Consider the following 128,749-nt stretch of genomic DNA (forward strand, 5'->3'; position numbering starts at 1 on the left):
GAACTCAATACTGGAAAAAGTAATTGTAATCCAATTTCCAGGGAAACCAATAATATGTTTTCAGGGCATTTTGTGGTATGAAATGTTGAAGGTCTGACAAAGAACAAGTAAGGTGAAAACTGAAAAAAGATTATTGGACTTCTACTCTAGGTCAATTAGTGAAAATAAAACTAAGTCATTAAGGAATAAGTTGGAAGGGGGCTGGGGTTGTGGCTCAGCGGTGGAGCGCTTGCCTAGCATGGGCGGGACCTGGGTTCAATCCTCAGCACCACATAAAAATAAAGGCATTGTGTTAAAAAAAATGTTTAAAAATTAAAATAAAGAAATAAAATAAAGATATTGTGTCCAACTAAAAAATAAATATTAAAAAAAAAAGAAGAAGTTGGAAGCTGTTAGGTGCAGGACAGGCTGAGTAAGCTGTCTGCAGGGCATGCCAAACAAAGTTAGCTGCAGGATGACCTGGCCTCTCAAATCCTCTGTCTGGTTCTTTATCAACTATTTGCTTCAAGCCCAAACGCCCACGCCCCCACTCAAGGCTGAACACTCAACACCTTGAGCAGGGGTGCTCAAGGCCGAACATGTAACCCCCCTTGTGCCAACAAGGCAGCTTGCAGACCCAGAGACCTCATTAGATTTGGGCTATAAAAACTCCTTCCTGCCAAACCCCTCTCTTTCTTGCTATCTCTCTTGCTTTCTCTGTCTCTTTCTTGCATTCTCTCTCTCTCTCTCTCTCTCTCTCTCTCTCTCTCTCTCTCTCTCTCTCTCTCTCTCTCTCTCTTTTCTCTCCTCTGTTGCATTGCTGTAATAAAGATCTCTTGGTTGCTCTGAATTTTGTGGTCACTTTCCTTTCAGAAGCAACAGACCAGAGGCAGTGATTACAAACAATTCTTTTGAGATAGAAAAAGTAGAGGGAAGTAGGTAAAAGGATCCAAAGTCAAGAAAAGGTTTTTCTAAGAGAGGTAATATGATTTTTAAATTAAGGAGAAAGAAGATTAAAAAATATATTCTCTCACACACACAAAGAATGAAGAAGAGCATTACACTTAATTTTCTGTTGTTTTAAACCACTAAGTTTGTGGTAATTTGTTAGCACAGCAATGGGAAACTAATAAAGGGTATAAACCTATAACTTCATAATAGTAAAATGTGTGTTTCTGAAGTAATTTCTTGGAAACACTGTAAAAGTTGGAAGTAATTTCTCAACTTGCTCCATTCCTTGTATATTCATAATATTTCCATGCTTTTCCCTAAGTATTCGTTTTGATTCCTGGTACCCATAACTATATCCTCTTGTGAAACGCCCACATTTTTTAAAGTAGTGAAGAGTGCAGTTTTAAATAGTCTTCGCTTTTATTCCAGTAAAACCTGAGCAGTTCCTAACTTAAACAGAGTATAAAGATTTTCATCAGATTTGGAACTAAGCAGACTAGGTCCATGTGTTTCCTGTCTGCCAGCGCCTAGAGGTACCAAATGAAGGGATAATCCCAGGTCTGCTGAAGAACTTAGTTGTGTTTTCACTTATGTGCAGCTCACACCTTACTATTGTGTAGATATGGTTTGCATATCCCTTCAGGTGTTGAAATTTCACACCCCCCACTTCTTATGGGAAATTAAGAGGATAGAAACTTCATTTCACTCTGCAGTTTAGAAGTGGACCCTGGGAATCCTTGATTAGGATTAAAGTCCTTAGGGTGGAAGTTCCTAGTGACTTTGTAAAAGGAAGGAGAAAGACCAGAAGAGGCACACATACACAAATGCACTTCCTGTCTCCTATCAACACTTGTTACCCTGCTATACTCTGGACTCTGCCAACCAGAAGCTCACCACCTGAGTCCTTTTACCTCCAGGACTGTGAGCCAAAATAAACCTTTTTTATTTTTATTTTTTACAAAGTTACCCACTCTCAGGTATCTCATTACAATAACAATAATAATGGATAATACATATCTCTCAAGAAACATGAAATTAACTTTGGACATTAGTGTGGGTATGTAAAGATCAGACTTCTGGTCCTTTCCTTTTATACTAGACAATAACCCCTACCTATTTCAAACCTAACTCTTACCTCTAACCGAGGACTAATAGATTATATATGGTTCCTTTCCATAGCCTGCTTTCTCCAGCAGTTGCCTTCATTCCGGCTTGGAAGGAATTTCCTGGAAGCCCATTGGCCCAAGAGTAAGGAAATGGTTACTTAGCAACTGAGTCCTGAACCCCACAAACCTGAGAAGAGGAAGCTTGTGGGCCAGCCACCTAGTTCTGCCTGTGTTACAGTGAAGAGGATCTGCTTAGGAGATGAAGCCCTTGACCTTGTTAATAGAGATATTGATAATTCTTGGGGTCACAATTAAAAGTAAGTTTTTCTGTCCTTGTAGTTCTCTATAAGGTTCTTTTCTCTTTGTTCTAACAGCACTATGGGCTTAAGACAATTAGAAACTCAAATGTAACTTCACCATATTTTCAATTAACATCATTTTTATTCAAGTACTTACTTGGGATAATGCTAGAGAAAAGAATGTGTGTGTGTGTGTGTGTGTGTGTGTGTGTGTGTGTGTGTGAGAGAGAGAGAGAGAGAGAGAGAGAATGAGAACAAATCTAGAGGGAAGCATTAGAGTAATTTTTATAAAGTAGGGCTATTGGGGACAGGTTGCTAAGTGTTGTTAAACCTTCTAGAAATTTAAAGGAAAATTATAGGACTCAAAGAGTAGCAAAATGCTATAAACCTATATTCTCTTAAAAACTTTCTAAACTTCCCAAGTTCCTGTGTTTTTAAGTAGTTATTTGAAAAAGAAAAGTATTTTCAAGTCTTATTTCCTGGTCCATTTCCTTGTCGAGTTAATTTCACCCAGTTCTCATATATTTGACATACTGTGGATTCATTTTAAGAAATATTTGTTTGGCTTTGACCTAAGAATAAAAGGATGATTTATCTTCTGAAAATTAATTAATGTAGCAGCATATCAATAGAAGACAAAATCACATGATCATCCCAATAGAAAACATTTGACAAAACCTAATATGTTATGATTAAAGCATGCAAAAAAAAAAAAAAACTTAAAAAGAAACTTTCTGAACATGGTAAAAACCTAACATCTTCAAAAAACCCACAGCTAGTACATTTAATAATGAAAGATCAGGAGTAAGACAAGAATGTCTACTCTTGCCATTGTATTGGAAGTTCTGTCCATATAATTAAACAAGAAAAGTAGATAATAGACATCAAGTTTAGAAAAGAAGTAAAATTATCTGTATTAATAAATGACGTTGCTGTTTTATACAGAAAGTCCTAAGGACAAAACTGTTGAAAATAATAGACAAGTTCAGCAAGGTTGGAGGATAGAAGATCAATGTGCAACAATTAATTCTATTCCTATAGATTGGTAAAGAGCAAACCAAAAATGAAATTCAAAAAGAAATCCCATTCATAATAGTATCAAAAAGAATAAAGTACTTAGGAACCAATTTTACAAAAGAAATGTAAAACTCATTCTCTAAAAATTACAACAGTCAGGCTCGAGTGGCGCACACCTATAATCCCAGTGACTTAGGAGGCTGAGGCAGGAGGATCCTGAGTTCAAAGCCAGCCTCAGCAAAAGCGAGGCACTAAGCAATTCGGTGAGACCCTTTCTCTAAATAAAATACAAAATAGGGCTAGGGATGTGGCTCAGTGGTCAGGTGCCCCTGAGTTCAATCCCTGGTACCCCAAAAATAAAATAAAATAAAAATAAAAATTACAACAATTGTATAAAGAAGTTAAAGAAAACCTCAATAGGTGAAAAGATTTCCTACATTTATGAGTTGAAAAACTTAAAAAGACAATACTCTCTAAATCAATCTACAGATTCAATACAATCTCTATCAAAATTGTGACTGACTTAAGGGATCTTAAAGTTCAGATAAAAACAAATTGTCCTCTTGCACCAGGCACAGTGGTGCATGCCTGAATTTGCAGCTGTTTGGGAGTCTGAGACAGAAGAATCTGGAGTTTGAAGCCAGCCTCAGCAACTCAGCAAGATCCTAATCAATTCAGTGAGACCTTGTCTCTAAATAAAATACAAAAAAAAAAAAAAAAGGCTGAGGACGTGGCTCAGTGGTTAAGTGCTCCTGAGTTCAATCCCTGGTACAAACAAAAAGTTCTCTTGCAGAAGAAGGAAAAAAGGACAATCTTGGAAGATTCAAAATTCTCAATTTCAAAACTTACTGTAAAACTACAGTAATTTAGACAGTGTTGTACTGGCAGAGAAGAATATGTAGATCAATGGCATATAACTGAGAGTTCACAAGTAAACCTTCATATTTATCTATTTCAGCAAGCGTGCCAAGAAAACTCAATGTTGGGGCAGGGAAGAGAATAAACTCTTCAACAAATGGTATTGGGACCACTGATAATCATATGCAAAAGAGAATTTGGATCTCTACCTCACATCATATATACAAATTAACTCAAATTGGAACAAAGACCTAAACATAAACTGAACTTTAAAACTCTTATAAATAAAGGAATAAATTTCCTGACCTTAGATTAGGCAATGATTTCTTAGATGTGCCACCCAAGAGATAATCTGGACATCAAAATTTAAAAATTTTGTGTTTAATTTATTATTAAAATGGAAGGGGAAAATACAACTCATATATCCAGTATGAGTTTAATATTCAGAATATGTAAAGAAGGGCTGGGGATGTAGCTCAGTGGCAGAGTGCTTGCTCAGCATGTGTGAGGCCCTGGGTTCAATCCCCAGTAGCAAAAAACAAAAACAAGCAGAATATATAAAGAACTCTTAGAAGTCATCAACAAAATGACAAACAACCCAGTTTTCAAATGATCAAAGGCATTTGGAGGTAAATGGATGAAACTGGAGCCTATTATGCTAAGTGAAATAAACTGAACCCCCCAAAAAAACAAAGGCCAAATGTTTTCTCTGATACACAGATGCTAACACACAATAAGTGGGGGATGTGGGAAGAATAGAAGTAACTTTGGATTAGACAAAGGTGAATGAAGGGAAGGGAGAGGGAATGGGTATAGGAAAGACAGTAGAATGAGTCTGACATATCTTTCCTATGTGCATCTATGAATACACAATCAGTAAATTTCCACATCATGTACAACCAGGAGAATGGGAAGTTATACTCCATATATGTGTAATATATCAAAATACATTCTATGCCATATATAACTATTAAGAACAGCAACAACAAAAACAAAACAAATAAAATGGCCAAAAGAACTGAATAGACATTTCTCCAAAGAAGATCTACAAGTGGCCAAGCACATTGGTCATTGAAATGAAAACAAAAGCCACAATGAAAAGCCACATCAGCTTTAATTAAGAAATGGGGCCTTTCACACTCCTGAAAGCAAAGTGGGTCACCAGCAGCTCTACTGGAGCCACCTGTGAAAATACAGCCAGTGTTCTCACTCTTGCCAAATCTGCTCAAACCTGCACAGTGTGATCCAGAACTATGGCCTCAACATGTGCTGTCAGTGTTTCCATCTGTACGTGAAAGTTACAGGCTTCTTTGAGTAGGACTAACTGATCCTCCTTGAGTGGGTTGTCCATAAAATCTACCCAAAGAAAAAAGCTGTACTAGCTCCTTGTGATACCCCTGATTATCGGTGATGAATTCTGCTTCCTCACATGTTGAAGTTTGAACATTAGAGAAGCATGCCAAGGCAAGCATATAAAGCGGGGCTTATTTAAAAGGGGACAATATAACAACTTCTACTGGGAGGGAGAAGGGGGCCATAGCTGTATCCTGATATCCCAAGAAGTGAGAGCATTCTGCTTTTTAAAAAATATGTTGTAGGCTTCCTTTGTTCTACTGCTATTTTCTTCCTTATCTCACTCTTTCCTGCATGCATGACTAGGCCCAGGTAGGATGGCCAAAAGGTGAGAAGTAGATGGACAGGAGGGGCCAAGGTGGAGCAACCCAGGCAGGAAACAGCCTGTAGGAAGGGACAATTCCTGGAACAGGTTACCTTAGCAACAAGTTGGAGCAGGGGCAGGTTATCTAGATAAGGATAGAGGAAGAGCTCTGAAGGCATTAACATTTAAATTCCTCAGGAGCACTCCCTAACTTCCCAGACCCAAACTGGCCTCTATTCTCTGGATCTCACCCTTGCCTACCTGCACTGACTGCCTGTGTTTAATTATGGCTTCATTTGTATAGAGGAAATCTTCTAAACAAAACAAATAGAGGGATTGGCTTACTTCACTTAGCATGATATTCCCCAACTCCATCCCCAAAAAACAAAGGCCGAATTTTCTCTCTGATAAGTGAATGGAGAGGTGGGAGGCAAGGGAAAAAATGGAGGAAATTTGATTCAGCTAAGGGTAGGGAGGGTGAGGAGGGTGCATGGGGGTAAAGATAGTGGAATGAGATGGACATGGTTACCCCTAGGTACATGTATAACTGCACATATGGTGTGATGCTACATTGTGTACAACCAGAAAAATTCAAAGTTGTGCTGCAATTATGTACAATGAATAAAAATTCATCCTGCTGTCATATATACCTAATTAAAATCAATTAATTTTTAAAAAAGAAAAAGAAACAGAAATAGAGGGTTGTGGATTAGCTCAGTGGTAGAGCACTTGCTAGCAGGCATGAGACCCTAGATTACATCTCTAGACTGAAAAAGAAAAAAAAAAAAAGGAAAATATCAAATTTCAGCAAGAATGTGGAGAAATAGAAACTCTCATATACATTGCTGATGGAAATATGAAATGGTAGTGTGGTGGTTCCTTGAAAAGCTAAACATAGATTTTGAATATTATGCATTAATTCCATTACAAGGAAAACCAAAGAAAATATAAATACTGAAGAGAAATTAAAACATGTTCACATAGATATGTACATTAATGTTTATAGAAGCATTATTCATTATAGTTAAAAGGCAGAAATAATCCAAATATTGTTAATGGAGGAACAGATAAAATATGGGAGCTGGGGTTGTGGCTCAGTGGTAGAGTCCTCGTCTAGCATGTGCGAGGCCCTGGGTTGGATCCTCAGCACCACATAAAAATAAATACATAAAATTGCAAATATTGATTTAAAAAATATGGCACATAGATACAATGAAATATTATTTGGCTATAAAAAAGAAATGAAGTACTGATATATAAAAAACGTTATGCTACATGAAAGAAGCCAGACACAGAAGACTATGAACAATTCCTATTATATAAAATAGCTAAAATAGGCAAATCATAGAGACAGAAAGCAGATTTGTGGTTGTCAGAAGCTGGGAAAGGGAGAAGTAATGAATGGTTACTTAATGAGTACAGAGTATACTTTTGGGTGATAGAAAAGTTTTGAAACAATAGAGGTGGTGGTGACATAACATTGTGAATGCACTAAATGTCATTAAATTTCACACTTTAAGTGGGTAATTGTATGTTATATGAATTTCAATTCAATTTTTAAAAAATGTTACAACATTTTGAAAAACAGTCTGGTGAGTTTTCAACAGACGAAACATACAATTCCTGTCTGATGCAGCAGTTCCACTCTTGGGTATATGCTCTAGAGAATGAAAAACATTTCTATATAGAAACTAACATAAAAATGGCAACATTATTCATAATAGCCAAAAGAGGAAATATTCCAAAGTTTTATTAATTGATGAATATACAAATGAAATATGTTATATCCATACAATTGAATAAGAGTCTCCAAAAACACAAAACCCTTAAAAGCATTGTTAAACAAAAGAAGGTAGACACATAAGACCTCATCTTATGCAATTCCACGTATGTGGATTATCCAAAATAGGTGAATTCAGAGATTGAAACTATTTTACTAATTACCTAGGCCTGGAAGATAAGAGGAAATTGGAAAGATGATGGTTAAGAGGTATAGGATTTCTTTGGGGGGTAATGGAAATGTTCTAAAATTTACTGTGGTAATGATTGCACACATTTTTCAAATAGCCTAAAGATCATTGGATTACAGGGAAAAGAAAAAATATTTAATGAAATTTATTTGTCAGGAGGATTGGGGATACAAAAATATCTAAGACACAGGCTGGAGCTGTCGCTCAGTAGCAGAGCACTTGTCTTGCATGTGTGAGGCACTGGGTTCAATCCTTAGCACCGCATGAAAATAAACAAATAAAGACATTCTGTCCATTTACAACTATAAAAAAAAATTTTTAAAAATATCTAAGACATAGACCTTATCCTTGAGCTGCTTAGAGTCTAGAAGGAAAAAGTAAAGGTAAACAAATAACTAAATTGTAAAGTGTTGTAGATCTTAAAACAGAAGTTTTTACAGAGTACAGTAGGTCACGGATGTGGGAGAGGTCAATTCTACTGCTACTGTGTGGAGTGGCCAGAAGGGCTTCATAATGGAAATGACATAAAGTGAATCTTCAAAGATTTGTGAGTTACCACCAAGCAGGCAAGGGAAAAGAAGAACATTTCAGGCTAAAAACAGGGAACAAAGACACAAGGAATAAAACAGCATGTTCTAAAGTATATCAGTTTACTGTGGTGTAGGATGTAAAAAGGAATAAAGAAACATATGAAGTTTAAGTAGTTGTTAGGCAGGGACTCTTTGTGACAGTCCATGAAGTTTAAGCTGGATCCTGTGACCAATGGGCAGTCATGTAAGGATTTACTCATAGAATTATGTTTAGAAAAATGACATTTGGGCTGGGGATGTGGCTCAAGTGGTAGCTCACCTGGCATGCGTGAGGCACTGGGTTCTATCCTCAGCACCACATAAAAATAAAGATATTGTGTCCACCTAAATCTAAAAAAATAAATATTTTTAAAATGTCATTGGCAGTAGAGGGGTGGATGATTCTAGCCATATAACTCTAATAGCAAAGTAACCAGTAAGAGATTATATAATGGCCCAAACAAGAAATAATGAGAGCTTAAGTTAGAGCAGTCTCAGTGGGCACTAAGAGAAGGACATAGATAACCAGGCTAGAGACAACAGAGGCACAGATGTCCAGGGTGAGAGAGTGCCAAGAAGAAAATATTTCCAATAGTGACAAATGCCAGAGAGAATGGGGAGATAAGGCAAGGGTCAATAAGTGACCACTACTCAATTTAGTGTCTGGAAAATTTTTAAGCAGTGACAGAGACCTGATTTTGATTGGTAGGAGAGAACAGAAGAAGTTTAGAGAACAGAAGGAATTATAGAACCCTTTCTGTTTTATGCCATTTTGTAAGGTTTTCAACAGATCATTTATTGACTGCAGGTGTACAGAAACCCAAAGTCGTTATTTGGGGAGAAGGCATTTGTTTTCAAGCTAGTGCTAAAAGACCCAAGGATTCATATATAAAATCAGCTCTTGCCCTCATTTCCCTCCCCCCTTCTCTGCCGTTCTACCCTCATTCTCAAAGGCAAAACACACAAGTCCATCCTCCCCCCCCCACCTCCCGCTCCTATACACTTTGTAAGCTTGTAAATTGCCTTTTTATATATTTTCACTTGATATTCATTTCACTTTGATTTCACTTTATGAAAATGTTGAGTGTCAAAACTATCCTTTTCTCTACATCACCTAAGAAAAAATCTGAAACAATTACTGAGAATGTTTTTCCCTTTCGGCAAATCCTGAGAATAAAATAACTGATGATTGGAAAGGTGAGCAGTCTATCCCAAAATGTATGAATTAGAAATTCACAAAGCCAGCTGCAGATTTAAAGTCATATAAAGATATATAACAGAGACAGAGATAAGGCATTATTGGTATTTCTGACTCCAGAGCATCCAGGATTAGATTTCCTTTATCTTGTCCATCTCTTTCTAGTAGTAACTCCTCATTATCTTGCACTTCTCTGATTAGAAAAACAGAACAAATAAACCTAAAAAGTTCATAGCAATTCTCTCCTCTGTACCAACCCACCCAGCAACTCTATCCCAGTTGAAAAGGGCAACTATCTCACCCATCTGATGAAATCAACAAGCAGTAGTCCAGCAATCCTATCTAAGTCCCTCTCTGGTCCAGAAAGTGACACATAAAAACCAAATCCTGAATATGTTTCAGAAGAGGCTGAGCCTAACTAAACAGAATCAATGAGCAATATTCTGCCTGCTTCAGAAATACTCTTGCTATTATCAATGTGCTGTTGTGAATAATATGAAATTGAGGACTTCCAAGCTACTTTTTCTTCCATTAAGTTCTTTTATGTTACACCTCTAAACAGGGGAAGAATAAATGCAAGTATCTGGAGCATCTTTCCCTGAAAAGAAGCAGGAGATAGCAGGTGTTATGGTGGGGTCAAGGATTTCAAGAGAAAAAGCTTAATTACTGTGTTATGTAAGGACTCAGTGAAAAAGTACAGTTCCCATTTGTGAGTTTCTTGAAGGATATGTTTTTTCTTGCATTCATTGCATGATGTCCTCCAGGTTCATTCATATTGTTGGAAATGGCAGAAAGAATTTCTTTATTTTTTTAAGGATGAATGCTGTACCACTCTGTATATATACTCCACATTTTCTCTATCTATTCATCCATTGATGCACACTTAGGTTGTTTCCAAATCTTGGCTATTGTGAATAATGCTGTTATGAACCTGGGAGTACAAATATCTCTTCAACATACACATTTCAATTCTCTAGGATATATATCCAGAAAAGGGATTGCTGGATTATATGGTAATTCCACTTTTAGTTTTTGAGGAATCTCCAATTTGTATTTCATAATGGATGTGCCAATTTACATTCCCACCAACAGTGTAAAAGTTTTATTTTTTCTTCATATCTTCACTGGCACTATTATCTTTCATCTTTTGGATAATAGCCATTCTATCAGTTTGAAGTTATATTGCACTGAGCATTTAATTTGCATTCCCCTGATGATTAATGCTGTTTAGAATTTTTTCTTTTTTTGGCTATTTATTTAACTTCTTTTGAAGATAACTACTTAGGACCTTTGCTCATTTTTAAATCAGCATTTTTTAACACACACACACACACACACACACACACATATATATATATATATATATATTTACTTATAGATGGACACAATACCTTTGTTTTTATTTACTTATTTTTATGTGGTTCTGAGGCTTGAACCTAGTGCATCACATATGACAGGCAAGCACTTTACCACTGAGCCACAATCTCAGCCCCATTAAATCAGGAATTTTTAAAATTGATATTGAGTTCTTTGAGTTTCTCTCATATTTTGAATGTTAACCCTTTAAAGATACACAAGTGTTTCTCAACTTACAATATAGTTACATTCCAATAAACCCATAATAAAGTTGAAAATAGCTTTCACACTATCATAAAGTTGAAAAATTCTAATTTGAACCATTTTAAGTTAGGGACCAACTTTTATGGTTTGCAAATATTTTCTCTCAATTCATAAGTTTTCTCTTCACTCTGTTAATTGCTTCCTTTTCTGTGCAGAAGCTTTTTAGTTTGACTCAATTCCCTTTGTCTATTTTTGCGTTTATTGCCTGTGCTTTTGACATTATATCCAAGAAATCATTATCCAATTTCATAAATTTTTTTTCTCTATTGTTTTATTCCAGTAGTATTACAGTTTCAGGTCTAAATTTAAGTCTTTAATGCATTTAAGTTGATTTTTAAATATATTTTTAAATAAGTCCAATTTCATTCTCCTGCATGCGGATGTCCAGTTTTCTAAAAGCCATTTTTTGAAGAGGTTGTCCTTTCTATGTTTTTGGCACCTTTGTCAAAAATCAAGTGATTACAGGTGGTGCACAACTATAATTAAAGAAACTTGGGAGGCTGAGGCAGGAGACTCACAATTTCAAGGCCAGCTTTAGCAACTGAGCAAGATCCTGTCTCAAAATAAGAAATAAAATAAAAGGCTGGAGAATGTAGCTCATCAGTAGAGAGTCCCTGAGTCAGTCTGTACTACCTCAAAAAATAAAAAAATCAATTGATTATAAATGTGTAGGTTTATTTTGGGGGGATCTCTATCTTGTTCCATTTGTTAATATCTCTGCTCTTATGCCAGTATTATGCTGCTTTTGATTATTATAGCTTTGTAATATATTTTGAAATCATGAAGTATAGTTTTGATAGCTTTGTTCTTTTTTGCTGCAAGTTTTTTTTTTTTTTTTTTAGCTATTCCTGATCTTTGTAGTTTGACATAAATTTTAGGATTGTTTCTTTTATTGTGAAAAATGACATTGGAATTTTCAGAGATTGCATTGAATTTGTAGCTCACTTTGGGGAGTGTGAACATTTTAACAATATTAATATTTCCATTCCATGAACATGGGCTATCTTTCCATTTATTTGTGTCATTTCTTTCATTATTGTTTTATGTATACAAGTCATAATGATTTCTATATAAATCACTTACTACTTTTTTTTTAATCCATCCAGTAGGAGAAAGACCAATGCAGAGAATATAGCCCTCAGCATTACCCCGATGAGTCCATATGTGTCCATGCATTGAAGAACTTCCGTCCCTGACTTGTCTTTTGATCATGCCAGAAATCACTATTCCCACTTCAAACTCAATTTTCTCATATATCTCTCATCACATATTTACCCCAAGAATATTCTCTGCCAATGATAGCCTTATACCTGCTCTTAAAAGATTCTAAGATCTACTCCACATCTATTGGAACTGCTTCCTCAAAGAATGCCAATTTCTCATTAATTACCAATCTAGTATTCCCTCATAGGTTCCATAACTTCATTTGCTAGTGTATGTAAACCTTAGGCCCTCCTCCTGATCTCTAGAACTGCATGTCCAACTATGTGATGGTGGCAAACAACATTTGCATATGTCTTAAGCTCAACTTCTCCAAGTTAATTCCTTTCTTATGTTTTTTTTTCCCTCTTGTTAATGGCACCAACTATCATTCCCTGATTCCCTAGTTCTCAAGTGCAAACCATTAAAATTGTATGATAACATGGCTATAATTCCCTAAATATTATCTAATTTAATATCTTCACAGATAAGACTGAGGCCCAGAATGGTTAAATTGCTTCCTCAGTCCTTCTACAAAGTCAGTATGGAAACAGAATCTCCTAATCCTTCACATAAATTAATTCTTTTATTCCTTCATCAAATCCTGTATGTTCTATACTCCCAATGCTTCTCTCTTTTATGCATTTTTTACTGTCTCAATTTAAATCTCATTTTAGTATCTTTTAACTACAATATTGCAGTTCTAATTCTTCTCTCTCTTATCCACAGTACACTACTGCCCAAAATAGTATTCTTAAAATCCCAATATAATCATGGTTTTCCCCTGTTCAAATACTATTTTATGCAAATTAATTAAATCTTGCCCAGTAGTCAAAATCCTATATACTTAGATTCTAACTTCCTTTCTATTTTGTCTCTGCTACACAACTATTTTATTTCAACCAATTCAAGTTATTATCTACTCATTAAACCTACCTAAATCTCTCACTCCCAAGTCTTTTTCAATCTATTCTGCAGATGGACTGTCTGCAGGAATGGACTGTCATCCTATCTTCTTACCCATCACCACTATAAATCTACAACAAATCTTCTAAGGTCCATCTCAAGTTCTTCTTCCAAAAAGAAAAAACAAAATAAGAACAAAAAGCCCACAACAGCAACAACAAAATATCCCAACTCCTTTCTTATAACACATTGTGCCTTTATTGTCCTATGCATCAGAATATCATAATTGAGTTACCTTTTAACTCATCTATCAACTACCTGAATGCAGAGATTGTGTTTTACCTGAATTTTATGTCTTTTGTGGCTAATTTGACAATTAGTAGATGCTCAAAAACACTTGTAAAATTAAATAATAATTATAACCCATATAACACTGAAATTGGTAAAATGCCTTCCCAAACTCATAATGGTTGTGCCCCTATTTTTACTATTCAAATTTACAGATATTTTTAAACTCTGAAATACAGAGTTCAGTAAGACCCAAATCTTTTAATGGGAAGCAAGTGTTTTTACTCAATATTATCTATTTGTTATTCTAAGTCTATATTCTCCAAAGGAAGGTTTTGGATATTTGCCTCAGGCAGTATGATGATTATGTAAATTCCAACAGCTGCATTTTATCCATTTTTTAAATTAACTTTGTGATTTGCTGGAGTCTTACTGTTGCTGTTTTGTTTATTAGCCAATGAGATATGATAGGCAAGAAAACTTAATCTTGGTTTCTTAAGACTTCTTTTAGCCCATCTCCACAATTTTGGAATCAAGGCTACAGTTCACAGGGCTGGGATTGAAGAAAATATTCCCAGATTGAATAAATTTATTTGTATCCTGCAGCTTCCCCAGTGAAGAGATTTTTAAAAAATATATATCTGTAACTCTGGAAAAAAGTACAGGTGCCCTTGATGAAAAAAAAATTATTAGGAATACCTAAAAGATAAATAAGAGATGGAATTGGACCGAAAGAGGAAACTTTTGCCCAAAATGTGCAGAATGCTGTTAGAAAAGATGTATCAGTCGGGTAGGGGAATAAAGTGAAGGAGTACTGGGGCAAAAGAGGAAGGTGATTGGTTGGAATTGACAGTAGGAGGAGCTCAGCAGTCCTAATCCATATTTTACCACCACCACTTCTTGAGCAGGACTTCCATTTCTAGTAATGGAATGCTAAGTAACTAGGTTATTTGGACCAATGCTTTCACTGAAAACAAAGGAGATAACACATACATGCATACACACGTACACACACACACACACACACACACACACACATATAATTGATCAGGCTGGACCATAAACTCCTGGGCTCAGCCTCAGCCCCTCAAATAACTGGGACTACAGGCAGATACCATTGCACCTAGAAACAAATTTTTTAAATGCATCAAAGAGTTGAGAAGATTAAAGAACTACAAGATTAAACAAATAAACAAACAAAAAAACTCTAAGGGGCTGGGGATATAGCTCAGTTGGTAGAGTGCTTGCCTCACATGCACAAGGCCCTGGGTTCAATCCCCAGTACCCCCTCCCCCCACCCAAACACACAGAGGGAAAAATAAATGAAGAAAAAGCTAGAATCAAAAGGAAGTAAGCACAGAGCATCTGATCAGACCTAGTATGGCCTCTCCCTGGTATTAGCCCAGCACCCAAATATCAAATAACCTTTGCCCTCAGTCAGACAAGTGTAGCACTGGCTTTTTCTTCTCTTTCTTCTTTTTTTTTTTTTCTTTTTATGTACTAGGGATTGAATCCCTGGGCACTTTGCCGCTGATCCACATCTCTAGCCCATTTTAATATTTTATTTAGAGACAGGGTCTCGTTGAGTTGCTTAGGGACTTGTTAAATTGCTGATGCTAGCTTTGAACTCACAATCCTTCTGCCTTAGCCTTCCAAGTTGTTAGGATTACAGGTCTGTGCCACCAACAGCTCTGGCTTTAATGATTTCACAGGAAAGAAGACAGAATCCAATATTCAGGACCTGTCCAAGGTGAAGAGGTTAATATAAGACCTTTTCAACATTACCCTAACTATAAAATGTTATTCTTTTAAAACAAGAGCAAACACATTTCCAAATACAAGGATCTGCCAGACATGACTCTTAGTAGAGCAGAGAGAAAGAAAAAGGAAAAATTTATCTCTGAGAAACTGTAGTCATGGGCTGACACTCCATGTGCAGCCTAGGTTTACTTTGCGTGGGTATTCCCAGACACGGAATTTACATTGTGTTAGGTATATAATTTAAAGTATATGAGAGGATATGCATAGGATATATGTATATACTGCACTACAGGGGTCCTAGAATCAATCTCCCACAGATATGGAGGGAAGGTAGAAAAAGGAGACAAAGCATCACTATGTGGGAGTTTTGTTTTTTTAAAAAATATATATATATTTTTATGGGCACAATATCTTTATTTATTTTTATGTAGTGCTGAGGATCGAGCCCAGTATCTCATGCGTGCGAGACAAGAGCTCTACCACTGAGTTACAGCCCCGACCCCAATGTGGGAGTTTTTGGAATGGGTATTTGGGACAAAGATACAGGGTATTGCTATCAACAGGTAATGACATTCAGGAAGCCCCTGTTCCCAGACTGGCTCTTGTTACACCCACATAGCACATTCTACAATACTCAAAAAGACACTGGTAGAAAGCTGAGATGATTAGTCAAAACATTCTCAGACAGATTAACAGGGAAGATCCAAGCTGGAGTGCAATAAAGCTTCACCATAATTTGAGAAAAAGTAATACCATTAAAGAAAAGCATCAGTCTACACATGTACACACATAAATAATACCTGAGGAGACAGAGTAATTAGAGCACAATTGTTGAAGACTTTAAAACATAAAATAATTACATACTGTGTATTTAAAGATGTTTGTATCCATGAATCAAAAGCAGACTTAAATGGAAAAAAAAATAGATAGTTTGGATATAAAATATAATAAAAACTCCAAGAATGAATAGCAATATTGACATAGCTGAAGAGCAACATGAGAGCATCAAAGATAAAACTAAGGAATTCTTTCTGATCATAATGCAAATGAATAGAGAGACAATAAGAATGAAATATAAGTATGAAATAAAAGTTAAGAGACCCACTAATAATGAAAGGACATGAGAACTACAGCTCCAAGAGTTCTAACCCTGCTTTGAAACTAGTTCTTATAATACCTAGGGCAAATCATCTACATCAGATTACCTGAAATTATTGGTTAATTACTTTTCTTAGTTTAGTGAGGCTCTAAGCAACTCAGTGAGATCTTATCTCTAATAAAATACAAAAAGGGACTGGGGATATAGGTGGGTGGTTAAGTGCCCCTGGGTTCAATTATTAGTACAAGAACAAAACAAAACATTTTTGAAGAAGAAAACCACTATTGTTATGTTTAAAAAATTATCTTTGTAGCTACAGAATTTAATATCACAATTCCATACCTGAGGTTCATTGATTCTTTTTTTTAATATATTTTTTTCATTGTAGATTGACACATGCCTTTATTTTATTTATTTGGTTTTATGTGGTGCTAAGGATAGAACCCAGTGCCTCACACGTGCTAGGCGAGCGCTCTACCACTGAACCACAACCCCAGCCCTGAGGTTCATTGATTCTAAGTTTCAGTAGTAACTTAAAAGGCAGTTCAGTTGAATTTTAGAACTTAGAGAAGAATTATATGCTGTGTTATAAGCAAAGTATTTAATGGGATAGAAAGATACACCACTTCAGTAAGAACTATGTCATGAGAAATAACATGGTTAAGAAAACTAAGGTCAGATTTTTGCAAGGCTTAATTTGTCAGACAAAAAAAAATTAAAGAAAACATTACTGAGTGCCCAGCCTGTATCAAGCACTTTCACACACAGGATCTCACTTAGTTCTTGGAACAACTCTTCCCACACTCCACCCTCAACTGTACAATTCAAAGAAAAACAATACAAAATTTTGCTTAACCAAGGGATGTGCACAGAAGGCATAAAAAAATGATTCAAGCTTTTACTCTGATGATCCCTTTGACAGTGACAGAAAATTCGAGAGCCAAAGTTGACTTAGGGAGGAGCCTCATGAGAAATAATGATTTGGTTTGAGGACATTGGAACTTAGAGGCAAGGGGAATCTATCCAGGTTCCTTTACTGCCTATTTAGGCATGTTCCCTCAGCTTGGCAGACTGAGGCAAGAGGATCACAAGTTCAAAGCTAGAGGATCACAAGTTCAAAGCTAGTCTCAGCAACTTATGAAGGCCCTGTCAACTTAGTGAGACCCTGTCTCAAAATAGAAAATTTGAAAAATGGGCTGAGTATCCTTGGGTTCAATCCCTGGTACATACACACATACATACATATATAAATAAAATAGGCATGTCTTAAACACTTCAATATTGACTGATGACAGCTGAACAGGTAGTTTAGGATTTCCATTCTTTATGAAAACTCTAACCAGAATCTCCAATCAATTACAGTTTCAGCTTTTCAAGGAAAACAACTCCATTTGTCTCTAAGCTTAAAAGCTTTGTTGCCTTATTTTGAGAGGGAAAATGGAATTATACACTAACCATAAAACAGCCTTTGCACTTTTACATATAATTAACTAAATAATTAGCACATCAATTTTAAATTTTAGTATGTAAAATCATGAGTGAAAGATATATAATTTAATCTTTTTAGATTTTTAAAAAAATTTTTAGCTGTTGATAGAGCTTTACTTTATTTATTTATTTTTATGTAGTGCTGAGAATCCAACCCAGTTGCCTCACACATGCCAGGCAAGTATGCTACCATGGAGCCACAACCGTAGCCCCTACAATTTAATCTTTTAATAGTGGAATTTAATTTCTGTTTTGGGTTATCACAGTACAAACTCCTCTTTGCTACCCCTCCAGCTTTCTCCCCACTTCTAGTCTAGAAAATTTCTTCTTTTGGGGGGAATGAGGCCCAGAAAGCTTTGTTGTTACCTTGATGTTATACACCAGGTATTTTACATACGTTCTGTGGTTCAGGTTGTAAATCCTTTCTTCTGCTACTCCTTAACATCCAGGGAAACTTATTCCTTTCTTTCTGCCAGTTCTAGGCTTTTCTTTCTTCTTTTCTTTTAAAGCAATGAGTAATGAACAAAAGGCCACAAGGAAAAAAACATCAGTTAACATTGCCAAACATGTTCTGTCATATTTTCTGAGGCATTCCTCCCAAATTATTTTTAATCTATTTATAAATTAATAATAGAAATGACATTTACTAAGCACTTATTATAGACCAGTTACTATGCCAGGCATATTGTATAAATTATCCAACCATCTTTCAGGTTTGCTGTTAAGCTCTTTACTTCAATCTACTAATTAGAATTCTGGAAGGTAAATTCTCAACAATCCTTAGGGTCATTCAGCCTTCTCTGTTTAATTAAAACCTATATAAATTAAAACAAGTATAGAACTCTTCACTCACTATTATTCTAGTCCACTAGTTACTTTAGTTGTTTTCCAAAGATGGACATTTTACTATCTTTATCCTTGAAGAAGGCAGTTGTGAAAGAGAGAACGGAAGGTTGTAAAATACTTACCTTTTCCAGACACTGACACTAAATTATAGACTGTTACAAAGCATCAACTATATCACTGTATTAACTTATATAACTGTATCAATAGTTTATTACCAAATATATAATACATAGATATGTATTGGTTGATTAAGTTACTATAGTGTACTAAAAGTTTAATCATTTATTATGTACAGTCCTTTTATTACAGATCTCAATTTCTTTTATATGCATATTTATAGAACTTGATTATATCCACATCAAGTCTAGCTATATAGAAATAATGATTGTAAGTCACTCCTATTGAGAGAAGAATGGAATAGCTCCATACATGTGCAACTCTTGCACTATAGATGTTACAATCATTAGAGGATTGAGATGAGTCTCCACAGTGTGGAGTCTTCTGAGGGGTGATAATGTGCTAATCCTGCCAAGGATCTGGAGAAGAGAAAAGCTCTGTTTTTCAGAATGGGAGGGCTTGAGGTAAGTGGTAGAGTTAGAATTTGTGTTCTTTCCCTTAATACCAAAGAGAACAAGGTGTTAGGCTGGAAATGTAGCTCAGTGATAGAGTGTTTGCCTAGCATGGCCATGGCCCTGCGGTTCAATTACCAGTGCTGAGAGAGAGAGAGAGAGAGAGAGAGAGAGAGAGAGAGAGAGAGAAAGGTAGTAAGGAGAATCATCCCCTGTGGTGGAAAGTGAGAAGACATTTCCTCCTACTAAGGAGAGGAGGAAAGGTACATTGTGAAATTCAGCCAAGAAAAGGAATTACCTGGGACTAGAGAGGAGGCAGTTGAGATATTATATATAACTACAGATCTATCAGTATATACTGTACTGTGTGTATGCCTTTTATATTTTTGTTGTTCTTTGAGATTATTTATTTTGAAAGTGCCAGCCAGTTTTAGATGTGGTAAGAGTAAAGAAGAAAAGACGGCTGAAGGGAAAAGAGGAAGCAGCAGTAATCAGAATGAGTAAAAACCAAAGAGAAAGTAAAATTCAGCAGCAGCTGCTTCTTCCAATGCTTACAAAGTATAGTTTCTTCATTTTAATTCAATAAGGGAAAGACTTTCTTCATAGATGCTAATGACAGTTGCTCTCAAAAGATACCTTTGGGAAAGGAAAGAGAACTGATATTAGTTATTTAGTTGCCCTATATTCTATACTCACCTCCGCCAAACACTTTACATTTTACTTCTGTTCTGTCTTTATATGTATTGTAAGGGGTAAGTACAATATTGCCACTTCCAGTCTACAGAAAAACAAGACTTAAAGAGATTAAATAACTTACCCAAGTTCATAATTTACCACAGTTAAATAAGGAATATAAAATGTTCTTGATAGAACTTTATTTTTATTTTTATTTATGTATATGTGGTGCTGAGAATTGAACCCAGTGCCTCACACATACTAGGCAAGCGTTTTACCACTGAGTCACCACCCCAGCCCAGGAATATGAAATGTTTTTCTGAACATCATATACAAATCTAGCAGCTCAAAAATCAAACTAATAAAGGAATAGACTCATATTTATGTTTCATTAGAATTTTCAATAATCTTTAGTCTATTCAGTAGGATTGTTGAGATTGTATAAATTGAGGAAGAAAACTTTCAAAGAAGTAATTCATAGCTAATGAAGTAGAGATTACTTTGATTTGAAAAGTGGTTGTGAATGTGGTATTAAACTTGATTATGAGGAAACTGGAAAACAGAGGGATTTCATTTTTATACAATAAACAACAGGCCTTATGAATTTTTAACCAAATGTGTGTCTTGATAGAAACAGTTATTCTGAGGGTGAATGTAAGTTAGACTACAATCAAAGCAATCATGTTTAACTCCATTAGGAAGCTATTATATTAATACAGCCACGGGCTGGGGATGTGGCTCAAGCGGTAGCGCGCTCACCTGGCATGCGTGCGGCCCGGGTTCAATCCTCAGCACCACATACCAACAAAGATGTTGTGTCCGCCGAGAACAAAAAAATAAATATTAAAAAAATTCTCTCTCTCCTCTCTCACTCTTAAAAAAAAAATACAGCCACAAAATGATAAAGGTCTTATTTATGCCACACTTTCCCAGAAAGCTGAATACTTACCACCATGCATAAAAATCCCTTAGGGAGAATTTTTTCTAGATTCTCAGAGTGAAAATCTTTACTTATGCCTTCTACATTTCTCCAGTTGTCTACCCATTTTTAGTAACTTAGATTTATCTGTATTTATTTATTTCCAGTCTGACTTGCTCTCAGGACTCTGTTTCAGGTTTTAGAACTGTCCTTGTTGGCAGGTTGGTCTCTAATCATTTGTCTCACCTCCATCATCTTGGATTCCTTCTCTGGATTCACCTGTGACTTGTAATTTTTTGCTTTTGGGTCATTCCAGGCTTTATCTCTTAAGTGGCTGCCTATCCTGCAAATAGCACATTATTCTTTCCTAGTTCCTGAACTCCTGCACTTACCAGCTGTCCATTCCAAATTCCTTGATGGCTCAGCTCAACCTTTAGATCATGGCCAAGAGAAGAATTGAGGACTGAGTGTTAAGAAATACACAATCATAGAAGACATAAAACAAAAAAGGAACTCTAGAATAGAGGTTTGAAAGGAAGAAAGATGTCTAGGATAATGTAAAGTCACCAAAGCCAGTGTACAACACAAAGTCTATAAAGAAAGCAGATATGTTGAGGGCAATTATAGCATTGGATGAAACGAGTAAAATGGTCGTTATGGGTCTTTGAGAAAGCAAAGATTTCTTTGTTTTCTGTATGCAGAAAGGTTCAGAGCTAGATTTCAAACTTTTAAATTGGAGAGAGAGAGAGAGAGAGAGAGAGAGAGAGAGAGAGAGAGAGAGACAGAGAGAGAGAGAAACTGATTAAGAAGCAGAAGTAGAGGCCATACCACACATTTAGAAAGTGCCCATTGAAGGAAGGTAGATTGCATTCGAGATACCAGATGCCTTTCTCACTATCAAATTCTTAAGACAAAAGCAAGCATTGCAAAGAGTCTAAATTTGAAGCTGGACTTTCAGATTTTAATAAACATATTTGACAAGATAGGGAGCTACGAAAGATTGTTATTTAGCTGTTAACTTGATTCATTACATTCAAATATTTAGGCATATAGATTTTAGACATATAGCCTACTGTAGGCCTTACAAATTTTAGAACTGAACATGGGGTTGTTCCACATTGTTTGTTTAGATTGAGAAAAATGGCAAATGTTTAAAGGAAAGGGGAGAATTTAAGGAAGAATGAGAAAGACAAGGTATTGGCTAGCAAAGAGTGATGAATGGAATAATAGTTCTTGAAAGTGAAGTAAGGTAGACAGGTTAGATTTAGATAGTAACAGCAACAAAAAGAAGGTGAGTCTATATTTTGGAAATAAATAGCTAAGCCACAAGTTAATGTATATTGAGCCTCTCATGAGAAAGCAGTTCTATAAAAACAACTGTGATCAAGATAATGTTTTTAGATTTATTTTTTTCTCTAATTCTTTTTCAATGCTGTGAAAATATCCTATGTGATATATTTTGGCACTACTTTTGACCTACCTTAGCCTCTGAGAACTGAGAATTCTATCCAAGGAGTCCTGGTAGGCTAAAGAAACAATCATTTCAGATATCAGTTGCCATGTTAACAAACAACTCGTAACATGGTGAGTTGAAACAAAGATTGGTTACTCCTCAAAATCTGTTAGATTGAGTGATTTTTCTGCTGACCTCACCTATACTCATGTAGCTTCACTCATCCAGTGGTCATTTGAGACAGGTGGAATGTTCTATTATATCTGACTTTTTCAGGGCACGGTGGTCTCAGGGTATTGTTTCAAGAGGGGGCTATAAAGCTTAAGGACTAGCCTGAGAAGTTAAGCAGTATCACTTGCCATATATCTGTTGATCAAAAAAAGTTATCTGGGGAACCCAGATTTAAAATGTTGGCAAAATAATATGCAAGTCTTAATGGGAGAATTGGGCAAAGTTACACTGCAAATGGATGTGAACAGTAGGAGTTAGTTTTCTTGGTGGCCATTGTTGTAACAATCTATAGTAGTTCACCCTCGGGCCTCAAAGATTGACATCGCTCCCACAAGATTCTCACCCTCCTAAGATTGTCTAAGTCTCATTCTATCATAGCATCAAACTCAGAATCCTTGATCTTACGATGCGCATCAGGAAAATATGTGGATGGGCTCCTTAGGTATACTTCTTTGATTCAGATACTTGTAAATTAAAAAGACAAGTTATCCTCCCATTTCTTCACATACTCAATATATACTAGAGTGAAAGAAATCACACAAGATACTACTGTTCAAAAAGGGGGAAAGGAGACTTATTTGTCAATGGTCTATGGCAACTTGGAAATTCAACTAAACTCGTGTTTGCAGGTTTCTCTACTCATAGGGTAGGCAATGATCATTGTTTAGAGGACTCTGTTCTACCCTTTGGGAGTGGTTCCCTAATCTATTGTTGTCAAAAGGGAGCAAAATTGCGATGTATGCAGTCAAGGGGAGAAATAAAGAATGTCTATGTGCTTCTACCCTTGTGCAATGCTTTATTCCCTCGAATTACTCAGTAAAATTTCTTTCTATAGATTCTTAATCAAGAAAATGACAATCCTTAATGCTAGGCACTGCAATAGACATAATTTATTCATAGCAAACAATTCTAGATTAATTAAATTAACAGCAAACAATTCTAGATTAATTCTAAGCACTGCAAAACGCACTTAATCATGACAGGCTAGTGACAGACATTTCCTCTGCATGCTAAGTTAAAAAGTCTTAAGCCTTAGGCTTTAAGTCCAGCAGATGTACACTCATTCAGACTGCGGTGATTGGGTCTGGAACCAAGGCAGGCTTTTCCTGGTGTGGAGTGGATGACCTGTTGAGGAGAGGGTTGTAGGGAGAAGTTGCAGCTCTCACCAAGGTCCAGATGAGGCAGTAGAGTTTGAGAGCAATGAGGATCACGCATCACGCAGAGGATTAGGAAACGATGACAAGTGATGGGATGTCAGGTCCTCATCAGGCTCTCTAGCTCAAGTGCATCCTTGTTTTGGCTGGCTGAATCCCTGTTCATTAGCTCTATTGTTTATACTAAATTTTGGAGCTTTTGACCCCACTTTCAATTCTTATCAGCTACCACCGGATTTCTCCATGACATCATTTACCCTGGGGTCAGAAACCTCTGGTCTGGTGGTCTCCACCCTGATCTTCTCACTTTTTCCTCTTACCAGGGGAGGACAGCCTGTCAGAAGCTTCACTCTGTTTATCAGGGTGAGGGGAAGTAACTTGTTTGAGGCCATACTGGAGGGCTCTGTGGGTGTGCCTGGTGAGACTGCAGGGTTCAAACTGGAGTTTTTAAAATGGAGTTGCTTAGGCTCAGGCCTAAGGCCATCCTTACAATTGTTCTTCTTAGCTCTTGACTATACTGGGTTTGTACCATGAATTGTCCTATCTTTTATATAAAAATGGCCCATGTTGGGCTGGGGCTGTGTGGCTCAGTGGCAGAGCACTGCCTATTATGGGTAAGGCACTGAGTTCAATTCTAAGCACCACATGAAAATAAATAAAGGTCCATTGACAACTAAAAATATTAATAAAAAAAAAATGGCCCATGTTTGCTTTGTTATCCTGCTTCCTGGAGAACCAGAGACCTTATCTTTTTGAACTTTCTCAATCTCTTTTAATCCAAGTTAGTGGTGTTTTCTTTTTTAACACAATACTTTAAAAACCTTATGCCTTTTCCATGAATTGGATGGGATTCATTTTATATCCTCAAAACAAAGTGGATAATTCTTTTGTAGGTAGTGGGCTGTAGTACTAGTTGCTTTCTTAAACTTCAAAAGGCTTTTATATCATAGGGGCGGGTATAGTAAATCAAAACTCAAGTGTACATAAACTGGCCTGTTTCATATTATGCAAATAGATGTCTCCAATAAAATTTGGTGCACAAGTCAAATTTTTGTAAACCAAATGTTTATTTCACTAGTTTACGTCATCATAGTAACTTGACTCTTAAAATCAATCTTTTTTGAATCCTCTGGCAGTTATGAGCAACAGTAACACAGAAAACAGGAAAGCTCTGGAGTCAGACCTCCATGTGAATCTCCTTTGCCATGTGACCTTGGACAAGTTTTTCATTCTCACTTGATGTCCGTTTCCTCCTCAGTAAACTATGAATACAAATATCTTGTTAGGTTGTTATGGAGATTGGAGATAATGTAAATAAACTGATATACAGTAAATAGTAGTTGGTATGAGAAATAGAGAGTCCTGTGGTCCATTTTCAGAATATAGTATTTAGCCTTAAAAGTAAAAAATGGGATTAAGATCTAATCATAGACATTTTAACATTGGTCCTTCCCTTTGCCCTCCCCAATTTAAAAAATTAACCAGTTGCACAGATTATAACCCTGAGCTCCTCCTATCAGAGCAAGGGGCAATGCTGTGCTAAAGATAAAAACAGGCAGACTGCCCACCCAAGTGTGTGTGCTTGCCAGATTTTGTTCAGTAGCACACCCTTCTGCAAAAGTAAAGCTTGCTTTGCTGAGTAAATTTTGAGTACATGCCTGATTTCTTGAGGCACCCTGATGTTTCTAACAATTAGAGCTTCAAACTATAAGTGAATGAAACTTTAATTTCTTTCCAAGGCTAACTCTACATCAAATGTTTTGGATAGTACTGAAGCCAGAATTAGGCAGATAGGCAAGGGGTCTAATCCAGAGAATGGAGGAATTGAAATTTGTTAATTCTTTCAGAGCCTTTCCTCCACCCTTATCAAGATAACCTGCCCCTGCTCCAACATGTTGCTAAAGGTAACCAGTCCCATGAATTGTCTCTCTCTACAGGGAATCGTAAAAGTTGTTAATTAATGCACCCTGGGCCCCCTTCCAGCACTAATCACTCCTTGGCCTCTCCTGTCCATCTGCTTTTCACCTTTTGGCCATCCCACCTGAGCATCTCCTGAGCCCAGTCAGGAAGGAGATAAGGCGAAAGAGAGCAGGAGAACAAAGGAATCTTAGGTCATATAAAAAGGCAGAACACCCTTACTTCTTGGGATACCAGGAGACCAGCTGTGGCTCCCTTTGCCCTCTCAGGAGAGGTCTATGTTACCCCTTTTAAAATAAACCCTGGCTTATATGCTTGCCTTGGCATGCTTCTCTAATGTTACACTTCAACATGTGGGGAAGCAGAACTTATTACTGGTAACCAGTGGTTATCAGTACACTCCATTTATATATTATATATATATATATATATATATATACACATATATATATACACACATATATATGTATATATGTAATAAATATATTAAATATATAGTAAATAATAAAATAAATAAATATTTAAATGTATTTTAAATATATATATACACACATCTATCTATATATATACTCATATATATATATGTGATTTGTATTACATTTATAAAATATATTTATTTATGATGATAATGATGTAGTACTGATCTATTACAGTAGTACTGATCTATTACAGTATATGTATGGCAAAATATATCCCAAAGATAGAAATTTAAAAGTATAGTATTTTCTTTCTGCAACTGGTAGATTGTAGTTTTCACAGGGAGTGCTGGATTTTTGGCAAGGTCAGCATTCTTGTGGGGGGAAGCGATGAAACAGTGGTACGGATCTCTAGCAATCAGGAATGTTTTGCACATGATGTAAAATAACCTATTAGAAAATATTCAGGCTATATCATTGGCAATAGAATGTTTCCTGAGAAGCCAATCAAAACTTTATTTTCTTAAGTGAAACCTAAAAGTATGAATGTAGAAAAGAATCACATTTTTGACGAATTTTGCAAGTGTGTTGGATTGTGCATCTTCTGCTGGGAATCATGTCCAATTGCACTTACTTTCTTTTATATTTTAAGCTACTGAATAGTTAATTCCTTCTGTTTTACTTTCATACCTCCTCCCATTTCATTAATTCTTCATTTTACACTCATTCTACTTTTGATAACTGCTTTTAGCCCTATAATTTTCATGTTACTCTTTAACCACTGACAGTTTGATATTCTGGTCCAGTGTAGAATATAAATTTTACTCTATTTAATATCCATAATTTTCTCCTCTCATTTAAATACACATGACACCTTGTACTTTTTATTCTGTGTCTGTACGTTCTTTGCATACCCGCTCTAATTTTATTCTATGTACTCTGAGGAAGATGATAAAGAAATTACCAAATCACACTGCTTTTTCCAATTTATTTTTTTCTAGTTGTGATAATGGAGTTTAAAAAAATTACTAGACATTTACTGTGTCTATAATATCTGTCACAGTGTATGATTTCTAAAACACAATAATAATTAGGTTAAGTAATTTGTTTTGAAGCAAAATCTGTAATTGAGGGAGAAGTCATATTGGCAAAACATTAATAAGCTCATAACATATAAAGTTGCTAATACTGTTTTATTTGCAATAGTCCTTTTAAACTATTGATTTATACATATTATATTGAAATCATCTTAAATCCCTTAAAGAAGTATTACAATATAGCTAAAATTTATTGAACACTGAATATATATTAAGTACTATGCTAAATACATGGATTATTTCATTTGATTCTCATAGCAAATTAATAAAATAGATACAAAACCAGGGCTAGAGAATAGGCATGTTTGACTTAAAGGCTACAGGTGGACTATCATGCAATCTTGTGTTCAATAATAAGTATTCATGACCCCCAAATGATCATTTGACAAACTTGGTATAGAGAAAGTTTCATCTGTAATATTTTTACTCTAGTATAATTTATGTCACATCTTGAACTTAAGGAGAAATTATAATGTACATAACTGTATTGTCTATGTATAATCTTTGGAAGGATTTGAAATGTTTTATTAATACATTTGTCACCATGTAGTTATTTAATTTTAATTTAGAATGTGATGATAATTTGTCTAATTTGACAGAAGACTACATATCAAACAGCCTGGTACCAGTTTCTATAAGATTTGTCACACAAAACAAACAGGACATAACATTGAGAAGATGTTGCCAAAATCAAAACATAACATCTTACCTCATAAATATTGTATAAATTATTATCTATAAATTATTATGCATAAATTAATAAATAAATAAGTAAAACTTTGGAGAGCTGGGATTGTGGCTCAGTGATACAGCGCTTGCCTAGCATGTATGAGGCACTGGGTTGGATCCCCAGCACCACATTAAAAAAAAAAAAAAAACCTAAATAAGTAAAACTTTAAAAAAAAAGTTAATGGTTTATACTGGGGCAGAAATTTAAAAATAAAGTTTATCAGTGCGAGAAAGAATAAAATATATCAAATTAATAAATACAATATTAGAGATAACAGTAGAAAATTTATGACCTACTCTTAGAATAAAATTTAATAAGATTTTTGAAATATATAATTTTGACTACCCCGTATTTATTCTGAGTCAAATCCTTCAATTGGTAAAAAATGAATACATTATACCAGGCATATTTTACTTAACAAAACATGTAGGATCATTTTTATAAGGCATCAAATTAGTTTGTAGTAATTGAAAATTATCAGTCCTGATACTGTAATAAAGCTGACACATCATGTTGTATCACTTTTGTCATATCAGGTTTTCAAAGAGTTGTTTTTCTAAACATGAAAGTTAAGAAGATCAATGCAAAGCAGCACTATGCATAAATTAAATATACCAATTAAAATGCATTCTGTGTAATACATATCTTCTTCATAAAAGGATTCATGAAAAACTGATTCTTTAAAAATTATTTCCTCAAATTTCAAAGTTGATGTAATTATATTAGTCTACCTTTTGCAGATTACTTTGTTATTCAATTTTAATAATTTTTAGTATCTCTCTGATATATGCATGAATATAAAAAATCATAGTCTCTCTTCTGTCTTTTAATATTCTCTATTAATACATAATATTTATTTGCATAGATATATTTTAATTATATTCCAGGTCAGAAAGCTTTTCACTATTGTAATTATTTGTAGCACTATTATTATTTATTTGTAGAACTCTAGCATGTTAACTCAATTTCAGAATGTTTTGTTAAAATATTCAGATTTTCTATGCTGTCAAGTTATATCTTTAAAAATTATCACCAAGTTGGGGATGTAGCTCAGTGGTAGAGCACTTGTCTAGCATGTGCAAGGCCCTGGGTTCAATCCCTGATATTGCCAAATAAATACATAATAAATAAACAAATAAATAAATAAAATAAAAATCATCACTGAAGGAATTACTTTAACAGATCTTTAGTAACTCTAAATTGTAAATCATTTTCAATTACTATGAGAATTTTAAAAGTTTTATAGAAAATGTTTAGATAAGAAAGTGTACTTAAAATGAAAACATTTTCAAATTTTATAGAAATTTTTTATGTATTACAGATATTGAAGCAGAAAAACATAATAAAAGACAAAAAGAAACAAATGTCACCACACAGGTAAATATTTTGTTAAATCATATTTTTCAACAGAAAATTTATGCTATAGTATAGTTAGTATTTATTCAGCATGCTAAGAATTTCTTAAACAATCAATATTAATTATTGCTTCTGTAATTTTTAAAATTTTAAAACAATATCATTTATTCGGTAAACATTTTCTCAGTTGTTTGCAAGAGGTATAATACTATTCTCAGCCCTGAGCTTTTTGTTAAGTCACAACTTGTCTGAATTCCTAAATATTAAGGCAAGAAGGGCAGAGTTACAGATGCTTATGAAACTTTATAAACCTCATGATGTCTTCTGACATCTTGGAAGTAGGGGTGTTGCAGGGGACAGATGAGACAAGACACCAAATAAGAACAGAAAGCAGATTTATTTGGCTATAGCCAGGTTCAGAGGGCAAAGCTTTCACTGTAATCAATCAATCCCCTTGAACTCTGTGAGTTCTGGTAGTTTAAGAACTTTATATCCACCATACCCAGCATTAAGGGGAGGGGCTCAGAAGCCCCCTGTCTGCAGAAGTTAACATAAAAGCACCTTTTTCTTTCACTGTTTTGGGCAAGTTAACCCTTCAAGGACAGCGCCTGAGAAGGAGAGAGCTTCTCCTCCCCTTTCTTTCCTCCCACTGCAAGCTGTTACCATGGAGCCCAATTGGTAAGCTCTCTTATCTTAGAAATGTAGACATCTCTGTGAAGCTCTAGCTCAAGGCCAGAGGCCTTGTTAAAAGATCTTTTCTTTTTCTTTTTTTTTTTTAAATCACATTTTGCATTTGCAAACACTTCTACAAACTACTAAACAGGATAAATGTTTGTGAAAAAACTAGTAAATAAAGAGATCAGCACTCCAGGTGATCCAGGCCAGTGGCCAATTAAAATAGAACAACAGGAAAATAGGAAGTTTAACTACATTGAACTCTTTTGTAGAGAGGGTTTTGCTGATAGTCCTAAAATCAATTATGGTGAAGATTTTCCGAGAAGCTTAGTTAAGATTTTCTGTGGAGAGGGGGGTTCTACTACAGGGGAATCCAATTTTCAGTCTATTTTCAATCTATCAACCAGTGTTAATTTTTTTTTTAAAGTCATTTCAAGTTACTCCTTTACTTGAAACCCTTCTCATCTCACACACAGTGAAAAACCAAAGTCATTACAGTTTCTTGCTTATTGGACTCAGAGGTCTGGTTCCAGTGTTTGTTTGTTTTGATTTTTTTTTCTGATATAATCTATTTCCACTGTACCCTTTACACTATTTTAGACACACTGAGCTCTGTGCTACTCCTCAGAAACCCCAGACATCTGTCAACTTTATTTCTGATTGCAATGCCTTTGCACCTGGATATTCCCCTCCCCTTTAGGGCTTTGTTCAAATGTCATCTTTTCAGAGGGTCTTTCCCTGTATGCTAAATTCACAATCACTTCATCTAAAATTGCAAACCCTATCACCACACCTTCTGTTTTCCTTCCCTGCTTTATTTTTTCCCCTCGGAATAATTACCATATAGTACACAATTTTTAAACATTTGTTACCACTGTCCCTCCACGAGAATATAAACACAATGACAGCTGGGATTTTTGTCTGTTCTCCACTGCTGTTGTACGCAGCAGCTAGAACAGTGCCTTGCACATACAGATACAAAATAAGTGTTTATTGAATTAATCAATAAAACCTAACTCCAAGTTGAAGGAATAAAATGGACATGAAAAATGTTTATGTAAATTAAAACTCTCTTTGCAACATTTTTGAAACCCCTCCATGTTTTGCTCTTCTCCCTTTACTATATTATCCCATCCCATAATTAATACTAGTATTACTATAGTGTTACTATCAGCAAAAGCAGAATGAGCTTTGCCTAAATCTGTTTGCCTTTGGGCAAGTGGAGGTTGAAGGGAAATTAGTTTCATCATGGCCATCTTGTTTTCTCTGGTTGGCTTTTATTATCTATGATATGCATTGTCTGCCCAATAACACTTGAAATCCCTCTTAGGAATTGTTACCACTTGAGATCCAAGATGCTGCTCAGGCCGATACATGTCCTCACAATGTTCAGCATTAGTAAATGCAGTCTATAGAGTAAATATGGGGAGAGAACACACTCTCTCCATGTATATCCTAGGCACAAAAGCAAGTTAAAAACTACTCCAAGAGATCTTAGAATATTGGAATTATCAAAGTACTACTTTTTTTTTTTTTCTTGTGATGCTGGGGATTGAACTCAGGGCCTTATATTTTTAAGACAAACACTGCTACCAACTCAGCTATACTTCCAGCTCTAAAATACTACTTTGTATCAAACATAAGGGAGTAAGGTGCCAGGATAGCTTGCTTGTAGGCTATATATCTCACCCAGTCCCTTGGAGTATCTGCCTTTTAAAACTTTCTTGGCATTAACCCCATAGAACACAAATTGCAGAAGTGAAAAGACTACAGATGGCTCAAATGCAAAGTTCCTTTATATCCAATCTATACCACATCCAAAATAAAGTACCCTCAGTTCCTGAACTTGCCCTAGTGGTTCATGACTCCTTGGCAATGAAAAGGATACTATCTGACTGAAAATTTTCTTTCCCTATCTCTATCTCTATTGTAGACCTGAAAAATTCTGATTGTCTTTCATAACACTTATCATTTACATTATGATTTAAATAAAAATTTAAACCCCACCTACATAGAGCTGCTGTTTCCCTAGTTTTTCCTCTTCTAGCTTTATTTTTTTTTAATATTTTTTTACATGCTGATAGACCTTTATTTTATTCATGTATTTATATGTGGCACTCAGAATTGAACCCAGTGCCTCGCACATGCTAAGCAAGTGCTCTACCACTGAGCCACTACTCCAGCCCATCCCTTTCTAGCTTTAAAACTCTAATAAGTTTCAGGGCCAGGGGTGTATCTCAGTGAGAAAGTGCTGGGCTAGCATGTAACCAAAAAAAAAAAAAAAAATTCTTTCCCCCGTAAAACTCTACAATTCTCCCCCTTCCACACACTCACATCATCTGCACCATCCCCCAATGCACTTTTTAAAATATACACACACTTTAAAAAATGTTTGAAGGTACTTTGTCTTGTGTTAAAGATCTAATGTTTTCAGGAGGTGCATGTATTTCCTTCAGTATTAAATAATGAGCATGATCAGAGAGATAATAACTCCTTTGGGTATTTAATGTGCTGTGAGGGAATAACTGAGGCTGTGTAATGGAGCAATTCAAATCATGGCTGATGGGCCATTTTGACAATGACCACCACAAAGATCAACAACAAAAAATGAAAACCAGAAAAAGTAGGCTTGTTCTCAGCATCAAGTGATTTTCATTGAGTGTTGCTCAATTAAATTCTCTACTTACCCCAAACAGACCCATTCTTGTTCTTAGATTAACATCTTGGTCCAATAATTACAGTTTTTTTTTTTCAAGAGCAACTTCTGGTATCATGATTTATATTATATTTAGAATTTATATTCAGAATTATGTCCTTATAGTTAAGCAACATTTCAAACTTTGTAAAACACCTTCTCATGTGTTATTCATTCCTCCCAACATTTTTATGAAGGATAATGGGTTATTTTACATTTAGCAAATTTTAATTTACATTTAGCAAATTAGAATAGTCAAGCTCATTAAAATTTAATAGATTTAAGTATTGCAAACTTTCAGTATATTTATTCATGTAACCCAATGCCTATTAAGTGCCATTACAGTTACTAGAATTTGGAATTTTTTTTTTTAAAGAGAGAGTGAGAGAGATTTTTTTTAATATTTATTTTTCAGTTTTCTGCAGACACAACATCTTTCTTTGTATGTGGTGCTGGGGATCAAACCCGGCCGCATGCATGCCAGGCAAGCGTGCTACCGCTTGAGCCACATCCCCAGCCCCTGGAATTTTTAAGATAGTACAAATGTTGTTTTAAGATTTATTAAACCTCTGTTTGACATTCCTTAAACTTGATTTGTGTGAGTTTCTGATGTATAAAACAGTATTTCGTCATTTCTTTTAGTGTTACGCATTTTGTGAAGTAGATATAATAAAGGTTTATATATTTGATTAAATATGCTACCATGTATTCAGGACTTCATCCCTGGATATTTATTTTCTTTTTTACCACCTCTCTTGGGGTCATTTTTCCCAAATGTTACCTTTACCTTCATTTTAACTGAAACCCAATTGTCTCCTGAGAACTTCTGCAGCCCTTTTAAGCACTTTCTCCCACAACCCACTTACATGGGTCCTGGATAGGTTGGAGGGTATCATCCCTCCTTACTGCTACATCATCATTAAAAAGTAATAAGGGGGGCTGGGGATGTGGCTCAAGCAGTAATGCGCTCGCCTGGCATGTGCAGGGCACTGGGTTTGATCCTCAGCACCACATAAAAATAAAGGTGTTGTGTCCACTGAAAAACTAAAGAATAAATATTTTAAAAAAGCTCTCTCTCTTTCTCTCTCTTAAAAAAAAAGTAATAAGGGATGCAGATAGAAAAGTAGCTTGTGATCTTTTTCTCCTTTTCTAGTCTGTTTTATTCTTAGAGATGTCAATATTCATAAATACTAGCTTCTCACTTCCATTACTTAGGTCTTCTTACCTCCAATAATCTCATCTTCTTTCCTCTTCTGTGGTCACAGTCTAGACTCTGTTATTTCCAAATTAAAATTTCAAGTGTCCAGGTTTCTAATGACCACTGGTATCTTCCCTGGTTGCTCCAACAATGCTTCATTTCAGAGACTCAAATCCATTTACTCTTTGAACTGCTCTTTGCCTGCCTGATGTCCTCATTTCCTCATTTTCCCTTCATCTCTATAGGACCACATTCCATTTTCCCAAACCTGTAGGAACAAATGTAAATCAGAATTCAGGGGTTTTTTTGTTTTTGTTTTCCTTGAAACATTTTAAAATTTGTTCTTTTTAGTTACACATGAAAGTAGAGTATATTTTGACATATTTATACAAACATTTTTAGTTATAACAAAGTTTACATTGTAATCATTTTTTAAGTGTATAGTTCTGGTAGTGTTAATTACAATCACATTCTTTAGCAGCTCATCTCCAGGACTCTTTTTATCTTGTCACACTGAAACTGTATACCATTTAAATAACTCCATTTCCTCTCTCCTTAGCTCCTGGCAACCAACATTCTACTTTCTGTCTCTATAAATTTGACTATTCTAGGTACTTTATAAAAGTGCAGATATACAGTATTTTTCTTTTAGTGATTGACTTATTTAATTTAGCATAATTTCCTCATATTCATCCATGTGTCAGAATCTTCTTGCTTTTAAGGCTGAAACATGTATGTACCACATTTTGTTTATTCATTCTCCCATCAAGTGATATTGAGTTGCTTGTACCTTTTAGATATTGTGAATGCTGCTATAAACATGGGTATAAAAATATCACCTCAAGGCCCTGCTTTCAATTTTTTGAGAATATATCCCAAAATCGACTTGCTAATTTATATGTTAATTCATTTTTAATTTTTTTGTGCAACTGACATTTGTTTTCCACGGTGGCTACATCATTTTACATTTCTACCAGCAGTGACCAAGAGATCCAATTTCTTCAACACTTCTTCTTTTTTTGGGTTTTTTAAATTTTTTATCTGATTTTTGCTTTGTTTTCTTTTGTAGTATTGGGGATTTAACCCAGAGGCACTCTACCAAGCTACATCTTTATTGTTTGACAGGATTTTGTTAAGTTATGCAGGCTGGCCTTGAACTTGTGATCCTCGTGCCTCAGCTTCCCAAGTTGCTGGATTGCAGTTGTGTGCAACTGTAGCAGCTTTATTTTGTCTGTTGTTGGTTTTATCTTTCCACATTTTTTGGGTTGCATTATAGTTGTACATAATGCTGGGGTTTCTTTGTTACATATTCATCCATGCACACAATAGCAATATAATCTGGCCCATCTTTCCCCAACATTTCCCCCTTTGTTTAGTTTTTTATAGTAGTTATCCTAATGTGTAGTAAGTGATGGTATCTTATTGTGATTTTGTTCACATTTCTCTAATGATCAGTGATGCTGATCTTATTTTCAATGTTGCTTATTGTCCATTTGTAGAACTGTCTGTTCAGGTTCTTTTCTCATTTTAAAATCAGGTTATTTGTCTTTTATTGTTGAATTGTAATAGTTTTTTATGTATTCTGAATATTAACTCCTTATATGACTTGCAAGTATTTTTCTTCCATTTTATGGTTTATCTTTTCACTCTGTCAATAGTTTTCTTTAACACATGGAAGTTTTAAATTTTGATGTTATCCAATTTGTCTCTCCTTACATTTACTGATCATGCTTTTGTGCTCTTTGCCAAGATCATTACCAAATCCAATGTCATAAATATTTCCCTTATGTTTTCTTCTAAGAATGTTATACTGTTAAGTTATACATTTAGGTCTTTGAAACATTTTGAGTTAAATTTTTAATGGTAAGTTTCAATTTCATTCTTTGACAGCTAGGTATCCAATTTTCCCAGCACATTTAAAATTTAAATGTGTTATTGAAAACACAGCCCTTTCCCATTGAATGATTGGCTCCCTTGTTGAACATCACTTGACCATGTACGAGGAGGTTTATTTCTAAGATCTCTTCTTTTTGATTGATTTATGTGTCTGTCCTTGTGTCAGTATTAAGAATTGCATTAAATCTGTAGATCACTTTGGGGTAGTACTGATGTATGAATAATATTAAAACTTCTAATCCATGAACATAGGATGTCCTTCCATTGATTTTTGTATTCTTAAAGACTTCACAAAAAATGCTAGTCATGATTCAGCAAAGTTTCAGAATACAAAGTCAGCAACCATATAGTCACATTTTTATATGCTAATAACGAGCAATCCAAAAAGAATATCAAGAGAACAATTCCACTTACAATAGCATCACAAAGAATAAAGTACTTAGAAATACATGTAGACCAGAAGGTAAGAGAATTGTACAAAGAATATTACAAGATGTTGCTAAAAGAAATTAAAGGAGTTCTACATATACATTCTGTCATCTGCAATCAGATAATTTTACTTCCTCCATTTCAATTTGTATGACTTTTGTTTCTTTTTCTTGCTAAATTGCTCTGGATAGGACTTTCAGTACTATGTTAAATAGAAGTGGTGAAATTGAGCATCTTTGCTTCAATCCTGACTTTAGCTGTGGGTTTTTCATATCTGAGGTGATTTCTTTTTTGGGGGTTACTGGGAATTGAATTCAGGAGCACTTGACCACTGAGCCACATCCCCAGTCCTATTTTGTATTTTATTTAGAGACAGGGTCTCACTGAATTGCTTAGTGCCTCACTTTTACTGAGACTTGCAATCCTCCTGAGTCAGCCTCCAGAACTGCTAGGATTACAGGTGTGTGCCACCATGCCCAGCTGAGGTAATTTCTTTCTGATTTTGTGAAGTGTTTTTATCATGAAAGTGTGTTTAATTTTGTTGAATGATTTGTGTACACTGTTTGACATATCATATGAACTTTTCCCCATTCATTGTCATGATATAATATGTTAATTTTCAAGGATGTTAAACTATTCTTGCATTCCAAGATTAATTCTCTTGGTCAGGGTATGTCATCCTGAACTCAATCTAGTTTTGTTGAGAATTTTTTGCATCAGTATCAGAGATATTGCAATTTTCTTTCCTTATAATGTTCTTGTCTCACTTTGTATCAGGGTAATGCTAACCTCAGAATGAGTTTGGAAGTATTCCTTCCTCTTCAGTTTTTTGGAGAGAGTCTGAGGCAAAGTTCAGGGTCTTTTTAAAGTTTAGAGATGTAAAAATAAATATATATTAAAGTTTAAATGTGTAAAAATGTGAAAAAAGTATGTATACAATGTAAAATAAAAATATAAAAACTATAAATGTGTGTGTGTGTGTGTGCATGCACATGAGAGAGAAAGAGATATATAGAGAGAAAAATACACATATACCTCATATATTATAGAATATTCCAGAAAGGACGTAGAAATGTGTTGTTTTTTAAGCCATCTATATTTATTCAGCAAAATATATGAATATTCACATTAAATGCAATAAAGAATGCAACTAACCTCACATGAAGTTAGTATCAAGTTTTCACACCAACTAACTTTAAGCACTAAATTGACAAAAAAGTTTTCAGTGTTCAAATATTGTTTGGAGTTGGGAATTGCAGATAGGTTTTGGGTACTATTAAATCACTTATTTATATAGACTGTCAATTTAGTTGCTTCTCTGTGTTGCATATAATTTAATGGTAAAATCTCAACCATCACAAATGCAATTCTCTATCTACTCAATTCTTGCAGCTAAGTAGCTGAACATGACTGGGAATACACACAATTATACAACCAGACTCATTTTAATTTCATGATTACAAGCCTCAAGTAGGCCTTCAGTGTTTCTCAGCAAACTTCTCTTTTCTTCTCAGATTTTCAACAAATCTGTCCCTCACTTTCAGCTGATGACTTTGCAGGGTTTTATTTTTATTTTTCTCATTAAAAAAATAGAAACAGTCTGAAGAACAATACTATATCCACTCACTAGCAACTCTTTCAACCTACCAGCATCTTTAACTATGTGCACTGTTACAAACCCAGACACAAACTGCCTAATACTCTCTATTAAAATGCCTTAAAATCATCTAAAATTTGACATGTTGACCATTGAGCTCTTGGTTTTCCTCACCCTTACTCTGTTTTTCCTCTTGTGTCTCTCATTCTAATAAATAGTTCCTTCACCCATCGCATGCTTAGAGAAAAAAATCTTAAAGTCACTTTCCACTTCTTTAACTCAAGCCCAACAAATAGTTAGCTTAGTCTTTAAAATATATCTTGATCTAACCATTTTTAACTATTCCATTGCCAGCCACTATCATTCCCATCTGGAATCTATGGTAGCCAATCCCCTGATCTCCTGCCCTATTACAGTCTATTAAGCTCACAGTATACAATCCAATATATTTAAAATCCAAACTCCACAGTGCCCCACAGGACTCACATGGCCTGGTATTTGCTCTTTTTCTGAACTTTGACCATTCTTCCCATTGCTTGCTGCATTTCAATCACCTTGGCCTCCGTGCTGTCTTTTGGGGGAATACCTCAATATATCCCTATTTCAGGACCTTTGTACCTATTGTTCCCTCTGCCAGGGATGATAAGGTAGATAATCACATAGTTTATTCCCCTCAACACACACTTCATCAGATATCTACTCAAATGTTTCTCCTTTACTTTTTCCCCCTAGGTCATCTGTCTTAAATAAAACACTTCTTTGCTTTCAAATTTCTTATTCTTTTTGGATCCCCCTGTGTACCTCACTAGATCTATTTCAGTGTTAGCTATTTGACTCCCACTGGAAGCTAAGCTGCAAGAATCCATGCCTTTTACTTTTGTTGTTGTTATTTGTCTCAGAGATGTAGATATCTCTTGATTAGTCTCTAGAATTTAATAAAGGTTTGATAAATATTGGTGAATGGGATAATTAGCTATACTTATTAATACTTGTGCATTACGTAGCAATACTTGTATCATGGAGTGATAGAAACTATCAGTACCTCTAGTAAAAGTTAAGAAAAAGAGTTGCTGAAATTAATTAATATTAATAAAATTAATTAATAAAATTAATTAAAAATATATTACTGGAGTTTTTATAATCCACTTATCCACTATACCATGAATATTTAAAATGGTTATATATTTAATTATAATTTTCTGCTTCTTGAATTTAAATGCAGAATAGAAGTACAGACTCTAGTATGTACCAATTCTTAATGATATCTGAATTTATAGAAAGCTACCCTTGTAATGTAATGTACTTAGGAAGTAGAAATTTTACATTGGCACTATATTATTAGTATCACTTGCATTATTTTGTTTTCCTTTTTCCTTGCTACTCTACTACTTTTCACATTTCAAAATTATCCTTAGATATCTCTAATGTTGTTGTTTTGAGACATTAGAAGGTAGATGTGCAAACACAAAAGAAATCAATTAGCAAACAAATGGCAGCTGACTGTGTTCTTTCTGCCACATCACTGCCTTGTGGAATTTTGTCATCCAGTTAGATGCTGCTTTGGCCTTTGTTTTCTACTTCTTTGGTGACTTCAATAATCTATTTTTAATTTGCTCATTTTTCAGAGAGTATTTTTATTTAGCAAAATTTAGTGTGTTTCACAGTGCCAAGGAACTGTAACTATCTGGGCAGAAGTGAGCCAGGAAAAAATAAAAGGACTCAGACAATTAAGGAAAGCAAGAAATATCTTTGATCATTGAACCCTAGAAAAAGTTGCCAGGCATGGTGGCACACACCTGTAATCCCAGAGGCTGGGGAGGCTTCGACAGGAAGATTGTGAGTTCAAAGCCAGCCTTAGCAATGGCGAGGTGCTAAGCAACTCAGTGAGACTCTGTTTCTAAATAAAATACAAAATAGTGCTGGGTATGTGGCTCAGTGGTTGACTGCCCCTGGGTTCAATCCCCAGTACTACAAAAAAAAAAAAAAAAAAAAAAAAGTAAGTCCCTGGCAGGCAAAGAACCTTTACCTTCCATTTCTTCTTTAACTTTTCACCTATGTATGCTTTGCAAAGAATGAAACTCAGTTCCCAATTCATAACAAACACAATTCATTTTTACTCCACTCTTAGACACATGTCTCCTGTTTTCTATATACAGTATACTTGAATAATTTGGAGAGAATATAGGTATGTGGGTAGGTAGGAGGAGACTTTGATTCCCTCTAAAATTCTCTCCTGCCTCCATTCTTGTCCATCTCTGTAAATGGCTCATCCAGTCAAAAAAACCAAGAAGTTATTTTTGACTTTGTCATTTCTTACCTGTATATCCAATCCACCTGCAATATCTGTTTGGCTATTTCTAAATCATACCCTAAGTTTATCTCCATTGTTTCTGCACTCATTTGAGTCACATCATCCCTCACCTAGTAGTTGACAGCAATAGTCTCCAAACTGTTCTTCCTGTTCCCACTCTTAATGCTGTGCAATCTGTTCCTCACATGTCAGCCAGAATGGTCTTTCTTTCTAAAATGTAAATGAGAGTGTCACTTAAAACTTTTCAGTGGCTTCCTCATGTGCTTTGAATAAAACACCAACTCTTTACCATGTTTCTGTTTGACATAACCCCCTACCCTTCTCTGTGTCTTTCTTTTATAATTATCTCAGTTCACACTCCTTCAGTCACTTACATTCCTTAATTATATTCCTGGGAAAACAAGTTTGTTTCTATATTAGTATTCCCCAAAGCTCAGTCCTTGTCCCTGATGCCAATCCAATAACGAGGACATGGTTTTGAGAAAAAGGAAAAAGTAGCTTTATTGCTTTGCAAGCAAAGGAGAAATACAGAGGACTCCTGACCCAGAGGCTATGATTCTGCCCATCAGCTGGAACAGGAGCTTTTAAAGAGGTGGTTCAAAGGCTATATTTCACATGTTCTCTGAGTTGTAATTTACTTGTTAATTTGGGAAATAGTCATTTCTGAGATTTTCTGGTGCCATCCCCAAAGTCTTTCCTGTGGGGGGTGTGTGCTCAAGGACAGATAAATCTGCCTAAAATGGGGAAGAAAGGTAATTCTGTTTCCCCTGAGATTAGAAAGGGGGAGATATTATTGTGTAGGAGGAAGACAAGAAGAGAAGGAAACATGTTTGTTTTAAAAATAAATTGTAATGGCAGAGCAGCAAGGACTATATATTCAAAGCATAAAGTGAACCACTGTTACATTTGAGTATGCACTTTCTCCATATTTACATGGTATTGCTTTCTTGTCTTTAAATTTTTGGCTGCAAAGTCATTTTTTCACTAAAACTTTCATTAGGCACCAAATCTAAATTAGCTAACATCCCCTCTTCTCCCTGCATTTTACTTTTTACATATCATATCTTTGTTTTATTCCCTTAAAGTATTGATACCTGATACAAACTTGATTATATATTTGTGTAGTGGTTACTGTCTTCTCACAGACAAATGGAAACTCTTTAAGATCTGAAAATATTTATGCCCTGTTTGCTACTATCTCTTCAACTACTAGTGGGTGCCAAACATGAATGGGTTGATAAATGAATCAGTATTTTCATATAGTTGTCAGCTACAAGTTTGCTTCATTACTTGATTATTTTCCATTTGCTACCTCTCAAAAACTATTTGAAGAGACTATTAAAATCCTTTTATCATCACTCACGTTATTGTGAAATTCTATTGAAGAAAAAGTATGTGATTTGGGTGTTAACTGAAATTTAGCATCAAATGCAGCTCAGGCAGCAAAAGGAGCATAAGAGAGGTTAAAATTGCTGTTCAGTGCCTTTGAATAAAATCAATCAAAAAATGTATAGCATGTAAGTATTTTCTACTAGTAAAAATGTTTTTAGATATTCTTCTTAAAAGATTTTTAAAAGTGTATTTCAAAAATACAAATAATGTTTACTGATTTACCAGATTTCATTCACTGAGGAACAGGAACAGAGTGAACAGTCAGAGGACATATATTCTAGTTGTTTAGAATCTGGAAGAGAAACACAGATACATTTATTTACACAGAAAATATATACAGTCCATATAATGATAATAATAGCTAATATTAACCAAATGCTTACTGCTTACAAGGTTCTTCACATAGATTAACTTACTTGGTCCTTACAGCAGCCCAATGATGAGATTTTAAACCCCCATTTTATAGAAGGGTAAACTGAGTCAAGGGGGTTAACTTGCCCATAGTTAGACACAGCTAATACGTGAACAGCCAATACTATGAAGATAATATAAGTGCAAATTTTAAAAATCTATAATTCATGGGGCTGGGGATGTGGCTCAAGCGGTAACGTGCTCGCCTGGCATGCGCAGGGCACTGAGTTCGATCCTCAGCACCACATAAAAATGGATGTTGTGTCCACCGAAAACTGAAAAATAAATATTAAAAAATTTTTTCTCTCTCTCTTAAAAAAATATATAATACATTTATTTTGAGCACTTAGAATGGATTTTTGTGGATATCTCTTCATGTATTAACAAGAACTCAGATTTTTTATCTTTAAAAGGCAAAATTGCATGTTGTTTTCAGCATATAGGTAGTTAATTATAATCCAGACAAAACAATGTAGAAACCTCTAAGTCCAATGTCTAGCATTAGAATGACTGATTTTTAAACTAGAAGATTTTCTGCATGCTAATACAGTTTTTAATGTTGTTGACTTCAGGCAAAGTTTATAGGAGTAGTTCCTACTTTGGGAATAACTTTAGGCACAAAAACAAAAACTATGAGTTAGCCACAAATAAATTAAGATTAAATGTACAGAAAGATTAATTCTAACCTTTTTTTCCTCAAAGCTCACTGATCTTTTAGTGAGAGAATGTTCCTAACATTCCTGACCTTTAAGGAAACAAGGAATTTTTCCCCAAATAAAGAAATTCACATGTTCATTAGGTTCCCCTCTTCCCAAGGCACTGTATTGGTGTTTTGCTCTCGGGAGGGGTATTTTTTTTTTGTCAGAGGAGTTGTTTTTGGTACGGGCAATGAGCACAGGGGTGCTCCACCACTGAGCTACATCCCCAGATCTTTATTTTTTTATTTTGAGGCACAATCTTGCCAAGTTGTTCAGACTGACCTTGAATTTGTGATCCTCCTGCCGCAGTCTCCCAAGTTGTTGGGATTATCCGTGTGCACCACATGTGGCACACTCTATTTTATTTTATTTTTTTGTAATTTCTTTTTTTTTAATTGTTGGTCGTTCAAAACATTACATCTTTCTTGATATATCATATTTCACGGTTTGATTCAAAAGGGTTATGAACTCCCATTTTTACCCCGTATACAGATTGCTGAATCACATCAGTTACATCAATTACATTTCCATTGATTTACATATTGCCATTCTAGTGTCTGATGAATTCTGCTCTCTATCCTATCCTCTACTATTCCTCCTTCCCTCCCTTCCCCTCCCTTCTTCTCTCTCAACCCCCTCTACTGTAAAACATTGCTTCCACTTGTATTATTCTTCCCTTACCCCTCACTTCCTCTTGTATGTAATTTTGTATAACCCTGAGTTTCACCTTCCCTTTCCATGCAATTTCCCTTCTCTCTCCCTTTCCCTCCCCCCTCTCGTCCCTATTTAATGTTAATCTTCTTCTCCTGCTCTTCATCCCTACTCTGTCCTTAGTTACTCCCCTTATATCAAAGAAGTCATTTGGCATTTGTTTTTTAAGGATTGGCTAGCTTCACTTAGCATAATCTGCTCTAATGCCATCCATTTCCCTCCAAATTCTATGATTTTGTCATTTCTTAATGCAGAGTAATACTCCATTGTGTATAAATGCCACATTTTTTTTATCCATTCATCTATTGAAGGGCATCTAGGTTGGTTCCACAATCTTGCTATTGTGAATTGTGCTGCTATGAACATCGATGTAGCAGTGTGCACACTCTATTTTAAATGACAGAATAAAAAGTGCAAAGTGTCCAAAATGAATCGAGTAAATAAAGCATGAATAAATGATGTAAAATAATGTTGCTTTAGAGATTGTAGAGCAGTGAGGTTCTGCTAACCAAGAAGGAAAGACAGCACAAGTTCAGAAGGAAGGAAATTGGTGTGGGTTGCAAGGATATAGGAGGGACTTGGAGAGAAGGAACTTGAGTTGGGCCTTGGTAAGGGAGTAATATTTAGCATAGTAGGTAAGAAGAGCTATAAAAACTATATAAGCAAAGGCAAGGAAGTAGGAACTAACATGTACTATTCAAGGAACAGTGAGTAGAAGAGTTTGGCTGTTGAGGATGTTCATGTAGGTGTAGGAGTAGTAAGAAATAAGGTCACCATGACATTTTTAGGGCAGACTGAAGAATCTTAGCTTTTGTGCAAAGGAGTTTGAATTTATCCTGTAGTTACTGAGAACTGAGGGCTTCTAAGTGGAGAAAGATATGTTCAGATGGGATGCTTGAGAGACACTCATTCAGCATGAATCTTGAAGATACAAGGGAGTGAAGAGGCAGTAGGCTAAATGATGAGGTAAGAGACTTATGAAATACAGCTTCAATTGATTAAATGGGTCTTGAGAGTTTAAAACCATACTTTAACACACTACTTTTGGGTTTGCTGTTTGAAAACTGAAATATACAAGTCCTTTATCAGAAAATTCTGTGAGCAATACTTCTGAAATATATGCAGAAAACAACCACTATCACTACTTACCCTCCAGTCATCTTCTTAATGTCACCGTCAACAACTTTCACCTGGTTTATTTCAGTTGCCCTCCTCTCTTTCCTACTTTATTTCCAACATATAGTGTTTCCACTCGGCAGCCAAAGAATCCTCCAGAAATCTCCCATTCACATAGAACATCATTCACAATTCTGAGCCTGGCCTCAGAGCTGTCTCTCTGCCTCATTGCTCATCATTTTCTCCTCCTAACTCACTCTGCTGCCACTGTGCCATCTTCCTTGCACATCTATGAATAAATGACGTAAATTAATCATCTCTTGCATGACTAATTCCCTCCCTTTTCACAGGAGACTACTCAAATGTTATGGGAGGATCTGGTCCCTAACCATCCTGTATTAAATAAAACTAACTCTTATCACTTCCATCTCCTTAAGTGTTTTTTTTTAAATGTCATTTTATCAGTCAACTATAATTTTTCCCACTAGAATATCAACTTCATGATATCCTCAGCCCCTAGAACAGGGCCTAAAATAGATGCTCAACAAATACTTGTTATTGAATTGTAAACCTTTGGATGCTTTGGAAAGTCAGAGAAAGCCTCTTGTCTTCCAAGGGACCCTAATCCTTGCTTTACCTCATTATTTGTCCCACTCTTAACAGTTGAGAGAATACCAGTCAGAAAACTGGCCTCTGTAAAAAAAAAAAAAAAAGATGTAGATATTAGAAAACTATAAACATTTGCCAGCTTGGATACTACTTATTTTTAAATTGAAAAATGAAATGCCCTCTTTTAATGGCAATAACATGATAATTCCATATGCCAGAGAATGCAGGAAGCTCATCAAAGTTCATGTTATCTTCTTTCCAATCTCTACATAGATTATACTTCCCAGCAGTTACATGGGGACATAGGACTAAGTTTCATCCAATGGAAAGTGATTGAAAACACGATGTGCCCCTTTCAGGTCTGACCTATTAAAGAATAGAAAACAAAGCAAACCAAATGAAACAAAAGCCCTTTCTGAAGATTACCTTTTAGGCTCTTTCTTTTTCTGCCTTCTAAATATTGGAACTCAGGGAGACCTTGGAATTCACATCTTGAAGCTGGCATAACATCTGCCTGCCTAAGATCCTGAATGACAGCATGCAGTGAACTAATTGACTTGAACACCTGCTTGCTGATTTTGAAACAATATATACTGTGGTTTTATTTGTTAGGATGCCATATTTGGAACATACTTATACTAAAAAAAAAAGTCTTTGTTTATTTGAAGTCCAAATAAAACTGGGCTTTTTATATTTTTATTTGCTGAAGCTGTCTACCCTACGACAAGAAGAATCCCACTCAAAGTTCTTACATACCCACATCGAAACTTGGATGTTATAACAACTCATGATAGCCGAAAGGTAGAAACAATCCAAATGTGTATCATTGGATAATCTACATAAGGAATATTATTTGATCGTAAGAAGGAGTGAAACACTAATACATGCTAAAAAGTGCATTAATCTTGAAAACATTATTCAAAGTGAAGAAAAGCTGGTGGGGGGAGGGAGAGAGGGAGGCGTGTAGAGAGGGAGGGAGAGAGGGAGGGTGAAAGAGAAAGAGAGAGAAAAAAACTATATCATTCCATTCATATGAAATTTCAGAGTAGGAAAATCTATAGAGATAGAATATAAATTAGTGTTTGCATAGAATGAGAATAAGAAGGATGGTGGATTAGAAAGGGTAATAGTTAAGGTATTTATGATTTCTTCTTAAGGTAATAATGGTGTTCTAAAATTGACTGTGGTGATAGGTAGATATTCCAAAAACCACTGGATTGCATACTTTAAATTGGCTAATTTTTAGTATGTTAATTATACTTCAATAAAGTTGTTTTTAAAAAATCTTTACATGGCTACATATCTTTACATGTTCTGGCCCCTAGATCAATGCTTTTTTGTCTTTGCTACCACATAGAAAATATTTAAGTACTGCAGAAAATGATTTTAGGGAGAGGGAGATTAAAATATAAGACAGTGGGGCAAGGAGCAAAAAGAAAAACTTGGCTCTTGTTAGAAGTACTAATGGATAGAAACTTTTAAATGTAACTTATCTTGCAAATGTACATATGTAAATCATGATTATTTACCTATAAAGTTTTAAAATTTCCTCTTAATATCAGCATTATTTTCTACTACTCAAAAACAGCCCCAAACTCATCACCATAATTAAAATAGATTCATTATGTAACTTTTGAAAAGTACATTGGGGAAACATGTTTTTTTTAATTAATTATTTTTTATCTATCTATCTATCTATCTATTTATTTAGGTACCAGGGATTGAACCCAGGGGCACTTAACCATTGAGCCATTTCCCTAGCCCCCTTTTTTTATTTTTTATTATGAGACAGAGTGTCCCTAAATTGCTTAGGTTCTCAGTAAGTGTTGAAGATGCTCTTGAACTTAAAATCCTCTTGCCTCAGCCTCCCAAGCTCTGGGATTGTAGGTGTACACCACCATGCCCAGCTAAAAAAAAAAAAAATTAATAGTCACAATTCCTTATATATTTCTTAAAATGTGTAAGGCAATATAAACATCTTCATTTTTTTTCTAGCTCACACAATTGATATCACCATGACAACTTACCAGTGGAAGAGTACATTTGTTAAATTCTCCTACTATTTTATTTATAACATTCAGCTCCTAATGCTTAGCTCTGCGGTTCAGATGACAATGTAATAGGTTTAAAAGGTTTTTATGTGTAAAACATATGGATTCCTAAAGTGAAGTAAGCCACATGTCATTTTTACTTGAATAAAAAAGCAAGAATTAGAGTAATTACATTAAGCATGTATTTTTGTCAAAAATAGATGATTTTTTCACTTTCTGGTTTCATTTATAAAAGTTTGAAATGAACAAAGATATTTTTCTTTGTAGGTATCAGTGAACGAAGTTAAACAATATTTATCACATATATTGGAACGAAGAAGATCAAGGAAAGTAATCAATAAAAGAGAAAATCTTTTAGGAAAGAAAAAGAAGCAACATAAATTAAAAATGAAGGGAATTCAAAATAAAGACTTCTTGAAGAGAAACAAAAATCATTGTAAGTAGAATATCCTCTGCCATATGATTTTAAAATGACTTCAGGTAATCGAAAGTCAAATTTTAGAGCTGCTTTCTGAGAGGTCTTAAGATATAGTCGTAAATACATATACACACAAAAACATTATATTTTGTCAGATTCTGTCCCCTGTCTTAGATTAGAATTTGTACTAATGATATTAAGCAAGATTACCAATTATTTATCATGAGGGACAAATCACCAAAATTATGTGGATAAAATACTAATCAGTTATTCTGCTAATAGAAACTCAAACTTTAAAGGAATTCAAAATTAATATAGTATCCTATATTTCTAGAATAGCAATCTAAAACTCTCTCCAGTAAAAACATATTTGCTTAGTTAGATTTCTCTGCATAGATAAAGGTTGTAGAAAATATAAATGATGTCTCCATAGAGTCTATAACAGAATTTAATTGATGCACAATTAGAAATTTTTTTAATATTTATTTTTTAGTTGTAATTGGACACAATATGTTTATTTTATTTACTTTTATGTGGTGCTGAGGATCGAATCCAGGGCCTTGCATGTACTAGGCAAGCACTCTGCCACTAAGCCACAACCCCAGCCCCCACAATTAGAAAGTTTATGAATCAGTCTCAACATTTGATTTAAGTCTAAAGCAGGAAAATTTTCTCTTTTCTAAAAGACTATAAATTTCTATTTTATTAATATCTTTTCTAAAGAGAGGAAAATTTCTTTGGGAAAGAAATTAAGAACATATGTTTCCTAAATTTATTTTAAATCTAAATCACATACACTAAAACATTTATTTGACATAAAAACTATGGTATGCCTTTTTAAAAAAATATTTTCTTAGTTGTAGATGGAACACAATATCTTTGTTTTATTTATTTTTTATTTATTTACTTGTTAATGTGGTGCCAGGGATCAAACTTAGTCCCTCATGCATGCTAGAAAAGTGCTCTATCACTGAGCCTCAACCCTGGCCCTGGTCTGCCTTTTATTTAGCATAGTTCTACTGATTGACCTTTCTAGTATAAAGCACTATAAAACTACTTCACCTATACTTTCCCTTCTCAGGTTTCTGATAAAATGAGGAACTAAAGACATTTGGAGCAATGTTGTACAGAAACCTACCAGATGTTTGCAGACTTTCCCCAGTCATTTAAAGTTGCCTCAACTATACATTTAATTAGATAATTTCTGTTGGCTCTACATTATCACATTTTTCCAAAGTATTTCAATGACTTTACATCAATACATCACATATTCTTTTGTACTTGTATTTAATAAGTTTACATATTGTTTAATTAAAATCCGTAATTATAATAGCAGTACAACTGGTACACACAGGTTTGGGAACAAGTTCTTTTTGTAAACCACAAGGGGTAGGAAATAGAGTACACATATGTAATAGAGAGTATCTCACCTGCTGCAAGCATTCAGTGTCCCATGGACCTCAGTAAATAGGTTGGAGAGGAAAAATGTAAAGCATTGATTAAATTGGCAAATAAGGTAAATAGAAGTTGTTTAAGAGAGATTCTGTTATTTAAAAGAGTAATGTCACCATTCAAATGAGATCTTTTTGCCATACACAGAAGTAGTTATCTTATGTCTAATAACAATATACAACAATCTAACTAATTGATCATTTTCTAAATTGTTTTAAGTGCTTTATTCAATTCATGATAAGGGGTACTTTGCTTAGCATTATAAAAGTATTTCATAGGGGAACTGGGATTCAAACTTGGATGGTATTGTCCCAAAGTCCTCCAGCTCTTAGGCATTGTGCCTTTAACAAAAACAGACTAGGATATCAAGAAATGTTAATCCCAAACTTCTCAAAATTTTTTTGGGTAAATACTGAATGATATGATAAACATGCTGCAACTTCCAAATTTATTAGAAGATTTTAAGGAAAAATAAATAATGACAAATAATTGAAGAGATTTTTATTTTAAAACTAACAGCTATGGTACATGCAAGTAGATTTCAAATTCACATCTTGAATTATCAAACCTAAGACTTCAAACAAATACCTTGTCTTACAGACCTCCAGGGAATTCATTCATCACTGCTGGCTAGTAAAGTACTTCCAAGAGCATTTGAGAAACCCTGTCTTATAAGTCATAATATCCACTCATCAAGATTTACATAAATTAGGGCTGTGGTTGTGGTTCAGTGTTAAGAGTACTTGCCTAGGACATGTGAGGTACTGGATTCAACCCTCAGCACTACATAAAAATAAATAAGCAAAATAAAGGCATCGTGTCCATTCACAGCTTAAAATTTTTTTAAATTAAAAAAAAGATTTACATAAATTAGAAGATATGTTGTTCTGACAGAAGCACATACAGAAAAGTGATTGTTGCTAATAAGAGCAATAGACAGAAATTGAAAAACGTGGGATTCCAAAGGGGGAGATTAATTTAGAGGCTTCTGGATTCTTATTGATCCTCGTTTCTCTTTTTCTTGAGATTCCTGATTTAACCGGATTTTTACATTTTCTAAATCTTTATATCTTTAAGGGTATCCCTCCAGCCACCTTTTATCTCCAAAAGGCTGGTTCACTGCTCAATTGAAAATTTGGCTCCAGCAAGAACCTGGAAATACCTACAAGCTTAGCTACTTGAAGTGTGAATAGGGTTTTTATAGAAAACAAATGACACTTTTAAATGGAGTCACTTGAGAAAAGTTTAATAAAGGGATTTTTTTTCTAAAGTTGTTTATAGGATGTAGGGAAACCACAGTTTCCCTTGGCTAATAACAGAAATGGTATCACAACCTCTGGATAAGTCCTGAAGGACCACAGGACAGTAATAGTTACTGGAATGCTGAAAAAGAAAGCAAAAGCATATAGGCAAGGCTCTCTGACAGAACCATGCCCTTGGGTCACCAGACAAAGCCAGACTGCAGAAACCACACTGGGAAGTCAGCGAATAAATATCCCTCCCTCCCTCTCTGCCTACCCTTTATACCTCCTTGCTGGTGCCTTTGGCCAAACCTACCCAGGACTGGGAGGGGATGGGAGAAAATTGGTGTGGTTCATATAAGCACAGGACAGAATGGAGTGGATCTAGAAAGGTAATTGGAAGACATCTAACACACTGGCTTTTCAGACAGGACAGATTAGATATCACAAACTAAAAGGACAAATGGCTTTTATGGGCACACAATATTCCTTTTTTTGGTACTGGGGATTGAACCCAGGGATGCTTAACCACTGAGCCACATCCCTAGCCCTTTTTTAATGTATTTAATTTTTTTAGAGACAGGATCTCACTGAGTTGTTTAAGGCCTCGCTAAATTACTGAGAGAAGTATAATTCTTAAAGACAAAATGACAGACCTTTAGAGTAAAAAGAGAACTTCAGAGGTCAAATAGTCTGATACCTTTTATCAGGTATCCCTGGCATTATGACACCAGTTTTACTTAAGTACCTGTGATCTGACCATATCATACAAGGCAGCTTGTGGTATTTTTTTTTTAAATATTTCTCTTTCTTACAAAGTTCTTAACTTACATTGAACTAAAATCAATTCCCAACAGTGCTCTTTGTCAGTGTTAAATTATGGCAGTTGGAGCTAGATATAACAATCCTGATATAGACTGGCCCATATGGAATACAGTAGAATACAGTGGAGTTGTGCCTACCTCACCAAGCACTGTGGCTTGTGCATATTGATTTTTAAGATCCTGTTAGTTATTTTTGGTGCCAACTCACAGCAATGAGGTATTAGAAGTTCAGGGCAAACTTAAACCTTTTCTCACTTAAAGAGTTTTAAGCCAGTGTATCAGTCAGTGTGTGTTCAACCAGATCTGGGAGAGACAGATAGACTAATGGATTCATTATAGGAGGTTGGCTTATATGATCATGGAGGATGGCTATGCAAGTAAAAAATCTGCAGAGTGGGTTGTTAGGAAAATCAGGCTGAGACCCTAAGGCATGAACTGAAACTATTGTCTATAGGTGCAATTCCCACCTTCATCCCCCAGGAAAGCCTCAGTTCCATTCTTAAAGCTTTGCCACTGATTGAATCAGGCCAACTCAGTTTCTCCAGGATAATCTCCATTTGATTACAGATTTTAATCAGATTCACAAAATACTTTCCTACAGCAACATCTAGATTAGTGTTTGATTGAACAACTGGGAACTGTAGCCAAGCCAAGTTGACACACAAAATTGATGATCAAGCCACATACTCTCTAATCTTTATGTGTTCATGTAAGCCTTTCCTTTTTTCTTTCTTTCTTTTTTTCCCCCTTGTGATCCTGGGTATTGAACCCAGGCTTTATGTATGCTAGGCAAGTGCTCTACCACTGAACTATACTTCCAGTCCCCATTTAAGTTTTGAATTTAAATGTAAGGTTTATGCCTATTAAATTTCACTGTGATGGGGAATGTGGGTCAGTGGTACAGCCTGCACTTAGCAAACTCAAGGGCTTGGGTTCAATACCCAACACCACAAAAATGAAAACTTTCACCGTGTAATTTTTGGATTTTTTTAAATTACATCAATCAATTCATTGCCTTCTAATCTTTGACTCAAGTTTCTGTTAGAAAGTTAGCAAGATAGGGCCAAATTTATAGAGTCTAAGAGCCCATAATAATCTACCATATATCTCTAGAATTATACTTACCTACTGATAATCAGATAGAAGCCTACATGTGATGAAATTGAGAAAATTTTGTTTATCAGAATGCACTGTATAGCATGCATGCCTGTGTTTGGAAAGCTGCCTTAATAACTATGTGTGGATAAAAGGAGGCCAGCATCCCCTCCTGATCTCCCACCTCCCTCCCACACAGAAACTTCATGTCAGGTGGTGCTGATTCTTCAAGGATAGAAAAAAATCACTCTGCAGAGCCACAGAGAGGAATTTATTCATTTTGCTTTTGAAAAAGTAAGAAGAAAAGAATGGGACAAGAAATATGGAGAGAGCAGATATAAGGAGTCAGAAAGAAGACAACTGTGCCAAAGTTGGGGAACCCCAATTAATATTTTTAAATCAGCCATGCCATGAGCATCATAGCTGTTTTTATTCCTGTGATAAATCACCTTCTCTTTCTGTTTTGTGAAATCTTAAATCTGCTTTCTTCATAAATGCTTTGTAAGAAAGAATTTTCTTTCAGAACAACTCAAAGAGATGTTGATTTTTACTGTGGACCAGTGTGATACAGTCCAGGAACAGTCTTACAAGTGAGAAATCTTGGAACAATCTTACAATCGAAAATTAAGAGTTTAAAAAGGAGAAAACCATGAAAAAAATAACTTCCCTAGGGAATTCAAACTTCACAAGCTGTGGGATATAACCCTTCACATGAGGGTTATACATGATTACCAACCTTACTAAAAATCTTGTTGAACTCTATTCTCATTTTAACATTCAGTAGACAGGATATCATTTTTAAAATTAGATACAGGTGTTCAATATAAATCCTATTTCCCAAGCCTGTGGTCCTTCACAAAAAAACAAATGAGACTTAACCTAATTTGTTCTCAAAAACCTTTCCTAATTCTTAGTGACCACATCACCTTAAGTGAAGACTCACAAATCACAGATAATATGTTCTAGAAATTAAAGAGATTGACGTTAAACTGAAGTTTCTAGAATATGGCATATATATTTCCACATCTTGAAAATGGGAATTATTCACCAATTTTGAGTTCTTTGCCAATTGTCCCTTAACCTAGAATTTTTCAAATATAACAAATAGTCTTTGTACCTCCATTACTGAAAAACAAGATTTGTCCCTGGTGCTACATCTGTCATATAGTTAGAATGACTAGATATTTGCTAAATTAAATTGAGTTGAATTCTTCCTGTCTTGAGCGAGGGTGCAAATAGATCTCCTGACTCGATGCTCAGCATTCTCTCTATAATATACTATAGTATACATGCTACATAAAAGTAATAAAGCCTCACATTTTAGAGCACACTTGAATGATGTTTTATACTTGAACATGATGCTTTCCCATCTTTCCCACTCAGGGTATTTTAACCGTTTTTCTTTTCTTTTTTTTTTTTGAGTCAGAATTTGGTCTTAAAAAGTAATTTACTTATTAGTTTGTTAGTAAGACAAATCAATAACCAATCATGCAATAGAAACAATGGAAGCTATTCCTGTAGGCCTTTGGAACACTACCTTCCATTCCTTCCTAACTAGGTCCTTTCTGGCATTCCTGGGAATTAATCATCATTGATTTTAGTGATCATACCCAGCACTATTGTGTCCTTGGTTTGAGGGGGGTGTTTGGAACCTTGTCTTAAGCCAGTCTTGGCATTCCTTTTTCTCACTTGTAAGATTGTCACCGAAAACTTGGTCTTGTCCCCTTTGCCAATTTAATAAGGAGAATGCCGTTGTGAGAAAAAGGAAAAGATTTATTGCTTTGCCAGCAAAAGAGAAGCACAGGGGACTCCAGTTCCAAAAGTTCTATTTCAGCCCATCAGGGAGAACAGAGGGCTTTTAAAAAGCTCTTTAAGGGCTGCATTCCAGGTGGGTCCTGATGGAGGGGTCCCAGGTGCACCCTGATGGTGTGTTGAAATTCACTTGTTATTTGGGAGATAGTCACTTCCTAGATCTTCTGGTGACATCTCCTTTTTGTGGTGGGTGTGTGCTCAAGGACAGATAACTCTGCCTTGGTTGGGAAAAGGTAATCTTGTTACCTGTTTAGGGAGGGTGAGAGGGAGAATTGAAAAAGAAAACATGCCCCTTTTAAAATAAGCAATGAGGGCTATATTCAAAAGGTGAAGTGGACCACTATTACAAGACTGGCTAGACTGTTTATCATTTGCATTCACTCTATTGATTTCTTTCTTTTCTTTTTTTTTTTAAGTATTCACAGCAGACACTGTGAAGTACTGTGCAGACCCTTCTTCAATGAGGGACTCCCTGCTCAGTTGCTGGGAGTGCAGTCTGCAGACAGCCTTCAGCCACTAGTTGGCAAAGGGACTGTATTCAGATGTAGAATGCTGCACACCCAAGGTTACTTCTCCCCAAAGACAGCCCCTTTCCAAGGGCTGATCAATGCAGATTACAAAGGCCCGATCATCTCACCCTACCTGGGACAACTCTGCAAGTTCATTTTAGCTCCAGAACACTCTGGAGGGTCAACCAGTGTTTTGTCAACCCTTATCAGTTTCTTCTTCTTCTTATACAACTTCTTCCCAGATGTGGTTCCCTAAGGCACTTCAACAGAAAGTGGGGAGGGACAGGGAGGAAACTGGAAGTTAAGGATGAGCAGCATCCCTCTTGGAGCACCCTCTTGAGCTGGAGGGGTCAGCCCAAAGACATCAGCCAGGCTTAGGTTGGTACAGCTTTGAACAGTAAGAGTGTTTTTGGTAGGTGTCAATCCTTGCTGCTGGGTTAAGCTTTGGGGAAGGAAAACAAAAGGGGACAACTATCAAGATTTTTTTATGCTACAGGAGAACAGGGTGGGGGATGGGGTTTGGGGGCCATGCAGAGACAGTCACAAAGACATAGTTGCCTGACACTGCTACAGGGTTTAGGGGGCTGGACCTCAGAGTTACAGATCAAACTCTCCCAATAGTGTTAATTTCAAATTTCGCCTTGTCAGGGCTTCTCACCTGCCCTGCACCAAGGTGCAAGCTGTACCCGATTCTGAGAAGGAGTAACAAGACTCAAGCCTTCCAAGAGCACTTCTTAAACACCTGGACTCTCAAAAGTCTGCTCATCAGGGATCCAACTTACTCACCTTTATACCTTTCCTATTATTTAGTGAACATTTTTCTTCAAATCAACACACAGTTACATGTAAATGAATTGTTTTAAAAAGAAAACTAATAGACATCTTCCATAACAGCAAAATAGTGGGCTTAATCCAATATGAAACTCCTTCTGTTATAAATACCTAAAAAATGAGGCCCAATGTCTACCAAAATTTTGTTTTGTTTTTCCAAAGTAGAAATAGTACATGCACAGGCTTGAGACAGACTGCCTAGACTTAAGTCACCATCTAATGTATACCAATTACATGACCGTGGGAATGTTACTAAATCTCTGCCCACATATCACCTCATCTGTAAAATGAAATGATACCCCCTTTCTCTTATAGTCAGTGAGAAGTAGAGACAGATAAGAAAACTGTCTGATAGGTGCTTTGCAATCATTAACTTCCATTATATTATATATATGATTCTATCATATCATATTTGATTCTTCATTTGTTATATAAAATATACTTTTGCTAAATTAGGAGTTTTAGAACAGTGAATTAAATACTTGCAAGTCCCAATCCTTGTTATTTCAAGTTTTTTCTTAGTAGATATTTGAAAAGAAATATTTTTTTTCTATTTATAATACAAGTAGTCTACCATTTTCCAGCAATATCACTGGAGGTCTTTACGTTTGACAACAATGATCTGGAGATGGTGTGAATAAACTTTGTTATTGTAAATATTTGTGCTCTATTCAAGTGTATTTGAGTTGATTGCATCTGTATCTGACTAACCTTGCTGAGTCATTCTTTCTTGGATGGAATGTTATTTTTAGTAATGGATCGTTATTCTGCCTCTTTATCTGGGTATTTTATCTTCCAGGCACACATAAGGGCAAATGTGAAGAGATCTTCTGATGCAGTATTCTGAAAATCAGAAACTAAAGTTTTGTTTTGTTTTTTAAATAAGATACAATTGGAATTAGGTGAGAAGGCTACAGTACACCTGTGTAGAAAAGATTTGCTGCAAGGGGGGAGAATTTCCTACTTTAATCTCTTTGTTTCATTTTGTAAATGCTTTTGATTTTTAGTCAGACTCAGATATTCATCCTGTAGCTCATTTGGTAGTCCCTTTTGTTGCTAATGATCCTTTATATAGTTATGATATAAGTATAACTTGAAATTCAAAATAATAATTTCATTTTTCTGTCAGATTTAGAGGCTATTTATTTATTTTTACTTTTCTTTGAGTGTTAAGCTTTTAGGATTTTGTAGAGAAACATAAAAAGAGAGTGAGGAACACAGGACAGAGCAAAGAAAAGAGCAGACCAAAGCTAGGGTTTCAGGAAAAGTTAGATCTTTGAAGAGTGGATTATATTGGAGAAATGCTTTAACCCATAGCGAGGGAGTTGGGCTGTTATAACCCCTGCATCAGTTACTAAATGGCAACAGGTCACCACCAGCCACACTGGGGATTAAGCAGCCTGTTGAAGACCTTGCCTTATTTCCTAGACCTTCTCAATTCCAGTCTTCTTTGTCTGCATTTCTTCTTGGCCACATTCAGGGCTAACCAATGTGATTTCAAACTCTAAAATAACTGTCTCTGATCAGAGACAACTTCCTGCCACTCTGTTTTTTTCTCCCTTTCTCATACCAGACTGGCCTTCACCTTCATAATGACCACGAGTTCTCCCTCCTACTCTCTTTCCATGCCTCAGTCCATTCCTCTCACTATCACTTTTACATCCAGTCTGACCACATAACCAACCAGGTCTTTCAGTCTTCATTTAAGCCACATCAACCTATCCTTTTATACCTAAGGTTCTTTTGCAGACAGGTTTCTTCAAATGGAATACTTAATTTCACTTTCTTGGCTTGACAATTCCTACTTACCTTTGGAGAGCTATTTAAAATGTCACTTTCTTTAGAGGTCTTGTTTCATGTAGCCAGGGGACAATGCATACAGTGGAATTTTGTTATTTGGGGCTTCTCGTCATCTTTTTTGCCTTTCTTACCACCCAAATTTCCTTTTGAGGAATTGAGTCTTCCCCGTTTACTCATTTTTTTTAATAGGAATGTATTGAAAAACTCTGTCATCCTTAACCAGGTCTGTCAGACTCATTTTCCATGGAGTCTGTGGCAGAGAGGGGAACATCCTACAAGGACTGAGTCTAGTCCATCTAGCAGCATCTGCCTCTAGAAATTCATTGATTCTATAAGCATTCAACAGTTTCCCAATAAATTTCTTTTTCTTAAGTTTATTGGATTAGGTTTCTGTTCTTTACAGAGAATCCTCTTGTGCTCCCACAGTGCCTTATTATATATAGTGTCTACCACACAGCACAGCAATGTTATGTAAACAAGTCTGTGTTTACTGACAGACTGAGACAGTGTCCCAATCATCTGATCATCTTGTTATTCACAATATCTAGCATTATGTCTAACACATTGTACATGTTCAATACTTAGCTGATCAAATTAATAAATGAATGCATGACATAAAACAAGTTGTCTCTAGCTTTCTTTTCTCTCATTAATATCTGAAACAAGAAATTGGATCCTTTTTTTGTCCCAAAGATTTGTTTTTGGATTTTATTGAACATGAAGATTCTTCCTGAATTCCACAGCGATGGTGGCATGATTAAGGAATACACTTGGTTAGAAAAACTTTAAATTGAAATGCCAGCAAGAGAAACCATAGATTTCCAATGCTCCTATTATCCCATAGAGAGGTGATCTGGGTCCAGGGATCACTGGATTTACCTAGTTGGTGCCTGACCAGAGCAGAATAGGCATCTACCAGTTGGCTATTCAAGCACTACAGACTCAGGGAGGCCCTTTACATCAAGTCCTCAAATCATTTTCTGATTGTGCTTTCCCCAAATCTGGAAATTGTAAAACCATAGAAGGAAATTAGCTGGGTATGGTGGTGCATGTCCTGTAATCCCAGTTACTTTAGAGTTTGAAGCAGGAAGATTGCAAGTTCAGTATCAGCCCGGGCAACTTAGTAAGCCTCTACCCCAAAATAAAAAATTTAAAAAGGCTGAAATTGTAGCTTAGTGACAAAGCACCCCTGGATTCAATCCCCAATACAAAACAAACAAACAAAAAAGGGAGAAAATAAAGCAATATCAAAATAAATTTATCTGACAATTAAGTCCTCTTGTAATAAAGAAAAAATTTAGTTCAATACAGTTGGGATACCAAAAAAGAATTACAAATAAAAGTAAAAGTCATTGGTAGAAATTTGTGATGTAAATAACTTCTCAAATTCATATTCCAATTCAAATTTTTAAAATTTATTCACACTCTTTGAAAACATATTAATAGTAGTAATTACTAGCTCACACACAGATTAGTAGGTTTCTTCATTGTTTTTCCCCTTTTAATCATGAATATAGATAACATATAACTCAAAGCAGAATTAGATGCTAAAATATCTTGGTGTTTCTAAATTGATAGAATAACCTAGAATTCAAAAAAATTTTAAGTTGGCTTTTAAGTTAATTTATTTTTAATTTAAAAAAAGAAAAAGGACAACCCTGATGGCTTGTCAGGAAGATGAAAAATAAGAGCCACTTAAAGTTCTTTGAGGTTTCCTTAATGAAGCATGAATCCCGATTGCTTTCCTTTGAAATGGCTTTAGGCACTGTTCTCCTAATCAGAGACTCCTCTGAGTTGTTCTGAAAGGCTTCGTGTGCTCTGTGTGTGTGTGTGTGTGTGTGTGTGTGTGTGTGTGTGTGTATTTGTATGTCAGAGGGTGGGGAGGAAATGTAAATCTGACTCTTCCTCCAGCTTTCCTCATGGTGACAATGTTTTGAAAATTGTAAAGTGTTACATAAATGTTTGAGAAATACCATTATTATAGCAGGTAAAATTCCAATTTTGTGCCTGGGCATGTAGCTCATTGGTAGACTGCTTGCCTAGCATATATGAGGCCCAGGGTGTCATCCCCAGAGTGTGATCCCCAGTACCACTACCACTAAAAAAAAAAAGAAAAAAAAGAAATCCACTTAAATTTTTTCTTTAAATCCCATAAAATTGATGCTGAATCCCCACTCTGCAAGGCAAGTTATTACCGGTAGCCTGCATATCTTCCCTAAGTTCTTAGGAAGGTTCTAAGGAGGAAGAAAGCCCCGGACAGAGCAAAATTTTCAAGGAGAGTGTCCCCTCTACTTTTAGGTACATATTGGTCATCTTGGAGATGCATATGCTGGTGTCCCCAGGTTCCTTTGGAATCTTATGGCTCTGAGACATATGGACCATAATCAAACAAAGGAAGCATTGAATGCTGGGGCTAAGAAGCTGGTGCTTAAGATCATGCTTCTAGAGTATGTTAGGCAAATCCTGCCTTCTGCTTGCAGAACCTTGAACCCCTTTCCTAGACTGGGAACAATTCTCTCCTTCCTGCCATCAAGTATTTTTCTGAATCTGCCCAACCTCCCAAACCCTTATACAAAACACAGTGAGAAGTTACCTTTTTTTAAAAAAAAATTGATTTTATTTTTTAAATACATGACAGCGGAATGCATTACAATATTTATTACACATATAGAGCACAATTTTTCATACCTCTGTTTGTATATAAAGTATGTTCACACCAATTCATGTCTTCATACATGTACTTTGGATAATGATGTCCATCACATTCCACCATCATTGTTAACCTCCTGCCTCCTCCCTTCCCCTCCCACCCCTCTGCCTTCTGCCCTACCAACATCCTTAGTTGGGGAATAGTACCAAATGATCTTTTAGAAATGCAGATGTTAAAAACAAACAACAAACAAACAAACAAACAAGTAGAGCAAAGCTCAACTAACAGTGCCTTCACAATGTCAGCACATTATTTTAAAAATGTAAAACATAGAAATAATACTATTTTCATTTCCTTGTTTGTCCACATGCAGTAAAAGAGCAAGAAAAGAAAAATTTCACAGATGAAGGAGATGTTCTATTTAATATGGGCACCAAGATTCTCCAGGAGTCTAAAAGCCAAAAACAAAAAGCAGAGTAAGTCTTTATGTAGTTACCTTAGCCAAGTTCAATTTCTAGGTTAAGTGAAGAAAAGTCCAAAACCTAGTTTATCATTTAAAGCTTATTAGAATAATACATTTATTTGCTCATAAACTTTCATTTCTAAAGGGATCTACACATTATCACCCTAAACAAATAGGAGAATTGTGTATGAGATTGGGGTGCCTTTACATTAAGTGAAACACAGAATTTAGGCACTAATCTGAATGTTCAAGCAAAACATTGTTTTGGCTTTAATTCATTGGATATTTCAAATGAAATAAAATGTGTTATTTGAATTAGAGCAGTTGCTGTTGTAGCATGTTTTATTCTGCCGAACTGAGCATTTGCACAGCACCTTATGGTTTCAAAGAATTTCCATGTATGTGATTCTATTTTATCCTCAGATCAGTCTTAGGAGGCAAGAAGCACTTCATTTTTCCCCTTTAAAAAGTTGGGAACAGAGATTCAACGATTTTAAAGTGAGGTGACTACAGATACACAGCTGAGAGGTGACCAGGCTATGGTGTATGGTCTTACTTCATATCCTGTCTTTTTCTTTTTACTTATCTAAAGGGAGACAGAAATATCTTCTCTCTCTTCTCTGTCTTCTCTCCCAGGGGAAGGGCACAACTTGAGGTTACCCTTCAAGGCTCTAATTAAGACTTTGAGATAAAATCCCAGCTCTATCATTTTACTGGCTGTGTAGTCCTGAGCAAGTTACTAAACTTCTTTGTGCCCTGGATATTATAATCAAGTTCTTTGAACAGTGTCTGACACATATCATCAGTAGACAGGTGCTATTTTTTTTCTGGCCCCCTAATTGGTAAATGAAAGGCATGAAGGCAAAGAAAGCAAGTATTTTGAAACAACGATAGAAAGAATAGACCCGGAACCTCTAACAAGACTTCTAGTTTTTACACAGATTAGGCACATTAGTCCTGGAGAAGAATCCTAGAGCTGTGGTAGCCAGCCCTAGACACAGCAAGAGCACAATCCATGAATTCTCTCTTAAAACCCAGCCTCTGAGGAGAGTGTAAGAGTAAAGAGGATGAGGGGCAGTCAACTATCAACCTGGATGTAACATCGTCAATGTCCATTTCTCAAGCACCTACTTTGCGCTAGTTACTGTTGCATGTGTAATATTTTCCATTGCTCACAATGATACTGTGAGGCATAGATTATTATTTCCATATTATAGTACAGGAAATGAAGAGTTCAAAAGCTTCTGTAATTCTTCACCAGTGACAAAAAGAAAGAAATGAAAGAATTTTCTTCTCTCTAGAGGAAATTGACTTAGAAGCCTATAAAAGAGCAAGGGAAATACCCTCCAACAATGGGCATCACGCTGAACATCCCTGGGGGATATCATGATGGGGACAGGATAAAATCAGGTCCCCAAAGTACAATCTAGCCTAACAGGGAAGTCATTTCACTAAGGCATCCACTAAGTAAATTAGTGAAAATGGCAAATTTTCAACCCCAGGGAAATCCTAGATTCTGTCTGATGGGACAAAATCATTCTTAGAATGTCCCAAGTAACTATCCACTTAGCCTTGAAGAGTGTTCCTCTTTGACTTAAACAATACGGAGAAAACACAGTTTTATTAGTAAAACTATCCATCAATGTGGGACACTTTATGCCAGCTCTTCTTATCTAGACCATCTTAGTTCAGTCCTTTCCCCAAAATGACAGAAGAACAGCATATTTTCACAGTAGGATAGATGCATCTATGGGTACAGGGTATCTAAAGCTGAATCTCCTGACCCTTTTGAGTTGGAAGCAATGGAGAACTGAAATAAAATTTGTTCATAAAGAGAGATTCCAGGAGTTGGTGAGAAAGCCAGACAAAGCCCCTGTGTTATCAGGATAGCCCACTCTGTCCTTACATCAGTCATACCTGTATAATCATGTCTAAGATTCAGGAAGGGGGAAATAAAAATGAATGCATACCCTACTGACTTAAGAGGAATCATTTCTTCCCATATAGTATCCGACTTCTTCCTTGTTTTGTAAAGGTATCCTACTTCTTCCTTGTTTTGTAACTTCCCAAGATGGAAGAGGCACAGATAAAAATGATATTAGTTTTTTTTTTTGGCTCATTCACATCCACATTCTGCACCAATGCATTTGTTCATTCATTCAGCTTCATTTATAAAATATATATATTTTGTACCAGGGATTGGACTCAGGAGCACTCGGCCACTGAGCCACATCCCCAGGCCTATTTTGTATTTTATTTAGAGACAGGTTCTCACTGAGTTGTTTAGCACCTTGCTTTTGCTGAAGTTGGCTTTGAACTTTTGATCTCCTGCCTCAGTCTCCTGAGCATCTGGGATAATAGGCATGTGCCACTGCACTTGACCAGCTTCTTATATATGAATGGGGAACATTGTCGAATAAGTCAGCACTGTTAGAAATATAGATATTAGCCAGGCATAGTGGTGCATGCCTATAATCACAGTAGCTCAGGAGGCTGAGGTAGGAAGATTGCAAGTTCATAGCCAGCCTCAGCAACTTAGCAAGCCCCTAAGAAACGTAGCAAGACCCTGTCTCTAAAACATTAAAAAAAAGGACTGGGGATGTGATTCAGTGATTAAGTGCCCCTGAGTTCAATTCCCAGTACCAAACAAACAAACAGATATTATGCAATATCAGAGAGACAAAAACTTGTCTGAGGGAATCAGGAAACCTTAGTGACTGCCAGAATTGGTCCTTCCTTAATAATCACTGTCCATCAGCAAAGAAGGTTCTGGGAAATGATGCCACTCCATACCAACTTATTGGTGTGCATTGATGAAGCATTTGGCCTTACCCCCGCCCCAACCCACTCACATTAGTATCCAATGCCAGATTGTTTATAGATGATAAAGACAGCTAACTGAATTTTATTGTTGAAATCTTTCCAGGCTGCCCACTTTTTCCTTCTTGGGGATTTCAGCACAGATTTTAATGTTATCTAACTAGAAGCATTTTTCCCTGGCCTTGTCTTCTGTTTCTGATATCCCTTATATCACCTTGGATTTTTCTGACAGGGAGGCCAATGCCCCCTCTGATCACTGAATCAAAGGCATCTAACAAGGACTTGTTGTATAGCCTGTTGTTGCCTCCTGGGACCACATTGGATACACTATGGGATCCCCCACAGCCCATCTCAAGTTTCTGTGCCCTGGTGTCTGTTGGTACTCTTTTTGTTCCAGTAAGTTATGTAGTTGCATCAGCAAGCCATGTGACAGAAGGGCACAAGGGGGTCTGTATCCTTATATCAGGCTCTTTTCCTGATACCGAAGCAGGGTGTCCGACATTTACCTTCTTCCTTGTTTGTCTTTCAGACTCTGGAATCTCAGCTTGTTTTAACCATGGTTAATTTCTTTCTTGATCTCCTAGATTCTGGTTTTCTACCTATTTTCATTCCACTAGAATATTAACTATTTTAACATCTAGGACTCTGATGTCTAACTGGATGTCTCTCTGTCTGAGGTGCTTCTTGTCTGGCCTATTATACTCCAGCCTTTGCCCAGGGGCAGCCCATTTTTAGCATCAGTGTGGAGAGGCTGTACACAAAATTGAGTCTCCTGATCATTCTGACGTGGAAGGAATGGTAGGAGTGTGCGTGTGTGTGCGCGCGTGTGTGTGTGTGTGTGTGTGTGTGTGTGTATTTTCCTATATTTGAGTCAAGGCCATGGATAGAGGTTAATGCTTTCTGGTTTTGCAACTACCAAAAAATAGAAATTAGAAAAGTGAAAATAAATTCCCAAAGTACTCTTTGTCTCTGACATGTTTTGACCTTGTGATACTCTCCATCACTACTTGTTATACACATCAAGTCCAGGTGACTTTTGATTAGGACTAAGAATGCTGTGTAAGGTAATGCTATGACATCTATATTTTTAATCACTAATTTTTCATACCATTTACCACCTAATTACAGAACAATTATTGTGCCATAAAACTTTAGGATCAGTGCAATTGTCCTAATGGTAATAGCTAAATGTATTGAACCAGGCACTATGCATGGATTGTCTCATTTAATCTTCACAGTAACCCTATGAAGTAAGGAGAAGCTGAAGGAGATTAAATAACTTGACTCAAGTCCAACTAATAAGTGGTAGAGCCAGGTTTCAAACCCAGGAAATCAGATTCTATAGAGCCCTGGCCATTACAGTTTTGTTTGGCTGTTGTTTTTCCAAACAGCCTGGCTTTGTTATATTGAAAATTAGTTTTGTTTCAGAAAATTATTTTTAAACATAAATAAATCATCATTTTCATAAATTTCTTAGATGTGACATGGCAATTTTGTAATATTATTCTTATATTTCATTAAAAAACCCAAATATTTATAAATAGTGGGGGTGGCTATGGGGAAGTTCACATTCTTAGAATAAATAACTAAATTTTTCACTTTATTTGGTATATAAGCTTGAGCATTAAATGGTCTATATATTTTTCTTTTTAGTGGCTTTATTATTTGTAAGATATATTTGAAATTATAATCCTATATTTATCTAGAGACAAAAGAAACCTACTGGTCTAACTAGAGATGTAATGGACTTCAGCTAAACTGCATTATTAGTATCACAACAACTTGGGTCTTACTTGTTAGGGAGAAATCATATAATGGAAGGACAGAAAATTTCATTTTTGTAAATCAACCCTCTGACTTTATATTCTCGAACCAGAGCCTACATGCTTTTTGCCAAAGCAGCTGACATGGGAAATTTGAAAGCTATGGAGAAAATGGCTGATGCTTTGCTATTTGGAAATTTTGGCATGCAAAACATAACAGCAGCGATCCAATTATATGAGTCCTTGGCTAAAGAAGGATCATACAAAGCCCAAAACGTGAGTTTTGAAAGAAAATAAAACCTTAAATAGCCATATCCTGAAATAACTACAGACAAGCCACATATAAAAGGAGCTGAGCAACATATTCCCACTCAAATGCATAAACCCAGACCTACAAAGGTTACCACCAGAATGCACTGAAAAAGTCCTGTCTAGGCAGGAAGACTGCAGGAACCCGGGGTAAATTTTTCTAGCTCCATGGGTGACTTTCAGCAACCAAACAGAACTGCTCTTTAATCCACTTTCCTATCTTTCACATCCATGTGTGTGTTTTGACATTACTTGAGACCTCCAAACCCCTAACATAGTTAACATTTTATATAAAATGTGTTCATTTACATGAAGAAATATGAAACTAAATTTATTATCTTAGGGTGATATGTTTGCCTGATTTTTACTTTTCAAATATTTTACAAGCTAAATATGTTTCTTCTTCTATTTTAATAAATGTATTTCGTTTTATTCTAAGAATAACATAGCCATTTGATAGAAGATCCAGAAAACAAATTTAAAAAAAAATGAGTAAGCCCTTCACAAATCAACCATCCTGAATCAACTACTGTTAGAACTGCTTTATACTTTCACTTGGCTTCTTTCTCTGTGCATCTCTCTTTTTACATCATCCTAATTACAATGCAAGTGCATATAGCATTTTATTTCTGGCTACTTTCACTTAATGTTGTAGCAAAAGCACATTTTCATATTGCTATAGTCTTTTTTCTTTTTTTTTCTGAACCAGACTTCAGAAAGAAGAAAGTAATCTAAAAGCCCCCACCCAGAGCTCTTTTATTTTATTTTATTATTATTTTTTTTAGTCATCCAGGAAGATCCAGAATTAAGCTTTGGAGTCAGACTGACCTAAATTTGAATCCACTGTGACACTTGCTTATTGGATAATCTACTTAACAAAACCCTTTCCCCTTTCCTGCATGAGAATTTGACCTTTGGTTCACTCTCTCATTCTGTTTCCCAGGTAATCTGATAGAAATAAAATGCTATTTTTAGCTAGCATTTCTTATGATAGAAATGGTTTCTGATTGGCAAACTGCCTTGGGCGTAGGAGAAACTGTAATGAATCATTAAACCTGATAGTTGTAGTAATTCCTGTGGGGACCTTGTGTACTATGCCTTGTGGAGAAGCAGGCTTTTAACATCAGGGTGGCTTTTATAATCACCCAGTGTGGGACTCACCTCCTTGCATGGGAGTCATCTTCTGAGGGATCAAAGATGATGGCTCCTGGAGGGTTGTGTGAATTGCACCTGAACTTCCACAGAAAACAAGGCATGACTGCCCTGCTGGCACACTGTGGTGCCTGTACCTTATCCACCTGAATAAGTGGCAGCAAAGGTAGCCTATGGGATTCCTGTGAGTCCATGTTTAGTTGAACCAAAAAAAGTTGGACCAGAAGACTCCTGTGGGGTGGGGCAACCTCTCTAATCTTCATCTGTAAAGTTAAGCAAATGATAAAAATTTGGGTACCATGTCTATTTCACTGGTATATCTCTAACATTTGGCACAGTGTCTGGGACAAGAAATATAAGTTAAGTGAGTTATTAATCAATGATGAATGACTTAATGAAGTTATTATGAGAATTAAAATAATGTGTGAAGGCATTCAGTTCTATACCAGGAACACTGTAATTATTCATGATTTTAAAAGGAGATTAGACAGGTGAGGTGGTGCATGCCTGTAATCCCAGCAACTTCAGAGACTGATGCAGAAGGATCACAAGTTGGGAGGCCAGCCTCAGCAACTTAGTAAGGCTCTGTCTTATAATCAAAGTTTTAAATGACTGAGGTGTAGCTCAGTGGTAGAGTGCTTGCTTGAGCATGAGCATGAAGTCTTAGTTTAATCCCCAGCATGGCCAAAAAAAAAAATGTGGATAATGTGAAATCATACAAAATTTCACTCAGAGAGGATGATATAAATATGATTGTTCCCACTATCATTATTCTAGAATTTTCCCTATGACTATACAGAATTACTATTTTTACAGAAGTGAGATCATATTTATTCACTGCTCCCATAATATGCTTTTTGAAACTAAAAGTTATATTTTTTCTTAGTCTGCTCTTTATTCACTTAATATATTATTGATGTCTTTACATATAAATACAAATAGATCAGCATTATCATTTTAGAGATTCATACAATCTTAATTAATTTATGTTGTTGAATACTGTTTTTAATGAGGGCATTTTTCTTGCACATAGATGTAAAATAATTCCATAAACAGACTTGTAAGGGTCATAATAAAATGTGAAAAATTATTAAATCTTCATTTTCCATATTTGGTTAACCAAAACTATAAATTTCCAAGACAAAACAAATTATATTACCACCAATATTACCACCATTTTCACCACTAAAAATTATGTCACCTAATTCCTTTTCAAAGTAGAGAACATGTATTTTGTTTTTTAGAGGGTAAACACATTAATTAAGTCAACAACAATTACTTCTTGGGTACCCACTATGTGCCTAACATAATCCAGTTGATGGAGAGAAAAAGGTAAATAGATTAAAGTTCTTCTGGGTCAATCTGAAATAAAAACAAATAATTTTAGCACAATTTAGGTGGACCACAGTTAATGCATACACATAAAGTGCTTTAGGGATAGAAGAGATTCAGACTAGTTCTGCCTGGAGCAGGTAAAGGAAGTAATATTTGCCTTGAGTTTAGAAAATGGGCTCAAAGCAATATCAAATATATTACTTGTCTATATTTTTTAAAAGCTTTTGATACAAGGTCAAAATAGGACTACCCCCCAAAATTCTACATTAATATAAATTATACATAAAAGGTATGAATTTGGAGAAGAAAATTAAAGGAATACAAATAGGAAGGGTTCAAATTATCTCTGCTGATGACACAATCTTATATTTAGAAGTCCCAAAGAACTCCATCAGAAGACTTCTAGAGTTGATAAACAAATGTGGTAAAGTAGCAGGATACCAGACCAATATACACAAATCAATCCCTTTCCTATACTTCAATAATGAAACTGCTGAAAAATAAATCAGAACACTATCCCATTCACAATAACCTAATAAATAAAACCTGGGAATTAATCTAATGAATATGAAGGACCTCTACAAAGAAAACAGCAAAAAAAAAAAAGGCAAGAAAACACAAGATGGGAAGGCCTTCCATGTTCTTGCATAGGCAGATTTAATGTTGTTTAAATGGCCCTACTACCAAAAGCAGTATACAGATTCAATGCAGTCCCCATCAAAACCCAAGACATTCTTCACAGAACTAGAAAAAAGCAATTATGAAATTCACTTGGAATAATAAGAGATCCAGAATAGCCAAAGCAATCCTGAGCAACTACAGTTTCACTCTAGCTCATCTGGTTATTGCATCCAGTTAATTCCTTCAGTTAATGTGGTTACCTTTAGTCAGTTATACCTCATTATTGTTACCCTAGTTAGAGTGCTTATTGTACATTCACACACCACTCTCTAATCCAATTGCTTGCCATTGGCTTTAAGGAGAATCCAATGGGAGAATAATGGCTGAGTGCTAACTTAATGCCAGAGGGAACAGCTCTACATATAAGACAACTAGCCATGTATTATCACAGTCATTTTTTTAAAGAGAGAAACAGGCATTATAGGGACACTGTTCCAGGAAATGTACAGTTACAGGCTTCAGGGTGTCATGGTGTAGGAAGCAGAGCAGGTATTCCCAAGCCAGTAGGTTTGATTGTTGATGACACCAGATTCTAAAACCTAGTATTTCTAACATCTTTTGTTTATTCTTTTGGTATCCCTGAAGAATTACTTCCCCAAATCTCAAATTTCCCAAGCCTAAAAAAAGGGATTGATAATAATATCCATAATATTTCACAAGGTTGCTGTAAGAACTAAATATTAATGAATACTGTTGTAAAACAATTTTAGTCTCAACAGTTTAATCTTTGGGGTTAGTCAGTCCTTTGCATCTCAGTTCCAACACTGGCTCCTCATGACTTATCTTTTCTGAGTCTCAATTTCCTCATCTGTAAAATGGGGACATTGGTCTAGTATATGTGTGTATGGTCTCAAGGAGGATAGGGTCAGAAGAAAAAGTTTATGATCCAAAATATCCTATGTGCAAAATTCAGCCCCACTGTTTGCTGAAATGCTGAAATACAATATTGTAAGAAGCCTCTACCAAGTCCCTCTTCTGCCCTCCCTGACGTGGACACCCTTATTCCTCACTCAGATGCTCTTCATCCAAAACTCTCCATGATCAGGAAGATTTCAGGACCCTGCTTCAGCACAACAGTTGTATTCAATTCTAATTCTAATGTGGCTTTGAGTCCATATTTTGACTACCATTTCTTCATCACTATAGGAAAATCTGTTTCCAATAGCAAGTCCTCTTGCACTTTATTTATTTATTTATTTATTTATTTTGTACAAAGAACAACTACTTAAAGAGATTTTGTGCCACAAGCAATGCTTAATTTGATGACTGATGGCTTGATCAAGCTGGATACAGGCCATCCATATTGATTACAACTCTGAAATGGGACTACTTCTACTATTTATGCCAATCTGATATAGGAATCTTGCCTGCACTGCTGAAAGTATTTCTGGGAACTGTGAGAACCATGTTGCAATAAAAACATGGCTTAAGAAACTGGAATATGACAGAATGATAATGAAAAAGAATGAGGGGGGAGGGATAGAGAGGGAGGAAGGGAATGGTAGAGGTAGGGAGAGAGAAAAACTACCAGCTCTCATGGGAAACGGAAAGTAGGTAAAGAGAAGTCAGTAATACTGAAATATAATAACAAGAGGAGCCTGGAGTGTCAGAGATCTAGTACAGACACAAATTAATGAAGAAAAACAAAACCAAAAAAAGATAAGAATTTATATTGGAAAGTGGCATTGAGGGGATAGGGACAATGCAATTTCAGGCTATTGTACAAAGGGAAGCTAAATGAGGAAAAGAGGCATACTTATTTCTTTTCATTCACCTAGTAAAAATCCAAATAAACTGAAGGAAATCCTGATAAGAGCAACAAAAGTAATTAAAGTTATAAAGACAGTCCTTGTATTGGTTTTCAAAGGATCTATAATGATGAGGATTAGTAATTAATAATCTTCATGAAAATAATGGAAATTGAGATTTTTCAGTCAGATCCTAGTGGATGTCCCAAGATATTGTGTCTTAAAAGGCTAGAGGTAGATAAGTTATTTATTTTTACTCCAGAATTAGAAACTCTCTGGTCCCTTCATATTGATGAACTGTGCTCAACAGGAAATTCGTTAATTTTCCAAACAGAAAACTAAAACCTCTTTGCTTTAGGAATCAAGAAATGGATAATTCACATTTTATTACTCTTAACATTTAAGTTCATGATGATGATCACTAAGTGGTAGTATTATGCATGACTATTATTTTCTTATTTAAAAAAATACTTTTCTGAGCCTGGCACTTCTTGAAGTGTTTCGTGGAAGGACTACAGTTAGTAGCACTATGCTGCTAATGAAAAAAGGTCACTTTAGTATCAATCTAGTGATCAGTTTGATAATTCTAGGATTACCTGTATAGGACATTCCTCCTGGATGTTTATGTTCCTTTTCTATTAAGAGAACAGACAGTATCTGAGTTTCTCATTAGGGTTTATTCATGCTTTTCTTTGGTATGCGATTTGAGCAAAAACTAATGATCACAGGTGCTTTCAAGCCTCATACAGTAATTAAAGGAACATTGTCTAAGTTTTTTTTCCTTTAGTAATTTCTACTATAAAAAGGTAAAAGAAGGAATATTTAATTTTCAAATTATTATTATGGAACCTGAGTAATTTGTTTAGAAGTACAATAAAATATCCTTTACACACAACTCTACATTTAAATCCCAACTACTGAAACAGTTCCTTAGAAACCATGCCACAATGGTCGAGTTCATAGTCAAGTCTTATGAACAGTTCAATTTGCAGAGCTTGACCTTTTAAAACCACTGCAAGTGTCCTTGCTGTCATCACTATTTTGTAACTTCCCTTTCGACTCAGACCTTTCTCTCTACTGGATTAAGATTTAATCATTCAACAATCCATCTTATTTCATCTCACCCTTACCTCTGAATTACTGACTACTAAAAACTGGTGATTGTGAAGTTGTGAGGTAACAATCCCCAAGTGTAGAGAACTAGGATAAATGCTGACAATGAGCAGTATATTTTACTACTTTACAGTTCACATCTTTTGATTTCCTCTACTTCTCTGGCATGCTTTAAGCAACATAAAAAAATAAAATGAAATGAAAGTTGAGTCCTTCATAGAATTAGTTCAAAATCATTCAGTGTTATTTTTCTATTGAAGAGTAAGTATAACCAAGGTTTGGTTATTATGGTTATTATGGTTTTAAACCCTATTTTTTAGAGTGAGCTTTATACAGAGGAACACCCCCCTCCCCAGTCACAGTGGAATTGTAACTCCACACAATCCCTCTTTACAACTTCATGAGGTCACATATTTTCCCAGGGGGATCAGACCAAATTGTGTGATAGGCTATGCACAAAAAGATACACTATTGGTGAAAGTATCTTAAAATACAAGCTTACTGAATAGAACTGTACCTTCATTTTCTTATATAAAGGTCAGAATATTTGTTTACTGTCAAAGTTTCTGAATAACTGAACGAGATTCTAAATTGAGCAAAATAAAAAAGAGTTGCAAGAAAAATTTAAAAATCTAATATTGGCTAGAGATGTCCTTAAAAAGAACCAATTTAGCCATTTTAAAACATATATTGCAACGGTTAAAGGAGTAAAAGGATTGCAGATGCTTGCCATTTGTAATAGCCTTTATGATTAACTTTCCTAAAAAGAGAATCTTTAAGACTAAAGAGGAATTTGCAAAATCATAGAAGATATTTTTAATTTTCAGCATATTTATATAAATGATTCATACATATTAGAGCTATTATCCTTTTGGAAAGTGAACTCTCAGTCAATTTCCTAATTTCAAAAGTAACAAATTTCTTTATCCTAGAAATTGCATAAAAAGTTCAAGAAATTGTTCATTTTTTACTGATTGATTTATTAGATCTTGATGCATCTTGATTTTAGACATTTGACAAAGTCTCACATGACATTCTCAAGAACTTGGATGAAAAAATATAAATGTGGGCTTGATAATGGTAGATGGAAAGTGGTTATAGTAAGTGATAGTTGAAGAATGGATAGGAGGAGAACAAGCCTGGAGATTTGTACTAGTTCAGGTAGCTCACAGCAGAAAGGTACTGGAAGAAATGAATTTGAGAGATAGTACATCCCAATAAATCCACTGTAAGTTGAAAACTCATTTAATACACATCACCTGCCAACATCATAGGTCAGAAACACAGTATTCATAGAAGATTGGTTGTTTACTTCCATGATCACATGACCGACTGGGAGGTGTAGCTCACTGCTACTGTTCAGTCCACCATACCAAGAGAAGTATTATGTCCTATATTACTAGCCAAGGAAAGGGCCAAAATTCAAAATTTGAAGTATAGCTTTACACTTGTATATTGCTTTATACAAGTGTAAAGCTGAAAAATCATACATAGGCTAGATCATCGCAAGTTGGAAACCATCTATCCTAGACTTACAGATCCCTTCTCAGTTTAGTGCTCCATCCTGATGCTGGATGACTTCTTAACTGGGTTCTGAAGTTCTCAGAAAGGCTTTTGAATCATATATTATGTGTCTCTTGTGGGACGCAATCTGGGGCTTCCTATTCTTCCATTTTGCTCTGTGACTGGACTTTCACTTTTTAATCAATATGCTTCTTACTGTTTTAATATTTTATATCAATCACATTTTATTTTAAAATATGAATTATAAATATCCAAATTCAATTCTTAAAATACTGAAAGAAAAAAAAAACCTCATTTCCAGGAAAGAAAAACACATAAAGACACTGCTGTGGTTTTATTTTTCCACAGTACCAGGGATTGAACCCAGGGGCACTTAACCACTGAGCCACATCCCAGCCCTTTTTTTTTTATTAATATTTTTTTTAGGGGCTGAGGCTGTGACTCAGTGTAGAGCACTTGTAGCATGTGTGAGGCACTGGGTTCAATTCTCAGCACCACATATAAATAAATGAGTAAAATAAAGGTCCATATATCTAAAAAATATTTGAAAAAATATGTATTTTTTTTAGCTGTTGATAGACTTTTATTTTATTTATTTACAAGTAGTGCTGGGAATCAAAGCCAGTGCCTCACTCACACCAGGCAAGTGCGCTACTGCTGAGCCCCAGCTCCAGCCCCTCCCCAGCCCCTTTTTTTATATTTTATTTTATTTTATTTTTTGGTACTGGATATTGAACTCAGGGACACTTGACCACTGACCCACATCCCCAACTCTATTTTGTCTTTATTTAATAGAGACAGGGTCTCACTGAGTTATTTAGTTCCTCACCTTTGCAGAGGCTGGCTTTGAACTCATGATTCTCATGTCTCAGCCTCCTAAACTGAACTGCTGGGATTACAAGCGTGTGCTACTGCGCCGGCTTTTATATTTTATTTTGAGGCAGCGTCTTGCTAAGTTGCTCAGAGTCTTGCCAAGTTGCTGAGGTTGGCTCTGAACCTGTGATCCTCCTGCTTCAGCTGCCCCAGCTGCTGGATTATAGGTATGTGCTACTGCACAGGGCAAGACCACTGGTTTATAATGTTTGATTATCATGATCTTTTCTAAAGTGCAGTAAGAATTAACTTATATTCACATATATTATACAATCCTCTCAGTACTGTGACCTTTTCCAAAATCTTATAGTCTTACACTTTGTTATGGAATAAGAAAAAAATATTACAACTTATGCTCTTATGGAGCAGGTGTTTTAAGTGTGCCTTATCAATATAGATGGAATTGTGAAATAAATTGATTTGTTGAATTTCATTTTTTTTCTTTTTCACTTTAGGCATTAGGATTTTTGTCTTCTTATGGAATAGGAATGGAATATAATCAAGCCAAGGTAAAGTTATTTTTTTTCTAAAGCAAAACTGATTTCTTTAAAAGAGGCATTGAATAGAATCTATTCTTTAAATAAAGGGGCCCACGTAGAGTGATGGTTGGAAGCACCACTCAACAGAAATTAAGCATTCTTAAATTTCTTAAAGTCTTATATTTTGGGTTCTTCCATGTAGGTAGGTAATATCTACTTTATAGGGATTTTTGGATGATGAAATATCATATGTACTGCCCTTGTCACAGACTCCTCAGCCTGATAACTCCCCAAAAGATGGTAACCATCTCAATAAAACAGAGTGAAAAATTGGAATTTATTTTGAAATGGCTCAAGGTTTATTATGGGTAGAAGTAAAAAAGCAAAGGTTTGTTTGAATTTCAAATTTAGAAAACTAATATATTTTCATTTTATTTATTTATTTTTTACTTTATTTTATTTATTATTTTTAGGCTCTGATATATTATACTTTTGGAAGTGCTGGAGGAAGCATGATGTCCCAGATGATTTTGGTTTGTAAATGAAATATTCTCCAGCCAAAGTAGGTATATTATAAAGATAGCATTAATTAAGAATATACATGCTTGTGTTTTAGGGGTACAGATATTTGTCAGGAATCAATGTTCTACAGAATTGTGAAGTTGCCCTAAATCATTACAAGAAAGTGGCAGATTATAGTGAGTAATTTTAATAATTTATTTTAAGATAAACAGACTTGGGACTGGGGGGTGTAGCTCAGTGGTTCATAGAGTTTTTGCCTAGCTTGCATAAAAGCCTGTGTTCAGTATCCAACACTACAAAAAAATGAACGACAAACCAAATCATACTTGCCAAGGAATTAAAATTAAATTAATAAATAAATACCAGTTGACATAAACATATGAAAATATTAAAGACCTATGCTTTTAACATCTGCTATAATGCAATTCATGTAATACAGTATGGAGTTTCTGTTCCCTTAATATTTTTCAAAAAGTTTAAATGATTGTGCTTCTCTTTTATTTTTGTTAGTACATAAATCCCCAAATATTTTTGTCTTGTTCTTGTGATGTTCATTTCTTAAACCAAGAATTTGAATGTAGCACTAATAAATATTAAGCAGTTCCCCTAAATCTAACATTTAAAATATGAAATGGCTTGTTAAAAGTTCTTAATGAAATGAATGTAAGATGCATACATTAGAGATATCTATCACTGCACTTGAGAACAATTCAGGTACTAATTATTCTATTGCCCTTTTGTCTACAAAAAGAAAAAAAATATAGAGCATGAGGCTGTGTTTCTAGAATCACTTTGAAAGTTGTTTGGGACATTTCATCTTGCAACATCACTGAAGTTGCTTACATAATAGAGTTTTTTAAATATAAGTCTTCCAAGAAGTGAATAATGTGAAGTCCATTTGGTTGATTTCTGTAATTAGAATGACATCTAAATATATACCTTTGGCAATATTGGGATCGGAGAAAAGAGAGAGGAAAAAAACTCTTTTTAAATTCAAGATGCTGTCTATAACAAGATCATTTCATATGCTTAATAAAATGGGTATCCCTGTGTATATATTTTGAATTGCACAATTTGTTAGGTGTATTCAAACACATTTATATTATTTTCAGACTATCTGTAAGAAATAATTAAGGAGAAGTTATTATTTCTATATTTCAGTCCTAGATTTCTAGAGTTATTTCAGAGTTATAGATGGGGTCAGTTATTTGCTTCTAAAATCTCTTGCTTGATCACCCTTGGCCAACATATTCAGGAGCATCTGATATATGTTAACAATATTTACAGGATTGCAAAGAAAAATTAGGTTTCTTTCACATTTCTCTGAACCAAATAAAATTCTGCAAATTTTTGTTTCCCATGAATCTTTCCTCTCTGTCAAAAAATCAGATTTCTGTACAATTTAAGCAGAATAAACCTAACACTGTTTCCTCTAAGTTGACTGTTATCTCTTGCAGCCTGAGTTTTCTAGCTGTTCTCTGGCTTGTTTCTATTCACAGTTGCTGACAATTTGGAAAAAAGTGAAGGTATTCCAGTGGAAAAAGTGAGACTAACTGAGAGACCTGAAAATCTGAGTTCTAACAGTGAGATATTGGATTGGGACATATACCAATACTATAAATTTTTGGCAGAAAGAGGAGATGTTCAGATACAAGTAATGTATACATATGAGACTGAATTCTTAGAACATGCAAATGAGAGGGACTTGGTTTCCTCTGAATGCTAGGGGGGTTAACAATGCCCCATCCTGAATGGGAATGGAAAGAGACACCCTCCCCTCTTTGCCCTACTCCTATTTTGTCTCCTGTCATTTGAAGTTCTTTTGGTCTATTGAAGAGCTAGTTGCCATAGTAATAGCAAATTTTTTTTCATTTCTTTCTGAAAAATTCATTTTAAAAAAACCCCTAGATTTTAATTATAGAATAAAAAAAGCACCATCCAATGTTGGTTTTAATACAAATGAATTCCTACAAGGATCCAGGAGCATTCTGTCTCTGGGAATGGAACAGCATTTGTGTGACCTTTGCGAGCCAAGAATAAAGGAACCTAGGTTCATGTGTCTGGGCATTGCTGTACACCAGCTACCAGGCTTCCTGCCACTGAGGAAGCCATATGCCCAAGAGCAACCAATTACCCAGTATAAGATATAGTCTGGAATGTTTCCCTGCTTCTTTCAAAACATGTCTACTGCATCAAAATGAATCAACATGCTGTAGTAAAATCACCAATGTTTTCTTTTATCTAAATTAATATTACTGCTAAATCATTTTTAAAATTCATTATTCCTAGGTATCTCTTGGACAATTACATCTAATTGGGAGGAAAGGTCTAGATCAGGATTACTATGTAAGTCAATCTCAAAATTCAGTCATATGGGGTGGGGAAGATAGTGATGAAGGAGGCTGGTGCAACAGTCAAAGGGGAAGAAAGAAAGGTGGAAGAATTGCTAAGGAAAGCACCCTGCTGTTTCCTTGGTCAGATCTGCTTGCTAGCTTCTGTGGAAGAACAAAGTTCACCACAGGGAGTGTTTTCCTAGCTGCTTTGAAGTACAAAGGGGTAGGAACTTCTGAGGAGCATCTGGGGAGGTATCCATGCTACAATAGAACTGTTGGGCTATGGTTAGCAATTCTGCAGAAAGTCCACCAGGGAAGTTCCTGCTGAAAAGCCTGAGGACCACACTCATCCCTCTTTGGTTTAATCCGAGGACTTACTACTTTTAATATAATTAAAAATACGTTAAACATCTATAAATTTGCAAAACTCCTTTAAATCATTTTGCATAAACTTACCTTATCCTAATGAGGTTAGAGGATTAATTAACCACTCGAATTTAGAGTAGAGAAAAAAAAAAAGCAAATAAACTTGACCTGCACAGGATCATCCTCAGTAAGATGCCAGAGTACAGGAGAAGTTTTGTCTGTATTATGATTACGGTTTCAAAGCCCTAATCATATCAAAGACCTAGGAAAATCATTGGAATTCTTTTGAAAAGATGATTTTGTAGCCCTTGTGATTTTTATGGGAGCTATGCACTCATTGTCTCAAAGGAACACAAACTATTCAACATAATCTCAATGGCTAAGTGATGAAAATTACTTCTTTATAAGGCTGTTACATAAAAAAAGGATCTGTTATTATTTTCCATTTCACTTTATATTGGTATTTTATGAATGTCTTTGATACTATATTTTATATAAGGTACAATAAGCACCAGGTAAATTTAAAATTTAATTTCATAAATGTGATACAATACATAGCAATTTAAATTGGCATTTAAATTCCAAGATAGTTCAATTGAAGGTTTTCAGATTTCTAAAATTCTAATCTTAAGTAAGCTTTTAGCTTCTTAGATGGAAAGTTCTGAATTCATAATATTACTCCAATATCAGATTTCAACCTGCAATGAGTTTCTCATGTTAATCATAGGATGCATAACTGGCAAGAGTTCCTCATTTTCCAAAAACATGAATTGTGAGTGTCAAATCACCCATACCTCAACCATAAGGATGCCACACCAATTTTGTACAGCACAATAAACCCTATAAAGTTATATATTTCCAGTCAACCCTAACCCACCAAGAACATCCAGATTCGAGCTGAAGCCACCTCAGGTGAGAGTGAAGTATAAGCCCAGGGCCAGTAGTGAAGGATTCCAGGGCTGTAGTGGCAACAGCCCAGCAGCTGGTCATCACCAGGCGCTTAGTAAGGCTTTTTCACAGAGGATGTCTTATATGTTTTACAAATGAGGACCTGAAGCTGTAGAGGTAATTGCTTCAAGGCTCACAGCTGGAATGTAAGGTTGTTTATGCAGAATTTGAACTCAGACCTTAAGCATTCCAAACCTATGCTCTTCCTGTTAAACTTTATATCCTTAAGACCTAAGCCCCCCAAAAGGAATCCTCTATCATCTGTTTCTCTGTTTAAAAAACAAGAAGGAATAATATGAGCTCATAGATTCCTTTATCTTGGGTTGGGCTTCTTGCTTCCAATTCAGACATCCCAAGAAGACAAATTATATTCAAGAACAATTCTAGTGGCTCAGGCTGTCACTCTCTGAGTCAACTCAGGCTGGTCTTTTCTACTTTCCTCAACCTAATAAATCTGAACTTGATGGGAGGCTCCAGTCAAAATCTCAAACCTTAAGACTCAGAGGTTTATGTTTCAGTTATCTTAGTCTGCATGAAAAAAAAAAACACTTCCAAAATTAGATGGCTTAAAACAACAGTCATTTACTTAATTCATGATCTGGAGAGGTCAATGATTTGGGCTATACTTGGTTTAACAATACTGGTCTGTGCCAGGCTTGGCTAATCTTAGCTGAACTTGCTCACGTATCTGCAGTTATCTAGAGTATTAGCTGGAGGTACCTGGTTTATATTGGTTTTATCTGTTATACCTAGATTGGCTAGGGCCTCTCTCCAAGTGGTTTCTTTCTCCAGCCTTCTGATCCTAGCTTTTTACATGGCAGTCAAAATTTCTAAAAAACCAAGAGCAGAAGTCTCCTGACACCTCAGATGAGAAATCACATGTCACTTCTGCCACATTCTTTCGGCCATAAAACCAGCAAGATTGAATGGTCAGAGAAGTGGACTTCTCTCAGTGGGCAGAGTAGCAAAGTATTGTGGTCAGTTTTCAAAGTTCCCATAATTTAGTTGCACCAGAATCAACTTGGAGGGGCAGGGGAGAATCATAGGGGAGAGGGAAGATAAAAGTATAAACTCCATTTCTGAAAGGCAGCTTTTAACTTTGCCAGGATTCTCATCCTCAAGTTTTATCTCCTTAGAGAAAATTTTGATTGACCTATTTTTCTATCACTTATCTTACCACAGTTGTTAATTTTCCTCACAACACAAATAACTCCTTGAGTTGTACTGATTTTTATTATTATCTGTGTCCCCACAATGCAATAAACGTTCTTGTCTTTTTTACTATGTCCTTAGAATAGTGACTGCTGCACTTAAGATGCTTAAATGCTAAACATTATATGTTCCTTTTCACCTGCAAACCACCACTTGAGTCAGTATGCTGTTTTAGTCCACCAAAGAAATTATTAGTTAAAGGTTCTTTGTAAGTGCAAAGCCCAAGTTACTGGATATCAAAATACCTGGAAATAGTTACCTTGCCTTTCCCTGACTTTTCTCACTTTGGTTAAATAAACCTTTCTTATGAGTGGTCAACATAGGCAACATTTTTAATATTTATTTTTCAGTTTTTGGTGGACACAAATCTTTGTTTTATTTGTATGTGATGCTGAGGATCGAACCCAGTGCCCTGAGCATGCTAGGCAAGTGCTACTGCTTGAGCCACATCCCCAGCCCACATAAGAATTTATTATCTTTCAATCTAAGATACCATCAATTGTAAGACACACCATTATTTTATGTTCTACTGAGAAAGAAAGAACTTCCAAAATAAATTATAATATGCTATTGATAGAAGTGTCCTGATTAAAATGAGATAGGGGGAGAGGTATAACTTAGAATTACTAAAACATGATGATAGGTGTTCAGTAAATATGTGAAGGATGGATGGATGGATGGATACAAAATACCTGATCTAAACTCTTTAAGATCAAGAACTCAGATTGGCACATATATACCCATCAAAATTGCTTGCATGGAACTTTGACATGGTATCTAGTATATTTTTACATAATGGAAGATAACACCTTTAAGGGCAAGTAAATTTTAAAAGAACAGATAATTGAAATTCCAAGAAAGCCATGACAGTGGAGCAGTATGTGAGAAAAATTCAACTTTTGATCTTTCTGGGAACACAATATTGAAGGGTGGAGGAAATCCCAGTTTTATTTGCTTCTGGGGACTATGGTATTTTCTTTTAGAAGTTCAAATCTGTTTTCCCAGAATGAAACTTTTTTTAGAATTCTCTATTGAGAATTCAATTGAGACAATTGAGAGCCAAATTACTAAAATGGACTTTGAAAACAATTTCACTGCCTCATAATACTTGAGCTGGAAGGACCCATAAAGATTAAAGTCCAGCTCCTTTGTTTTAGAGATTCATAAACATTTATTCATTCACTCACTCTTAAAATATTTTCTGAGTGCTTAACATATTGCAGACACTATGCTAAGTATGGAGGATCCAACATTCAGTGAGACAAAAAAACATTAAATCAGTAGATGAATGTCATGGTAGAGACAGGGCAGGGTGCCCTGAGAGTACAGAGGAGCAGAATCTAAATGAGGAAACCAAAACATGGAGATAATAGGACTTGAATAAATTATACACTTATCTGGGAACATATTCAGGTCTGGCCCATAGAGATAGTCATAAGAAGTATCTTTTTTATATTAATATTCTCTAAATTGGCAAATCATACATTACTATAACTTTCTCCCATCCAATTGACACTTGGATTATAACAAATGTTTTAGCTTTACAATGCCCTAATGCTCACAAATTTCCAATAACTTCTGCATTTTGCCAAATAAAATAAAAGACTGGTATTCAAGGCTAAGTAAGGCCCCCTTCTAACTTTTACAACTTTTAGATTTGGGTGTTCTATTTCAGCTATGCCATTTCTATTTCCTACTTTTAAAAATTTCCCTACTCTATTTTCCTTCTATTCTATTTTCCGGACACAGCTTGGTTCTTATCACCATTTCCTGGCCCCTGACATTTCCCTAGCCTGTAATGACCTCTGTATTGGTGACTAATCTCCAACTTAATCATTTTTGCTTTATGCTTTATACCATAGAGGCAGGGTGCCAAATAATGGGAATTTTATTCAGGCAGGTTATGGGACTCTAGTACTAGCCACATGATTCTAGGTGCCATAAAATAGTATCAGATATTAATAACCTGCTTCATGGTGATATTGTAAAGATCAGGAAAGAAATGGTTTGTAAACCCATATTAGAAAACTAGGTATAATTTATATTATCTGTTACTCTACACCCTTCTAATTCTTTATGGCATTCCTTTGATCTCATCTATCACCTACACCTGTATTGCTATTAACATATATTTTTTTCTTCTCAGCATCATTGTCAGGGAGAAAACATGGTCCTTACACCTATAACACATAACATACCACCATGCATATATCAGATTTCAATCAAGTTTTTGAAAAAGTATAAATTAAGATGTGTAAATGGAGATAGATGGATGAATGGATCCATGATACAATGAGATTCAGCGAAAGTGGCGTTTGTATGTATGTCTACAAGGCAGACTGATTTTAGTAACAAGGGTGTGGCTCTCAAATAAGTTGGCAACGTGTCTAGAGCAAGTTTTTGTATGAAGTTCTGCCTGGCTAGGCGCAGTGGCACATGACTGTAATCCCAGCGTCTTGGGAGGCTGAGTTAGGAGAATCACTTGTTCAAAGGCAGCCTCAGCAACTTCGAGGCACTAAGCAACTCAGTGAGACCCTGTCTCTAAACAAAATACAAAATAGGGCTGGGGATGTGGCTCAGTGGTTGAGTACCCTTGAGTTTAATCCTCAGTACAAAAAAAAAAAATTGCCTGCATTTCTTCCTCAAACATTCTCTTCTTTTTGGGAAGGAACATTCTTATACATCAACCCAGTCAAGACCTGTCAAAGAACAGAAGAATTGTGTCCTAATAAGTCACTTTGGAAAGTGTTTTTATGTCTCATTCCTGGGACTGATCTCTTTTATTACTTCATGTGGTTTCTTCTGAAAGGATTTTCTAGGAGGTCAGGACGAGGCCTAGAGAATGTGGTAGCAAGGGACAAGTTCAGCCCTATGTGTTCTAGACTGAGTGTTTCATTGAATGTCATGACCTAGACAAAAATCAGAGGCTTTGCTCGCCCCCTTTAATTTGATTTAGAAGAGATTGCCTTGAAGCTTACCTCTGCAGAAAGACCTAGTCTCACCAGGCAGCCAGGTATGTCTGGTTTTATTTTATCTTAAAAACATTAGGATTCTGCTAACTGTAGTACAAACTGTCTTATAAAATAAGTACAGTGTTAACATAAACGTCTATATTTTTAAAAATAATGAACTATTTAGCTCTATAACTGGGATTTATCTCTTCCTTACAAGCCACATGCCTATCATGCCTTCCCAAATGTGAGAAATGAATCTTCAGCTTCTAAAATTATATATGTGAGATAAATATATATAATCATACATATATATGTGATATATCTCCCACTCTTCAGAATATATATATGTATGTATATAAATATTCTCATATATGTATTCTGAGATATATATTCTCCCTCTCCTGTTTATGCCTGAAATAGCACTTGGAATCGTGCCCTGAAAAAAAGTGGGCATTTTAGATATTTTTGAATGCATATTGAATAAATAAAGCATGGTTCAAAAGGCCACTGCATAAGATTTATTTGTGACTGGAAATAATACTGTTCCTTTTCTCTCCAGAAAGCATTATACTACTTCTTAAAGGCAGCAAAGGCCGGGAGTGCAAATGCCATGGCATTTATAGGAAAGGTACATGCTTCAAGTTGGTCGATACTTTTCATTTCTTAAAAATCTAAGAAATGGCCAGGTCTGGTGGCACTCACCAGTGATTCCAGCTACTTGGGAAACTGAGGCAGGAGAATCACAAGTTCGAGACCAGCCTGAGCAACTTGGGAGAACTTGTCTCAAGAAAAAATTTAAAAGAGATTTCAAGGTGTAGCTCAGTGATAGAGAGCTTACCCAGCATTCATAAGCCCTGGATTTGATCCGGAGCACTGAAAAAAACAAACAAACAAGCAGCCTAAGAAATGAATGGTACCAGTTAAATGAACTTAGTGTAGGGTGACAGGACTGCCACCTCTTTCATGGAAGCAGCTGAGGGCTCTTCAAATGCAACGTGAGGGTGGTTTTCTTGAGTTGACAGGTTGGGAGGAAACTCCATCCACCTTTATCTGAGGCAGCAGGAATAGCCTTGAAAATGAAGCTGGCCTGGGGTTCCTCTGAGACTAGGAACATTCCCAGCCTCAGCCCTATCAGGTTTCTCCCACCCTTGAAATGAGACCCAGTTCTGCACTGACCAAAGTCTATCCTTATGCCACCTCTGCTGGGAGTCCCCTATGACTGCTGAGCAGGCTTTGTAGAGGATTTTTCTAGAGAGAAGTGTTCTCCCTCTTCAAAGACCACTCTCTCCCACCTCCCCAGTGCTGCCCTTGGCTCCCTGCAGCCAATTTGCATTAGTAACCAAGGGGATAAGTGCCCTGTTTCCAGAAAGGCTACCTACAGTAATTAAGATGCAAGAAACATGAGGAAACACAAATAAGGTCCATTTTTTTTTGCCCTTGGGCAAGGTTACTTTGGAATATATGTAGTAGATGGTATCTTTAGTCTTTTTTGTTTTATGTTTTAAATTAAGGTAAAATTCAATTAGCTTAAAATTAACTTTCAAAGTGTACAATTCAGTAGTATTTACTATATTCACAATGTTGTGCAATCATTAACTTTATTTAGTTCAAAAATATTTATATCACCCTGAAATTCTTTTGTTTTTTACACCCTCTTCTACCTTTTTCCTAGATGTACTTAGAGGGGAATGCTGCTGCACCTCAAAATAATGCTACTGCTTTTAAATACTTTTCCATGGCAGCCAGTAAGGTAAGTCCTCAAATTACTGCTATAAACACATAAAATTTAATTGGCTTTTGTTAGCATATAGACTAATGCCCAAGAGTTGACTTTGAAGTTCCAAGCCCAGATAATGGGCCTGGAAGCTTTGTGTCTTAGAGAAATGATTTGGTTTGATAATAAAAGATGGGTTGGGTGGGGAAGACACCATTTGTCTTATTGGTAAACAAAAAGGAGAGTGACTTGTGCTGCCCTCCTTAGGGCTAGCAAAAACCCAAACAAAAGTTCTGCTTTCTTTTCCTCTCTGTAGTAGGTGATGCTTTCTAGCTCAAGAACAGGAAATGAAAAAGATGGAGAGAGAGAGGAAGGGGTAGCTCAGTCAATAACTGCAGTAAGTTCAGGATAAAGAAAACCAGGGAATATACAGTTTTCTCCTGTCATATCTCACCCAATAGCCAGAGTTCTTCCTGGCCCAGGAAGGAGGTTGTCAGGAAGGTGGTCAGGGCAAGGAGATCAAGAACATGGTAATGGAGACAGAATTCCTGACTTGAATGTCAGCCCTGCAACTTTGTGACTATGACTAACCTATTTAAACTTTTTGTGCCTCACTATCCCAAAAATAGCAAATAAAAAAATTTTATGGATAACATTGTCATCCGAATTTAAGGCTTGCGTGTGCGTACACGTGAGCACACACACACACACACACACACACACACACACACACACACACCTCGTATCATAAAATACTTAAAGCAGTGCTCTTGGCACATAGTAAGTGCTGTGAATCAGTTATTATCTTTTGAAGTCTGAGACCAGTTAGGTAGACTGAACTTAGAAATATAACCAAGGCAGAATGGATTGGAACTACGAGGGAATACAGAAATGGCGTAACAGTTGGCCCTGTATATACCAGGTTGTATACCCATGGATTCCAACAACCATGTATCCAAAAAACCAAAACAAAACAAAACTGTGTTTTAGTTAGCTTTTACATTCCTATGACCAGAATATCTAACAAGAACAACTTAGAGGTGGAAAATTTGGGGCTCACAGATTAGAGGTCTCAGCTCATAGATGGCTGACTGCATTGCTCTGGGCCCAAGGTGAGGCAGCCCAACATGGGGAAAGGGCCCAGTGGAGGCAGCACATCATGGGGGAAAGGCCCAGTGGAGGAATACTGCTCAGCTCATGATGGGGGTCAGAAAGCATTAAGAGGAGAAGAGGCCATAAGGGAAATGAACCCTTCCAGGGCACTCCCCCAGTAACCCACCTGCTCCAGCCTAGCCCTACCTGCCTAGAGTTACCACCCAGTCAGTCCATTCAAATTAGTATGGACTTATTGATTAGTTTACAGCTAATCACTTCACTTCTGAATATTCCTGCATTAACAGGAGTTTTGGGGGGATACCTTATGCCTGCACCATAACAAATTGCATCTATATTGAATGAACTTGTACAGACTTATTTTTTCTTGTCATTCCTTAAATAATACAGTGCAGCACCTATTTACATAGCATGATATTAAAAATAATTTAAAGGGCTGGAGTTGTAGCTCAGTGGAAGAGCGCTTGCCTGGCATGTGTGAGGCACTGGGTTCGATTATCAGCACCACATATACATAAATAAAAATAAAGTTCCATCAACAACTAAAAGAAATATATTAAAAATAATTTAGAGATGATTTAAAGTATAGAGGAGAAGGTGCATAGGTTATACACAATTACTATGTCATTTTACATAATGGACTTGAGCACCTGTGGATCTTGGTATTTCTGGGGGTCCTGGAATCAAACTGCTTCATACTGAGTGATGACTGTGATATACATCGCTTGCTATCAGAACTTTTGTCCTGGTTCTTAGCACCAGGAAGCTGTTATCTGTCAGGTAAAAAATTAGTTAATGATTCTGATCCTTTTATACCTAAAGAATGTCCTCATCCCAACAACCATCAACCTAATTTTGGCAAATGGCCTTTATAAACTTTCTATCCACCACATAGTAGGAATCATTTATTTGTCTTAAAATTTTGTAGTGCAACACTGGCAATAAAGATGTCTTCAAATTGAGGAGTATTTTCAACTGTTCTCAGTTTTTAAAAGCCTACATGCTGCTTAGGAGCCTATTTATACATGACTAGCACCTCTAGCTGCTGCTCTTGTGGTGTAAATTACTGGGAAAGCTAGTACTCTGCTCCTCTCCCTTGTAATTTATATGAAATTGTTGCTCAGCAAGCCAGTCATCTGGAGTACCATTACATTAGAAGGACAAGGAAAAGCAGACAGAAAAAAAAGATAACCGAGGAAGATCTCCTATAAACTGGCAAATAATGCTGATTTGTCAGTCCAAAGTAATAATGCTGGGAAGCTGGGTATGTAGATTAAGTCAGTTCCCTAACTATTCAGGGCTTTGTAACTAGCAGTGATTTGTGCCACCCCATTCAAAACCTGAGCTTCCTTTCTTTATGAAAGAAATATAAAATTATACTTAAGGTAATTATTCTTAATGACACTGGGTGGGTACAGACACATACTCCTTGGTCACTGTGTGAACAATCTGTTAGATTTCTCATGCATATTTTCCTTTTACTACTTTAAAAAACATACTACCGCTTAATTTTGTTTTGAAAGTAATATCAGTATCAAGACACAAAGTTATAGACTTTATACCCACTTTGGTCTAATGTACTTTAAACACTAATGTTAAAAAACAAAAACAATGTATGTAGAAAACAATTTAAAATCTAAAAATTATGGGACATTAAGCCTGTATGGGATCATATGCCTTAGACTCTTCTTACTCTTCTGAATATATCCAGCCCAACTCCATATCCATACTTTTGTCATACCTACTCCCTTGCCAGATTCCCCCATTCCAGGTCCTACAGAGCTCAATCCTCTTTCTCTTTAGAAAGCCTCCTCACCCCTGCTGACTCACATCATCTTTCCCTTCTTAAATCACCCCATAATCACTCTCTACTGCTGGGATTCTGCAGCTTTCTATCTTCTGGCTTCTGTCCTCCTGTCTGAAGGCCATATCTCCTCAACTCAACAAGGACATAGCTAGGGTTCATTAAATATCTGTCTAATAAAGAACTATCTTCTTCCTAGGTTCATGTCAGTTAACCTAAGCTCTAATGTGGAAGTTGTATATTCTGGTGGCTTAGCTACACATGTTTTATTTGGCCCAGAAAGAGTTTGAAAAACAAATAAATTTCACATTGAAATTTGGATACTGAGATTCTTTTGTGATTCATAAGCATGATAATTGAGTGTTCACACTACTGTGTGAGATGGGCCTTCCTCAAAATTTGTTATGATGCCAGCATATCACTCATCAGATGTGAGAAAAGAATTGATTTGGACATTCAGATTTTCTTGGAAAATGGTAAGAGTGACTGTATAGGAGTGCCATTTTGTGTGACTGGCTGGATCAGAGTGGTCAAGTAGCTGCTGCTGTCTTTGGACAGGGGAGGCACACTCTGGTTTACATTGGACTCCACCATTCTCTCCATTACCTGGCTTAATATACTTCTTACATTACCAGAATGGCTCCTGCAGATACCTAAATTGGCTACCCTTGACCTGAACGTTCTAAACAAGCACTCTAGGCATTAAACAGGTGATGAGTAGTCCAAAGAGCCTCAGTTTCCCAGGGACTCTCCTAAAAAAGAAAAATATTTGTTCCAGCTATTCTAACTTTCCTCTTCTTCTTTCCCTTTTTTCTTACCTTCTCTCATTTTCATTCCCTTCCCTTCCATTTTTCTCATCATCTAAATGAAGTTAATTAGAAGAAGATAGGCTCACTAGTCTTTGCCAAACCCATCATACAAAGTCTTAATTCTCCCCAAACAGCATAACCCATGATTCCTAGAGATAAGTCACAGGTAGACATGGTCAGGAAAGAAAAGGGAAGAGAACGGAGATGCCATTTATTTTAAATACAGATGGATTATCCTTAAGAACTCTTATAATACTGGGTCCTTTGATTACACGTATAGGCCCAAAGTTTGGATTCTTGAAACAGTTTTGAAATGGAAAGAACACTCTGCTTGGGTCCATAATAACCAAATTTAGATGGTAAGAAGAAATTCAGAGAGCTTTCTATTAGAACTCAAGTTCCTGAGGAAATATCATAAACCTGCCAAACAAACATATAGATATGGTGAAATCAAGCCATGGGGCCAAGCCATGGCTCCTTACACAGTTACCTGAGAGTGAAGCACATGAGGGGAGATAGAAAGAAAATTTGAGTTTTCTAGTTGAGGAAGTCACTTTCAAGGTTCACTCTTCCCCTGGGATTGGTATGCTAAATACCAATATATTTGAACACTTGCTGTGGAACACTGTCTTCTAGTACTAAATGTGCTAAATGTACTCAGAGACATTAATCAGAAAATAAATGGTAATTAATTTAGCATCAAGTGGAAAAGAAAACATTGTTTGACACTATGAACCGTATAATTTGAATGAAGGAACATATACTAACAATGCTCTACTATCTGTAGTGGCTGGATTGAAATCCACAGAGTCTCTAAAATGTTATTTGGCTATTTATGGCAACCTTCTTTGACCAAAGTAGGAAGGATGTCTGGAAACACTTTCCCCTTTTGGAAAGCTCCTGTATGTCCTTCAAGATCCAACTCAAATGTCTTCACCCTGACAATTCAATCCTCTTCAATTCCTAGCCTCTCCAGGCATTTGAATGTCCTTCTTCTAGGTGAGCACAACTCTCTCAATTGATTTCACTTTAGAAGTTAGCACATTTGACATGACTTTTAGAAATCTGACCATCCCTCTGATATGGCTCAGAATCCACAAGTCTGTAAACTCCTCAAGGCAGGGATCACAGTTCATTCATTTTTAACCTCTTACTTCTTCTGCCCAATGCCTATTATGGAATCACACATATAACAAATACTAAATGAGCATTGGATGAAAGAATGGAGAAAGGATTTGACATTCTTTTCCCTCTTTCTTGTCAGAGGGGGTTATGAAGGTATAAAAGATAAACTAGAGAGGTCAGAATAAGTTGCCAGCTGCCTGATTAACCTGCCTTGATTAATCTCTTACTGGGTACATTTCAAACATTTTGAATGACTTTGCAGTAATTTTCCTTATCATGAATTCTTCTGGGATTTTATTTAGATTTTTGTAACTCTTCTAGGGCAATGCAATTGGTCTTCATGGACTTGGTCTCCTTTACTTTTATGGAAAAGGAGTTCCTGTGGTAAGTTAAATAATTTCATTATATTTTCAACATATTTCTAGCAATTTATAAGGTAAAATTCATGGTAATTCATTAATTTATGGGAATTAGTCTCTATTACCTGGTTCATCAAATTATTGTATTTGATAATAGAGAAAAAAATAATTCAGTAGAATCTTTGCCAAAAAGATGTAGGAGAATAAGCTTGTGACAAAAATAGCAACTTTAATTATATCTTAGAATCATAGATTCTAAATAGCCTTAGAAATATCTGTCTCCTGAGGATTTTATTGATAGAGAAATTTGTCATCTTAGTTTAACATGTCTTTTGAGTGACCTTCTCCTGACATCTAAGGAAACCTACTGACAATGTAGAAAAATATGTAATTTACACTGAAAATGAGATAATTATTTCCTAATAGAATCTAATGTAATAATAAAATAAAATGTATTACATTTCTGATGCTATTTTAATTAGCCCATATGGCACTCTTTTAAAAAGTGGAAGGCAATTGTTACCATGGAGTTATACATATAGCTTTGAGTAATAGAGTGTAATTATCTTGCAGAATTATGCCGAAGCACTTAAATACTTTCAGAAAGCTGCAGAAAAAGGATGGCCCAATGCACAGTTCCAGTTAGGCTTCATGTACTACTGTAGGTACTACAAATACAGCTGCTTTATTTAGAATGACATATGCATTAGCAAGTCTGCTTCTTTTACAACAAAAACCAAATGGTTGGTGTGAGTGGTTTAAGAAGGAACAGTCAGGCAGCAATTTGAAGAGGGATTTGAGGAAAACTGAAGAAAAGGCATCAATTTGAGGTTCTTGTGTTAGCCAATGCACATATCCAAAAGCAAGTATGAAACTTAAGAGAAAAGTTGAAATTGAAGAGAAAGATTTAGGAGGCATCAACAAAATAGGTGTGAGTTAAAAGTATCTGAGACCACAAAGGGAAAAGAGTATGGAGAAAAGCACAGTGAGGTCTGGTCAGAAATCCGGTGATCCTCCAAGTCATTTTTAAAGGATAGGCAGAGGAAGAGAGATCATCAGGAAGAATAAAACAGCATGGTCAGAGGGGCAGGGGGGGAAAATGATCTAAAAAAGAGCCAAAGAGGCAGAGCTTTCCATAGAGAGTAAATGAATGAGTGGCAATATGGAGAATCTTGGTGAGAATATTAGACTGTTTGGGGTGGAAGCCAGATGACAATGGGTTAGAGTGTGAATGAAAGGTGAGGAAATACATGAATTAAAATGTTCTTACCAAAAGTGTGTCTTTAAAGTAAAAGAGAGAGATGGAATTACAGAACGAAGGGGACGAGAACCAAGAGCGAGTTGTTTTTGCATGAGAGACCTAAACATAATTATAATTGATGAAAAAAGTTTCTGGAAAAGTTAATGGTATTAGGATCTGATTGGGCCCATGTCAGTGGACACCTCATTAACCTTGATAGAGAAGTAGGATTTCTCATCCTTGAAGACTGGAAGGAGGGAGGAAAGAATGGTACAATGTAAATATGGGGCAGGAGGATGGGGAGGGAGGCAAGTGAGGAAGGACAATATGGAGTTTTCCTCAATAATTTCATAAGTAAAAAGATGCCTTCTCAGAGCAGAGGCAAAGAGGTTGGGGTAGAGTGTTTGTAATAATCTCTCTGGAGGCTGAGAGATGGAGTGGTCAGGACAAATACTAGGAGAACTGAACATATCCCTTCCAAGTCCTTCATATCAGAGATGTAGCCAGAATGCAGCTGACCATATCATAAATGTCAAATATGGTCAAGAGGTCAGCTGACGTTTTCCAAAGTGGCTCACAGAAAGGCTCTTTTTGCACTATAATGGGGAGAGCATTGAGGACTTTTTCTTGTAGTTCATTCCAAGTCCTCAGGTCAGGATCTGTCATTCCTAAAGCTCCCAGGAAAAGAGTAATAGTAATCCTAATGTATATTAAATCTTTTTATGCTTTCACTCATTTAATCCTCTCAGCACACCAGGTAGTGGGGTGGGGGGCATAGCACATTGGTTATAGATGAACAAACTGAGTTGGACATGTTGACCAGGACCACACAGTTAGTGAAGCTGGGATTCAAGAAATGTGCCTCCAGAGCTTTTACTTTTATTTATTTATTTATTTATTAATATTTATTTTTTAGTTCTCGGCGGACACAACATCTTTGTTTGTATGTGGTGCTGAGGATCGAACCCGGGCGGCACGCATGCCAGGCGAGCGCGCTACCGCTTGAGCCACATCCCCCCCAAGCTTTTACTTTTAATCACTACATGGCATTGCCTCTAAAGGCCAAGAAATGTTAGAGTTGGGAGGAAATTTAAGGACCATTTAGGGAAAGCTTTTGCAAGTAAAATGCCAGGTGTGTCTAACTCAAAAAGAGGAGTAATAGGAGAGTCAGGACAAGATTTTCTAATGCTAGGAATCTTCTGATTCATTTGCTTCAGTACCAAATGCCTCTCCTTGCTCCAACCATGAGTTGGGTCAGAGATGGATTTCCTGGAGCTGGGAATTTCCTTCTCTATGCTCCATTTTTGTGGCTGGGTAAGCTACACTGGTATCCTGGCATGGAAAGATGACAAGGATGGTGAGTAGATCATGGTGAAACTCCTGTTCCTTAGAGACCACCACTTGGTCTCCTTCTCATTAATGAGTTATACCATATTGAGGAAATATTTTCATGAGATTAAACTTCTTTTTCTTAGTTTTCTGGTAAGTCAAGTTCACATATTTCTATATTCTTGCACCCTAACTCAACTTCTCCACCCCTAAAGAGTGGATTTGACCTATTTATTTATTTATTTATATTGGTTGTTTGGATTTGACTTTTAATTGGCTTTTCCCAGCCTATTTAAGCTAGCAGGTATCACTATGACTATTATCGCCATAGATTATAATGTAAAAAAATAAATAGGGAATATTTCAAAACAATTTTAATTTTCAGCTGGCTCTGGAGTATGGAAAGATTACAAACTTGCCTTCAAATATTTTTACTTGGCATCCCAGAGCGGGCAGCCCCTTGCCATTTATTATCTGGCTGAGATGTATGCAACAGGAACAGGAGTGTTAAGATCCTGCAGAACTGCCGTGGAGGTAAATACTGGTCTGTTTTTCAAGTTCTTATCATTTCGCACACGGGGATACTGGAGAGCTGATACTGTCCTTAAATTGTGGGCGCTTTTTATTTTTATGGGAATTACCTCTTTTCTTCACATTGACATTGTGAACACTGACATTTGCCAGAGAGAAAAAACAGTGATGTAACTTGGATTGGGAAAGGGAGAAAGAGAAATGATCTCTCCTCTTTTGTATTTGGCTTTTTATCACGTTCAGAGCTCGCCTCAGAATTTAGTTAAGGAGTTCTGTTTCAGCCTTCAGTCAAATCACCAGGGTAATTTGGCACTTCTAGTGGGATTGGGAATTGCTACTTGGGAAACGAAAGGCTTGATTTAGCCTAGAAAATGTAGCCCATTTTTTCCCAGAAAGCCAGGTCCTTAGGTGTTTGATGATTTGGATGACAATTGAAAGAGTGGATTCTTTAAGCCTGAGCTAGTAATGGACTTTTCAAAAGAATGCTTTTAGGACCTTTTGCCCTTCATTGATTTATTAAATATGTCTGCTGCAACAGTATAAATACCTCCATGTTGCAATCTGGTCCCTCTGAAACTCATTTCAAAAGCTGCCAGCTAATAATCTATCTTTAGATTTGCTCCTTTGCCAACTTCCTAATGAATTATGTATGGCTAACCTCTTTTGGTTACATAAGGGCTATTCAGCTACGTTGACATTTGTCCCTGTAGAGCTTTGCACACCTCCCTCGCAGTTATGTCACCTATACCCTGAGGCACTGTATTCCCTTCATTCTCTCCTTTTCACATCAGCTGTGGCCTTGTAACTTGCCCAAGCAGAGCAGCAGTACCCACAAAGGCCCTTTAAAGAACAAACAAACAAACAAACAAACAACCCTGAACTCAGTACATTCTTGTCCTGCCAAATAGCCTCCTGCCAGGAAAGTTTATTATGCAAATTTAAAGTAAGCTTGAGGAAGTTTCTCTCAAGACAAAAAAACACAAACAAAAAACCAACACACACACACACACACACACACACACACACACACGCACACTTGTAATTTTTTGTGCCTGTAAAAAGTATTAACTCTTCACTCTAAATAATTTGCAAAAAACATGCATCAGGCTTAAAATTCTTGTCTGATCAGCCAGTGGAAGCTGAACACAAATTTCATTATCATTTTCCTGGGATGAAATATACTGGCTAACTAGTCTGCTTGATTTCTTTTCCCACATACAGCTTTATAAAGGTGTCTGTGAACTAGGCCACTGGGCTGAGAAATTCCTGACAGCTTACTTTGCCTATAAGGATGGTGATATAGATTCTTCTCTTGTTCAGTATGCACTGCTTGCAGAAATGGGGTATGAAGTAGCTCAAAGCAATTCAGCATTCATTTTGGAAACTAGTAAGAAAGATAAGTTAAAATTCTCTAATCATACATATGCATGTATGACTTTACTACAGAGGCATTTTAAGCCTTCTTAATGGAATGTCTTTTTTTTTTTTTCTAGAAAAGGCTAAAATTCTTGAAAAAGAGAAGATGTATCCAATGGCACTTCTTCTATGGAATCGAGCTGCCATTCAAGGTATATAAAACCTAGATAAAAATAAGAAAATACCTTCTCCCTGTCCACTATTATTCATCTGATTTGCTTCAGCAATGTTTTTGGGCATGCAGACTATCAAATAGGTGACATTTGAACTATACTGATGTTAGAGGTCATTTTCAGGAATTAATTTTCTTCATTATTCTCAAAGTCCCTTGGTTTTGCAAACCCTAGGAATTTTTTTTTTTTAATAGCTCTGTCTCCATGGCACCAGAGCAGTTGTTTGAAACATGATAATTTTACTCAAGAAAACAATTTTCTTAGTCTGGCTTCAGTCACTCATTTGCCAAGTTGTTTACTGGACTAATCAGGGATGTGACCTATGCCTTTGTGTGTTTATAGGCAAAATTTGTCATGTATCTGAGACTCATTTGATTTCTCTTCTAAAATATCACATTGATGATTACTATAAAATTCAGATATTTACTATAACCATTAACACATTTGAACCAAAAACCAAACAAAAACAAAGCAGAAATGAGTGGGAAGATCCTTTTCCCTTACCTGGAATTCTCATGTCCCTCCCACTTATTGGTGTTCCATGTGGTAAAGAATATAAAATACCATTGGTGGGAAAAGCCTTGACAGGAGGCATTCGCATCACTGTGGCATTTTTCTCCCAAAATTATACTATTAAAATTAGAGCAATATTATAAAGCTGTCACAATTGGCATTTAGATATGGGGAGAACTCTTACAATAAGAGAGCAATTTTGGGGCTGGGGATGTGGCTCAAGCGGTAGCGCGCTCGCCTGGCATGCGTGCGGCCCGGGTTCGATCCTCAGCACCACATACCAACAAAGATGTTGTGTCCGCCGAGAACTAAAAAATAAATATTAAAAAAAAAAAAAAAAGAGAGAGCAATTTTGCTTCCAATTAAGTTTCTTAAAATCCTATCATGCTAAGACCAAATCATCCCTTTTAACAGGAAATGAATAGGATAAAAAATGATTCTCAGCTGATGCTAATATGAGGCAGAGGAAAAAGTCACAGTTGTGCCTTCTCAGATCTAGTTGAGCCAGTAGCACAGCAGCAAGCCATCAGTGCAATTTTAGAGAGAAATTCCCTTTTTTAAAAAGCCGTTGCTTTCTAAAATGCAATAAAGACCTTATTTAGAGTGGGAAAACAACACTAGCAACCTCTCAGCCATGGCAAATCAGCTCAGTTGCAACAAATGCAGGTTTATTCCAAGATAGGAAATGGTGTGAATTGGACCAAGGAAGAAAGATACTGAAAATGAGGGGACATTAATATTAAACAAATTTCCCAGTATAAAAAAGTCAGGCCTCTAAAACTAATTCTGTGTCACAGAGAGGTCAGGCATTAAATGTCCCTGAAGATGTGGCTGTGAGTGTCTCACTTGGGGGTTAGGAAATCTAATAATGAAATTTTCCAATTAGTCACTAGTGGTGCTTCTTTTAGCAGTTGTTTCATGTGAAGAGGGCACTGAGCCATCAGGACTCAGTCACCACCTTGTAACTGTGAAACCAAAAAAGAAATCCCTCTACTGTCAACAGATCCCCCCAGGAGCCTGTCAGAATCACCACATGCCCCTGGTAGGTCCTGCTCATTAAGGTGGAGCTGAATCCTCTGAGAATCAGCTTGTTCACTGCCTTGCAATCTCAGACTTCTGGGATCCTGCTTGGAGCTTGTAAAGCTTGAAAATGCACAGGAGAGTCTGCACCCTTTGTGGTTATAACAAAGAAGGGCAGTTTGGGACAAAATTAGAAATGGAGTGCATTTCTCTTTAGGCTTCTATGGACCTCCTACCTCTCCGGGCCTTTCTAGGATTCTTTCCTGGTACCATTCCCAAAAGGACTTACTCCCAGTTGCCTATACATTTTGAAGCATATGGCAAGCAAACCCTGATAACTCATGTCTTTGTCACTTTTAAGAAGTTTTATAACATTAGCTGGACTCTGAGAGAACTAAAGTTGGCTCTCTAAAAGATATTTACATTTTAATGGGATTATACAAGATTAAAAGAAATTTATACCCTCAAAGGAAAATGGGGAGAAATTTTGAAAGGACTCCTAGATCACTTAATGAAACACCTCAGACTATACCATAAAGGCTACCTCCTCTTTTTTCCAAGTAAGCCTAGACTGACTATGCAAAGGATTGCTGCAGCTGAGATGAATGTCAAAGGTGCGTTTTCCCTCATCTTTTTAGTTAATGGTCTTCTGAAGAATAGAAATAAGGACCCCACCTCATTTAGGAGTCATCCCTATGTGGTCTTCAAAAGACTGAGATAGCATTTTTGAAAACGTCAAGTGGCTCTTTTCTCCTTGACATATTCGTGTTTGTTGGAGAGCAATTTCCTAAATTACTTAACCCCTGAGGAAAGCATTTTCTAAAACATTTTCTACCATTTCTACTCATTCATTCCATGAAGATTTATACCATTCCAGGTTCTGAGATAACTTTAGTTTTGCCTTATAGAGTTATTGCCCTCATGAGGGAGAAAGAAAATAAACTAGGAAACAAATATGATAACAATGATATGTATTGTGAAGGATATAAAAGCATGGAGATGGGATAGGTTACTATTGGGGTGGGGGCTGAGGGGTTGCATTAGGAAGGTAGTCAGAGAAAGCCTCTAGGTAGGGAAGTGGCCTTGTGCTGAGAATCAAATGACATGTGAAGAATTGGAAGAATTTCAGACACTCTAGGCAGAGGGACTTGAGGGACCCTGAGGCGGAGGAGTTTTGTTGTGTTTGAATGACTATTAAGGCAAGAAGTCTAGAACTTTCTAGACTCCTAGTGACATGCAGTGAGGTAAGTCAGGGAGGTAAGAGACATGTTAGGTATGATTCATAGGTCAGGTAAAGAGCTGGATATTATTCCAAGTAGAAAGTGAAGCCACTGGGGATTTTAAACAGAAAAATAACGTGACTTAATTTTGCATTTTAAAAAGATCACCCTGTGTGGAGAATGGATTGAAATATGGGGACATAAAAATGTTTGAAGTCTATTCTAGTATTCCAGTCTTAAACTAGATGGTGAGGAATGTCAAGAGATGTGTGTTGTAGAGGTAGAACCAACAGGACTTGCAAATTGGATGATGGAGTTGAGGTAAAAAGAGAAAGTATGAATGATTTTCCTAGATTTATAGTGTGAACAATGATGGTGCTAGTATTATGGGAAGAAAAAGTTTTAGGAAATCTCTGCAGACATCTTAAGTTTAAGATCCAAGCAATCAGAAGGAACTACATATAAGAGTCTGGGCCCCGGAAAGACATAGATAAAAATTCAGAAATAGCTAATATATAGATGACCAGGGGACTAGATAAGGTCTCTTAGAGAAAGAATTGAGATAAAGGAGAGCGGGTGGGGGAGAGAAAAGAAGAAAGAGAAATAGGAGCAAGTTCTTGACATGCTAATATCTAGAAACTGGGAAGAAGGAGTTGGGCAAGAGTTTGAAAAGGGAAGATCTATGAGATGGAGAGAAATCAAATGAAGGCCATATCATTGATGCCAAGAAAGGAAAGCTCTTGGGCAGTTGTGTTCTGTGGCTCCAAAGCTGCTTGGAGGTCCAGTAAGATGAAGACAGAGATTTGGTTGCATGGAAATCACCAACCATCTTGAAAATAGCCCTTTCATTGTGTAAGGGGCAGAGGTCAAATGGAAATGTGTTGAAGAGTACATGGGAGGTGAAGGTCTGGAGATAGTGGGTATAGAACACACTTTTGAAAATGTTGATCATAAAGAGGAGCAGAGAAATGTGGCAGTAGCTAGGAGATACCATGGGTTAAAGAGCATATTTATTTTTATTTCTAGAAGATACCAGAGCATGTTCAAATGGCCAGTGCGGTTGATATGGTACAGAGGAAGAAACCAATGATATAGAAAAGTAGGTCTTCAGGAATGGAGACTAGGAATGGAAGGGGTGGGGTTGAGAGTTGAGCTACCTACAAAAAAATGAATTTAAAAGGTAAAATTTGTAATATATTGTTTTTTAAGAACACTTATACTATACCATGAATCTTTTCCTACAATCAAGACAACTAGCATCAAGTGATATATTTTTTATTTTATAAACTATATCTAATACTGATTCTGGGGTTCTGAATGTGTGTATGTGTGTGTGTGTGAGTGTATGGGTGTGTGTGTGTTATTTTCAAGGATCATTAGGTTAACTTACTGGGAATTACACATGAACCATTTGAGTTATGATTGTTATCTTTCTTATGTTTCCACTAGGCAACGCATTCGCTAGAGTAAAAATTGGAGATTACCATTACTATGGCTACGGGACTAAGAAAGATTATGAAACAGCAGCTACACATTACAGCATTGCAGCTGACAAATATCAGAGTGCACAAGCCATGTTCAATCTGGCCTATATGTATGAACATGGCTTAGGTATCGCAAAGGTAATTGCATTGATTTGAGCCTAGTAAAGACAGCTGTGTGGGAAGGAAACATTTAAAAATGTTTTGAATTTCATTCATGTCTTCAATTTAGAGGAAGAAAGGCAAAGACTTAGCATTTGCTGAGTTTCTCCCATGTGCCAACACATATTACTTACTCTACTATGAACTCTATGAAAATTATATTATTTTCTCCATTTATGCTAAGGACATAATGAATGGATAGGAGAAGTATAGTCTAGGCCAATTTGATTCATAGGTTTCTACTTTTTCCAGCACATACTTTTCCTAGTGGGACCCCTGCCTCTGTTTCTTTCCACTTTCAGGCTATTTTCCACTGAAATTTCCACCAATGCTCAAACTTTCAGTAACAAAGACAAAGCAGAATGAGATAAGAGCTAAAGACTGAGGTGGCATTAATCCAGAAATGTCTTTTGAAGCACCCACAGTTCCATGATACAGCACTGGGCAGTATAAAAAGTCCCAAGAGAATGGCTTTCTATCTTCTAAGGAAAGACTACCTTTGACTTGAAGTATATTCATAAGGAAAGGGAGTTAACATTACATGGTATTATTGGGCAGATCCTTTGGTCAGCAAGTATAATTACTCAGAAGATGGCACTGAGGTTGACAGGGTGAGAAAGGTGTGAAAGGTGTGTTAAATGTCAATAATGATAATAATAGTCAGGTACTGGATTAGATGTATTATGTACACTCTGCCTTTTAAATCACACAGCCACTTGATAAGGTAAGCCCTATAATTGTCCTCACTATATGAATCAGGAAACCACATTACGGTGGTTAGATCATTTGGCCAACCTAGCAGAGTTCATCAGTGGTGGAGCCAGAATTTCAACCAAATAGGTCTGTATGATCCCAAGTTTTTTGGGCCCTTTACTAAACCATTCTTAGCATTCAAGTATACATTTCTCTTCAGGATTTATACTCCTGCATACATTTCTAGAATCAAATAATGTGGAAATTATTGGCTTTTAAAATGCTCTTCTTTCTTCCAATTGTGCTAATAATTGAATAGTAGGGAATTTGCTATCTGAGAACTACTAAGACAATGCACACTGCAGCCAAAGCTTCTGATGCAGGTACTGATTATCCAGCAGAACAGATTCCTGCTGTCTTGTCCTCCCCTGCAGCCTACCTTTTGCCTGATCATTTTTCATTGGTTTCAGGGTCTAAAGCAATAGAAAAATGTCAAATCCAAATCCAGCCTATTTCCCCTTTACCTAGCAGATTTGAGCTACCTGTGGAAATTTTTGGAGAGAATGGACTGGACCCAATACCCAAATTAGATGATTCTTTAGATGTTACTTAGCCACCCTCCACCCTCCACCTTCTGCCATCCACGTCTGTAAAACAGAACTAATAATACCTGGCATGCCCCTGGCTTTGAGGATAAAACAAATAAGCCTTTGTGAAAGGGCTTTGTAGTTAAACAGTGTGTGGAATGACTGTTATTTAGATCAGGAGGGAATTTAAGCAATTGCTAAGTAAGTCTTCAATAAGATTAAAGCTTTTATTCATCATTTCCCATTCAAAATATAATAACCTGAGAGAAGCATTGTTTATAGAAAGGATATGAATGACTCCACTCCATGTGTTAAGTTCAAGTTAGCTCTCCCACCCCTTATGCTTCAAAAAGGACTTTGTTTCCCTGAAAGCCACTACTCCACCACAGTGAAGCCATTTCTGCCTTGAGTTCCTGGAGCTGAGATGGGGCATCCTATCAGGCCACATGACCAATGGTACAGGAGAGGACATGCCATTTGCTGGGGCCCAGCTGGTGACCACAGTGGAGACTTTGGTTTTCCTCCTTGGAGTCACCAAGGACCTCTCTGCTAAGCACTTTCTTCCCAATGTCAAATAGCAGCTATTGAGACAGCCATTTCATACATTCAGGAAAAAAACCTTTGAAGTTTCCTTCTGGTCCCTTCTCTATTCTTTTCTGCCAGAGTTCCTGTTAAATTGTGGGTAGTTCATTTTGATCAGGATCACTCAGTTGAGATCTGTTTATTCCTATAGAAAGTGTCTACATTAAAGGGAAAAAAACTTAGCCTCAGATGTGAATAAGGAATTTTAGAGTTATCTAATGAGGAACCATTGCTCTTTATCTCCATTAATTTTCTTTTGTTTAGCAATTAGAAAAATAATCACTGAGTACCCAGGGGCAAAGTTTATTAATCTTGCCATCTCACAGTCAAATTAACAAGAAAATTATAATTCTTAAAATAAATATTGTGAAAATTAAAAGCCCCAAACTTTACCAATGAAAGCAAAGAGGTTAGGAGAATAGTCCTTATTATTTGTGATTGTGAAATTAAGCAAAATGCCTAAAAATCCTTATTAGTTAATCCTCTTGTAAATCAGTGAGAAAGATGAATATAATATTACCAGAGTTTCTCTGAGAATCAAAGAAGGTTGGTGGAATCACTCTGTATTTAAGATCTCTGAGGAAGAAATGAGAAATAAATCAATTCTCAATTAAATCAGTGTAAAAATATGGGTCACTGGGGGGCTGGGGCTATAGCTTAGTGGTAGAGCGCTTGCCTAGCACATGTGAGGCACTGGGTTCAATCCCTAGCACCACATAAAAATAAACAAATAAAATAAAGGCATGCTGTCCATCTACAACTACAAAAAAAATTTTAAAAAATATGGATCACTGTTGTTCTCATCTTTCTTTAGGAAAAGAAGGTGGGACTAGGTAATGCAGGTGAGTTATCCTAATAGCTTGAGAGAGAACCATCAGCTCAGTGAGCTGCTTGACCTAAATGAGGACAAGGACTAATCAAATTATATTTGATCTGGAGTTACTTCAGAAATTGAATCATGAATGAAACCTGTTGTCCATCCCTCCTGACCATTCCTTCTATCTTTACTCTGGTTAGGGTCTGAATTCTGCTCATGTGGGTTTGTTGCAAAGGCTATTTGGGGTCTCCCATTCTAATGTTTTTCTTTTAAACAGAGATGGCTCTGCCCACCAAAGACTTGTTTAGAATCACCGATCCTTACTTAGCATAGTTATTAGGGTTTGCCTGCCTAGTCAGAGGCTACCTCTCCCAGCATTCATTGCATCCACAAGACTAGTTCTTAGAAGTGGTATGGAAGTAAAAAAGAAGGATGCCATTAGCAGACTAAGGGAACTAAGAACAAGGTGGAGCTTCTTCCTAGATTCTTTCCTCTTCCATTGACTGAATGAAGCAGAAGGTACAAAGGCTCCTGGGAGTTGCAGGACAACATGATGGACAGAGATTGAGTCCCCAGTTACTGTGTGATGAAAATTCAGCAGCACCTAGGAACATCCCACATTGGAATACTGAACGAAAGAAACAAATTTCTGGGGTATTAGGCCTCTGAAATTCAGGGTCTGTTATAGATGTTAGCATCACCTTAATTAACACATAATTCATCTAACAGAGCACTACCATGATTTTCTTGATAAAATATAACTCTGGTTTTGTAAAACCGCACCCGCCCCACACACAAAAATGCAAACATACAAAAGAATCTTATTGGCTTTCTTTTGCCTAATGAAGTCTAGACTTCTTATCCTAAATTCATAACCTTCCTTGACCTAAACTACCTTGATAATAATGGGTTGATATGTCACCTTTTCCCCTAAATTGTAAGCTACTTATTCTTTTCCCCCAAAGACTTTAAACTGAACTCTTCTGACTCTTGATCATAGTACACTTTATGCGGGACTGGGGGACCATTAAAGATCAGCACACTTTTCAAAGAATAGTTCAATGTCGTTATCTCTATGAAGCTTCCAGTGATCCCCCCAATTTAAAAGATACCTACTTCTAAACTGCAATGGAATTGTGCTCTGCTTTTCATTCATTCATTTATTCACTAGAATATTTATGAAGTGCTTGTTTTGTGTCAGGAAGCACTGTGCTTGGTTCTGGGGACAGGAGCAGAATAAGGATATGGCCATAGCTATAGGTAAAGACCAAAATGGTGTGTGTGTTTATGTATATGAGTGTGGGTTCACTTGAAAAGAATTAGAAGTAAAGTATCATAAACATGTTAAGGAGAGGACAATTCATTTCATGGGAAGAGGGAATTAGTACTCTCAAGTTCCGTTCGAAAATGTTTTGTAACATGGAGTATGTATGAGAAACACACGATGAACTTTTCTAAAGGGAGGAAAGCATATACGTTTAAAGACAATGACTAGGTCAGGCATGGTGACTGATGCCTGAAATCCCAGAGGCTGGGGAGACTGACGCAGGAGGATCGTGAGTTCCAAGTCAGCTTCAGCAACATAGCGGGGCCCTGAGCAACTTAGCGAGACCCTGACTCTAAGTAAAATATTAAAAGGGACTGGGGATGTGGCTCAGTGGTTAAGCGCCCCTGAGTTTAATCCCCAGTGCCAAAAAAACAAAACAAAACAAAAATGACTAGGAAAGCTATCTTAAAGTAAGACAAAAGTTGAAGGGAAATTTTCATTTGGAGATGAATTTCAAATATATATATATGTATATATATACACACACACACACACACACACATACATATACATACAGACTGAGATTTACTAGATAACATATTTAAGGAGTCCTGCAGAGAAAACAAAACCACATTTATTGAATAAATTATAAATAGGTCTGTCAAAAATAAAAGTAATTATGGCATAAAACATTTTAATTTCTCATTTGTCTGCTCTGACCACCTATGGAGCATTACAGCTGAATTCTTAGATACCAGAATAAAATTATCATCTAGAAAAGAATAAGTTAAAGTTAGGTAGTTAAATGTTCCTTCCAGAAATATGGTAGGACAGCTGAGCATAGCGGTGCATGCCTGTAATTCTAGCAGTTCAGGAGGCTGAGGCAGGAGGATCTCAGTTCAAAGCTGGCCTCTGCAACTTGGTGAGGCTCTAAGCAACTTAGTGAGACTCTGTCTCAAAACAAACAAAAATTTTAAAAAGGGCTGGCAATGTGGCTCAGTGGTTGAGAACTCCTGGGTTCAATCCCTGGTTAAAAAAAAAAGAAAAATGAAATGGTCACAACCTCTTGGCACAGTGGTACATGACTGTAATCCCAGGGACTGGGGAGGCTGAAGCAGCAGGATCCCAAGTTTGAGACCAACTTTGGCAAGAAAGGTTAAGTCATTTAGCCAAATTCCTTTGACTTCTAAGTGGTGGATCTAGGATTCAAATCTTAATAGTCTGTTTCTATCCTACTCATTTAAGCACTAGGTATAGAATAGTAAGTAATTCTTCTCAGAATTAAAAAGGGCTGGAGACATAGCTTAGTGGTAGAGTATCCCTGGGTTTAATCCCCAGTACCATCAAAAAAAAGGTCTTAACCATTCATGAAGTAAACGTCTATTAGCTAATAAAATAACCAGAAATATGCAAAAAGTTTGGTGTGTAGCTTTATTTATTATAGGAAAAAACTTACAAAAAACCCAAAATGCTCTGAAGTAGATGACATGTTATATAAATTATTGTACAGTGCTATGTCTTCTATACCTGGTGCTTAAGTGAGCAGGCAAGAAACTGACTATTGGTATTTCAATCCTAGATCCACTATTTAAAATTCAGAGGAATTTGGGCAAATTCCTTAACCTCTTGGCCTCAATATCTTCATCTTCAAAATGTTACCTGTTCAACTGGTTGTAGGTGTGCATACCTATAATCCCAGCTACTCATGAGGTTGAGGGAGGAGAATTGCAAGATCAAGATCAGCCTTAGCAATTTAGCAAGTCCATGACTCAAAATAAGAGTTGGGGGGACTGGGGTTGTGGCTCAGTAGTAGAGTGCTCGCCTAGCACATGTGAGGCACTGGGTTCAAACCTCAGCACCACATAAAAATGAAATAAAGATATCTTGTCCACCTACAACTAAAAAATAAATATCTAAAAAATAAATAAGAGTTGGGATGTAGCTCAGTGTTAGAAGTGTCCCTAGCTCTAGCATTGTACCCAGTTCAATCCCTAGTATCCAAAGAATAAAGAAAGAAAAGGAAAAGAAAATTGCCACCTACCCTATAAAATCACCATGATTAAATGACAGTGAAGACCAGCACTCAGTATTAAATATTAGTCATTATTATAGTATTGTATGCAATTACTGAAAATTATTTTATAAAAAATTTTAAAACATGGCATAGTGTTTACAATATTGTTGTAAAAAGGCAGAAGACAAAGTATTAGCTGGGCATGGTGGCATACCCTTGTAATCCCAGCAACTTGGGAAGCTGAGGCAGGAGGATCACAAGTTCAAAGCCAGTCTCAGCAAGAGCAAGGCACTAAGCAACTCCGTAAGACCCTGTCTCTAAATAAAAGACAAAATAGGGCTGGGGATGTGGCTCAGTGGTTGAGTGCCACTGAGTGCAATCTCTAGTACCCCCCCCCAAAAAAATTTATGCAGAGTAAAAAAATAATCCTGAAATTAAAAGATGTATATATGAATATGTATGTATGTATATATATATATATATATATATATATGTGTGTGTATGCCTATATATATATACAGGAAACTGTTATGGTATATTCATAATCATCAGTTTTTGATAACATACAAAAAAATTGGGCCTGGAGAACCCCTCCATAGTGAAAATGAACAATTTTCATAAACCAGCTTCTTTATTGATGGAGAATTCTCTATCTTTGAATTTTAAGAAGTTATTTTGAACATTTGAACATTAAGCATACTGATGCACACTTGACATTTTAGTTAGAAACAGGTTATTTAAGAAGAGTCTGAAGATTGGTTTACATAACCTCTTAAATAGCTAAATGTAAAGCAAAATAGATTCAAATATATCACAGACAGGTTAAATCTAAGTGGATTCGATATGCTGTAGGACTGCCCATTTACTAGATGCTGACCACCTTCAAAACACAAATTAAGAGAAGATTTTTTTTGTTTCAATAACTTGGATTTTTAATAAACATTGTCAAAGAATGAGAAGTCTTTCCTGTAGTTTAACAATAAAAAAATTATTTTGTCAAAGTTCTAGATTATCCTGAAACAAACAGGAATTTCTTTCTTTGGGAATTTTAAAGAAAGATGTTCATATCCTGCTCTAACTTGCTGCAAACATTGGGGTCCTCAGTAAGGAGTAAGTTCATCCCACCTTAAGGATACTTCTTGCTTTTTAAAATTTTTATTGTTTTTAAGTTGCAGATGGACACAGTACCTTTATTTTATTTATTTATTTTTATGCGGTGCTGAGGATCGAACCCAGTGCCTCACACATGCTAGGCAAGTACTCTGCCACTGAGCTACAACCTCAGCCCACTTCTTGCTTTTTTATATTATGAAGTGAGTGAGTGAATGGTGATGTTTGTGCCTCAAGAAATAATTTAATAATCATTAATTTAAAAATGAATGCATGATATTTTGACAAAAGCTGCCTTTCCCTGAACCTTGCATTTGAGTCAATATGCCTTTCACATGTGGGGCTGCCACAGCTGTTACAATCTGCAGGCTTCTGCTATATGAACACTCACCAAAGATGCTGGAATTAGACACACACATATTAAGAGTTTTTACGACATTTATTTTCTCTGTTGCCAGGAAGATTTGCTCTAAACAATCTCCTGAATTTTAAGTATTTTAAACAAGAACATTCCTCTTTCTCTAACAAATCTATTTATCAGACCTCAAAGCTTTGGAAAATTTTAAGAAATGATAAGCAGTACACAGCAGAGAGAAGGCACTGCTCAAGAAACAGGTTTAGCAAAGGTCCATAGGTACATGACTATTGAAGTCTAGGTGATGGAACAGGAAAGATAAAAAAGACATTTGAATGGCAATTTCTGAAGAACCTTTCCTCTTCTTCCCTTTCTTTTGAAAATAATCCATGGGCACCCAAGCATGACACAATTCTGGGACACGGCCAGGATACTTTAACCTTTAAAAGAAACGCTTCTTACCCTTTTATTACTGTTTGAGCAAACAAAGCAAACAAAATAAACCGCAAGTAGTTAGAAAATTTTAAAAAATATGTATCTGCTATCCATAATTTAATGAAAAAAAAAGTCCCTGAAAATACAGTAGTATATCATGTGAGGAATCAAATGTCAACTTGAAGGCCAAAAGTATTTATTCAGTAAGTATTATTGAAGCCCTGCTATGTAGTAGTTACTTTATTAAGCACTGGGAATTAGGGATGAACAGGTCTTTCAAGGACCTGGAAATAGACAAATAAATAAACAAATTCTATAATTTCAGGTATAATAGGTACTATGACAATAATTACATATAATTAATGATTATTACTTATTATCTATATTTGTATTTGTTTTAGGGAAATGTACTCTTAGTATCTAGTGTTCTCTGTCCCTTCCATTGGAATCACATGTATGAGCTGTTCTAGGGGTATCCAAGAAGGCATTTGGAGATTGTGCAAGTTTTTTACAGCTGCTGTAATAAATTATCACTAATTTAATGGTTTAACACAACACACATTTATTATCTCATGGATTTTATAGGTCAAAAGTCCAGGCAGCTAGATTGGGTCCTCTATTTATGGTCTCATATGACTAAAATCAAAGGCTATGTTTTTTCCTGGAGGCTGTGGGGAAGAATTTGCCTTCAAGTTCATTCAGGTAGTTGGCTGATCTAGTCTCCTTGAAGTTGTACGACAGAAGTCCCAACGTCCTTGCTGGCTGTTTGAATTCTTCTCATTCTGTTCAATGTGGCCTTTTCTAGAAATGGCAAGTTGAGACCCCATTTCTTGTGCCACATCTCTGAATTTCTTCTACTATCAGTACTTCTATAACTCTGTTTAAAGGTTTATACAATGAACCAGGATTACAGGATTACACTCCTCTAATCCCAGTGGCTCAGGAGGCTGGGGCAGTAGGATCACAAGTTCAAGGACAGCCTTAGCAATTTAGTGAGGCCTTAAGCAACTTGGCGAGACACTGTCTCAAAATAATATAAATATATATATATATATATATATATATATATATATATATATATGACTAGGGATGTGGCTCAGTGGTTAAGTGCCCCTGGGTTCAATCCCTGATACCAAAAATAAAATAAATAAATAAATTAAAAAGATTTATACAATGACATAGGGTCCACCTAAGTAATCCAGGATACTCTATTTTAGGGTCTGTAACCTTAATTGCATTTGCAAATTCCACTTAGTCATATCACATAACATGATTTATTCACAGGCTTTAGGGATGAGATCATGGATATCTTTGTGGGTGCAATCTGCCTACCAAATATAAATTATATTTCTAAGAATGGTTTCTGTCTATTCATTGTTTAAGAATCTGTACCTAATGAGGATGGGCTGTTCTTCTGTTTCTAGGACATTCACTTGGCCAGGAGATTATATGACATGGCTGCTCAGACAAGTCCAGATGCTCACATACCTGTGTTCTTTGCCCTCATGAAACTGGAAACTATGCATTTGCTCCGAGATATCCTGTTTTTTAATGTAAGTTTGTCTCAAATAGGTCCTGAATTTCTAAATGCAAACTCCAGTGAGCAACTCTTAGGGAAAAAGTGCTAAGGCTCATGGAAAGAGTATTTTTTTTTTGACTAGAATTTCTTTGATAAGTAGAATTCAAAGTCTTATACTTACCCTGCCAAGCAATTCTGCTGTTATATTGAATATGTGTTGACACTGCATAGTACAACCAATGTATTCACTTGGCAGATATTCTTTCCAGCATATACTATGTTCAAAGCCTTAAGCAAAGTAACATGTGCTATATATACTTGTTCAAAACATAGCTCTTGCCATCAAAATCTGAGACTGGTAAGCAGATGGCAGGTGGCAAGTGGTACCACAAAGAACTATAATTGCAAAAAGTAGAAATGAAATTTTATAAATCTTAGAGATTATTCAAAGGTGTTAGTTAAGTCCCATGTGAGAGTCATAGCCAGCAAAGATCATATCTTCCAAGACTTAAGGAAGCAGGGGAACAGATGCAGGGGGCAGGGTGATGGTGGTAGATTTGGGAGGACATGATGGTTCTGAGTGAAGTGGGAGCTGTGGTTTGTTTTGACTAAATGTTTCTTGCCAGCAGTTTACTTTGCGATGGAAATGGATGAAATTGGACAATGTGCTTGGACCATACTGGGATTTATTTGTGATTGGTCTAATTGTTGTCATGCTGATCTTCTTGATTAAAAACCGGCATAGGTAGGATCTGGATCATAGGAAAACCTGCTCATGGTTTCACGCCAAGCTATCCTCACTAAATAAAGAATTTCCTCATCCAAATCAAGAGCCTGCTGATTTCCCACACAGACCTGTGATGGAAAGTGGACAAGGCCTGAGACCCATCCTAGAGAAACAACTTCAGACTTCCTGTTTAGTTGAGGGGGCCACGTGGGGGAATGCTGGGGACTGGTCACAGCCTAAGACCTTGCTACAAACTTGTCATCTTGGTGATCTAGTCCTGAGTTAGGAATAAAGAGCACCATCTTCATGGTGATTGTAATAAAAGTGGTTTCCTCACAAAGTTATCCTCTCCTTTCAAGATGGATTTCTTGGCTCCTACAGACATATTGAGGTGAGGAGAAGGGGGAGTTCAGGGAAGACTGGAATACAGGTAACCCAGAAGATAGTAAGGATGATGATTTCAAATTGCAGCCCTAACGAGCAGTAGCACTTCTCATGGCATGTTGTGCATGGAAAGAAAGGAGTGTGGCTGACCTGACCCCTCACCAAGGGGTTTTCTACCAAAGTTCCCTTAGTTGTTGGGTGATGAACAAAGCCACTTGGAGGTCTATATAGCACCATACCTCCTCTCCACTCCTCATTGGAACCCTGTTCTCCCTGGAGAATCCCTCCTGGAGCCCCCACATAGGAAGATGATACCAGCCTCCTGGTAAAGAAACTAGAAAGTCTAGATTCTCTGGCTCTTCTAATAGGCAAAACAGGGGCCCAGGGCTAGGGAGTGGTTCATGAGTAAGCAGAGAGAATACAAGAGGCCCATGACTTATGTCCAGGGCCAGGACTGAACTCCAGCTCCACACGTCTCTAGCTATTTGCCCTCCCATGTCTCCATTTTCTGATCTGCAAAATGGGAAGAATAATACCTTAGAAAGCTAGTATGAGTGTTAAATGAATTAATATATGCAAAGTGAGTAAAACAGGGCCTTGCACCTAGAATAACTTCCATAAGTGGTAGCTTTGAATATGCTTTAAAAACTCAGGGCAAATCAGTTAGAATTCAGAAGAGAGCTGAACTGATAAGCTGTGTAGCTTCTGTACTTTTCCATTAGTCCTCCAGCCAAAATACTGGGTGCTTTGGTAGGAAGAGACTCTGCTTAACTACTTGAAAATCCAACTTAGAAACAAAAAGAGTTAATTTTTAAAAAATGATGTGAGGAACAGTCAAGATGGTGAGAGAACCTGGAATAACCTGGAGGAATGTTCAGGCTTTGAAAGCAGGGAGGGATTAAGATATTTAAATTCATTAAAATGTCCATTTCTGTGCCTTTTCTCTGGTGCCACCAACTGTAGTTGTTCCTACCACCATGGGGGAAGTTTCAAGATGACTGACATGGGAGAAGAATCTCCTGCCATATTTCCTGGTTATTGCAAAATACCACCTTGTATTGTTTCCCACATGGTTTAGCAGAGAGAGCACACTGTGACCCACAGCAAATGTAGAGTTTCCAGAGAAAAGTAACAACATCCAGCTGCTGTCTTCACCACAGCAGGCAAATCAAACTAAGCCAATGACTCCTGAGCAAGCTGAGACTACCTTCATGTCCAGAGACCAGGGAGACTTGTTTCCTTACAAGAGTTGTGGGGCCACTGCAGGCCTGGTTCCACAAACCAACCAACCAAAGTAGATTATTGCCTCAGTCCCACATAGACTTCTGTGACTTGGCATGTGAGTTAGACCAAGTAATTGACAGATTATACATAGATCAAAGGAAGAGGGATGGATACTGAGAGAAGGAAAGGGCCTCACTTCAGATAGCTTCACATACATGTCAAATCTAAGTGATGTGATTTCCTTAGTTTAGGTTCCCCTAGAAGCTGACCGTGGGAGATTTGATTGTAAGCATTCTATTTAGGAAGGATCTCAAGAAATACACATAGGAAGAACAGAGTGATTATCAAGAAGGTTACCACCACAGGTCACTGGAGCTCTACCTTACTGGAGATCTCTGAGTAGTCTGGGTAGAAAATGAGACTCATAATTATCTCACCCAAGGGATAAAACAGGCATTTATTTACAACTCCTAGAAGCGTTTGGTTGACAAGTACTTTTTGGGGGTGGGGATTAATTATCTCTTCCAACCTGCCATATAGACAGGTGGAACCATCAGAGGAAGCCCTTGCTCAAACTGATACAGGTGCTCACAGTTAGTGCTTTGCCTCCCAGTAACAATGGGAAGGGCTGAGGGACTGGGGCAGGGCACCATCAACATCTGCTACAGTGTTCTAGGGCCGTTTTTGGGACCCTATTCACAGTTCACTAACAATCCACAGAGTACTCACTCTAAGAGCTATACCAAAAATTTGGAAAACAAAAATGAGCTCTGGGCAATCCTTGTCTCAGGAAGTTTGCAATACGTGGTGTAGAAGAAAGAATACCCTACTATTATGACATCACATGTGCCAGGCTTTCCCCCCCCCCCCGCCCCTAGGGTTACCTCGCTTTATCCTCCTAGACACAATGAGGTGGGATTCTTCCTCCTGTTTTATAGACATGTAGTGTAATGATCTGATATATTTCTTCAGATAGTCTAACCATTAGCAGAGGATATTTAAAAGCAGAATTATAGTATTGTGATACCAGTTGATGAACAGTTTTTTGCCTTTGGAAAAAATGCAAATACCAATTTAGTAAATGGGTTGGCAAATGTAAGCCATGTATCAAAAGAACTAAATGCTGTAAGAAGGCTGCAGTTTGCTGGCTTCAGCCTGGAACCCTGAGTGGTTAGGAGTGTGGGAAATGGTCAGTTCTGCTCTACTTCCTCCCACTTTCCCACCCTACATGTCTCTGGCTCCTTCATGGTTGAAGGGAAGGGGTGGTGGGAGGTTTAAGCGACAAGAAGGATTTTACTAAACTGCCACAGAAGTCATCCTGTGAAGGGGCCTGCTGAGTATGGAAGTTCACTCCTGTGGAGCACTTCTGTGATGTTCTTGGAGATTTCCTCCTGGGAACCTTCTGGGACTTCCCAGAAGCAGAGGCTGAGGCAAGAATTTGAATACTGATAGCTCATTTGAAAGGTGATTCCAGGACTCATTATTATTTGAATATTATTTGAGCTTCAGTCCAAATCAACGCTGAAAGAATTCTAGTTTATTGCCCAGATTTCTGGGCTGAGAAGCAGTGAATTGCTCCAACCCTAGATATACCAGGAACAATGCTGTGGCCTCCATCATTTTAGATATCCAGCTTGCCAGTTTTCTTCTCAGGTAAATAAGAATATTGGATGAGTTTATAATCCCATCACCATAAAACAAACAACATGCATATATGCACCTTCAGAACTAAGAAGGGACTATCTAACTTGTAGATTGGAAATAAAAATCTGCTTAAACCTAAATAATTGATGTTTGTGTACCAGCTAAAACCCTGTGTGTAAGTTTGTAATGGGTTCATAAAAATAGTCTTTGCCAACTAAATATTATAGTCACACAGAAAAATCTGAGGCACCAGAAAGGGAATTCAATTTTTTTTTAATTTAGAGGTAATGGTTATCAAAAAAGTGAGGTAAGGAAGAAGAGGCAGATGGAAGGAAGGAAAGAATAAGACAGGAAGGGACAAAGGGAGAGCCTTGGATGTCATAATGAATTTTACTCAATGAGGGGTTAGAGTTTTTCCCACTTCTGTTTTCCCGTCACTTCAGAAGGGAAAAGTCAGAATGCTATAGTGTTATGTTTTTATATGATTAAAATAGAAAAAGTATTCACCTCCTCTAAGACACAGCCTTTTTATAAGAAAAGGTACCAATCCACAGCAAAAATAAATGTGCCGTTCTAACAATAGTTTGTTATTAACAAGAAAAAAATCATAAAACTAAAAATAGTGATTCCTCTAAGAGCAATAGTCATGTGCTGATTATGCATTTCCAGAGATATACTATACCTGAAGTTTTAAAATTTCTCAATTCCTAAGCCCCAACAGCTTTTCTTCTCAAGCTCTGCTTCTGGGGAAATCTACTGAAGAGTATTATATTTTCCAGATAAGGACATCTTGGTTCAGACTGCAGATCAGCAATTTACCTAAGGTCACACTGCTAGTTAGCAGATTTAGGATTCAAACTTGGAACTAACCCCCAAACTAATACTCTTTCTTTCATTTTATCCTCCCCCAAAACTATCAGCTTATTATTGTAAAAAATAGCTGTCATTGTCATATCTTTCTTTTAACTTTTCCATTAAAAGTATTATAGTGACAAAAATTAGAATTTATAGCCTTCTTTTGGAAAATCTTTTAAAATAATATTTCAAAGCATGATAGAGAAAACATACAAAACATAAAAGATATCATTAATTTTGTCATGTAGTTCATGAATGAGCAGAGTGAAATGTGAAATATTGTGATCAATCAATACTATTGACTAATACTATTTATTGAAATTGTCCTGTAAGCTACACAGACTTTCCTCCCATTTTCTTCCTTCTTGCGACTCTATGTAAATGTGCTTTTCAGATACAGCTCTCTTTCCAGATGGATGGTGTCTGTGGCAGTTATCATCAATGTTCTACCCTTGTGCCCTTAGCACAATTCTGAAATAACTGACTTCTTCCATGAGGGAGTCCCCTTGCAATCTTTGGCTTCCTACCTCCAGTACCTGCCTTCCTTCAGGTGAGGAGGCCCTCTGGCTGCAGGATCACTGTTGGCCACAAGAAAAGCAGACCATAAGTGCCATGGAGTATACACTCCCTGGAGCAACCCTCAACCAGGGAGAGACAGGAATTCCCCAATTTCCTTGCTCCTCAGTGGGCTAATTGACAGAATGTATTCAATAAAGCTTCTCAGGAGGTTCCCAGCAGATTGAGCCCCAGTTGTGCACTGCAGAAAGCTGCTCACTAACACATAGTTAATGGCTTTCTTCCCTCCCACTTTCCCACTGCTTTGCATTCCAAATAAATTCCCTATCCAAATAAACTAACTTGCACTCAAATCCTTAACTCAGGGTGTGGTTTGGGGAGAACTCAAACCAAGAGTTTAAGGAAAGATCATGTTAAACATACAGAGGACACAGAAATAATAACCAAGTTGAGAGTAACAGCTTATAACCCACATTTCAAACTACCACAGAGAAAACCTGACTAACATACAAAAACATGAAAGTCATCATTAATTTTTTCATGTAAATCATTAACAGCTCAGAATGAAATGTGAACTCTTGATTATACACTAGGTGATTGATTTGTTCAACATTGTATCTTCAGCACCTAACACTGTACCTGTACATAATTGGCTTCAAACATTTTTTTTTTTTTGAGGGGGTGGATCTGGAATCGGGGTTTGAACCCAGGGCTTCATGCATGCAAAGCAAGCACTTTACCACCAAGCTACTTTCAGCCCTGGTCTCAAACACTTTTTAAATGGGTAAATGAATGAATAAAACAGTGAACTAATAGATAAGGGCTCATTGTTCTCTCCTAACATTAAGATGACAAATTGTCCTAATTAATGCCAAAGAAAGGGACTGGATTATAAAAGAGAAATATGAAATGAAACAAAGAAAACAAACTGCTTTCCTCTATTCTCACAGAACACTCTTTTTTTAAAAAATATTTATTTATTTTTTTTAGTATTTGGCAGACACAACATCTTTGTTTGTATGTGGTGCTGAGGATCAAACCCGGGCCGCACGCATGCCAGGCAAGCGTGCTACCGCTTGAGCCACATCCCCAGCCCAGAACACTCTTGATATCAAATGTGTGGAAGGTTTTCCCACATTAACAAATTCTCCAACTCTCTGGACGCTAATTGGGTGTCCAGTTCTGACACTAGTGCTTGGAATTAGTTAACTTTAGATCCCACAAGTTGAATATCTCAGTCCCAAAGACTGCTCCCCATTTCTGATGCCATCAGAGGTAGTAGATCCTCAGGTTATCCACTTCTGTCCAATGTGGACAGAAATCAAGGGTTTGCACAAACTTCCCTCCACCCACTATAAAGTCTCACAAAACTCAGAGAAACATAAATTTTAAAAGGATATTATTATTAGGGCTGGGGATGTGGCTGAAGTGGTAGCGTGCTCGCCTGGCATGCGTGCGGCCCAGGTTCGATCCTCAGCACCACATACAAACAAAGATGTTATGTCCGCTGAAAACTAAAAAATAAATATTAAAAAATTCTCTTAAAAAAGGATATTATTAAAGGATTAGTCAGAGAAGGGGTATAGGGCAAGATCTTGTAGGGTTCTTAATGCAAGAGCTTCTGTACCCTTGAAGTTTTCTTGTTTGTCACCACCCTTCCAGGATGTGGATGTGTTCACAATCCAAAAGATCTCTAAACTCCATCTTTTAGGGATTTATATGGAAGCTTTACCACAGAGGTGTGATTATTAACATAATTGCTAGCCCCTTTGCTCTTCCTGGAAGATGGGGGTGACACTTAAAAGTTTCCAGATTCTACTCATGACTGGGTCTTTCTGGCAACCAGCACCCATCCTAAAGCTATCCAAGCAGCCCTTTAAGAGCCACCTCATTGGAAAACATACACTCCTATCACCCAGGAAATTCTAAGGGGTTTAGAAGACCCATATCAGGAACCAGAACCAAACTCAAAGACCAAATAGTAGAACAAAAAGTGCTTCTAGCACCTTTATCACTTAGGAGATTACAAAGGTCTTAGAAGCCCTGTGCCAGGAACTGGGAATGAAAACCAAATATGTATTTCTTATTACACAACAATATCACATAAAATGAAGTAATTTAAACCATCATCTGTAAGAGTTGAATAAATGGAAACATATCTTTTGAGTTTGAAAAGGAAAATGCCAAAATATAGAGAGGTTATTTTTTTCTAAATTATATGTACATTTGCTATAGTTTGCATGTGGTTTGTTCTGCAGGGTAAATGTGTTGGAAACTTGGTTCCCAATGTGGCAGTATTAATTGATGGTGGAATTTTTAAGAGGTGGGGCCTCGTGGAAGGGAATTAGATGGTGAGGGTATCACTCTTGGAAGAGATTAATGTAGCTCCCTTGACCCTAGTCGGTTCCTATGAGTGGATTGTTACAAAAACAGCAAGTCTGGCCCCTGAATCTTTCTGGCTTCATATCTTGCCATTTGATTGCTCTTGCATGCCCTCCTATCATTGTGATGGAATCTGTCAAGAAGCCCTCACTCCTTTTTTTCCTTGCCGATAACGCTGATATACACAACAACATTGATGAAAATTATAGACATAATGCTATGTGAATAAAGCCAGTCACAAATGGCCTTATATAGTATGATTCCATTTATGTGAAATATTCAGAAAAGGCAAATGTACAGAGACAGAAAGTAGATTTGTTGTTTTCAGGTCTTGGGTATCAGTGGGGAGCAGTGAATGACTGTTAACAAGTATGGTGTTTCTCTTGGAGATCATAAAAATGATCTAACATTCTATATCTGCACAACCTGTGTCTATACCAAAATCTACCGACTCATTGCCTTTAAAAGGGGAAACTTTATATTACATGGATTATAGCTTCATGATAGCCATTATACAAATAAACAAACGGAGACAAATATGACAAAATCTTAACACTTATTTAGTTAGGGCGTGGGGGAATGTGATCGTCATTTTATTCTTTAAACTTTACTATAACTTTTAAATTACATTAGAAGACAAGGGATGCTGAGACAGAAGAAATACAGGTTATTTCTTCACTCCCTTTAGTATAGACAATTGGTGCTATCAAAATGTTCCACATGCACCCCTAAATTTCCCAGTCTCCCTGAGGGCTATGATGGTCTAGGTCTAGCCAATGCACTGTGAGTAAAAGTGATATATGTCAATTCTAGAAAGCCAAGACAATTCAAAAGCTATGCTTTCTCCATCCTCCTTTTTTTCTGTCAACCTTAGAAACCACAGGATGAGATGGCTCAGGTACCAGATAGAGGAAGTATGGATCCCTTACTATCTAGATAGTGGCCACCTCCCCAATGTACAGACACCTGAATGAGGAAAAAACAAACACAAACTTTTGTTGCACTAAGCCACTGATATTTCAGTTTATTTGTAACAGCTGCCAGTTTATTTGTAACTGTGGCACCACAAACAAAAGTAAATAATGCTAATTACCTTGATTAGATATATTAAACCATTTTGTATAGTTATTAAAAATAGCCTAAAAGCCAGGTGCAGTAGCAATATCTGTAAATCCAGTGACTCAGGAGGCTGAGGCAGAAGGATCTCATGTTAGAGGCCAGTCTCAGCAACTTAAAAAGACCCTGTCTCAAAATAAAAAATAAAAGGGTGGGAATGCAGCTTAGTGGTAGAGTGCCCCTGGGTTCAATAGGAGGAGGAGAAGGAGGGGGATGGAGAAGGAGGAGGAGGAAGAGACAGCCAAGAAAAATAAAAGCAACCTAAAAATAATGTTTGACATCCCAGAATGGGGAAATAATTTTTAAGCATAAAAGCAATGAAATTCACAACAAAGAAAAAGCTAAAAGATAAAACTAGAATGAAATAAAATTATGGTAATTTAAGAAAGCCACTATATACAAAATAAGAGAAATGAGGGGAAATATCTGTAGTGTGTGACGTGTTACAGTCTATAATATTTAAAAATAAACAACAACATAGAAAAATGGCACAAAGTATTTGAACATCTAAATAATGTAAAACAACATTTATTTGTGCTACTATTTATAGGCACTGTGATTAGTACTGTGTTGTTATATCATCTTCACAGTAGTTCTTTAAGGAAGATACTATTTTCATGTTCATTTTTAAAAAAGGTAATTAAGGCTTAGTGAAGTACTATGTTAGACTCAAAATAATACAACTAGTATATGTATTTGAACTTGGTTCTTAATCAAATGTCAAAGTTTCCACAGAAAAACATGTGAACTTAATAATAAAAGGAAATTTTAAAAAAAGAGCAATGATATAACAATAAAGATCTAATAAACAATTATAATCAGTATAGTAAGGGTATGGTCATTCATTCATTCATTTACTCTTCATTTATTCACAAGTTCTGAATGTTCAGCAGTTGTTGACAGTAGTTTTGTGTCAAAATACCTGAAATAAACAACTTATGAGGTGAAAAGATTTATTTTGGCTCACAGTTTAAGTTTCGGTCCATGGTTGGTTGGCTCCAAAGTTTGAGGCCTGAAGCAAGGCAGACATCATTTGTATTTGGAACAAAGCTGCTCACTTCATGGTGGCCAGAAAGCAGAGTGAGACAAGAGTGGGATAGGGTCTCAGTATCCCATTGAAGGGCACATCTCCAATAACTTCCTCCCACTAGGCTGTACTTCCTAAAAGTTCCACCATCCCCCAGTGTCATCATCTGGGACCAAACTTTCAACACAAAAACCTTTGTATATGGGGCTGGGGTTATAGCTCAGTGGAAGAGTGCTTGCCTGGCATGTGTGAAGCACTGGGTTCAATTCTCAGCACCACATATAAATAAATAAAAATAAAGATCCATTGACAACTAAAAAATATTAAAAAAAACCCACTTTGTATTCTCTCTCTCCCCTTCCCTCACCCCCACCCCACATATATCTCTTTTAAAATTCTACTTCTTTTGGACTTGTTAGAAATACATAATGAGTCCTTTACAGAGATATAGTCTCTGATGGCTTCCTTGACAACACTAAAGTTTTGAAGTTACCATTTGTAAGGCTCTAAGTTTTTAGATAAGGAACTGTCTTCTCCAGATGGTCTAATGGTAGAAGACAAAGGGTTAGGATTCATCCATTTTCTTATTTATTCATCATGTTTTTTCTAAAAGCCTACTTAGAGCAAGCTACTTTTACTGCATATCATTGCCTTTTTATTAAATATGCAAATCTTGGTGTATGCAAGCTCTTAGGACAGTGATTTTCTATTACCACTCTGGATTATTACTACTTTATTTCATTAATCCTAAAATACATCTTTTCCAAATTTTGACATCTACAATATGAGGATACAACTCATAATCAAAGGTACTTAAAATTAAAGAAATATTGTACTGTTTATTGTTGTTCTATTCCACTTGACTGGAGGACCCTTAATGGCTGGGTTCATTATGCCCTAGTACCTGGCACAGTGCCTGAGGTATAGCAATGCTGAGTGGATTGCATAGAACATACAAAAAAAGAACAAAGCTTTCCCTGATACCACCCTTCCACCACACACATTGCACATACTCTCTCTCCTCTGAATTTCCAAGGTGCTTTATCAGGTCTCTCTTCTGGCATTTCTCATACTCTACCTTAACTATAGTTGGATGCTTGTGCTGCCCTGTACAATGAATGGAGACAGGATCTTATTTTATTTATCTGAGATTTGTCATGCACTATTTTGCATAGTGCCTTCCACATAGGTGCCTCAATCAAAGTACGGTTGGTTATTAAAAAAAGTGCACATCAACTTTACCATGATCTCTAGACAGAAGGGCTCTGGGCTCTTTGAAAGCAGTAATTAGGTCCTTAACATCTTTAGGTGTTCAGGGCCTGGTATACATAGTAGGTGCTCAGTAAGTATTCTTAGCTTTCTGTTACTGTAACAAAATACCTAAGATAATCAACTTATAAAAAGGAAAAATTTACTTTAACCATGATTTAGGAGATTTTTTTTTGATGGCTCTTGGCCCTATTGCCTTTAAGTCTGTCATGCCCTTTCAAGGGCATCCCTCTATCTAACTTCCTCGCATTAGGCTCTATCTCCCAGTAACACCACAGGCTAGGAACCAGGCCCTCTTGGGCCTTTGGAAGACATTCAAAATTCAAACTACAGCAGGTACTGAACAATGATAACTTGTACATACCCACCTTCATTACTCCTGACTTAGCCTGAAACACTCTTCCTAATACAACCTCATCAGGAAGTTCATGACACTTAAAATATAAATATATATTTATATTTTAATTGTCGATGGACACAATACATTTACTTATTTTTATGTGGTGCTGAGGATCAACCCAGTGCCTCACACATGTGAGGCAAGTGCTTCACCAATGAGCTACAACTCCAGCCCCAGACACATGTGTTTTTACAACCAACACAACAACAGACATTCTTCAAGATTCCCAACTGTTACAGAAGATGGGGTAAGATGGGGTTTATTTGTGATTTACATGGAAGTTTTCTTTCCTCAGAAAACTCTTGCTCTGGAGCAGTATGTACAGCTTTTAAAATCCCTGATTCCAAAGTTAACCAGAATCTTTGGGAACAAGAACCAAGCAAATTAATTTTTTTCCAGTTCTCAACATGCAAGCCAGGTTGAGGTCTATTGCAACCTGCGACATAGAAATGAGCTCTGAAACAATGCAACATGAGGGGTGAATCCGTGAAGGACTTCATCCTAAAGCCCTTTGGAATGGACAGCTCCCCTGGGGACCTATAATGGTCACTTGCCACACCTTTCTCTATTCTATCTCCTGGGCAGGGCAAGTGCACCAGTTGGGCCTGTATCTCTGCTGGAGTTGCATCAGTGATGCCAAGCCTGCCATAAGTTGCTGTCCAAGCCTGTGGAACACCTGTATTCTAGTTGTGTCTACTATAAGCTTGTTGTGGCAGGCAAATCAGTCCCTCTTTGTGGGATTTAGTTTCTTCAACTGCAAGCCAGACTGCTCTATTGTCTTATAACTTAAAAAATTTCAGTCTAGCTTCTCAGGTGAGAAATAAGGTCTATAACAAAAACAATGGTTCAAAATCTCCCCATGTGTGCCAAGAACAGAATTATTTTTCAGGCTGTCTTATTTGAAATCTTGCCCTGCCCCAAATGAATTTCATCTGGCATTTTGTACCTGTTTTGATACAAAAATAATCATTTCCTATTTTTTTTTGGTGTGCCTGTGTGAAATGAGTCATCCTAACTTGTATTTCATTAATCAGAAAATAATTTCTAGGTGAAGATAAAGTGCTTCTAAAATAAGAAATGTTCAACCTTCACCTTACCGAGCATCACATCTCATATTTGATTTCTATTCGGAGTTTGCCACAGAAGCAAAATATATTTTTTATTAATCAGTCATCCAGTGTGAGCAAAAGGTAAGGACAAATAAGCTAGCATAACAGCAGTCAATAATTTATTCTTGAAAGCTACTCTAAAATTCATTCTATTTAAAGTAATAGCCAACATTATCATGCTTATTATGTGCCAGGTACTGTTCTAACCAAGTAATATTATTAACTCATTTGATCTTTACAACTACCTTTCTGGGAGAATATTTGTACCATCACCTCTCCTACAGAAGATGAAACTAGGGTCAAATAACTTATCCAAGGCCCATGGCCAAGATTTAAATACTGTGTTGACTGCCTTGAGAAAGTTCATGAACAATTTTGCAGCTGTCAAGTTTTTACAGAATTATTCAAACTATTTAATAAGTCTCTGCAATTCGTAGCATTGTGCTAGGCTAATACTTCCCAAAACAGATTCAAGGTCTTACAAGATGTTCCTTGATAAAAGGGTTACTGGGTCATTTAAGTCTGGAAGATGCCATAAAAAATAGGTTCTTTTGGGAGATTTGTAAGTTCTTAGAAGTTTTATAGGAGAGAGACCCACTTAATTTTAATTCAGCTTTTCCAACCATATTACCTCTGGAAACTTTCTCTCTCCAAAACTCCAGCCCCCATCTTATTTTTAACATCTATGAACATCCTGTTAAGGTATTGCATCAGATATATAAAGTGTCTAATGAGCTTGGCTTTCTAGATCTGAGAAATAATGACTGATGCTTATTTTCTGTCAAGTGTTGTACATTACTTCTAAGAAAGACTCTCATTTGGATGGACTCAAATTAAAAAGTTTCTTCTCAGCAAAAGAAACAATCTGTGAGGTGAATAAGAGAGCCTACATCTTGGAAGCAAATTTTTACCCCTCACACATCAGATAGAGCACTAATCTCTACGGTATATAAAGAACTAAAAAAGTTAAGCACCAAAAAAATAAATAACCCAGTCAATAAATGGGCCAAGGACATGAATAGGCACTGCTCAGAAGAGGATATTCAATCAATCAACAAATATATGAAAAAATGTTCATCATCTCTAGCAGTTAGAGAAATACAAACCAAAACTACTCTAAGATACCATCTCACTCCAGTCAGATGGCAGCTATTATGAAGACAAACAACAATAAGTGTTGGCAAGGATGTGGGGAAAAAGGCACACTCATACATTGCTGGTGGGTGCAGCCAACATGGAAAGCAATATGGAGACTCCTTGGAAAACTTGGAATGGAACACCATTTCACCTAGCTCTCTCTCTCCTCAGTTTATACTCAAAGGACTTAAAAACAGCATACTACAGGGTCATAGCCACATCAATGTTTATAGCAGCACAATTCACAACAGCTAAACTATGGAACCAACCTAGATGCCCTTCAGTAGATGAATGGATTAAAAAATGTGGCATACATACACAATGGAATATTACTCAGCAATAAAAGAGAATAAAATAATGGCATTTGCAGGTAAATGGATGCAGTTGGAGAAGATAATGCTAAATGAAGTTAGCCAATCCCAAAACAAATGGCAAATGTTTTCTTTGATATAAGGAGGATGATTCATAGTGGGGTAGGGAGGGGGAGTATGGGAGGAATAGATGAACTCTAGATAGAGGGGTGGGAGGGGAAGAGAGGGGGCAGGGGATTAGCAAGGATGGTGGAATGTGATGGACATCATTATCCAAAGTACATGTATGAAGATATAGATTGGTGTGAACATAATATACAGACATATTAAAAACTGTGCTCTATATGTGTAATAAGAATTGTAATGCATTCCGCTGTCATGTATTTAAAAAATAATAAAAAAAGAAAGACCCATTTCACAGCAGTTGAAAAACTTATTAAAGATAGGCCACTTAGTGATAGAAATGGGATTTGATGGTGAAGCATGATTTCAGAACTCAGGCCTCTGTAGTTTCTAATGATAGCTAGATACCTTGTCTGGAGCTGAGAATTTGCCTGTGCCATAGTATCATGTCCAGTTAGCCCTGCTTTGACCTCACATCGTGGTTCTCTAGGACCAGGTCCTGCCATGTTTCCCAGGCCCAGCAATTATATTTCTGCCTAATTGTCCAACTCAGCACCCAGATTCCTGAGATAAAAGACTCTTGAATTCCAGTGGAGTGACTGATTCTGAGAATTTGCAGTTGAATGTGCTATTGTAGCCTCTTCTGCCAGGGTACTGTTTGCTGCACTCGCAGGGATCACTGTGACTCCACCTGGACTTTTTTGGTAGCTATTGGAGTCCTGGTTATAGGAGAGTAAATGCTCAAAGAGCTTTAGCTAAAGAAGCAGAACTTATGGGTAGGAAACAACTGTATAAAGTGCTAAATGAGATAGAACAAACAAAAGTCCAAGATGACCTGGAACAAGTGAAATGAATCTAAGCTGGATTTGAAAGATGCCTGAGCTTACAATGCAAGGCAAAGAATTTTGAGGACAGGCAGTTATGCAGGGACAAAGATTCAGGGACAAGACAAAACATATGTTGGAGACAGTGGATAGAATCATCTTAACGATTCTAACATGTTGCTAATATGGTGGTGTGTTTGCTTTGTTGCTGTGAAAAAGTACCTAAGAGAATCAACTTATGAGGAGGAAAGGTTCACTTTAGCTCAGTTTCAAGTGTTTCAGTCTATAGTCACATGGCTTCATTGCCTTTGGGCCTGTGACAAGGCAGGACCACATGGCAGGGAGTGAGTGGCAGAGAAAGATATTTAACTCATGGGGGCCAGAAAACAAAAAGAGGAAAAAAAAGAAGAGGCTGGAGTCTCAATATTCTTTTCAAGGTCATGGCCTCAATGATCTAACTTCCATTTGGCCCCACTTAAAGCTTGATGACTGCGAGAAAATGTTATTTTCTTTAGAAAATGTACCATCCATGTTGAATATGTAAGAATCTGGAGCCCTCCTTTGTGGCTCATAAAAGTAAAATAAAAATGCATGCTGGCCACTTTTAAGATTAGAGAATCCAAGGTAAATCATACTTCTTTCTCAAACCTTGTTTTTGGATGAAATCAAAGTTAACTTCAAAGGGAAAAGAAGTCCTCAATTTGACTGGGAGTTTGAGAAATTGAAAAGATGGGAGGATAGAGACTGGGATTGTGGCTCAGTGAAAGAGTGCTTGCCTGGTATGTGTGAGGCCCTGGGTTTGCTCCTCAGCACCACATAAAAATAAACAAAGTAAAAAATCCATTGGCAACTAAAAAAAATATAAAATAAAAAAAGATGGGAGGACAATGCTGCCCATTTTGTCTTGGGGTCAGGCTGACAGCTCCTCTCAGATCATCCTATCCAATGGCTCACAAGCATTTTCCCACCTCAGTGATGAGAGCTACCTGAAATCATGATTCTCAACCAAGGAAAGGAAGCTAAAAGTTTTGTTTGAAAAAATCACACAGGAACTTGGAAGAAGGTTGGTAGCCTTTTGTTGGATTGAGTACCCAAACTGTAATTTTACAGATGAAAATACTAAGGTCTGAGAGATGAGTCAAAGAGATCTGAATTTTATTAAGAAGCAGGGCCAGGACTGAACCCGGGCCACCCAACTCCCAGGCAACTACCCTTTCTTCTACTTTTACAGTGCTTTATGCCAAAGGTTGACAAATCCTCCTGTGGAATTTTCCTCCTCACAATCAGACCTGGTAATTGCTCCTGATAGTTATTCTGCCAGGCTGGCTCTCACAGACTAGCAGTGGGCCTACTGAACATATGTGCAGCAGAAACAGCCTAGAGACTGATCATCACTTTGAAAGTACACGCAGTTAACCTTTGCCTGGTTTCAGTAATGAAGTCCATACTAGTTCTGTAGCACGGTTTTGTTTGAGAGCCTGATAAGTGTGCAGTGTCAACAGATCATCCTGATAATAAGCTGTCAGCAACTCAACAGCTAAGGAAAAAGGAAAACAGACAGCAATCCAGGTATAGCTGTGTAGCTTATTGTATTCTTAAGGTCAGAATATTTCCAAATTCTGTTTTTATTTTGAAAATTGCTTCAATCATACTTCAAGAAAATCGATCCTAATGGTCTTAGTAAATGAAATTTGAGGCTTACTACACATACATTGGTTAGGATAGTTCTATTTCAAGATACCATGGAATCAAACCTCTAGGCAAGACTATCTTAGGCCTGTCTTCTCTGAGAACAAATGTAATAAGGTAGTTTATATTAATTTTACTTAATTTTAAATAAGTAGGGTATTTTATACTTAAAGTTATAATTCAGCATACCCTCACACCCAATCAAAGAGAGTGTATTAATTATCCACCACTATATTACAAATTACTCTAAAAAATAATGGCTTAACATACACACATACACACACACCACTTATCTCAGTTTCTTGGGTAAGAAATTTGGGGACAGATTCGCTTGGGTGGTTCTGGATCAGGGTCTTTTCACGAGGTTGTATTCAAAACATCAATTCTGATCACAATCGTCTGAAGTTTCCCTTAAACTGGAGGATGTTTTGATGACAGCTCCCTCACATGGCTTTTGACAGGAGGCCTCTGTTTCTTACCCTCTGGATCTCTCCAGAGAGCTGCTTGACTGACCTATAATATGGCAGCTGGCTTTTCTCAGAGTGAATGATCCAAGAGAGAGTAAGGAGGAAGCAATGCCTTTTATTACTGAGTCTTAGAAGTGATACACTCTTACTTCCATATTCTATTTGTTGGGAGGAAGTCACTAGATCCCCATACTCAAAGGGATTGGAACAAAGCTCCATTTTTTAAAGAGAAGCATATAAAAAAATTTGTGGATAGATTTTAAAACCACCAGAGACAGCAAAGCATTATTTTATTATTTGTTAATAAAACTTACCAGGGCCCAGTGTACCTTATTTTATTTTTAATTTAATGTTTTTTTTTAAACCACTAAGATTATTTATAAAGTATCTAGGAGGAAAATTAAAATACAATTTTGGAAATACAGGTTCATTTATGATTAGTTTTAGTTTCCTAAAACTAAACCTAATTAACAACAGCAAGAAAATTCTTCCTTGCCCTTTCCTGAGTTCAAACATTTATTAGGCAAGAGAGGCTACTAATAGTACACAAAGGAATAAAATAATAATCCTGCTTAAAATATCTTTCTATTTTACAAATATGTATAAATATTAATTTCTTTCCTAGACAGAAACCAATTCATGGTAAAATACTTTCATTCTAGTCCTGCATAAATCAGAATAAAAACTGTAATACAAGGTCTTCAATGTAGTCCATACTGTAGTTGTTTCCACCTAGTGGATAAAGATGGTACTAAAAGGGTTTGAAAAACAACCAAACTTACTTCACAGATGCTTTATAAATTACACATTTATAACTTCTTATAATCATGTCACATACTTGATGTACAAGGGTAGCTTCAATCTGAACAATTACTATGTTCTTTCTGTAAAGCAAACAATCTTTGTTTTATGAATCTAACGTTCATATATACTGCTACCTTTGGAATTCTCTAGGCCAACAACTTAAACATCACTAAGAACCAGGAAACAATCCAGAAAGTTTCCCAGCATCCAACAGATACCACAGTGAGCACACACTGCAGTCCTATATTAGATTGACAACCCTAAACACAAGTCCTAGAAACATTCCAATCTGAATTATATTTTTTTTCTTCTTTTTGTGGTACTGGGGATCGAACCCTAGGGGTGCTCTAGCGCCAAACTATACCCCCATCCCTTAAAATTTAAAAAAAAAAAAAAAGCTGGGGGGAAAGTGTCTTGCTAAGTTGCCCAGGCTGGTCTTGAACTTGTGATCCTCCTGCCTCAGCCTCTTGAGTCATTAGGATTACAGGTGTGCGTCACCATGCCCAGCCTGAATTCTAATCTTAAAGCAGATCAGAAGGGGCAAAACCTGATTCAGTTAAGTTCATTTTTGTTAAACTGTTAAGACTGAAAACTGACAACAAATAAGAAGTGTATGGAACAGAGACACAAAACAAACCAAATCATTATTAGGGCCAGACAGTTTGGGAAAAAACAATAAAATACAACTTGAATTTATAATAATAACTGTGGGGTTATTAAGAAATATTTATTTTCTACCTGCCATTAAAAATGTAACAAGTTTTGAAAAATATTTTTTTTAAAGCGAGAGAATTTTTTAATATTTATTTTTTTTTTAGTTTTTGGTGGACACAACATCTCTATTTTATTTTTATGTGGTGCTGAGGGTCAAACCTAGTGCCTGCGCATGCCATGTGAGCGCGCTACCACTTGAGCCACATCCCCAGCCCCGAAAAATATTTTTAAAAAAATATTTATTTTTTAGTTTTAAGTGGATATAATTTTTTTCCCCCAACGGGCCTTTATTTTATTATTTATTTATATGCAGTGCTGAGAATCAAACCCAATGCCTCACACATGCTAGGCAAGTAAGTGCTCTACCACTGGGCTACTATCCCAGCCCCTTGAATACAATATCTTTATTTTATTTTTATGTGGTGCTGAGGAATGAACCTAATGCCTCATGCATTCTAGGTGAGCACTCTACCACTAAGCCACAACCCCAGACCTGGAAAGATTTTTAATAAGACATTTTGTTGCTTAAAAGAATGAAATCTAATGATTTGGAAAAAAATTTCTGTTCAGAAAAATGAATTTCCTCAAGTTCCATACAATTAAAGCTTGATAAAATACTTCAAGTAGCTATTAACTAAAAAACTAATTTTACCTGTCACTTACATTAAAAGAATTACATTACTGCCAATCACATTAAACAATAGGAGTCCTCACTTAGTTGTGTTAATTCTTTTAATTTTTTCAAACTAATGGAGCTTATTTTTGAGAAAGCCCAAGTAGACTCCTCTCCAGTCTCACCTCACTGTCCACATATACCCTACGGCTATTAAACAAACAAAAGTAATATTCCTGGTTTAAAAAAAAAATCCAAATTTACAGAAAGGTAAAAATCTAACAGGTATAAGTGTTCCTCCTAGTTTTTCCATCCCCTGACAGACATTCAAACAGAATGACTGACACAGACACATCTAGTTCCTCAGCAATAATCACCTAACAGTTTTGTATGTATTCTTTAAAAACAAAAATTAATGTGGGCTGGATTGTGGCTCAGTAGTGGAGTGCTTGCCTAGCATGTGTGAGGCACTGGGTTCGATTCCCAGTACTACATATGAATAAATAAATAAAAATAAAATTCCATCAACATCTAAAAAAATATTTTAAAAAATTAATGCATGCCAACTTGTGTCCTTTTGGAAACATAAATACCTAGAATTTATATATCCTTAAGTCTTCAGTTTAATTTTAATACCAAGGTTGTTGTTGTTGTCTTCAAATTCCAAAAATTAAGCTAAAAACAAAACAAAACAAAACAAAAAAAACCCCAAAACAAAAAACAAAATCCAACTTCCCAAATTCTACTTCATTAGTACTTTCTTTCATTTTGTGTTAAAAACAAAAATAGGGGCTGGGATTGTAGCTCAGTGGTAGAGCGCTTGCCTACATGTGAGGCACTGGGTTCGATCCTCAGCACCACATAAAAATAAATAAAATAAAATAAAGGTATTGTGTCCAACTTAAAATACACACACACACACACACACACACACACACACACTGGGTTCGATCCTCAGCACCACATAAAAATAAATAAACTTAAAATACACACACACACACACACACACACACATACACACATATACACATATACATAAAACAAAACAAAAAATAAATAAAACAAGAAAGCTACCAAGAACATGATATTTCAAACATCAGATTTTCCCCAAATTTTTCTCCTATAAAACTTTGGTTTTTAACTATAATTTAATCTTTGGAAAGGCATGTTTTTCATGTAATTTAGTTCAATTCAAAATATAAGTGAATAACTACTATGTGCAAATTAGTAGGCTTTGTGCAGGGTAAAACAGCCCCCACTCATGAAGAGCCTGGTACTTCTTTGGTCAAGGAAGGGTAAGCATGTGGGAGAGAGACTGAGAGGAAAAAGATAAGTAAATAGTATAATAAATTACTTAAGGCTGAAGAGGAGGCTAGGACAAGCAAAATAGCTTGCCACTAACTGAAGAAAATGGACTTGGCACTCACTCTTGTTTGTTCTACAGCTTCCTCCTTGCTTCCTCTTTTTACCACTATCTTCTTCCCATTGATTCTAAGATGTGTGAGCTTGACTGTTTCCAAATACTTCTGAAACTTAGATGACAATGGTCAGTGAACATGAATTAGCATGGTACTACTAAAGGTCTGAAATTACAAAGGAAAGTCTAAAAATAACAGCTCATTTAATCACTACATAGAGACTTTTATACATGTGATTTTGTCTCTGTAACTCTTTAAAATGT

The 128,749-nt window shown here is 36.4% G+C and overlaps 1 protein-coding gene and 2 non-coding genes across 3 annotated transcripts; all 3 read left to right on the forward strand.

The window, feature by feature from the left end:
- Window positions 1–14,835: 14,835 nt before the first annotated feature.
- On the forward strand, window positions 14,836–14,908 carry Trnav-cac (transfer RNA valine (anticodon CAC)). Its single transcript has one exon. It is a non-coding gene; the product is annotated as a tRNA-Val (tRNA).
- Window positions 14,909–45,411: 30,503 nt separating this feature from the next.
- On the forward strand, window positions 45,412–108,800 carry Sel1l2 (SEL1L2 adaptor subunit of SYVN1 ubiquitin ligase). Its single transcript, XM_078049072.1, has 19 exons — window positions 45,412–45,426; window positions 47,386–47,554; window positions 60,124–60,226; window positions 64,910–65,072; window positions 73,987–74,040; window positions 74,484–74,543; window positions 74,627–74,708; window positions 76,032–76,186; window positions 76,822–76,878; window positions 82,905–82,973; window positions 84,018–84,095; window positions 89,232–89,294; window positions 89,843–89,930; window positions 92,224–92,372; window positions 93,591–93,756; window positions 93,863–93,937; window positions 98,161–98,333; window positions 107,639–107,767; window positions 108,363–108,800. Exons 1-19 carry the CDS (start codon window positions 45,412–45,414, stop codon window positions 108,480–108,482), a joined length of 1,968 nt encoding a protein of 655 aa, XP_077905198.1. The 3' UTR covers window positions 108,483–108,800.
- Window positions 87,305–87,408, forward strand: LOC120887089 (small nucleolar RNA U13). Its single transcript, XR_005730257.1, has one exon. It is a non-coding gene; the product is annotated as a small nucleolar RNA U13 (small nucleolar RNA).
- Window positions 108,801–128,749: the final 19,949 nt, after the last annotated feature.

The sequence above is a fragment of the Ictidomys tridecemlineatus genome, chromosome 5 (assembly GCF_052094955.1).
Source record: "Ictidomys tridecemlineatus isolate mIctTri1 chromosome 5, mIctTri1.hap1, whole genome shotgun sequence".
In the NCBI taxonomy this organism is placed as follows: Eukaryota; Metazoa; Chordata; class Mammalia; order Rodentia; family Sciuridae; genus Ictidomys; species Ictidomys tridecemlineatus.

Coding starts and splice junctions, on each gene's coding strand:
- Sel1l2 (XM_078049072.1), top strand. Junction 74,709..76,031: donor CAAGAAAGTGGCAGATTATA/GTGAGTAATTTT, acceptor TTCTATTCACAG/TTGCTGACAATTTGGAAAAA. Junction 92,373..93,590: donor CCTGCAGAACTGCCGTGGAG/GTAAATACTGGT, acceptor TCCCACATACAG/CTTTATAAAGGTGTCTGTGA.